The following is a 143492-nucleotide window of genomic DNA, read 5'->3' on the forward strand; positions in this document are numbered from 1 at the left end:
CTCACGACAGAAAAGGGCTTCCTTGTGCATCGCGATGTCACTGATTTTCAGGTCAACCTTTCTTCTCGCTTTCGAGCTGGTTGGCTGGCGGGTTTGTCATTGTCTATTTTTGTGCTGCTGCGTAAATTGCGTTTAATTCCTTCATTTATCTTACGGAATGGAGGGAATCGCAAGAAAGTTGACATAAAACGAAGTCCCACACAATGTTCGTTTGCAGGAGATGGAGAAGCAAAATGGTTTCGAGGAGAGAACAAGAAAAACTAGCAAACAATGCACCGAGTGTATTTTTGTGTAAGATGATATGGCATTAATTTTTGCTAGTTTGTTTCATCTCGGCACTGAAGGTTTCTGGGAAATTATCTTGTATTTCGTAACGTATTTTGGTTTCAATTAGATGCTCAGAGCAATAGCTTGATCCATTGAAAATAAGCTAACGAAATATATTATCAAACCAAAAGCAGCAGTACCCAAAACCGGAGCCTTTCACGCACTAATTGTCGCGAGTCGCGGCTTAAGTGAATTAAATATCGCGATCATTTTATGACCCACGCCGTCGTTGAAACGAAGGGGTTGCCGTTTGAACAGCGATTCTTAGCTCCCTCGAACGGGCGGCAAACGCATAAATGACCAAACTCATTTGCCGGTTAGCTGCGAATGGATTTAACTGGTCATCTTCCCGGTTCGTTGTGGTCGGGATCACTTCTTTCCGGATCACTTCTCATTCGATTATGCTACGCTGAAAAGGCCATCTCGCGGCGCTTGGTCGAGGAAAAACGAGAGTTTTTCTTTCGCGTGTCTGCCCTTAACCGCCCATTGGGCCAGCATTCGTTAGCCTAAGCTTACGCGAGGCTACACCGGAAGAAGACGTCGTTGCCACCGTTCGTGACGGAACGAAGGGACGGTATAATATCCTTTCGCGCTCAATTACAATCGCAAAAAGCGTGTAAGTCGCAATCGGCTAGCCGGTGGGAGTGATTTTCTTTTCTCGACTCGCTACAATTGGCCGCAACCCGTTGCGAGAAGCGGAAAGTCTCCATCCCCTGGTGTGGTGCGATTCCATTCCATAAATTGACTCGATGTCTCGGAGACGCGTGAAACGCTGCGTGGTTCCACAAAAGGACTTCCCGGACATCCTCGCAAAAGCAAACCGCGGAACCGTTCGATGAATGAAGGAGATAAATAAAATGGGATTAATTTATAATTAAATGATGATAATTTCCGCGTGCTCTCCGTGCTCGGCGTTGTTGTGGGTGGCGAAGTACTCAGTGGCCGGGCCAAGGATTTCTCTTTCCGAATAACAAGGGAGCTGGAAGATTCGATACGGGTCGGAATTGTTTTCCGCCCCGGCCTTTGTCGGGTGTCCTTCGCCGAGGCGAGGTCGAAAAAGGGGTTTAACCGAAATCCCACTCAACTAGTACCGGCCAGGGCCATTTGCAACGGGCCCGAAAGGACGACACCGAGCGGTACTGCATAATAGCCGGGCAGATGATTTCGACAGGAGCGCTTCCCATGGTAAGCTTAGGGGGTTATTAAGACGTAAGACGTTGGTTTTACGCGTTTCGGTAAGATGCGCAAGATGCCACGGGTTTTGAAGCGAGCGGCGTAGCAAAGCGAGGGAGGTTTTCTAAAGTTTTCTAAACTACTTTTAACACCTTCAGCTAGCAAGCGACTAAGCGACGATCTCACGGTGCAGGATGAAGTTGTTATCGTTTGCAAGTGTATTTGAAGCTCGCTTTACTTTCTCAGGTGGAAGTTGAAGCAATCGAGACGTCGAACGAAATATGATAACCATTCCGTTAACCGTCCGTTGTTTTCCATCGGTATGCCGGGGGTGGAATTTCAATTTCAGTCTTTCTCTTGCGCACGGTTAACTATCATCAAACGAAACGCGAGCTTTCAGTGGCGAAAGAAATCAGTGCAGAAACATTCCTAGTGCTCCACGCGGAAGATGTTTGCTTTACATCGTTGCCCGAGCGAAAAGAGCCAAACAAGCGGTTGCTCAAGCCCACCGCTAGTTCCGCTTCATCCCCGGTGCTGGTAGAATTTCGTCTGCTTTCCGTTCAATTAAATTTCGCTTAAAAACGCATTCCACCGCCTTATGCTAACCGAATCGAAAATGAGTAAATTTCTGTTCGAATCTTTCCCTCATCTCCCGGGGCGGCGAAGCAACCGCCGTACCGATAGCGTTTCGCGTTCGAATCGATGGTTCCGATGCTAATTCGATGGCGAACCCCGATACGATCCTTGTTCGTTTGCGATCCTTCCCGCCGCCGTGTAACCCGTTCTCCGGGGTTTCCCTTCGCTTTATGTTTTCCATCATCAACCGGCAGGGCTGGGTGCCCTATCTCGCAGCCATATTGCCATCGCCTCGAGCGCTTCCAAGCGCCCACCAACGCAGTCCCTGCGGCGTTCGAAACATTCGTCCTGCGGGTGGGTGAGCAAGGATCTCGCGGGAACGCATTAGTGACGTTATTTATGATGCCGGCTCGAACGCGAATCATCGAACGGGTGGGCTTCGCGCTGCTCGACTGGAACGCGAAAACACGCAAAGAAATGTGGCCCCAAAGCTTCTGCCCGTTGGGTGGAAAAGGTGGAAAAGCTGCAAAAAAATAATAAAGAAACGAAGAGGAAATAAAAGTGTTGTCGGCGTGGGACAACATTCCACAATCGATCTCATCTCGCACCGAAATTCTACCTCCCCCACCAAATGGAATTCGTTCCACCAGTTAAAACCAACTGGATCCGGCGTGAATATGCTAATAATAGACATAAACATAGCCACAACCGGGCCGAGCTCCTGCTGGGTCGTGTTTTGCGAATCCTCCCATTGATAATGTTGGCCTACCGGCAGCCGCTTCTGGATGTGCAAACACACACACACATCGAGGAAATGCAAGCGAGCTGTAACGGAACCCATAAAATAGAAAATTGTCCTCGCTAGGGGCACCGGGAGCCGGTTTGCGATTTTCCCCCATTAACCGCAAACAAACACATGGGAGCACTTCAAAATCACCTCTCTCTCTCTCTCTCTCGCTCTCGCTCTCGCTCTGCGTCTCGAGGTGGGAAAATCGGCCCCGTAGGTGTGGAAAAGCGTATAAAAGCGCCCCGGGTGCTTCTTGCAGGGGGGGGTTTCCCGATTCGCACGACCGGAAGTCGAGCCCTGGGAGCGCGCTTCTGGTTGCGGTTTCTGCTAAGAAGCTCAGAACAACGGTGCTACCCGCTCGGTGAAGAAACAGGCGATACAAATTCGGACGATATGTTTACAATTTATTCACCGCCCCCGCCCACTTAGCCGGTTTCGCCAGGACGCAACCCGCACCGAGCACAATCGGTTACGGTTCGTTTGTCGCATGCGTTGATGTCGAATGTGATTTGATTGCGGTTGATGAGCAAGTCGTGTGAACAAAAAAGCCGTCGTTTTAGCAACTAACAACCGTGCCACGTGGGGACGGCGCACTCGTGGGTGGGCGGATGGATGTGGAATTTATTTCGGGATGTATGCTGAGGGAAAACTCGGTTACTGGTGAAATTGTGGAAAGCGCCGTAGCGCCGGAAGAAGTCATGCGCCAGATGCGAAGTGGAGTGCGTAACTCTGCGAGTGGAGATATTTTGGAACACATGCTGAATGAATGCGCGGGAATGAGCTTCGCGAAACCGTGCCCAGGTATTCCCAGTTGCATCAGCGCGCCCAGTACGGAAATAAATTCCCAGTACAAGATAAAAGGCGGCTGCTTGCAGGTTTTATCTGAATTTTCCAGCAAACAATTTTCCGACAGCAAATACACTTTTGTTCCAGCGGAAACCATGGCAGGCAGCGCGCGGTTTGCATCATTAGAAATGGTAAACGCGGCGCCACAGCTTCAAAACGGGCGGAAACGATGAATGTCACAAAAGCGTGACTTGTGCCCGCGTTTGTTTACGCGGTTCTTATCTTCGTCGCGTGATTCCGCTTAAGCTACAGCATATTTTTTTTCGCTTTATGCTTCCTTTATGCTTTTCTTGCCGAAATCATCGCAAGCTTCCCTCTTGCGCAGTTGTGGCATTTATGTTCGCGGGACAGGCAAGAACTGAGTGGAACGAAAGCAGGACAACAAAAAAATATTCGAAAGAAATAAAGACGCCGGCGACATCGGAAAATCTCCCAATTATCTCACCGGTTGTCAGTCAGTACACTCCCGAAAAAAAAGACCTTTTTCAATCGGGTCGAGGACATGCCGGGAGGGACCATAAAATCGTTCCGATCAAATCGCGTGTCGGGCAAGCAAATGAAACGGACGGGCGCTGGAAAGGACGCTCTCTGCTATTTCCTTTTCGTAGGAAAAAAAAATACTTATCTTCTACGCGGCCTCCAAAGGAAAAAGGGCAGGATGGTGCGCAGCAGCCGGCATTAAAACATAAAAAGAAAGGAATTATTTCTGTACGCTCGATCGGTTTTCTTTAATTCAATATTTGCGTTTTTCGCGTGAGCGGAAAAGCACCGACGGAGGCTCGGTGGAGTTGCCGAAGAAAAACCATGCCTAAGCTGCGGTTTTTTGGAGCGCGGAAAATGAAGTGAAGTGAAAGAAAACCTTCGCGGCGCGCTATGACGTACGGTGTGATCATGGAGGGCGATTAGCAAAAAAAAATAAAAACGGTCGCTCCATTTCCGCTGCGGCTAGGTTTCGGGTGACATATTTAGAAATATTGATCGCTTGGAAGCGGACCAGGAAAAGGATGTGCATGTTTGGTCTCCGAAAAGGACATGAAATCAATTCAAGTTTCATTGAGTTTTCCATCGCATTTGCAACCCCTAAATTTGGCAGGATGCCGCTAGTTAGCCGTGAGTCTACCCAGGTTGGCCGGGAAACTGAACCCACCAAATAAGCCAGGGAAAATGCCATGGACGCCGTGAGTCGAGTGGTAAAAGAAAAAAAAGGTTCCTCTACTGCTGCCGTTCGTGTTGCATACCGTTCAGGCGTTTTACACCCGAAACCCATTTGCTGAGCAAACAATTACTCAACTCCAATAAACCCAAAAATTGTGCGCTAAAATTCCGCTTTTTATTTTGGAGTACACATCCGTTTCGGGAGCGCTTGCTTCCTGTGTGCTGCGGCCGTGAGGAAAATCCATTTATCCTTATTAATTAGTTTAGAAAATCTAGCTCTCTACACGCTCGTTTTGGGTTGCTCTCGAATGTCCGCACATATGCCGTTATCGGTGGCCAACGTATGGAGTGACAATTTTCCACAAAACCTCCGTACGCTCTGCAGTCACCTCATCATTCGGAGGTTGAAACGCTTCACCACACTGTTTGCCATTTTTTAGATCCGATGGTTCAAAACAAACCACGAGACGGCATGCCGTTTTCCATCCCGAAGCCCTGCAAAAGGGGCACAGTTTTTTCCCATAACAAGTGGTTGACTCTAGTCGTTCCCACCCCTAGCCACTCGAGTGCTCTGCATCCGAGGGTAAATGCGTGGCTGATTGATGCCGTCTATGCGGAAGGGATGAGGACATTCGCTTGATCCGTTCGCATACGAAAAACAGTCTAGGGGATGTGTGTACCCGAATCCCTGCGTGGTGCTTCCGTGCTTCATAAAAAGGGACGTAAAAAATGGAAACCTGCATTAGGGGTTCGATAGCTTGCGCTTGTTCCGTGTTCGATATTTTATTGATTCCAATTAGGGGCCATAAGGCTAATGATGTTTTTATCCCTAGAAAAGGAAATAACGCTCCCGTGGTGATAATAGAATTGATCCACTGGTTTCCACTGATTCGCATTGAGCTGGATCGGTTGTAACTGCTGTATGTTAAATGATCGCCATAAATTGTAGCCCCTGGGGTGCTTTCTGCAGTGTTAAAGGCTGATAGGTTATCTTCATTCAATAGCTTCCAATTCCAGCCCAAAGAAAAGATACACAGCTAAGGACAAAATACTGGTAAATCATCAAGTCGCTGTACATCCACAGAGCGGGGAAAGTAAATCCGTGTGACTGTCTGTAGAAGACGAAATTTAATTCTCCACTCCACTCAAGCCACCAACCAACCTCTAGCCGAACATCGCTACACATTACCTTACCATTTGCGTAGATCACTTACCTTTACACAGTGCACGAAATCGCACGTACGATAAGAAACACGCGGGGATCCGCGAGCCGCAAACGGCCGTCACAGTGACCGACCGGCACTCCTCTTGATTGATCTTGATTAAATTAGGTGCGCTGAATTCTCCACACTCAGCGTCGGCGTCGCGAGAAGGATGATCTCGCTGAACAACGCGCGCGCGCCTCGGATCGGATCAGTCGCTCATTCGCGATCCGATGGCTGACCGGTGCGAAAGGTAGAACGGTAGACTGGTCGCGGGCCTGCCACTGTTCGATTTCAACGCGCGCGTGATTCCAGGTGTGATTTCCCAGCGAACACGGATAGGTGAAGGTGAAGGACACCTTAAGTGTACCGTAAACAGTGAGTGGGCAAAATTTCGTTTATCTTACCGCGGGCGGTTTAGGACTTAAGGCGACGCAGTGGATGAAAACCTGTCGTATGATCCAGCAACGGTGAGCGACGTGACAAACAAACCTGCCAAAGGACTACCAGCTCCTCGAGGGTAGAGAGATCTCGAGTTTCAAGATCATCGTCCTCAGTAAAAAAAAAAAATGGCAGCAATTTACAGTAGCTAATCCACCCCGAACGGGGTCGATCCTCGGTGAGGGCTTTCTGGGGTGATTTACGGTGGACCACGGCGCGCGTTTCTGGCCGCGATACGGCCCGCGCGCCGGTGAATGCGAAGATAACGAACTCGCATTTATCAGATCAACCGCCGGTCAACTCGGCCGGACTGGCAGGGCCCGCCACAATGGAGATGTTTGCCGGATACAAAAGAACGATCGTCGTCGTCGTTGGCGCGATTGAGAACGCACGAGATTAGCGATCGCGCCTCAGCGGGTACGATCTAGAATGAACCCGGGGGCACAATTTTGGGGCCAGCGAATTAGGAGTGTTACACTCGCCTCAGAGCAACGGTGCAGATACCTTCTAGGGCCGCTGATTCTGGCTTGTCTTCGGACAGCTCCAAGACACTGCATCGTTCGCGACTTTTCGAGCCGCTCGCTCGCTCTTGCACTCGGTCTGGCTTATCACGACCCGACCATGTGCAGCATATATCATCTTAATCCACGGTGAGTCCGCGGTAGGGCTGTCCACAGCCGGCCTGTATGGGTTAATCTCTGTTCAAACGGCACCCTCGCCAGGGTCCGCTTCCTGGGGTAGGGCTTATCAGCCCATGCCCTGTGCGGAGATGCCCGGGTGGCTGCGTGTCCCGGGGATCTCTTTGCGCCCAGGCACGATCGCTTATCATCCATATATCAAGGCGGTGTTTGCTGGTTGGAACCGCAGACTCCGCCACTGTGACGCGATCGTCCACCTAATGCCTTGAGCCGTCGGTAAGCGAGGCTTCGCAAGTGGCCACTGGTCCATCCGAGGGTAGACAACAGTGGTCAGTGAGCCTGCTGCTCAACGGGTGAGACTTTTCAGAAAGTGAAAGCCCTTCGAGTGGACAAAACCTTCGCGCGGAGTCCGGTGGCTTGGCAGAAGTCTGCTGAAACTGTAGCTTGACGCAACACGCACCGCAAGGACTCTTTTGTTACCGCGGGCACGTACGGCGAGTGTCGAATCTGGATGTCGGTGCGTGCATCGTGGTTGCGTTATTTAGGTTGTGAATGTGATTTTTGTGAGGGCATTCTAATTATTGGTGTCAACAGCCGAGGCGATAGCGCGTGTGTGATGTGATTACGGCGCGTGCTGCATCGAACACCAGCTAGCGTTAGACCAAAACGCCGAACATCAGAAGTGATTCATAGTGCTTCAACGCAGTGCTGATTGGTGTGTCGCGATGGTTTCCGAGAAGGATCTGGGTGCTTGCGATGTCGGTCCACGCGATGGTGAGGAAGTCACAAACGGGAACGTGCCTGACGATGGGCACAGGACCGAAGCGGATGTGGATCGTGGTGAACGCGAGCAGGTGGTAGTGCGCGAAACCAAGGAGCGATATGTCGCGTACAACAACGGCAAGAAGGCGATCGAGTCGCCCGAGATGCAGAAGATGCTGCCCGAGGATCTGGAGGATATGTACCGAGACATGCCAATCACCAAGGATACGTCGTGTGGGCTGTGGATATTCAAGGGACCGCTTTTACAGAGGTAATACAGACTAGTGGAGGATCGTTGGTTTGAGATCGCTTAAAAGGGGATCAACTTCGAGTTAGGATGTTAGTTAGAGCTGGTTCAAGTGCTGCTGCTTACAAGTGATCTGTTATTTTTTTTTCACTCAACCACCTTTCAACGCAGATTCGCCAACAAGAAGGTGTACGTGTTCATGTACGGTGTGGTCGGGTGCATCTTTTCCGCCACCTACGCGTACTTTAACGGCACCATTACGACGCTGGAGAAACGGTACAAAATTCCGAGCAAAAACACGGGCATCATCTCGGTGGGTAACGACATCAGCGCCCTGCTGCTATCGGCTATCCTCAGCTACTACGCCGGTAAAGGCCACCGGCCGCGCTGGATCGCGGTCGGGCTGCTGATGATAACGATCTTCTGCTGGATGACGGCTCTACCGCATCTGCTGTACGGACCGGGTGAGGCCGCTCTGTCGCTGACCACCGAATACGGTGCCACGTACGATGCCAACCAAACGCTTGAGGTGCTGGAAGCTCAGAAGGCGAAAACGCTCTGCCGAACTAATGGTGAGTGTTGAGATAGGGACAAGGAACTGCAGCAGAAGGTACTAGAACCTTAACTCGAATTCTCGTTTCCAGCGACACGTGGCGCCGAGTGCGAGCGAGAAGAAGGCAATCTGGCACCACAGATCGTACTGTTCGTAGCGCAGTTCATCTCAGGCATCGGTAGTTCGCTTTACTACACGCTGGGCGTTTCCTACATGGACGATAACATCAAAAAGTCCAAAACGCCCGCCCTGGTGAGCGTCTCATACTTCTTGCGAATGCTCGGCCCAGCCATCGGGTATGCACTGGCGTCTTACTTCTTGAAGCTGTACATCTCACCTTCGATGACGCCCACCATCGGTACGGCCGATCCTCGCTGGCTGGGTGCCTGGTGGATGGGTTGGTTGATCCTTGGTGCCGTGCTGGCGTTCTTCGCCATCTTTATGGCCATGTTCCCGAAGCAACTACCCCGGGCAGCCGTACGTGCGCGAATCGCACAGGAAAAGCGCCGACTTGGGATGCAGCTGAGTGATGCATCGCGTCGCGAGGATGAACTGCCCGCCTCGTTCAAGGACATGCTGAAGACGTTCAAACGGCTGGTTCGCAACAAAATCCTGATGCTGAACAACATTGCGTCGGTGTTCTACTTCTTCGGGTACATGCCGTACTGGATCTTCACGCCGAAGTACATCGAGACGCAGTACAAGCAGTCGGCGTCCACCTCGAGCCTGGTCACGGGCACGGTGGCGCTAGTGTTCTCCGCTGTCGGTGTCCTGTTGTCGGGACTCGTCATCTCGAAGTACAAACCGCGCGCACGCTACATGGCCGCGTGGAACGTGATTGTCGGTGTGCTCTCGGTGATGGGCATGATCGCGTACGCCTTCCTGGGCTGTTCGGCTAGTGAGAACTCGGTCATCGTCAACATTTCCTCGCAGTACGTACATCTAGATGGCGTTGTTGTACGCCGAAAGGTGGAACTGTTATACATCTGGTTTTTTTTTTACTGCTCTCAACCCTTAGAACGGACACAACACCGACGTGCAATTCGGCCTGCCAGTGCGATTACGTCAAGTACTCGCCGATTTGTGGGGAAGACGGCAATACGTACATCTCCGCCTGCCACGCAGGCTGCCAGCGCCAGAACCAGTACGGTGACCTCAAGGTAAGCCGACATTGACACCAACCCCCGGAGATAGCGTGCCCTCTTATCTGCCGCGTGGCACTGGTGCGTGAGCGCGTTTATTATCATTTTTTTCACATTCCAGATCTACGGCGAGTGTTCGTGCATCACTTCAGTGGCGAATTATACCAGCCCGCTTTACCAACAGCTGCTCACTGGTGGCAATCGCCGTGCGGGACTCGCGGACGAGAAGATGGTCAGTAAAAGCACCATTGCCCTTTACACTCGCATGGTAATGGCGTTGTCTTTTGTTGCTCTTACAGCTTTCAGTCGGAGGATCCGCCATCGCTGGGCCGTGCCCGATGGACTGCTACAAGGAGTTCGTCACCTTCCTGGTTGTGATGTGCTTCCTGAAGTTCTCGGGCGCGACCGGGAGGGCAAGCAACTTCCTGGTGTCGGTGCGGTGTGTTGATGAGCGGGATAAGGCAGTGTCGATGGGCTTCGGTATGATGGTGCTGAGTCTGATGTCCTTCATACCGAGCCCGATTTTCTTTGGTCTCGTGCTGGACAAGACATGCCTTGTGTGGGGCAAAACGTGCACTGGCAAGGGTAATTGCTGGCTGTATGATGGTGAAACGCTCAGGTAACGTATCCCATCGTATGTATGCTAGATGTGCTTCTACAGTGTTGCTCGTTGCAGGTATTTGCTGAACTTTATTGCGGCAGCTTTCGTGCTGGTGGGGACCTTGTTCGATTGTGGCGTGTGGTATTATGTGAAGGATCTGAAGATCTTCGACGACGAGGTAAAAGACAAGGAGATTGCGTTGGCAGAAAAAGAAGAAGAAGCTGTAATGGATCGGCCGGCTTAGAGGATAAGAATGTCGAAGGATTAGCTTTAACTCGTGGATCAATTCTGCTTCACCGCTCGTCGGTGCGAAGCGAAGCGGAGTTGTAGTTGATACATTTTGTTACGCGCGTGTTAAGATTTTTCATAGTTGTTAAAAACTGGAAAAAATGTATAGAACATATGTGTTGATAATTTAAATAATTAGTTATTGCTTAAGAAAGCATACAAGTGCAGATCATGTTTTATTTGTTGAATGAGAAACAGGTGGCATAAAGGTACGTTGAGCGTAAGACGCACGCTGATAAATAACGACAGTTCACACTAATTAAAGCAATAAACCGCTATAAATCTTTGGGCTTGTTACACAACAATTTATTTAGCTTGAAAATATGTGCATCACCATCAAAATCCAGGACACCATCAGATGCAATTGCATGTGCATCATTATATCCGTATGGAGCGTCGCGCGCCATCTAGAGTAAACCTATGAAACTACAGTTGAAATATTGCGCCTAAGAAGTATGCAATAAGCATAGCGCCGTCTGTCGGAAAATTCCTACGGATTGTGAAAGTTTTCCCGGGAAATTTTTAAAAAATATCCTCTTTTTGATGGCAATTTTAATTCAGAATTGTAATCAACGAAAAATGGTCCATACTTTCCAAAATGGGGAATAGTAAAATGCTACTAAATTAGAACCATCTAAATTATCACCAATCAAAATGTCCTAACGCAATCAGGTGTTCTATTTTACATCTGTTTTACTAACTGAATCAGACTAAAATAACATTTATTGACGGTAGCTCGACCACTCGTCAGAAGCCAGTGCGTAGTAGCCGTACAGCAGGATAACACTGTTTGCACCGGCGTGCTGTTTACTGTTGCCTCTAAAACGTGCGCGCTTTTCACGCTCCGTGGAGCTAAAGATGCGCCCGACCAGGCAGCTGGTGTACGGGAAGGCCACTCAAACCTCCACCACGTTCATCCCAACGGCAGAGCGCCTTGCAAACGATGCTAGCACGGGTTAATCTGCGACCTATCAGGCGCAAGCGGCAATAAAAGGTGCTAAAGCTGCTGATAAGTTACCGCCAGCCGTCAGCCAGAGCATAGCTCGATCGGGCCGCAGTTGAAGCCACGACCTCGGCAAGACGGCACCATGAACGGCAGCCTGGCGAACGGATTGAACGAGACCCGAAAGGTGCCACCGCAGAAGATCGCCTTCGATCGCAGCGAGTCAGTCTACAGCGAACAAGATGTTCAGTGTGGCTTCTGGGTGTGCCGTGGCCCAATATGGCAACGATTGGCCAGCAAGAAGCTGTACGTACTTCTGTTCGGGCTGATGGGGTGCTTTCTCAACTCGACCACGTCGTACTTCTACGGCACGCTTACGACGGTCGAGAAGAGCATTCAAATCTCGTCCCGCACGGTTGGTATCATCACAGCCGGGTCAGATATGTCCTTCGTGCTGGCCTCACTGTTCCTTTCATACTACGCGTCAAATCGCCGGAAACCACTATGGATCGCAATGGGCATCGTCAGCATGGCACTATCGTGCTTCGTGAACGCACTGCCACACTTTCTGTTCTCGCCTGCACGTGATCAGCTCGAGCAGAGTGCAGGCAACTGGACGCAGTCGAAGAGCGCCGACAACCTGTGCCGAGAGGATCGACTGCCACCGGACTGTTCGCTGGATGTGGGCAACCTGCAACCACAGTTGTTGCTGTTCTTCGGCAGCTTTCTGTCCGGCATCGGAACGTCACTGTACTTCACGCTCGGGCTCACTTACCTGGATGATAACGTGCGCAAGGAGAAGGTACCATTTCTATCCAGCATTGCAGCGTTCGGTCGGCGAATGGGCCCGTTGGTGGGTTTCTCGTTGGCTTCCCTATGTCTGAAGTACTTCGTGTACGTCGGAGTGGATCCTGGATACGATCAGAGCGATCCTCGATGGGTTGGTGCCTGGTGGATGGGTTGGCTTGTGCTTGGCTCGACACTCATCATCATTGCGCCCTTTTTCGGTGAGTTGGGGCGATGGAAAATCCTCTCGTAATTTCACCACGTTTGAAAAATCAGCGAGATGACGCGACAGTTCTGGGGACTGGGCGCCCATCTGCTGCTGTTTGCGTTGCTGACCGCAGATAGCAAACCATGCCGAGCGCCCGTGCAATAAAGCATCACGCGAGATACGTTTTGCATCCATCGCAGCAACCGTTGAAGGCGGTGTCTTAGCAATTAACCGTGGTGTTGGGTTCTTTCCATTGCAGCAAGCTTCCCGAAAGTGCTGCCAAGGACAGCTGAGCGAATTTCACTGTCACGTCAGGCGAGTCGCACGAGTGAAGCCACCGCAGGCGTGGATCCTGAGGATGTTGATCCCGACAAGAAGGTATCCTTCAGTGACATGCTGGTCACACTGCGCCGGCTCGTCACGAATAAGGCGTACGTGTTTAACAACGCGGCCAGCATCTTCTACTTCTTCGGTTATATGCCGTTCTTCTTATTCCAAGCGAAGTACATCGAGATTCAGTACCGATTGACACCCTCACAAGCTAAGTAAGCCCGGGATACATTCTGCAGGAGCTAATAAGAGTTTAAAGAGACGGTTTCTCATCCCTTAGCATGATCACCGGGTCTGTTTCGCTGGTATTTTCCGCCTTGGGTGTCCTTATTGGGGGCATGGTCATACAGAAGCTGCGTGTAACCTCTCGGCAACTCGCCGGATGGAATATTGCCACAAGCATTCTGTCGGCGGTGGGCATCGTTGGGTATGCTTGGTTCGGATGCTCAGCTCTCAATAACGCCGATATTGTAGCCAAGTAAGTAGAGGTCTCGATCACGCGGAAATGACTCTACATTTTCTGACCTTCCAGTTCTCAGGATGTGTCATGCAGTTTGGGTTGTAACTGCGATTTTGTAAAATATGCACCAATTTGTGGTAGCGATGGCCAGACGTACCTCTCACCGTGTCACGCAGGATGTCGAGATGAAGATAGAAGTGGATCGTTGGTAGGTCACAGGAGATCAGCTGCAGTTGCATCTAAAGTGCATCGGCTCATGTTTGCATTCGCTTTTCCATGCAGCTTTACACAAACTGCTCCTGCATTCCGGGATATCAGAGCGGTGATGGTAACTACACATCCGGTTTCGGTTCTGCCGTCCCTGGAAGCTGCCCCGTCGACTGCTGGACACCGTTCTACTTCTTTCTCATAGTGATGTGCATCAACAAGTTCATCGGTGGTACCGAGTCGGCAGCCAACTTTCTCATCGGCTTGAGGTAACTCGATCGTACGAGTGGACCTCGTCCACTTGCTAATGATTTGTGTTCTTCTCAGGTGTGTTGAACCACGCGATAAAGCGATCTCGATGGGCTTCTCGATGGCGGTCAACACGTTGTTCTCATTTCTTCCGGCACCGATCATCTTCGGAGCGATCATCGATCGCACCTGTGTGCTGTGGGGCAGAACTTGCGCCAAACGTGGCAATTGCTGGTTGTACGATGGTGAAGCACTGCGCGTGTCCATGAACTACACGGCAGCCGTATTCGTGCTGATCGGTACGTGCTTTGATATGGGCACCTGGTACTACTCGAAGAACTTTAAAATATTCGATGACGTCCCGGAGGAAAACGCGACCGTTCCTGTTGAGAAGGAGCTGGAGACACTCGTCAGCAAAGGCGAGAAAAATCCCTCCCAGATCACTCGAACGGAATGATCATCCCACAGTGGGTTAACCTTGGTGCATCTCGAAGTGGGTCCGAAAGCGTGGGTCGTGTGCCATCAGTACCAGTTTCAGTGTGCGTGCTTATCTCCCGCAGGGTGGCTTATCACTTGCTTGCTAAGAAGTATGTACAAGACAAACTGACCCTTGGCTTTTGGTGGCAGCCCATCCGAGGGGAGAATGTGATTTACCATCTCGAAGGGAGAATAAAGATAAACCTGTTACAGTGAACCATGTATTCTGTTACTTCCGGTGGCGCCTTTGAGATAACAGTTCAAACGTACAGTAAAAAAGATGAAAGACAGACACGCGCATTTTGGAGTTCGATCAATCTCTATCATTTTTATTTTGTAATAATTATATTAGTACACACGAGTTGCATTCGAGTTGCCAGTTTCTCGCCTAGAAACGGTTTAAATATACAAAGAAACGAACAGAAACCCTTCCAAACATAAGTTCTACAAACGCCTCGGATTACGATGTCCTTTCGCGTTTGCGCGCCTTTCTCTTTTTCGCTCTCTCTCTCTATCTCTCTCTCTCTTTCTCTCTCTCTCTCTGTCGCAATTTATCGCCTCCACACCAAAACCGAAATCTATTCCATTGAGCACTTAAACACTAAAGTATCACAGATTTTGCGAAATTTGTTTCGATCGATCGTCGTCGTGTCTTCGTTTTTTTTTTATTCACTCGCGTGTAGTGTGAGTTGTGTTGCTTTTGTTTTTTTTTGTGTTGCTTTTTCTTCCTTTTTTATATCCTTGCTAAGAGATTCTTGCTTCGTCTAACGCTACTATACCGTACCTATTCGGTGTTCTTCTCCATCATATAAATAAAACCACGATCGGGCGCAGTCGAGCCCGTGTACGAAATGGTGCGAAGGGCGAAGGGATTGCTTGCCATTGTGTGTGACGAAGTCCTGCCAGCCGGGTGCTGGGACCTGCCGCAGGACCTCGTAAGTCTTTTTTTTCTGTAGCCCCCGAGAGCATGAGCAGAGAACGCCCTATGGCGAGACTGAAGCTGTAGAGCATGCTTACTGAACGCACAAACGTCTGCAAATGATCGTTGAAATATCAGACCAAATATCGAGCCTCTTTGAAAGGGATACTTTGGAGGCTTCGCAGTATTTACACGTTAAAAGAACGTGCCTCTTGATCCTCGTGGTTCTTGCTAGACATTCTCGCTAACACTCAGCTTTCAGGAAGGGCTATCGCAATTCCATGTACACTACTGCTCCCTACGCATATGCCTACGCTACTCGATCGCTACTTCGTACGGGTAAGTTCGATGTACACATGCACTTCTAAGCAGGAGGGCTTAAAACCGTGGAAAGTTCGTTTTTTTTTTCTTCTATTAAGCTTCGGCGTTGCATTCGTCTACTAGTCTAGAGTATAGAGGCTACCTTTCGTTCGTCGTTCGTTCGTGCGCGGTCCGCTACATTAACGCGGCCTGTTCGTTTTGTTTCTGTGCCTATTTAATTACAATTACGTCCACCCGTCCTGTGACGGGCACACGCACGTGTGTGTGTGTGTATGCATGGGGGTGTATTTCATCCCTTCATCTCGATGTCTGCTAACATTTTGCTACTGCTGAACTTACGACATAATGCTACTCACAACGGGCGGGGGATTGGGCTGATGCTGTCTCATCTCGCTAAACTCGCTATATGCTACGCTGTTATGTACTTGTCTCTGTAGTGCTGCTTTTGCTTTCTGTTTTAATGGTTTTTTTTTCTTTCGTTTGTCTCCTACTACTGTTTTATTTTGTTTGTGCATTGTCATAGGATTTCCTTCGCTTATCACAGACATTGTTGTTGTTGTTGTTGTTATTTTGCTTGTTAAAATGAGTCACTGCTCTAGGGATGGGAGGCTGATCCTGAAACGAAAAGGGGCGATCGTCAGTATCTACATCCTTCGAACGAATCACAGGGTCGTATGGTTCACCTCATCAAACGTTTCCATCGCCCTGGTACACGTCCAGCTCGTTATCCTTCGGGTTGGTCGAACATTGCTATTTGGGAGGGGAAATTGAAAACCATAAAACCAGGTGAGAAAATGAATAGCACACGCACGTGTGATCGTATCCTTACCGATTGCTTCGCTTCCCATCGCTTTAGCGCCGATTTGTACCGTTCAAACTCGTGGCACCAGTCGGAGTAAATCTTCTGATAATCGTTGCCTTTGCTGGGTGCCGTACACCTGCGTGATAAAAGAAGAAGTTTAGGCAAAGGTGCTACTCCAACACAGGGACAACATTGGCTTACCGATGAGCATCGACGACGAGACTGAAACTGCACAGAAGCGATCCACCGAGGTAACAATCGTACCGGCCACCATCAGCTTCGTTGATCGCGATCACCACCAGACCACCCTCGGACGTCTCGATGTGCTTGGTAACGGTGTACCGGACCTCATACCGGCCACGTTCCTTCGAGTGGTGATACCAGGTGACCGGTTGGTACTTCAGGATTTCCGGCACCCGCGCGAAACACCCAAGATGCACGCTCTGCCCAAACGTGACGATGATCTTCTTTCGCATCACGTTCGTGTCGCAAATGTCCGATGTTCGGTTGCCGACATCCTGTGGGTAGAGAGAGAGAACAAAGGTTTGGTTAGAGAAAAAAAAACACGGTCCCAAATGTACTGAAGTATGTGCGCCTATTTCCCAGCGGGGGCGATGGAAAACCATCAGCGTTCGGTTGGTTCGATTTCGACACATCGTTAGATTGCCCAATCGCGATTAAATTTGGTATCGCTTTTTAATGCGATTAAAACGCTAGATAATCAACACTCTACCCCTCTCTCTCTCTCTCGTTCCATTCCACAAACGCCACTTTACCGCTGGAAGGGTTAGCGGCCGTCCCTTTAAACCCCTTTCAATTAACGATACATTACGCCCGTCCCAAAGCCGACGTTGGGGTGATCATGGTTATGACCCAATTCTAAAAATCAATTTCAGCCCTACCGAAGGGCCCGTGCAGGACCAACCGGACTCTCCCAGGGGACGGATCCTGGCGGGGGTTTTCCGATTCGGGCTAATGCATCGCCAACCCCGTGAGGGAGTAATTATTCTAATCATTACACCTTCCGCACGCGCAACCAGCACCACCCGACCACCGGCAAGAGCGCCACATTTTTCCGCGTCCCAAAAGCGCAATAAAATTGAAATCGATACTAATAAATACGTGAGTGGGCCGCGGGAGATTTCGGCACCGGCGTCGGGTTCGATTGCGTGCTAATGGAATCGAGAGATGGCGATGAAAGGGCCGGCACCATTCGTTCGAAGCACCGAGTCGAGTTGAAAGCTTGACCAATCGCAATCGCGGCTCCAGGTTTAATTGCATCGTAGTGATTGAGTGGATACTAATTTATTGCCCGAATTGGCTGCGAGGAGTGTGCGAGGAAAAAAAAAGGACTAATGTGATGATGTGGCGCGTACCTGTAGAAATCCGAGCTGATAAGGTCGGCAGCTGGCACTGTCTCGATCCCAACCGCAGTACGGATCCTGCACGCATCGGTAGCAGCTGTCGTACCGGCGGTTGCACATGACCAGATCGATCTGCTTGACGCGTGAGTCCGTTCCGATGTACAACGATCGATAGCGTTGGCTGAGTCGCATCACCTGGATCGGTTCGTTGGGTGCCACGTCGAAGATGTCGAGCAGCTTCGCACGAGATTGGCCATCGTGAAAGTACTGCACCACCTTGTAGATGCGGCCCTCGTTCGTGGCCAAGTAGTACACCAGGTACTCCTGGTTCAGGATGTCGATGTTGATCCTGTTTTTGGGGATTTTGGAGCGCGTTAGGATAGGAAGGTTGCGCGGTCAACGGCATTACTCACTTGTCTACGACGAGCTTTGTGAGGATGAGATCACGCTTGTAGAACACTGGATTGCCGTAGTCGTGGCTTACCGCACGGTCCATCAATGGATGTGACCGGATGAAGTTGAGCACGGCATCGGGAAGTGTGGTTGTGTCGTCCACGCAGGTTCCGGGTCGTGGTTCGGGAATTTTCGAGCTCATTACCGGCAACCAGGCGGAGTTGGACGTGGCTTGTTCCTTGAATTTGCCTGCGGAAGGAAGTCAATCAAGCAACATTAGTTTCAGCAATCATTGATGGGCTTTAAAGACACATAATCAATTAAATTCTGTCAAAAATATCAAACATCTGATAGATTAAACATACAATCCGTGATGTACTAAATATATTTAGCATAACTTCGTAAAAGGTAGTTGCAAGACGTTAAAGGTAATAAAAAATATTGAAATACTAAACAATCTGGTTGGATAGTAAAAAATGAATGGGAATTACCGAAATGCGTAGGTTATTTCGTTCCTAATTCCAAAGAATATTTATTTCTATTACTATTACTATTCCGAAAAACAATTATTAGGGTAGCTCATTATCATTATCATTATCATTGGGATAGTTTAGGGTAGCTTAAAATGCAGTTGTTTTCGCTACATATGTATACAATTAAAAGTCTGTTTATAGTAAAAGAGCGCAATAAACAAGCATCCCAGAAAGAATGATTGATTGCCTTGATCTTGTATCAAATTGCAAAATAGTAATTAAACAGCTAGAGCAGACTTATTGATATGACGAACAAGAAGAACAATACACAGCAATAAAATCCTTGTGCGGTGGCAATATGACGAAACTTGTGGCACAAACAGTGAAGCTGTGCATTTTCGGTACAATTCATTGAGTCTTGCGTAAAAAGCACACGCGTAGTGCATTGCACTGAAGGCGTGCTGTGTTTAATTCCAGTGCGCAATTTGACAGGTGCGCCGTGTGTAGATGTTAGTGAGATCGTGCGCTCTATTGATGGAATCGGTGACTTATAACATTGCAGGACGCTTCAGTTGGATTAAGCACGCGCGATGGCAAGCATCGGACGGGATCGCTACGTCGGGCGTCGCATGAAATCGAAAGTACCGTTAGTTTGTGAGTTGGTGAACGCGTCGGTGTTCTGTTTCGCGTGCGAAAAGCATTATGTTTGGTCGAATATTCGGGTCGCGTGTGTTGTTAAAGTGATGTGAAATTGCCTTGCCGTGCAATAAGTGCTGTTTTGTTTTATGCTGGCATGTTTTATGTTAGCGCGAAGCTAATTTGTGATAGCGTGCCCGTTAGTGTGTACCCTTTTCATCAAACCACATGGTTAGGATGAAAGGGATTGTGAGTGCTCTGTGCTTGGTGCATCGTTTGAAGAATCATTATCAATCAAAGCGTGGTAAGTAAGCCCCTTCATGACACAAAATTGATCATACCCAAGCCAAGCCAAAGCCAAGCCAAAAATGGCGGTGAAACGCTACCGCTTGTAAGGTGTGTGATATCGGATTAACACGATGCGTGTAGCTATCTCTCTCTAGCCCACAGCAGCCACCGACAAACAAACGAGACCTTGTGGCATGATATCTTTATTTAGCTATTGTCATTGGTAAAGTATGTGATTTATCCTTAAAAATCAACTGATAAATTATGCGAAAGTAGATCGCTTCCCATTACTCGAAGTAAGTTCAGATCACTCTGTTCAATATGAGCGTGTAAAGGTAATTTAATGTTCTATGAATGAACGAGTCGATTCTGACGACTGCCGAGTCCGAACAACTGCCGTATCTAACGGTAATCGTACCGTTAGATACGGCTGTTGTATATTGTGTGTTAAAATGGTGATTTATTAGTGGTAAGTCTCAAATTCAAATTTATCTAGCTTGGATAGGCTTTCTATATGCATACCGAATATAGTCACTTACAGCTATGTTACTTTTTTTGATAAATATACACCAAAAGTAGCGCTTACCTGCGAAGGAGGAATGGATTTCCCCCAAACTGAAGCTGCAAACGGCCGAACCGACCAGCCCGTTCGTGCTGGTCGTAAACGTAGCGTAGAACTTGGTCTTGTCCGTTGGCATCTGATACACGTCCTGGATCTCGTTGAAGTAGAACGGAAACTCGCCCGAGATGCTGCAGTTGAGCCGCGCCTTCAGATAGGTGGCCCAGTTCTGGTTGAGGATGTTCTTGCCACCGGTGTCCTTCTTGCAGACGCGCGCCACCCTCGAGTAGACCGCCTTACCGCAGTTGATGTACTCAACCGCAATTTCGCGGAAAAAGAAGTACACGTACTCGCCGACGTCGAACGATCCGACAAAATTTGGTTCTGGAAGAAAGAAACGCCGTTGGTGGTTAAATTCTCATTAAAATGCCGGTCTTTCGGTTAACATTTGGGGAAAATAGGAGATGACGATGGCGATCAAAGCAACGCTGGAGCTTTATTAATCATGGTTAAGAGGAAAAAAAAAATAAATAGCAAAATTGTCACAATGATTGAGTTTTTCTTTCGCTTCTGGTTCGCGAGCGAAACCAAGCCTCATTACTCTGGAGAGCAAAGTGCACCCGGATGATCCGCCAATTCCCAAAGCAACTTTCCGCAGCTTTCCCTACGACCGGGCGAAGGTTGTAATGAAGCTAGAAGCTTTTCCGCACGCTCGTTGCATCCTTTTTCCATCCCAATCCGGATGCGATGATACTGCTAATGATGGGATTAACGAAACACGAGCACCAGTTTGCTGGTGGTCACTTGCGCATCAGCAGACGCTAAAACGACGCTTTACCAAAGATATCACCAGCCACTTTGGTGGGCTTAATAGAAAAGGGCTTACAACGAAACACGGTACAGTGATGTAACTAATCGTAGTGCCTAGAATCGTGTGCCATATTGTTAATCATAAGCTCTTCAAATCGGTATCCACTTTAGCGCCGGCGGGGAGTTAGGCCACACCTGCCACTCCCATGCCGGTGGGCAGGATAATGGACAGGAAACCCATAAGTCATCGCACAGCCCGGCGACCAAGACCGGTTCGGGCCGATGTTTGGTCAAGCGTTCATAAATCCCTAAGCGGGCCGCTGTGGGGCCGGATTAAGATCACCGTCTCGTAGCAACGCCCTGCACAAAGGACCTTTGCCGGGAAAACCGGCGGGTATCGGCCAATTAGGAGATTGTTTGCTTGTTTGCTTGCTGCCCTGAGCCACGCCGGTGTGCGTGCATATTTGTTTACCGACCCTCCTTCCGGGCGTTCCGACCGATGGCCGATTGCTTGCGGTTTTTCGATTGTTTCCGCACACTCGAAGGGTTTCGTGCTGCTCGAGAGGGCCATATTTCACGGGGAAAATCCACAACCATACGCTAAACATCCGCCGGTGGTGGATGGACATTTGCTACGCGAGTGCATCGCAGTGCATCGCAGTGCATCCCTCGCGGTGATCGCGGTTAAACTCGCGGCCGAACGCGAATCCAGTGAGGAAGAAAAGCTTCCCATTTCCCACGCGCCGCTCCTTTAGCAGTTAATTACCTTCAATGAGATAAACACGCGTTGGTTGCAGAACCGAGCCCGTTGGGAGGATTTTTGGCTCAACTTTGCCAAATGCGCTCCGTGTGTTTGTGTGTGTGGGTGAGTGCTTTGCGGTTAAATGCCACAGTCGGAAAAGCACCCACCCACCCACGCCATGCGGCCATTTGCATCTCGAGTGGTGGGCGAGTTTGAAGTTTCGCCAGCAAAAACGAGCGATTTTACAAGCCATCAGGCAACCGTGCCCTGCACCGGAACGGCAAATAAGCAGCGCTGTCACAATCCAGTGCGCAAATTGATAAATGACCGGTGGTGGTGGTTGGCGACTGCAACGGCCGGATGATGTTTGCGGTGCCGTATGTAAGCCGGGGTGGTCGGCTCCTTCTAAAACATTCCGTTACATTAGCCCGCGCTGCGAGGGAAAGCATGATGATTACGAGCGGGTGGGTGGGAAAATTAAGCGTAATAAATTATACTCACTATCCAGCCACTTGGAGTCGTACTTGAGCGTACGCTTGAAGTTGTACATCTTCTTGCCCGACGCCATCTCGTACAGATCCGCCCGGAATATGACGGTATCGGCTTTGGTGAACTCGGCGTTGGTTCCCGAATACTGGACGCACCGGGTGGGTGGCACCGGGTGGGGAGAAAAACATCGAAAAAAAGGAACAAATGCAATCGATTGTTCGCTCGGGAAAGGGATGTTCGATTTTGGGCGATGGTGTGATGATGATGAAAGCTTACCAGCGCAGGCAGATCACCGGGATTGCCCTCGTGCACGTAGATGGCGGTCGAGTTGTCGATCGGATCGTAGGGACACTTGGCCACACCGAGGCCCACACCGGGCACGTACTCCGAGCGCGGCAAGTGGGTCAGGTTTCGCTGTGTGGAGTAGAGAATGAAGCACCATTTTAAAGACCTGCATACGGCCAAATCGTTGTGCTGAGTCGCAAAAACCAAAAACCCGACAGACAGACTCGCTCGTCAGGCTTGAAGTTGATTCGTTCGCTGCACGTGTCTGCCTGCCTTTCGAAACAATAGCGCGGGAGTGACTTTATCAGCGAAGCGGGAAGCTCAAGAAGGCAAGTGTTCTTCTTCGAACTGGTCCGTTTCATGCCCGGTTTGTGTGTGTGTTTTTTTTTCGTTGCTCACAATTGTTTCTCTCTCGCTGGCGAGATTCGCATCGTGGCGTAATTTCCGTTCCTTGTCATCGCGATGATTATATTGTGGCATGTTTGAAGAAAACGGACGACGTTCGACTGGAGAACAAAGCGTGGGGGAAAAATGAAAAAAAAGAACAACACAAAATCCCTCCCCAAACGAAGGGACGCCTGAAAAAGCATGGCCTGCCACCAAGCGCAACTGTTTTCGTTCCGTAAGGTGGTGAAATTGTGCTTCTTCGTCGTCACCCAGAAAAGTCACCGGGCCCGCACTGGGTGCCGTTAGCGAGCTGTCGGTACACGGTTCCCTTATCTTGCGCTTTCGGCTTGAGTTATCACGTAATTGATTTCTGAACGGAACGCGTTGTTGGTCTGCTTTACGCCATCACTTTGCGTCGCATGTGGAAGGTCCGCGAGAAAGGCTCGGTTTGGTCGCACGGGAATAGCTCCACCGTGGGGATAGTTCGTCGTGGTTACGAAACTACTTGCGATCGAGGAGATGTTGGGAAATTTTGGTGGGAAAAGCCAAAAAAAAAGTGAGCCCTGCAAGACACACCCACACCCGTGGAAGAAAGCGTGGGAACCATTTTCGGTACCGAAGGCTAGCGATGCTGCGAGTGAAGGTGATGGCGCTGCTGACGATGAAATCAAGTGGAAAACTTCGTTCCGACAGAAATTGCCCGCGGTTTTTGGCGCATTTCGGCGCATTTACGGCGCGAGTTGAATGAAGCGCAACGGAGAGAGAGAGAGAGAGAGAGAGGTAGAGGAGCAAAATTTAAATATTTATTGCCTTCTTTCAAAAGCACAAAAATCGCACTTTTCGGGCTTGTTTACCGGTGGGAACTAGTTTTAGGAAGGTTGTCTTACTCGTTGGGATTTTCAATCAGTTTGAGCAGATTTGCTTTACATCAGGAGGATTGAGCACCTTCAAACCACAAGAGTATTGAGCACCAAGTTAGAAAGTACAAAGAGAGTTTTGTGTAACGGATTATAGCTGCTTTACTTTAGATAATCTTTGATGGCTTTAGGGCTTAAAGTAAAGAAACACCATGAGGATAATGAAACGTTTAAAGGAGCCAACGATAAATAATCACGTTCAGCATCGATACTTACAAATATGACAACATCCTTCGGGCTGTGCGCATTCGTACCGCAGATGTACAGTCTCGTCCCGTTGTCCGTCGGTTGAATCACTCGGATGTGGTTCTTACAGTCAAACATCTGCCGGGAAGAAACAGAAGAAGCATATAAGTGTTCGGTTTGCATACGGCGCTCGCTACGGGGAAACCGTCAGTTGTGAGAGAGGAAATGACCCTTTTTTTTTCACCGCCAATTACAACCACCATCGATAATTACATCGACGCTCGGTGGTTGCGCCCCGGAAAGCGGAAGTCATCGAAAGGAACCAGAAAAAAAAATGCACTCGTCCATGCCTTGCAATAATTTTCTCTTCCACGGAAAACAGTACGAATGTGGCAATTTGCTCCGTGCCGTATAATTTATCACCACCACAGACCCACGAGGCATTTTCCGGCCAAATGAGAGATGCATTTGAGTGTTGCAGCGAAGCGGCCGGCACAGTCGCAACGTTGAGTAAGCCAACCGGAAATATGCCGCCATTTTGTCTGAATGTCAAATCAATTTTCTCCAGCTCAAGCTCGAATGGGAAGCGAACTTTCGACGCACGCCAATGGGGCCTGTTCGGGAAAAACTATACCAAAAACACAGCCACCTTAACGCAGGGGTCTCATTAAAATCGACTCACTGCCAGCAATCATTGACCACATGACGTGTGTTTGCGTACAGGTGGCAATATCGACAACCCAATTCAGGTTATGCAGCAGCTTTCATACACCAGTAGGAATCGAAGCGGATTACTGGCTCTTTTTTTGTTTTGCTCTTTAGAAATTCGTCCTTCAAATGGCAACACGCATCCGGCGGGTCATGTTCGACAGCTTTGGAGCAATTAAAATGGTCGCAAGAAGCGGACACGTGCGTGTCGATGATTGGTTCGCGAGTGGCATTACAAACATACGGCACGGATTTACAACGGTAAATCCGTAGCAACACATCGCAAGCCAGCGCAACCCCTCGAAAGACGGCCACATCCGTCAAAAGGGCGGTGGCATTCTCGCGAGGAATGCGTTTCGGGAGGGCAAATTTGTATCGCAATTAAATTATCCGGTTGCCCATCCACCGCAAGCGTTCGCAAGCACATGCACTCGTCTGGCGCCGGTTGCGATCCACTTAAAGGCGCCGAGCAGCAACACTCCAGGGGGGAGGCCACTGCAAAAAAAAGGGCGCTTTCGTCCGATGGGACGACCCGTGCCTTTGAATCCTTTCATCGGTGGTCCCCCCCATAGGGGGAATGCATTAGAATGGGTCGTGGGGGGGTTTTTTTTTCTCTCTCCTACCCCCTGTCGCATTATTTCATCTTGGGGTCAAAAATGCAGCAAAAAGTAGCTCGTCGTTTCGGCACCACTCGCGGGGACGAAGCTCGCGACCCAACGGCTGATTGTCGAGGGCCAAATGCGCTCGCCGTTCACAAGAAAGTGGCTGAGCGTCGTCACGAAGCCGTGGCCAATTGGCTCGGCTGGAAAGATTAAGGAACCCGTAACGAAGTGGGTGGTTCGCTGGGCGCCTTATTCGTGCCACTCGGGCGCACCTTTTGCCGTTTGCGAGGAGGATCGTTTTGCCCTACGCGGGGCAGCGATAGCTCGGTTTCGGTTTAATTTCCATGTAATTTAATTTTAATATAATTACACTGCAAACGCATCCGCATCCCTTTGCCTTTGGGCCGAGATCGCAGCGAAAGCGAGACACAAAGAGAGACTCGGAGAGCAACGAACGCTTCTGGATGGATGAATGGGGCTTCTGGCTCTTGTTGCTGAAACCATGGCTCGAGCCTGTGGCGGGAAACTCTTCACCAACACCCGGCTGATGAATCCGCCAGGTCCTGGCTGGGGGTTAGAGCCGTTCGAGGGACTTCCCTTTCAAACCGAACAGAGCCGGCACCAGCACACATAAAGGCGGCATGAAAGGCGAGTCACAAAAATCAAGATGGCATGTCGCTTTTATGCGCGGCAAAGGAAAGCAGAAAGCAAACAAGCGCACCGCGGCCCTGCATGAACAGCGCGCCAAGATGCCGTCGAGATCAGCCAGGAACTCAGCTTGCTTGCCGGTCGCGTAACGCAAGTAACGGATTGCGCCCACCACCATATCGTTCTGGTAGCGATAATTGAAGACGTCAGCGAGCAAAAAGGAGATCTCCTGCATGGCATGGAGGGATGGCAGCCGAAACTGTGAACAGCAGCAGCAGCGGCAGCAGCAGCAGGAAGAAGAAAACAGTAAACAAGCGGCGGGGAATTCATCAAAAAACGTTTCCAAAAACATTAGCCCTTTGAAGCGCGAGTGCGCCGGTCGGGGGCTGCTCAAGATTAAGATTTTTGCTGCTGCATGACGGTGAACCGTGGTCCTTTGCGTCGTCTCGGCCCGTACGGTGGCCCGCGGGTTGTTTTAATTAAACTTTTAAACCGTTTTGGGTGATGCCGATCAGATACAGTCGAGTGGCATAAATGATAATGAAACGCCCACTTGCGGTGCCCCCGGGAGGCCTGAGTGTGTGTGTGTGTGTAGGGGGGCAACTTTTTTTTGTTCGTTCCACATTGCGCTCGTGAAGTGGTCGCTGTTTTGTTTCAATTACCGCTGATTTATATCGCACGATAAGACCACGCGCGCGCAGCATCGATTCGAGCGAAATAACAATGCGTAATCGAACGAACCCGGGGCGAACGATAAAAAGGTGATTTATGGCGCTCGTGACAACGCAGGGCGTAAAATAAACCCGTGGGCAGGAAAAATTGGGAATAAAATTTTGATTTCATCTCGTGCTTTAAATTTATTTCCGAATCGCCGAAACCTCGGTTCGCTTCGCCCGAAACGCAGAAGACGTTGGGTTCCCATCGACGTGCGCTTCGTCGTCGTCATCGTGGCCAATCGATGGCGAACGCGCGCTATATTTATCCACCCTCGCGCGATGCATTCGGTTTGGTGTTGGGTTTCTTTCGGTTTTTGTTTTTTATTTGACCAATCATAAATTTTACGACCAGCGACTGGCAATGCAGAGGAGGCAATGGATGAATTATGGAATGTGTGTGTTTGTGTTGTTTTTTTTCGCTTCCCTGAAGTAAAATGCGCTGTCGTTCGATCGCGAAGGGCCGCATCGATCGGCACCCGGCACGAACGGTAATGGATTATTGAATCCAATCCGCGCAGGTACGGTGGCAGGTAATGTAATCCTATTGCCGAATCCCGTGGTCCCGTTCGGAAGGGTTGCTCGATGGCTACATACCATCGTGAAAAACGGCCTTATTTGAAGCCCCACAGTCGACCTTTAGGAACATTGCAAAAAAAAGATCTCACTCCAACACTCGAAAGTTTTTGGGGTTAAAATAATTCCACGCAACCACGGATTACCACGCTGAGTGCGCGGTGTGGCGAGTGTTTCTTGGGCCATCATGAGCCGCGTTGTCCTGGGAAAACACAGCCACCCGAACGCGAGTGAAACACGTCTCAGTCGTCGTGTCTTAAAAGGGGTTCCACCGTTGAGCGATTGTGCTGTCGGACACCGGACACGTTCCCGGTGGGAAAAAGCAACCCACCCCACCGGGAAACCGGGAACCACTGAAAGCTATCCGTTGTCGGGCCGGTGCGTGTGGGAATTTCGTGCAATTCAACTCGTACTCGTTCAAGCAGGAAGGTTGGGTCGGCCATTCGATTTAATGGGCCCACCTTCCACCCAGCGCAGGGCGCCGTAATCGAACGAGGCCTCGGACTCCTGTACGACCGCAAATACGACGGCCCAGCAGCATGCAGCGCTGCCGGGCTATCAAGCATGAAACAGTTGCAACACTGTACGTGATGCATTTAAAATAAAACGTGAATAATTTCGGATTCTGTGTGCTTACTGTGTGTTCGAGGGAATCGAACGTGTGCTCGGCTTCTCGGTCGAGATGGCTCATTGCCAGCTGGGTGTGTGTGCACATGGCGCACAACCGTGCGGGGATGTGGTTGACCGTGTAAGGTGCTACAAATTTCCGCCACCAACCAATCGGCAACCGTCGTCGCCTGGTAGCAGCCGCAAAAGACCGATGTAACGATCAGCATACGTCATCGGGCGGCTTGGCACCGTCGTTGGATGGGGCAGAACGTTTTAGGAGCAATCGGGTTTTAAGGATGTTGCTGCCGGACATCTGCCACCGGGTGGCTCCGTTGCGCACGTGTGCACACGCAGATGGTATTAACATTTTTGACTACCTTTAATGCACACGTAGCTCGTGCCGGTGTAGCAGAACGAACACACCGCACTTAGCACACAGTGGGAAAATACGCAGGCACATTCCTCTGGCCGTTCGTAGAACGAAACGAAAGGCGATGAAATGTGGCACAAAAATTACGAGCATGGCGCGAGCTATAACACCTCACCAGCATAAACCTTTTGCTTATTTTGTGCATTTGACAATTCTAAAGTTTCATTCCGGGTCATCAAAGTTTACGAGAGGAAGCAAATGTCACTGCGCCGCAAAGGTATCTCGCGAAAATGCCCGAAAACGTGAGCCATCCTGCTGTCCCATCGCACCATGGTTGCGGTTGGCTAACGATAAATGCTTCCAATAGCCGACGCTAGGGACGCGACCATCGCGGTCTTCATTGACGTTTTGATGCCGATACAAAATGCAAAACACATTAAGCAACGGCGGTGAAGCACGCGAGATGGCTTCATCCAGCTTCATCAGCGGTCAGCCGATCAACGTCAGCAGGTTGATCCGGGGAGGGTTTAAATATTGTCATAAACAGCCCCCGTTCTGCGAAAGGTTGAAGGGAGCGCTTTTTTGTACACGCTACCAGGCGTCTCCATCGGAGGCAGTATGCACAGTGCAGTTGCTTCGTGTTGATCGGGAGCGTGCAAAAATTCGATTGAACGTGCTTCATCGATCGCCACGTTCGGGTCTACCGGTGCTACAGGTTTAACGCTGCTGGTAGCAAATTGTCGCCCGTCGAAACGTGATGCAATTTGACGGTTGAAAAATGCATTTTCGTCGCACGCATGCATGGCCTTCAGATGAAGCACACAAGGGCGGAATAAATAGGGCAAAGGATGTATTTAATGTATTTAAAAAAATGCTAAAAGTGTGAACTTACCTCACTTTTTCCACGAGAGACACAGTTTCGGATGTCAGCACCGGTTGGATCAAGCAGCATGGAGTCTTTCTGCAAGGAGAAAAATAGATACACGAATTATACTCTTGATTGAGCTCAGATCAGCAATAAATATCGCATACAGCCGCATTTGTAACAAATGTCCAGAGTTATTGTACTTGTCTCATGTGATACATTCATTTATAATATCAAATTAAATTTCCTCCAGCACATCACCTTTAATCTCGTACATTCACGGACAAAAGGCACACATTTGCCGTAAGAACGCTTCTCTTGCTATCTTGTAACCGATGTCGTTTTTTTCTGCTTTAACCAGTGCAGCCCTTCTCGGCATTGATTTTATTTAGCGAACTGATTTGATAGCACCACCGAGCCGAAGCGTCCACTTTACTACCGAACGGCACAATCCGATTACGATTCCGAAAAGCCCCACAAAATCTGATTTGAAATAAGCGGAATCCCAGTAACGGCTTTTTCTCATTGTGGTAATGGGTTGTATTTACGGACTTCCGCGATACGAAGCACCCCCTTTATAAGCTCTAATTGATCCCCTTGCTGTACGAGCGTTGGACGACGCGTTTCCAGCCACCTGCCGTTGGTGGCTAATTTTGTAGAAAAGAAAAATGTGCCACCATCCTAAGGGAAAACGAGTGCCCACTCAAAAGCTCAGGAAACCCCACCGAACAAAGGTTCCCCTGGTGAGGGGAAACAATGTGTCCAACGGGGGGTTTGAGGGAGCGGTATTTCGATTTTCTAATGACACAATTAGCCTCCCACGTTTGGCTTCTTGCTTGACCCACCCATCGCTGGATGGTTGACGTTTTTCGCGACCAGGGAATTGTTGCTTTGATTTTTGGCTTTTCGCCACGCCACGGTGTCGACGACCGCGTTTTGCGAGCTGGCAGCCGACCGTCGAGCTTTCGCAAGGTCAAAATAATATTCCCGCCCGCTCCTGGGGGGGAGGATTATCGTGGCAAATGGAAAATTAAGTCTTTGTTTTAAGAGCACCAGGTCGGTGTTTGTTTGCATTTCGTCCAGTGCAAACCCAACCCAGTGGGAGGATGCTGCCAAATATTTTCGAAGGGTGGCCAACCGCCAACAACGCGACCCCGGTGGAACGGGGGCTTATTGTGGGAAATTGAAATAATTAAATTCAAATCTCTATTGCTTAGAGTCGTGCAGCCACGACGGGCTTGCACGGAGTGGTCTGTACCGGCCAAATCATGGGTACGGGGTTTTTATAACTCCCACCCGAGGGGCCGTTGGAGATCGGAACAGACCATCTCGAGACCAATCTGCTTCCTCCCTCGGCACGTTCAAAAAATGGTGTCGGTTCTCTCTCTCTCTCTACCTCTCGTGTTACGGTTTCATGCTCGCGCTGTTTGTTGATGTGTGCGCCGATGTCGCAGCCTGCTACGTGAGCTTCTGATAGGGAAAAAAGGTCGCAAATTCCGCAAAGAAAACCACGTGAGGCGATGGACTCGTATGAGAAAGGAAAAAAGGGCGGACTACTAGATTAAATAATACAAACGCAAAACTGTCTCGCGTCTAGTCATACATTTTTGATTGGTTGAAACAAAGTTTTTCCCTGCGCTTTTCTTCGGCCACCCGGGCTTGTTTGCGAACGCGAGCACCACGTGGAGCAAACACGTGCGCCAACTTTTTCGATGTTGCTTTGAAGTGTGGCTAGGAAATGAATTGTTTGTTTGCAGACCTCAGACAGCTCCTGGCTAGTGCGTATGGACGATGAGAACACCATCGGATTAAGTTGTGTTACTCGTCGTCACGCAGCTTGCGAGAGTGGGGGAGCGAGTCGATTGATTTTCGATTAGGAAAGCGTGGAAAACCTCCGTTTGCTGGTTGGCTCGAGGGAGGCGATTCAGTTTGTTATCGATTTACGCATATGAAAGTTTTGTTTATTGATTGCACGTCTTTCTTCAGGTCGTTACGATAACAAGCGGTTAGTTTTGTGCTGTTTGAAGGAAGATTATTTATTTTTTGTTGCTGCCCCCAGGAAACACAATTACTGGAACAACTTTTTCTTTTATTCACATAGTTCAAACACCATCCAATAGATAGGCATTAAAAACGCTGCCACTTGCGTACAAAACGGTATGCCATAAAATAATGAGTGACCCATTCGCGACTAGCAAAAAAATCCATTAGTTATAAAAACAATTTATCCACTTAAAGCGGATTATGTTTCATGGGTTTCCTTCTCGTTCTTCTTCATTGTTCCCTCCTAGAAGCAGCAGTCGTTCGGTCCGGTATTCTGACGCTTAACGTGACCTAGGAAAATGAGATCCGGCTTCCATGAGGTCCCTGCTTTATGCTCGAACCCGTTCAGACGGACACAATCCGTGGGTGGGAAAGTTCGGATAAGATACCGACTGACGCAGGTTTTTTTGTTCATTCTCTTTCAATCCGATGGCCGGGATGAACGGGATGCTTTTATACAAATTCGAGAGAATGCGAGGAGCGCGCTATGGCTGGGTGCTGCTTTCAGCATCAAGCTGGTGCTTCGATCCGGCCCGAATCAAAAGCAGGTCAAAGCTTTAGCGCAACACACCCAACACAGGTTCAGTGGAAAATGGCAATTTCAAGCATGTCTTGATACCTCGTTCTTTCATCATCTCACGAATGTCACCTGTAAAACAGAATAGCTTTTGAAAGCCAAACGAAAAAACGAGACGCCTGTACTTCTGTAACGACGTTGGAGATGGCGAAGGCAAAACACTCCAATAAGCAGCGACAAAGCCCGGCATGGTCAGGTCGGTCCGGTATCGACGGAGACGTTGATAAGATTTCATAACGATTTTATTGGATTATAGAGAATTATAGTTCGTATCGAGGCGGCATCTGAACCCGGTGGCAATATCGGTGAAAAGTGTCAAGCCACATGCGCCCAAGGACGCGTTCAGCGAACCGGCGGTGGGAAAATCGAAAAGCCGAAGCATCCAGCAGCCGGCTTCTTTCGGTCAGCTGGCAATAAGACGAGCTGACCGGTAGCATAAGAGGAATTAAAAATTGATCAGTTTTACCGATATTTTCCAGGCAAGGCACTGCAACAAAAAAGCACCATCTTTTTCAGCCCGTCTTCGATGCAGGCAGGACGAATGAAAGCCGTAAAGAGAGATGGGTGAAGAGAGAAAGCGAGAGCCCGTTCTGCCCTACAACCGGTGGATTATATAACTAATGAAACCGCCATTTGCCGAGATACGCCTTCACCGATCGATCTCGTTCCACGTTCAAAGCGACGACGAATGGTTGGCATTTTCCACTCTTGGTCGCGTTTCTGTTCGCTAAGACGGCGCAACGAATTGTCAAAGATTAAATTACTTGAAAATCTGCCACCAAAGATTGTTGGGTGTGGAGCCAGCGCAGAGTCCTTCCGCCATCCGTTGTCACTCCTCTCTCCACTAAGCCTGGGCTGATGTTTTAGGGGATTTTATTGGGGACACTTTGCTTTTTCTGTTATTTGCTTTCCTTCCATTCCAAAAAGCAAAACGATTGATGGGTGGTGACTGTGGAGAGGATTTATTGGATAAGTGATTAATGGTTTTCCACCGAATGATGGGATGGATAGGTTTAATTTCATTACACATTTCTTTCGCCCGCCCCCGTGAAGTCGATGCGTAATCGAAGGTAATTTGAGCGTGGCAGTGCAGAAAATACACTTCATTAGTCCGTAATGAAAAGCGAGCGGAGGCAGCAAAAGACCGATGGAAAGCTTCAGCTTAATCCGCGAACGAAGCGTCGAGTTAGAAATCAATATTTTGAGTGAGTGTAATTGAAAAATTAAGCACGATGTTTGTGAGTTGTACACTTCGAATCGGATTTTGCCATTTTCCATCACTTTCAATTACGGTGAGCCTCTTTTGGTTGCACGAGCCGAACGGTTTTCTCTCATGTGAAGGAGTTTTCAGCTCACGATGGCTCATTTGTTTTCCACACGCACTCATCTTCTTTCGCTTCGGCAGTCATCAGATTATTTCAATTATACCACCCAAACGCGCACACAAACGCACGCATTCGGTTGCCAAGAAAACTCACACGTGGCTTCCATTCGCCAGCCCCGCGTAGCTCATCAAACCGAGTGCTAAAGGCTCCGGGATGTAACACACACACGCTACGGGGCAACCGCACAAAGTTGGCTTTATTTAATTTGATTTAATTAGTCCCACTTTCGGTGAAACTTTATTTCGAATTATCGAGGAAAAGGGCATACGATGGTACCGCTTGGTTTTGTCGGTGGCTCTCTCGCGTCCCCCTTTACGACTCGAATAATATTCAATCGCAACCGAGCCAACTGCTGAGCAGCGGGACGATTGGAAAACCCCTTTTCCAGCGCGGTACCTGGAAAAGCGAATGGCTTAACGAGCACCTCGTGTCGATGCGGCGGTTTGCATTGATATGTTTTCATAGACCAGAATGCCGTTGTTTTTTATGCGCCCCTTGGCGTGGTCTCGAATCGGTGTGGAAATTCGCTTCCATTTGCAAATGCCACTGCTCGCCATGCTTGGCCGGTGGTGGGAGTAAAGAAAATGTGTTCGCAAGAAAACCCGGCTTCCAATCCAAAACACCGGCACCCGATAAGCCCTTTTGCAAAACGGGCTCGGGCACGTGTACGTTCCGGCGGATGCGAGCGGCAGTTTCGATAACAATGAAAGGAATAAAACATACCTAACGGGGTTCCCTCGTCAGTAGGTGGGTGGCGAAAAGGGCTGCCTCCCTTAGCCATGAGCTAGATTGGCCGGCGGAGCTCCGAGCTGAGCCCCGGGTGAGGAGGAAATTAATCCAATTTCGCTTTTAATTGCATTGCACACTATTTTGCTCGGTGCCCCACGAAAGTCGAAGTCGGAATGAATATGAAAGTTATTCTCAAGGTGGTTTATTTAATTTGCCTCGGAACCGGAACAGGCGAACGTCTCGTGGAGTGGCCACGTTTCCGAAGCATCCCTTCGCATTCGATCGCAGCTTCCTATCAGTGTAAACAGGGGGAGTTTCGCTAACGGAATTTTAATTCTTTTGCATCGAACCGCTACAGCATCACGGATTATTTCGCCTCTTGTTGCCGCTGACCGGAAGCCGTTTCGGGTGTTCGCTATGCTCGGAACGAGCTGCGGGAAAATTGGGGTTGGTATTTTGAGTGTGTTATTTTTTTCTTTTTTTCTCTCTCTCCTTTCACTCTACTACGGCCCAGCGGGAGCCCATTTTCACCCGAGCGATCATGCACAATGGCAAAATATTTCCATCCGAAACCACAGAACAACAAAACCCCTGCCCCGAACTTTGTTTTCGCTGCCGTGGCCATCGCTGTTTGTAAAATGCCAATTTACAATCCCCGAGCCCTCTCATCCTTATTCGGGGCTGTGGAATGCAAACGCGTCGTGTTTGATGAAAGCAGCCGTCTATCGCCATGACAACGGGAGGTCTGAGTGTCCGCCTGCTGGGGGATGATTTTCTTCCGTACGATTTGTGCCAAAATGCATCTTACCGCATGCGGCGCGGGTGTGGCCATTTCGTGGGACGGACAGCAGCCGAAAACACGCCTAACCACCGATTCCCATTAGCAGGACCGTCAATCATGCGCACGGTACCGATTGCGAGCCTCGGTCCCGATGACACACGCTCTATTGCTGCTTTCAAAACACGCTGAAACCGCAACATTTGATCGGTTTTGGTTTCGGGGCAGATATCGCTCATCATATTTCGGGTGAAATGCATTTGAAATCCCACTCATGTCGGCGGTACCGGTAGAGAATGCGTTTTGCGTTCCCAAATGAGTCTCTAAATTGACAACCGGTGACGCGTGCTGGAGGCTTTAACGCGCGGTCGAAAAAAAGAGATTTCTGTGCGTGAATTAATTTGCCTTTGAATTTGCCATTTAAACGCTGGTAGATTTCATCGACATTGAATCATTTGAAAATGCAATTAAATCCTCCCGTTTATCGACAACTAGCCACTGTTTCCCGTTTTTTTTTTCGCGAAACAAACGAACCGGGGCGTGCAGAAGTTCACCGACACCTCTCGAAATGAAATATTTCGATGCAATTGTTCTAATCGAGCGATATATTTCATTTACGAGCCTGGCATTCGCGAATGAATTTAATTTATTCCATCGACATTATGTGTCTTTTCGCGCCCGGCAGCCTCCCCTCCCACTCCCCCTTTCCCTCTCCCCCACCACCCCATGGGTCACACACATTAACCGGATCCCGCGCGGTTAACCATTTAGGATGTGTAAAAATGTGGCTTCGGAAACCGCGCCCGTACTCATTTGGATTGGGCCGTGGCGCACAGCGCGCATTAGTGGTGGCGCAAAGGCCCCGGTGTCGCGTGAAAGTAGCCGCGACCATTATGGTGGTGTGGATGGGGGTGGTCTTTTTACCGCGTGAAAATTATCACGCAAACGCGTACGCATGCATACGGAACGCATACGCATGTCAGCAACAAAAAGGATGCCGCGGTGATGCATAGCTTGGTTTCTCCCCAACCCCCCACACACACCCACACTCACACACGGGGTTATGTTTATGCCACGGCGCCACACCAGACGGCGTGCCAAAACCGTTACCGGCGGTAATGGTATGCAGCGTTGCGAATAGCACTCGCATAGAAATAGTTTGGCCGGTGGAGCGGAAAATGGGAAAAATATTTAATTTCTCAAAATTAAATTAAATCCCACTCATCGAAAGAGGGGCATGATTGTGAGGCGCCTGTTTCGCTTCTTTTTTCTTCTGCCCCCAGCGATGGAAGCCCGAGCCAGGAAGCGGTGCTTAGTCAGCATATAAAAGGTGGTGGTTTCCTGCTCGCGAGGGGGTTAAGCCGCGGTAAGAGGCTTTGGGGCAATTTATATTTTCATAAAATTTTATTTCATTACTTTTGTTATTTATGACGCGTCAGGGGCGTCGAGTGGGCGCCATCTACCGGTGGTGGTTGAAAACGGCGCCAGAAGTGGAGGCGTTTTTTTTTGTGTAAATTCAGCTGTTTCTAATTGATATCGGCATCGGCTGAGCGGTGGATCGGATCGGCTTTGATTAGGTTTTTTTTCCTCTTTCACGGGGCCCCGTCTGGTCGGCAGCGCGATGCAAAAGGGCCGCTAATGACCGGCGCGCTTAGTGCTGAATCGCGCGGACAATAGCGTGAATATGATGCACTTCAATAGTTGTATTTTGAAGCTGATTCCCGTGAACCTCTAGTGCGGTATGCTGTTTCTATGAAAAAGAGGCACCATTCTACGTTCCGCAAAGTTAATTGAACGGTAAAATTATGGGCTAGTTTGAGCGATTTTCATTACCCAACCAGTGGGTCGTGAGATGCGTTTCGTTCTGTGTGCAGATTGCGTAAATTTTCATCCGCGCTAATAGTGATTTCTTTCGTGTGCTGTCTTTTTCTCCTCGCTCTGCAAATTTCCTGCCTTTTTCTCGCTTTATTTTTTGGTTCTGTGGTCCGCCGTTCGGGCACGTTTTTGAAAATTTATTTATTATTAAATGATGAAAAACGATTTTCAGCGCAATAAATTCCAGCTAATCGCTCGCGGCGCAACCGAACAGCAACCAGTGCAGAGCAAGCCAGCTCGCGCAAATGCCCTCGTAATCCATCATTTGCTGGTCAGTGCACGCACCGTTACGCCCCGGCCGTATTACCGGCCATTATCATTGGCCACTTTTTCGGCCATTTCGGACGCCAGCATTAAGCGACAAATCCGTCACGAAGAGAGCATAAAAAGCCGGTGCGCCGCAGGGGCCTAATGCCGCCCCCGGAGGGTGGTAAAAGATGGATACGCCAAATTCTCGGTGAGGAAATTTTTCGCCACCCACCGAAAAGAGTCGGATACACACACACAAACACGGTTTGCGGCTCGTTTGGTGGGGAGGTTTCCGGCGTTAGGGCTTCATCATAGTCAACGTTTGGGACCTTTCACTCGAGTAGGTTGATGAAAAAAAGGCCACAGAAAGCCTTTTTTGGGGTATCGGGAGGTGCACAGTTTTTTTCTGCAGCTCTTATAGCTGGTTCAGTGTGTTTCGAGGGGAAGCCAAACAGCGCAGCTACAAATCATTCGACCGGAAATCGAATGTCAGTCCGGCGTCGTCTATCCTATCTGGGAACGATCAGACCCGCCGGGATGACAGTTTGTTTACCCAAAATCTGCGTCCCGGTGGCCCGGGTTTGGGTCCAGTCAGCTCTCGCCCTCATTGACATGCGATAGGCTCCGCCGCTCATAAATGTTAATCGTTCACATATCATTTATGGCTTATCTACTGTCGTCGTCCCCTCGTTTAACTGATCCACCCCTGGGTTCGGTGTCGATGTTTATGGGACGCCGAGTGCCCTGAGGCATCCCTAGGTCGATGGTCTGCTTGCCAGCGCAGAAAAGACCAACGAAGCAAACAGCAAAGCGTCAGATTCGGGCAAATCCGAGCCTCCGAAGACCGGTCATCCCGGGACGGGGCAGCTGAAAATGGCTACGCTAGGAACTGGCCCGCAGCTTAACCCTCAGCTGACCGATGCAAGCGTGCCGTGAAAATCAACCCAAGCTTCTCGTGTTGCAGGGCAGGGTCTTTTAGTTTGCGTATTTTACGGCATTCGACAAACGAAGGCCCTTTTGCGTCATCGTAGCTCCATCGAGGAGCTTTGATTTCCGGTTCGCCGACGAGACGGGGGGTTTTTTTTATTATTTTTTTTTCTCAAACCATTTCATTTCCTCTTCACGAATGATGTTTTTTCCCGCCCAATCGTCAGCTGATTCAAATCGCTTCATTGCGATACTTTGTGGCAAATTTTTGCTGACTGCAACTATGTCATGTGGAGCTTTAACGAGAGACATGAAACCGACGTACGGCATCGATTTTAAGTGCCTCATCTTCCACCATCAAATTAAATTCAAAATATGTCACCGACTGCGACTGAATTGCAAGTTAATATCGTTTAATCCCGCGAACGAGCTCACGCTCCCATTGACCCACTTGGCATGGCACGTGTTGTATGGTGCGTCGATAAACGGCTCCCGGGAATGCAGCGAGAAGCGCCAAGATACGATCAAAATCGATTTCCCCGTGCCATAGCCGTACCGAGTGCGATCGATTAGCAGTAAAATTAAATTCTCCACCCAAATGACACCGACCGAAATGCAACAAATACCTCTCGACGCTCGGGCGGGCGCCCCCTTTCGGCCGATAACGATTCCGCAGATGATCTCTCGCCAGGAATGGCCACATTTGATGGCACTCCTAATGGTGCGGCACTTCCGCCGGCCATGAATAACGGCGCGGCTCGGTCGAGATATCACCGACGGAACGTCAAAAGGTGACGCGCTGATCCTTGGCGGCGATATCCGTAAAGCATCTTGTACACGATACGGCTCGGAAGGTAGTACCCGTGCGATGATATGACCCGGGGCCATTAAGCCAACGATGGAATAGGGCCCTATCCTGGACCGTGTCGTAACCTCGACGTCCTTCGAGCCGCAGCGCCGTGACGTGAGACGGAATTTGTGAGCGGCATTCTTAAAATGGTCCGAATATCCTGGAGACATATCCTGGGTGGCAGCGCGTGGCTTTGGAAGCGGTTTTATTCTTCCTTTTTCTGTTTGCTTCCTTTTCGATCTCTCTCTCTCTCTCTCTCTCTCTCTCTCTCTCTTTCTCACTCACTCTTGGTGGTCTTTTGACAGCATCTTCCCTCCGCCTGTTAATCCTCATTTCCGTCGGGACTTTGGAGACCATGGATGACATGGTTTTTTTTTCTTTTGGAACTCGCCGCCCAATCCCAAGATTCGGCTACTGCCGCAGGTGGCTTTCGGAAATGGCGTGGTCTCCGATAGCGTGCTTCGGTTGATGCTGACCATTGGGTGGGTGTCCTTTTGTGGGTGGTGCGGTAGCTGAATTGAGCGTTTCTTTCGAACGGATGCGTTGGGCGGGTTTGAGAGCGATAAAGAACCCGACAACCCGAACCGGAGAACCGTTGGCCGTTGGTGTTCCGTTTCGAGATGTGACCCCGAGGGACAAGCACCGTGTCTTGACATTTGTTGGGCATTTCCTTGGACTTTCACTAGGGTGGTGCTCGGCCGACATGTTGTTGAAATTTAATAAGCAATCCGCTGTTGCTGTCCGATTGCCGGTCGGCAATCGCAGCTACCGGATGGGATTTTATTCGTAGAACAACGTGAGTGATGGGCAAGATGACGAAAATGCCACTCTCTTGTTGAACCATTTAGCGATGGCTGTTCGTAAAGGCTTTGCTTTTACACGAGAGTGTAGATGCATGCATGCGCTTATTAAAGCCGTTGATTCGACGCCTGAAAGTAATCAATTTGCACTACTTCCAATGGCTCGTAAAATAACAGCAAACCCATTTGGCCTGTGACAGCTTTGCAACCTAGGAAACGACGTTATTTACCAGGTCATACCCGGTCAAGGTTTTCTATTTTCACACCACATCCTGCATGCGCCACAAATGGACACGTCAGTCCAACGAAAACCCCCACAAAGTCGAGCGAAGAAATGAGGGAAAATCAGAAACCCAACAGCGGTGAAAAAAAAGAACACAGGCGAAAAGCAGCAACATCAGCTGCAGTGTGGCTCTGGTAGTAATTAATTTAGTTGCCAACGAAGATGCCTTGGATGCGGGGCAGGTCACGGGACGCGAAAACCACATGTGAGAACGGTGCAAATCCGTGAATTTTCCACCGGGAGAACGGCGAGAAAATGGGAAAATGGTGGGCACAAAAAATTTACAAAAAAGAAAAGCTCACTGCCATGGCCGTCGAAAGCGCGGTTGCCAGTAAACGTGTGGAAATTGAAGCATTTTAACGCGGTTTTTTTTTTTGCCTCTTCACTTGTCTGCTGCTGTTTGCTGCTTCTTCGCGTGGTGGTGTTCCGGATTCGCTTTGGGACTTCCGGGAGTAGCATAGTAATCGCGCGCGCATTTCCACCGGTTAGCTGAAGTGGGGCGTTTCCGGTTACACCGTGCCAGGTGTGGTAATATTTTAAGCAATACTCGCGAACAGGAAGCCAAGCAACTTGTTTTAGGGAATAAATTATCAAAACATTCGCTTTTAGCCGTCAAAATAAGAGACGGCAAAAAATAGAGATAAAACCGGAAGCATTTTATACTAACTATGGAGGAGAGAACTCTCAGTGGAGTGCTAGCTTCAGAACATCCGAAAGCCACCGATAAACGTTTGAAAGGAACGTGCAAGCGTAAACCGAGCACTCAGCACACAAACATATATACAGTAAAAGTAGCTTCCTTTCCATCGAACGGTGCTCGCAGGATGTGAGTTCGCTTTGATCGAAACAATATATTTTATCGTCAAATAGCGGTCGCTTGTGGCTCTGGGAAATAAACATGCTGTTCGCAAGATGTCTGACGACGATGTGCGGTCCGTAGGGAAGTAACGGTAACGGTGAAGAACCGCGGCGCAAAACAACGGCAGCAACAGCAGAAAAAAAAAAGCTAATTCCACTCCCGGATACCGGACGTCCTGGCATTTTGGCTGGTTGATGGTTTGTTGTGTGTTTATTTTGCCTCGCAGCAGAGCAACACCGGCAGCAACACGGCTTCCTAGTGCACCCGGGTGCGCTATATTGGCTTTCGGTTCCGCTGCCGGTAGCCGTGCTGCTTTCGTGCATTTTTTGTTTTGCTGTTGTACCATCCCTTTTAGCCCAGGTTTCGCTCGCACAGGATCAAGCGGTAATCGAAGCGGTATCCTTTCGCCATGCGGGGATGCGGGCGCGAGGTCAAAACAATTTCCCCCCATTCCGAATCGCTTCGGAAATGACTCCATCTAAACGGGTTGTCGTTTTTTCTTCGCATCCTGCACCGTTGCAGCGGCGTTTCGGTGGCCGTACCTGCACTTTGCATCCTCTGCTGCAGGGTGCACCTGCACGGGTGCATTTCGTTTTCCACCAACCCCGGTACCGTACGGCCAGAAAGATCAATTGATTTGAATTCGTACCTTAGTTTCATCACCGTGGGGACTGGCACCTGCTGGCTCGCATTTGAGCGGCCATATGTGGGGTTGGCCGCGTGTGTGTGTGTATTTGGGGTCGGACTGTTTTTGTTTCATTTCCAAACACGTACAAACACCCACACACACACACGCTCGAGCCCCCCCCCCCCACCAAACCGAAGCAGATACACAAACGACCGCAGAAATGGCTTCCCATGGTTTTGAAAATCCGCCATCACCCACCCACACCGGTGGCAGGGAAAACTATCCCGTTTGATGTGGTTTGCAGATGGAATACTTCACAAAAGCACTAGATGTTTTCCGGCCCGGTGACTAGCGCCATTGGGCGTTGGTGGAGGAATCAGAAAGCGGCAGAGGGCTCATAAACTTTTTTGGCGATTGCTCGCCGCTGTGCTGCAGTCTGCCGGGAGGGCCCCAGGCGGCCTATTAAGGGTGGGCAGCACAGGACAGCCGTTCATCGGAAATTGCAGTTGAAAGTCGATTGATAATTTGTTCCGCATATTAAAACACAGGGTCGCGGCCGGGTTTTGCAATTCTTTACTTTTCTTCCCAGCCTTTCAAAGCGATCCGCAGGGATGCGTTGGTGGTTAACGCTTTGAAAGGGTGGACCTTGGTATATAGGTGGATATAAATAAATTACTGAAATAGTATTTTGGAATGTTTTCTGTGAGGAATGTGTGCGCTATGCTTACCTCGCACGACGTCATGCTGATGTTTTTCAAATTCAATTTGTACACCCGGTTCCTGCGGAGAACAAAGAAAGAGCAATGAGAACAGGTTAGTTATTTAACAGCCCTTTTTTGGATGGCAAGGGCGGCTATATCAGAACATCAAATGATGAATTTCATAAGCTTCTTTATGATGCAGTTGTATTGTGAAAGTGCTTGATTTAACCATCATTACTGTTCAGTTCAAAATGTGAAATGTATTTAGAAGATCAGCACAAAATAAGCACCACTTTCAAGCAGCTTTGTGCGAACTGAAACTAATGTGCACAGGATCAAAATTCATAAATTATCGACACCGGCGCTAGCTTGGCATATCAAAACTAGGCACCTGTATGAGATTAAAAACCTCCCGCCCGGGCTCGGTTACTAGGCGGCTTCATCAACATTCCGGACCCGGTTGCTCGGTACTTGCCGGATATTTCCCTGAATCGATCCACTCGTGACGCACTTAGCAGTCCTCTCTTTTTTTTTCTTCTTCTAATGCCCCTACCATCGCATGCGGCTTCGAGCACCGGCAACTTCACGTAAATTATTTTCCGCCCCATGAAACTCGCGAGCATCCCGCGGCCCACGAAGCGATCCCTCCTTGCCGGAGGCTGCCCTTTCCGGTCGAACTGAGAGAGGGGGGCAATTTTCCCATCGCCCTCCCAAACCGAGTGCCGAGAAAAGTGCGTAAGCTTCGAGAGGCACTTCAAACGGGCGGGATCGAAGCGAGAAGGCGAGAAACCGCGCCGTGTACCGCAAGGCTGAAAGGAAAAGCTCCGAACGAACGCTTCGGGCCGGAAGCGAGGACGCACGCGGGCAAATGCCTGTTCTCTCTCTCTCTCTCTCTCTTCTCAGCAACACACAAAAACCGCACGACCGTTAGACCGATTCGCACACTTTATGAATTATTTATCTCCCAGGTTTTCCGTTGGCGTTCGCTCGCCAAGTTCCACGCGTTGCCACTTTCCGCGGTTTTTCGGTTCCGGGCGGCCTGCGAAGACGAACCGGATGGGCCAGCCTACTTCATTAGCAATTTCGGTACGCAACCCGCAACCGACCTGAAAACCGACGACCGGCGTTACCGCGCCGTCGATCCATCAATTGAGATTCCGAAATAAAACACCTTTCGGTCGGAAACATATTAAATATTTATCCAGCGTAATAGACCGGCCGCACCGGGCCGCCACCGTTCCGAAAACCACCGCTCGACAGGTCAAGCCGGGCGACGACAGGGCAGCGCCCGCATTGGGCAAGCGAAATCCTTGAAGCGATATCCTCTCCATTGGACGGGCGCTAGGCACGAAGCGGAAGCGCCCTGGTGGGAAAACCGAAAAAGCACTACTAGGATCCTAGATCCTTGCATCCGTTTGGGCTGTTTGATAAAATCTGACAGCTGTTACTCGGGGCGCGCCCGAAGCCGCGCGTAGGCTCGAGAAGCCCCGGGATGGTAGGATTCGGACACGAACACGGACACTCGCTCCGGAAGGAGTTATTTGTGTTGAGTCAGTTGTTCCCACCGGAGAAGCCGGACGACGGGAAGTCAATCTAAATTACACCAACGTTTCCGAACCGATCGAAATCGGGCTGGGTGTTTTTTTTTTGTTTTACGGCAGCTCGCACGCTTCGCTCCGAAGGGTTCGGTAATGGATACCTGCCACGTAGGAAGGTGGCTTATTGGGGATAAGGACGTAGGCGGGCGCCCTACACGACGTTCAGGGCGAAGTACGACTTCCTTAATGTGCGGCAATTAAATCGTGCTACCTTCAGCAGAAAATATCACACAATGGGTCGCAATTACGGCGCTGATTATTCGCATCGGTCGTGCTAGTGAAGGACGACAGGATTCTTGGCCCACCTTCGTGAGGATGTGCTTTTTCATCCACTGTCCGTTGCGAGAAGAAATTAAGCTTTTCCACAGCTCCACAGCTCAAGCAGTTCACGCGCCAAGCCTCCTTGAAATATCCCGTCGATAGCCGATCGCTGACAAAAGCTCGCTCAAAATTTCCACTTCTGAGGCGCGACTCAACCGATCCTGTGACCCGGCTCGGAATGGTTTCGGCGTAAAACCACTTCAAACTCTTAAGGGAAATTAGTGACAGCACGCGGTTCTTCTTTCGATCAAACGGCCGGGCGCGATATTTTGATCCACATTTTTTTTAGGGATCAAATATCAACCCTCCGCGCGAGAGTCTTCGTCTTTCCAGGCGCGCTTACAATGACGCGACGCTACGCGAAAGGTAAATAAGTTTATTGCCACCGGGGGGCCTTTCGAGAGTCCGAAGGGCCGATGTGACCGTGAATACTCACCCACCCACGGCAGGAGGGTGAGCGTTGAAAAGCGAAGCGGAAAATAAATTACGTCGCGACTTCAAAAAGCGCCCGGCTTCGTTGAACCGAAACCTGAGGGCAGAAAAAGAAAAAGTTTTGCCCCAAGGAGGGATAATTTAATTCCTTCACGCCGGTGCACCTGCACGGCGAGTGTCACTGACTTTTGTTGGAGCTTTTCCGGAAGGAGCTCGGCGTAACTCTGCATCTCACGCTCATAACCTTGCCGGTGCTCCATTTGTTTGGGCCAATAAACATTTACTGATGCGTTGCGGTATTTTATTCATACTTTCGGTTGGGTTTGTTCGTGTTTAAGTCAGTTCCGTTCCTAGAATTGCTCGTGAATGAAGCTGCTTCATCCTGAACCGTTTATGGCGCATTCATTTCAATCTAAAATGTTGCATGTTGTTCGTTTTTTTTGTTGCTACTCTCTTAGCAAACGGCTTTTCGTTCACTGCCACATTTTCATCACACACCGCCCGAGCCCCAAAAAACGCAGGTGATTTATTTTGACATCATTCCGCGATAAACATTGACTTCGGACGCAAATACGCCTGCCACAGTGCCAGTGGTTTGTTTGATGACTACACCGAGTTTCTACCGAGCGCGAGGTGGACCTTTCAAGCTGTTATGAAGAACTGTTATCTGTCCCGTGTTTGGCAGGTTCTGAGAATTTGCTCCATCAAACGTCCGGCTTCATTTCCTTCGTGTGCTCGCACAGATGCTCGCTGCCGATAGCAACGTGACCGCGATGCTTAATGAAGTTTTTGATGGAACGTTTGCGCGGCTCGGATTGAAGGTGAGCCCAGGTTCTCAAAGTCGTCCACATCATCGCCGACCGGTCAGTTGGTGTCTCCGATGGTTCACAGAGCTCCTTGAGCTTGCTTTTTGCGTGTGGTTGTGGGTGTATTCCCAAATTACTCTTAGCTTAAGGTGCGGCGCAAACGCATTAGCGAACGGAAGAGCGACACCGGTGTCAAGCGCGATAGGGACACAGTTTTCCAAGTGTCCTTCAAGGAAGTCTTTAAATTCAGCTTGTCTGTTATCCGGCATCCGCATCCCCGATCGGAGCGACGCGGTGACAGTCTCCTTTCGGTTCAGCTTTATCCGCTCAGTTTCGGCTCAGTTCGCAAGCGAGAGCAGAGAAAAAAAGTGGGACAAAATACTAATTGGAATTTATGAGAAATTTTCCACAAAATAAAAGGGCAGCAAAAAAAATGGGATTTTCTTCGCTTCTGCTAGTTGCCCTCGACAGCGGTTCTTCGCATGAGCGTCCGCTGCTATGAGAACCAACCGAAAAAAAAGGAAACGCAGTGCCGAGAAACTGTGCCAGTGTCGTGAAACTAAAACTTTACTGCTGGGAACGGTGGCCTGCTTGGTGCAGGCTGCCGACGGAACGTGTGGCTTTTTGCTGGGTTTCGTCATCATCACCGGCATCCTCGACATCTCGGCGGTAAGGCATTTCTGGTAAAATACACGCTCCGAGGCCGTGCTGGACGCTCGCGGAAGACAAAAATCATTCCGGATGAACTTCCCGCTGATAAGCGGCCGGTTGGCTGGCTGGCTCGGCGAACGAAAGTTTGTCTCTCGCTGGAAGCTTCCGAATTCGTTCGCTCACATTCGCACTTCGTCCTACGGCAGCGATACCGAGATCGGGACGAAATGAGTCAAGCAGGAAGCCGGTCTTGCTTTCGACGGTCGGAAAAGGACGCACACAAATCCCCACCAGCACGAGAAATAACGGGTGAAAGCGTGGTGAAAAATTTATTTCAATTTGCTTTCGTACGCTCAGCTTCTTTCACTCGCTTATCTTATCACTGTCAGACCCTTCTAACTTTTCCTTCCACGCTTCTTGTGCGTGTGCGGCTGTGTGTGTGGGCGAGTTTTGTCGGTTTTTGTTTGTTTGATGAACATTATTTTTCCCGCTTGCTGCTCGTTGACCATTCATCAACGCGGTGGCTCTTCACAGCCAATTTTCGATTGTGTGAAACTTGCGCTCAACAGCGTCCGTAACCTGCGTTAGCGTTTAATCCACGCCCGCAAATGTGCGCCCTCGCCGGGGCAAAAACAGCTCAACTCCAATCGGCACATCCGAGAGCAAATGGGGGGGAAAAATGAAGAAAAATATCCAATTCATTAAGGAGTGACATTAACATATTTTAGCTTCTACGGCGGTGGTGTGGATCCTTCGTCCGTTGATTAGTCTCACCGCTGCCAGACATTTTGTTGTGCTCTCGACGCTTGTCGGCGATGCTCCGGTGTTGTGTTTGTTGCTTCTCGATACTATCGTTTCGGTGTTACGTTATCATCTAAGGAAGCGCGAACAATCGAGAGAAAGAGAGCACGAACCGTACAAGAGGCCCACGCACACGGGCAAGCGAGCATTTAAACCTGCAGCCTGGTGCGTTGGTCGGTGGTCTTTAGCGGACGGACGACCGCTATTAACTGTTGATCGTACTTTGCGATGAATTAGTCGCCCGTTCAGACGAAGGCCTATAGTTAATTGAGTTACGGCGCGTAGAGTCTGACAGTTTTTTGACAAATTTTATTCAAAGATTCGTGGATGCTGTATTATTTCCGCTCGCACAAGAGCAAACAAATTGGCGTACTTAGCTCGTTTTTTTCTTTTGCTCTGCCTCGTTGCTGGAGGCGGGCTGTGTTTTTTTTCCGAAACGCTTACGCAACGGTGGTTAGAAAGTTGATGGGCGCAAAAAAAAACGATACACGATTAAATTGTCCATGGGAAATGGCTTCCGAGAGCTTTTAAACCAGCCGATTGCAGGCAAATTATTTGCGCCCGGGCATCGTACGGTTCATAAAAGCAACAGTGCCCTAGTAGCCGATCATTGTATCCGGGTGTTTTAATCAATCAAGGGATTTCGCACTAATCCCGGTGGGTGCTCATTATGGAGCAATTTCAGCATCAATTAAATAAACCGAATTAACGAGGCGCGGGAGGGCTCACATCTCGACCCGAAACCGGCGTTTTTGTAGCACGAAGCCTTCCCGGAGCTTTGAGCGTGCCATTGTTTGCTTCACTCAACCATCCAGCGGCACGTTTGAGGTTGAAATAATCCGCTATCGATGAGCGTTAAGGGGGAAGATGGTGTTACGCGGGTTTCGAGATACCACCTCGTAAGGATACACCGGATTTCATCCCTTTCGGTAGGGCGTGATCCCATCGTTTGGGCAGGATGATGGCGGACTGGCACCATCTCCTTGCGTGGCAGCTCATGCACCATCATCGTCCGTGCAGGTGAGCGCTTTCAGGTAACTGATAACACGGCAATGTGACACCGGTTCTCATTATTCACCGGCAGGGCACCCTTGAAGAAGTCTCGGGGCGCCGGGTACAAGTAATTAAAATTGGCTTCGTTAGCCGGTGTAACCTACACCCGTCGAACGCCCATCCCAGCTACGCAGGTGCCAGCGGCAACTCTCGGGCCTTTTTGGCCATGAAGGGCAGGATTTTCGGGGCAACGAGGACGAGCGGCAGGCACCTCTCAACAGGCGTCGGCAAGGCCCGAGAAGTGGGTGGCTAAAGGCATCGTCACCATCGTTACCGCAGCTCATAAGTGTTACCGCAGTATCAACTCACGAAATAAGTACGATGTGATGATTATTTTCGAACAAACTTCACCCCACGGGGTCGGATCAGGTCGGCGGTGCTGAAGGGAAAGATTTCCGGGAGGTAAAATATTTACCGAAATCCCGAAACCGAAGCAAACGCAAACCCAACAGCATCCGACGATCGTGCCGCTGGTGAGCGGCAGCGACATCATTCTTATCCTCATCAATCTGAGCGTTGGTTGAAGGTTTGCTTTCTCGGCCCCAGGAATGGAAGGAACCAGGAAACCCGGGCGGGTCAGGAAAGTAATACCTGCTTAAGCCGTTGCCCGCCTAATTCCGATGCTTCTGGCACCTCGTGCGCGGGTGCCTGGAGAGGCGAACGGTTAAGAGATTGGCTCGGGGTTTGTCTTCACACGTGCCCTGCACGTGACGCATGCCATTAAATCTTCATCACTGTTTGTTTTACGCCAGCAGCGGCTTGGGCGCTTCCTCCGCTTTTTTTTAGCTCGACGAAACCGGTGGAAAAGGATTCGGTTTACATCGTTATCGTTGGCCTCGTGTTGTTCGGGGAAGAGCATGGAAAGCTTTCAGGAATTGTGCAAAAGGTCGCGCAAGCTCACCACGATCGCAAGGTGATATGCACGCCGCTAATGCAGATCGGTGTCGCGCAACGCTGCTTTGATGGGAAATGAGGTGTCTTTCACTTTCAATTTGCACTCGCCCACTTTTCGTGTGGGTGTGGTGTGAAACTACAGCGAAGCGTGCGGAGAGAAAATGTGTATGCGCGTTTGTTCGTTCACCGGACCGAACCGGGAGGGTCCTCTCGAGTCGGGTCTTTGATCCTGATTCATTATGAACACAGCGGCATGCTGCGACAGAAGCGCTGTGCTCACATTTTTGGAGCGCCAGGCGCTGCTAAATCCCGCAAGGACAATCGAATTAGGTGGCGCTTCTAAAACTGCCTCCCCGAGCGTGTGGCCAGGGACTTTTCGCATGTGCCCGTGGGCACAAGCTGAAGCCGAGCTGGAAAAACCCCATCAAGTGCGGCATTCGCACCCGACTCTAGCGCCGTTGTGCGCGTGAGGTTTTCCCTCGCTGGCAGGATAACGAGTGGTTCGGTCCGGGAATGGAACCGAAGCTTGGGGAATTATTATGTTTAAGTGCTCGTGGCCTTTAGCCATCAGATGAGGCGCCGAACGTCATCACGGACAATGCTGCCGATGACGATGGCCGAGATAATGCGGCAGCGAGCCGACCGGCTGACGGCTGATGGAGAAAATTATTATCGGATTATCGCATAATCGCTTGCTTTGTCATTTTCGCGGGCCGCGCGGGAGCACTGGCACTGGTCTTCGGTCGTGGCGGAGTGCATCAAACGAGGTTAATTTTGATGGATAAATTTTGTGTGTTTGCGAGTATAATTTCATCCCTGCCAAAGGATGCGCTCTATTGTTGGAGGAGCACAAGAGAGAGAGAGAGCATGCGCTGCGTCCTATCGAAGCATGAATCTCGGGCATGATTCGGGTGTGAGACCGCGCCCGGGATTATGTTCGGAGTGAAGATGATGAAGGGCTGATTTGTTTCGTGTTAATCTGGCTTCAATGTTCGTAATTAGCGAGCCTAGTGCGGCATCCGTGTATTTACATGTCGCGATAACACGTAACATGTAAACGATGCAATCTTGTCGTTAGCTGATAGCGATAGTCAGGCGTATTCCCTATCATCCCGACACAACCGGAGCATAGTTAATAGACTTAATACATATCCTGAAGCCAATACACCGGACGCCCTCACTAACGATGGCCGCTCGTTCCGTTCTGCATTGATAAAGCATTGCATTTCCGAAACGCCACCGTAAGTCATTTGCAACAAATTAACAACCGAAGCCATTTATCACAGATCACGTCGACGTTCGCTTTTTCCACCCCGAAATCAAACCCATCGTCGTCGTTCTGCTCCGTGGTTGGCGGTTTCTTGCACGAATCTCTCGGTGTGATTGCCCGGGATTCGATTTATTCCCAGCTAATCCTGCGATAAAAATCAAACAATAATCAACCGCCCGTTGGGCCAGGAGAGAAAGCGATGGCGCACTGGGACGGCTTGGCACCCGTCCCAACCCAGGACGGATGCTGTAACGGTGGCAAGCAACAAAAAAAAAACCCCTCCGAGTCAACTGTTGCTCCTCCGTACACTTACATGGCACCGACGTACAGCGTGTCCCGGTCCTCGTCCATGTAGAACGTTCGGTAGTAGAATTTTCCGCACTGAAACTCCCGTACGTGATCTGCAAGCGAAAGAAGAAACACTTTTAGACAAAGCACGATGGCGCAATGGAATGGATTGTTTTTTACTGGCTGGCCTGGTGCGGGCCAAATTACGAGCGATGGCTTCACGATGCGATGGCAGGGTCAGGATGAGCAAAAAGGGGGTGCTCAGAACCAAGTACGAACGGCAAATAAAGCACACGGGGACGGCCTCAAAACGGGACAAAAATGCGACGGCGGGACTGGCTTTGTTTGGGATTTGGCGCTGCTTTGTTTTTTGGTTAGGATTTAAGGGCTGTGGGTTGCCTTTTTTCGCCTCTTTTTCGAGTCTTTGGACAGCTTCTTTGGCGATGTATGTATGGCGAGTATGTGTTTGTGAGTGGTGGGCGGTTAGTGTGTTTGTATTTTCCATTTCCATCCGTTCTGCATTCGCGCTTGCTTTTGTGTGTGGGAATTTTGTAGTGTTACGTACGTGTGCATAAGCCGCTGCTTGCAGCTTCCCGCGGGGCTCCATGGGCCCGGAAAGAGCCAATCCGAGCCAAACACACGAAACACCCGAATCAGAGGCACACAAACCCAAGGAACTCTGAAACGACTACGAGCACGGGCAGGACGGTGAAGAAATATTTGATTTTCCATGCAAATGTATTCATTCTTCGCGGTGTTTTGTGTCGCGTCGGATTTTTGTTCTCTCTCTCTTGTTGTTGCTGTGAGTGGCTAAAACTATGCCCGATAAGCAGCGGCGATGGAAAATGGAGAGCGAGATGGCGCCACGAACCGAATCCTTGGTCTGGGACAACCGAGCGGAAATGGTTGAGTGTTTACATTCCGTCTGCAGTGGCTGCGTCCGTACGCGTCCAACTGCACCGGGCAAAAGGAGAGTCAGATTTTGTGCTCCTTTTTGTTTTCCTTCTCCTACGAATACAAATCCCATTCGACAATACCGACCCCCCTGGTGGGTGGTGGTGAATAGGTGAGAAGGAAAATCGGTCGATTTTGATAAAAAAAAATCCGATCGACCCGACCAGTTCGTGAGCGAAAGTGAACCTATTTTTGATTCGATTGCTTGAACGCATTTCTATGCCCGACCGACCGACCGATCGAGCTGCAGAGCGTTTTCGTTTTCGATGCCATTCGAAAAAAAAAATAGAACATTCTTTTTGCTCGCCATTTGCTTCACTACTCGTGTGCTGTTTCCACCGAAAAAAAAAACCACCTCGTTGATGCACGCACTCGTTTCCGGGCACTTTGTGACCCAATGAATATATTGGGCTTATCTAAATGATCGATATGCGCGGGAAGCACCGGGCGCGCGCTAAGCTTCGGAAATGAAAGTAAAATAAAGAAACGCTGAAGGGAAAATCATCACGAACGGTCGCACTGGAGCGTGAACAAATCGAATAGCCGACGAGAGCGAAAGAAGAAAAAGAAAAAAATATGCAAAATGCGTACACCATCCGAACGGTGGCTGCTGATGGATGAATGTTTTGGGAACGTTTATTTAATGCTTCGAGGTTTTTTTTTTATTTCTTCTTCCTTTTTTCGAACGATTCGTCCATCTACCTTTCCGAGCGGGGTCTCGGATGGTCGAGCCCAATTGAATACACTTTGAATTTTGCGCGTCGCTGATGGATGCCTTTCAATTGTGTTTAGGTGAATTTCGGTCAAAAAAATTAGGTTTCGATGATTGGGGCGAACCATGGCGTGTTGGGTCGTCGGTCGAGCGAAACCGGTTCGATGGAAGAATAATTTTGAACTTTGTCGAGCAATTTGCTACGATAGCGGGATGGTTTTGGTAGCTAGATACCGTGGTGTTAAACAATCTACTTTGCCTACCCTTGAGTAGAGTGTTAATTGCATCACATTAAATATCTTTTCCACTCAATATTTTTCATCCTCACCTTCAGTTGCATCAAATATGGTCTTGATTCCATAGTGCGTTTTTGATCACCTGAATCCTATAACTAAAGCACAGGAAATCAGTAAAAAATTTATTTAAAGTGCCAGGCAATCGGCTAAACGCGAAGCATTTGAAAACTCGCGTATCAATCCCGCTACCCGTTGAATGCTTCATATTTGGTTCGATTTTTATACTTCTATAATTGAATGCGAGCATCCGTTTGTGGGTCACGGAACGTGCGTCTCCTTGTTGGGAACAACGCAACAGGATCGGGAAAGCTGCCGATCGAATCCTCAATACACCGCAGTTGGCGGATGGTTGAGAATTATTTATTTAAAAATAAAACATCTCATCGACCGACCAGCACCGAGTCTCGGGGCCCCTTTTTTTTATCCACCGTCGATAGGCCGTTACGGTCCCCCGCACGGTGGCTCGTTGCCAGATAAAACAACAAGCGGCCCGATGGGGGTTTGAAAAATAAAACAAAATGCCAACCCGCTCGCAGAGTCTTGACGTTGGTGGAGAGCACCACGCACTGCGGGCTCTTCTTCAACAATTTATTGCATCTGAAAGCTGCGCCGGATGGAATCGAAATTCCCTCGGTTCGCTAAATCCCGCAGTTTGGTCCTTCGAAGGTCTGCTTTTTTTTGTCGGTTCTTTCCTGCGTATCGCTCGGGCAATGCTTCCCGTAGCACTTTGGAAGTTGCGCGTCATAAGTCCCAAAAGCAACCGAAACGGCAGTCTCGAAACCTTTCAACGCAAAAGCGGCGAGTTCATGTTTCAATCGAACGCTGCTGCGGTGATGCTGGTGATGCAGCTATAACACAACCCATAATCCGGGCTCGATTGTCGGGCTCCCATGCGACGTTCCCGGCACGGACAAGGCGTAGGAATTCATGGAATGCTTCGGCAATCCACTTCTGACGGGAGCATTAAACCGGAAAGTGGGTACTTTTTCGCAAAAATGGTACAAAAAATTTAAGCAACCAAGTCAATTTGAAATAAATGCATAGAAAGCTGTTCTGGTTACCAAAAACGTAAAAGAGATGTTCCCAAAAAAGGTACGCTCTCTGGAGATGTCTTTTTTTGCAATCTTCCAGCACAAGCAGCCAGTCTATTCTATCTCACGTAACACATGTTTGGATTGTTTTTTTTGCAGTGTCTCCTAAATAGCCTGCTATGATTCATGCAAAAAAAAACTTCCTCAAAAACATGTCATCACCCTTTAGATAGTGTGACCTAAAGGCCGGAACGCAAAAAAGAAAAAAAAACATGAATCGATCGTGTCGAATGTCAAGTGTCAAAACGTTCTACCACCGCCTGGCACTGGTGAAGGTTCATGATCATTTGTCTCAATTGTGCGATGAAGTGGCCCACGGCAAACTACCACCGCCGTGCCGTGCTTCCGACAAAGATGATGTTTATCGATGTTCAACATGCAGTCCGTAGTCTTTCCTTTTGCTTCTGCTTTCCCGGGAGCAATTTAACCTAAAGACACATACACCGATGCATGGATCATTTTGACTGGGCTCGCGTCACACCTGAGCACCCTATAAACTGTTTCCAACTTGACCTGGTTTCGGTGCCAGCCGTGCTCCACGGTAAAAGCTAGGCTGCAGGTGCCAGGCGACAGTCAACCATCCGGAGACCGTCGTTCCCAGCGTTCCAACCCCGTTGGAACTGTTTCCTTTTCCAGCCAATTGATCATGGCTTGCGGAACAGCCGGGTTTTGCTGGTTGCCGCTGCGGTCGCTTCGCTGGCTCTGCGAAGGCGCTTCCTCGGTGAGGCAGCGCATAAATCAACTCCATTTCAATAGATTCCCCATTAATCATTTTCCAATTGCGGTTGGCCCACGGTGGCGGTGGCGCGCCCACCATCGTACCCTGAGCTTGGTCGGCTTTTGTTCGAGTATATCATATGGTTGCCGGTACTAGTGAGCAATCGGGGATGCCAGAGTAGACGAGCCGGCAGGTCGATCGTGACTGAAATCTGTTAACAAAACACCTCCCACGGAGGGAAAGTTCCCCGACACGGCCGTTATTTGCCTGCAAAAAGGGATACGAGCATGTGTGTGTGTGTGTGAGAGAGAGAGAATGAGTAAGCCACACAACAGCGGCCCCGGAAGGATGGCCCCGATGTGCGAATCGATTCCGTGTCACATTTTTATGCTTGATGGAGATAAAATAAATGGCGTTGAATAAATCACGCATCCGGCGTCTAATTATAGGCACCCGGGTCGGGAGCTGGAGCCGCTTCTCTGTTTTTTTTTTTCATTGTTCGTCCGCACTCGGTCTATTATGACATCCAGTTCCCCGGTCGCGCGGTAAATGATGCTATCTGTGCGGTATTATGCGGTGTGGCGACGAAAACGGGGCAAAATGGAAATGGACGAAAGAAAAAAAAAAGCTCTTTCCATCACACTCGGGCACAGCTTGTGAGCCGGTTGCTCTGTTGTATCTCGCTTCAAAGCAATCAAAGGCAGGTGGATGGAAGCGGAAGCTTCAATTCCATTGAATTGCTCCCCGGTGATGGAGGCGCCTGGTGGCGTGTGAGAAGTACGTTCCTTTTTTTTTTTTTGCTTCATTCGCACCCCTTTTCTGAGGGTGCTTTTAGCGTGCGAAAGCGAAAACGACGCAATGGACGAATGAAAGAGAAAAAGAGAGAAGGAAGGAGAGAGAAAAAGAGAGAGTACAGCGTGAGTGGCCTATGTTGGATGTGCCTCCCCAGTGCCTTCGTTCCCGTCAATTGATATGACGGGCAGGGCGGAGTGAACGCAACCAAGACGCATAAATCTTATTGGCAGTTCACAAATGGTCCCAGTTAGAGCGTGTCGGGGCTGGGCCTTCTCGCTTGAACGCCAGACAGAATCGGTCTGGCTAGTCTGGGTTCGGGTTCGGTTCGCCATTAGGTTACACATGTAGCATAAGGATCTCGTTTCAGAAGTTCGCCGGCATAGGAGAGCTCCCGGAAGAACATGGAAACGACTTATCCGGGAGATGTTCTCTTTGCCGGATGGTTTGATGTAGTTTCGGAGGGGCACGCTGGAAGCAGGATTAGGGCGAAATCGTAAGATAATACAGAGGAAGAAGGATTGCCCGATTCATGGAAGAGATATCGCACCCATCCGAGCCGGGTATTAGTGAAATGTTTAAGAATTTAGCTTAATAAAACGTCAGTTACAATGAGCAACACATTTTATTACGTTCGTAACCTCAGTATTTGCTCATTTTTGGATAAAACGGATGAATCAATCAAAAGGATGCCATATTTATGCTTAGTTATTTGATTTCACAACGAATATCGTTGTGAAAGCAAAACAAAAATCATATTCAACTTCTCTGAAAGAGGCACACATGCTTTTATGCTCCGAAAAAAGATCACCTAAATGGCTTTTTCAGAAGCACTTGTTTTGTGCGCGGTCGATTTTCTCCAACAATGCCAGCTCATAGCGAGACAACGATATAAGCTATCGAGGAAAAGGATCAAGAAAATCCACGAAGACGATTTTTACAATCCGTTAAGGGGAAAAACTATTTCAATAAATTTCGGCCGAGCCTCGGTTGGCTGCACTGGATCGTCCCAGAAAGGGGTTTTGGTTTTTTTTTGTCGTCGCGCTTCCGTCGCAGCCGTTCCAGTGGCTGACTTTATCCGTTTCATCCGTGCGGGATATGGTTATTGAGCGATTTTCGCATTCCCCACGCACAAGAATCGGATTAGCTTATTCGATGGAAAACGCTGCTCGTGGCAAAAAGATCGGGCTGCCGCTTTTCGCGTCGCTTCGGAACCGGCTCATTCACAAATGGGCAAATGCAATAAAATCGGAAGAATCGGTTCGTACCATTCTCGGGCGCCCGACGGAAATATAAAACACTAGCTGAAATGATCCGCAACATACATCCATTTTGATCCGCCCGGAAAGTGCCCAATCGCGGCAGGTCGACGGAAATGAGCAATGTGACTTTCGTTCCACGTCCCACGCTCTCAGTTCCCATCCGACGGTCGGCGAATTGTGTGCCTTTTTCTTGAGAAAACTTTCCACCCACCAACGAAAGTGCCACCCCCCTTCCGTGGGTGCTAAGCAGCGCCGGCGAGCGAGATGAATAAGACATCACTTGTTCGTTAGCCCGAAATGGCCACCACCCCCGACCGACCGTTCGATCGATGGTTGGCGTGATAAATCTTCACCCACCACGTGGTGGGGGTGGTGTTTCTCTCGTTCGCGCGAACGACGCGGGCGCGAAAACCAATATCCATTACTCACCTTTATTACGCCGAGAAAGTTCGCTGCCAAAATCGGAACCCCCATCCCAATTCCCGTTCGCTTTCGTTCACCAAAACCGTGGAACCATTAAAACGTCACCTGCCACCGCCCAGCCGGAGAGATTTGTGATCGACGATGCTAATCATACGAAATTAGTTCTTACATTGATTATCTATCCGGTTTTTCTGGGCAGGGATCGGTAAGGGTTTCGCCACCGCGCACCACAAAAAGCACCACCGTGATGTTGATTGCGTGGGATGAGCGTGGTTACGACCTCAAGCGGCCGCATCATGTAGGCTTGCTTCGTGGCTGGTGGCGGGAAAAACAACAACCTCCAAGCTTTTCGCAGCAAAACTCTCGCATCTCAAGCCCATCGAAGCACAGTCCCGGAATTGCGCACTCAATTACGACCTCCTTCCGATGGTCGGCGGCAGCGCAAACGCATAAATCACCTTCCGATGCAATAACTCTATTAACCGGCCAATAGCAGCCCTCCCACCGTGTTGGTATTATTATTGCACACGGGCGCCATCCCGGTTTTAGTGGGGGGTTGTGCGTGTTTTTTTTACTTCTCTCTCTCTTCTCTGCCAGCGCCATCGGTTCACCGTTCCTGGTACCGGTGGGTTATGAGGTCGAGAATAAACTCCGAGTGTTCCCTGGAATCGATGCCCAAGCATCCTCGGAAGCACTGGTTGGCTCACACGAGCGTCACGCTGCGGGGGCTGATGGCTTTGGTTTCTGAAATTGTTTAGCCATTACGCCCCAGGATGGGGTCGATGCTGGAGTTGATAATAAATTAGGCACCATGGAGGTTTTCTTGGAGCATCCATTCGCCAAAAAGCTTTTCTAGTGAACGATTTAAGACAAAGCTCACCAGCGGATCAGAGGTCGCGAGAAATCATCGTCACAAAAGCAGCGTTTTAAAAATATGATCCAAAAATGAATTTCGAAATGCTTTTATCCTTCTGCTGCCCGAGGATCGATTCGGATGCTGGCTCCAAGAAAGCGGGCATCATTTCGCAGGTAATTCCAGCTGCCCCTCAACTGTCACCGTGCGAAATGTAACCGCAGCTGCCAGGAGAGTGGCGGCCATAAAATAAATTGCACAAAAGATGCTGGTTGCACCGCAGGGGGCCAGCGATCGTAACCTGTCCGCCCGCTGGTTTCTGGCCACAACCACTTTGCACTTCAGCTACGTTTGCGCTTCTCGTGAGACGCCAACATTCGGCTAGGGGAATTAAAAACCAACCATGCTGCCAGCGCGCGAACACAAGTGCTGGAAATAATGGTGGATGAAAGGGTAACGAAAACAGAAAAAAAAATGTGAAAGAGCGACCGGGTAAATAAATAAAACTACTGCCAGCAAAAGCCGTTCGCGAGCTCAGCTGCAGGCGAGTCCCGCCGGTGCACTAGGGGCGAAGAATGCAGCCATCTCTCCGGTGGCCTGCCCGCTCGAGGAATCGGGCCCCGAGAAAGTGATTGTAATGTATATCTTAAAACGATCCGGCTGCTTTTTGTGCCTGTGTAAGCCCTCCTTGCCACTGTCTGTTTGCTCAGACGTAATGCTACGCGATCCTCAGTGTGTGGTGAGGGTATCTTTTTCCCCCATTTTGCGCCACGTTTCTCCACCATGCGGCGTTCAAGCGAGAGTGAGAGAACACTTCCGTGCAACAAACTGGCCGCGGCTTCGTCATGCATTCGCATGAACTGCAGCTGCAATTGCGGGAAATTATTGGGCAAACGCTCGGGATCAGGAAACGCGAACGCTTGGGCCACCGCTCCCGGATATGTTCTGACAACGGTACCGACTTCCAACCGCCGACTGTCACGGCTGGCGGCCACGGAAGCACCGGAAGCATTAGCCAGGAAGCAGGAAATAGATGGGCACCAGCCACCAGCGGGAATATAACGCCGCTTCACTTTCGCAGCGTTAGTGAGCTCGCGAACGTAAGCAAGCGACCGAAAAGAATGAGCGCCTGACACGCGAACTGCTGCATTCGGTCGTTCAAACTCGGCGATAGCCAGCAAACAACACCACTTCCAGCAGATAAGACCTCCACGGCGGGCTTCCGTGCCGGCTAGTGCTTGTACAAGGTGCGTTTTGCTGCTTCGGTTGCGGGCGCCACAACGGGTTTCTTTCAACGGGCGCTGCCTGCTGCAGGTCACTGCGTCATTAGGAAAATTAAAATTCCCTCCATTGACCGTTTTTGCTTGCCGGACCGGCATCAGCATCGGCACCGGCAAAGACCACCTCAAAACGTGATGTGGGGGCCTGGTGGGCTGTGGGAAAACAGCTGGGTGACAGCAACCCGTTAATTAAATTGTTGATCGTTCCTGTCCGTTAATTGTCTGCTGAATAAATAATCGCTCTAAAACGCCCCGACCGGTTGTGGCACCGTCGAGCGAACGAGCGAGGTGATGGACGACGGAGCAAAAAAAAAATGGAAAAAAAGCGAACCAAAATAAAATGAACAACCCTTTCTGCCCGGCACCAGGGCAGCGAGCTGAGCTGCTGGTCTGCGGGTGACATTTACAAGGAATAATACCCCCACGATCGCCACGCGATGTCGCGCGCGCGGACTATTTAGTAGTGGGATTAATAATTCAACCTTCTCGGCTTCGCCCTGGCGCGCCGGCAAGATGGCGTGGTGCTGATTTTGCCATCCACCGTCCGTCCATCTCCGGCGCCGGCCACAACTGTGGTTAGATTAGTTGAGCTGTCAGTTCCGGAGCGCAGTGAGTCTCGCGAACGGGTGGTTTTTTTTTGCGATGGGAAAATGGGCTACAAATGATAGACTTTGAATTTTTGAGCGCTTCGTTTTTTTGCCCGCCCCCGTTGGTGTATAATTTGCCGGTGTGCTGTGGGACAATTTTGCTGTCGTCGACTGCTGGTCGAGAGAGAGAGAGAAAGAGAGAGAGAGAGAGAGAGCGAGAGAGCGAGGGTGCAAATTGCACGTCGTCGATCATCGACAAACGGGGTTGTAATGGATGAATTGCGCTTTAGCATGACAATTTGCTGCTCTCTTCGGTATGAAAATGACCACAATGCATTCCTGCTTTAAAGGGTTTCCACTTGCTATTCAAAGCTCTTCGAAATGTCACTCGAGTTCTCATGCACACCACGCATGGGTGAAGCTAAAAAAAAATATCATAGCCCAACGGAAGGACCATACCGCTTAAATGGTATCCTTCCGCCTTGAGTGCTTGACCGGGTCAAATTTAACCCCGCTCTCAAGCGGTTCCAAGACTTCCATCCTGGCGCGCTTTAAATTGCTGTAAATGTCACGCTAAATCGTTGCCTCACCCGCGATTCGAGAATTTGCGAGACTGCATTTAACCGCCACAATGCATCCATTAACAATGAATTCGACGATATGAAAGTACCATCCTTCTCGCCTTCGTCTTTGCGAATGTGTGCCTTCATCAGATAGACCCGCGAACCGACGCCAGCACGATTGCAACCCTTTTGTGCACGTATGCACACAATGCACTGCACGATCGTTACATTTGCTAGCCTGCAGTGCACGAGCCTTTAGGAACGCACCCTCACAAGCGCGTGGTGGCCATCCTGGAAGAAAGGAGCGAACAGTGAATGGCAAGGCGCAGCAACCTCCAACCCAGGGCCGCACCCGATATTGCTCGTTTTTATTGCAACTAATTGCTGCGTGGTGTTCTACTGGTACACCCTTAGAGCTGTGGTTTGCTCGACAGGATTCCGGATTTGGCGCTGGAAACGAGCGCTACGCCTAGCTTGGCACGTAAGCTTGGATTAATCAACGGTATCTTGAAGGCTTTAGATTTCGCTTTTATTGGATGACTTTTACTGCCTCCCCTGAGCTAGGTGTGTGTGTGTGTGTGTGTGGTGGGGAAAAACAGGTGACTTACCATGCGAAAAACTGCCACTGCCAGCACGCGTTAGTTAGTAGTGCAGTGGTAGGTTTATGGCTTACGAAGGAGCCCCATCGTGTGTATGTGTGTATGTGGATCGCTTTCAAACTTATCTACTAATTGCATTCGACATCTACAAACGCACTCGTTGGCGTGCGCGCTGCAGTAGATAAGGGAGCAAAATGAAAAGTAAAAAGCGAATATAAAACACGACGTTGGAGACCCTGATGCACCCGGAAAAGAGGTTAGAGGCGCTTAATGAGATGCCTAAATGGGTGCATTACACGTACTGTGTGTGTGTGCGAGGGTTTTAAGGAGCCACCAAGCGAACAGGATTAAGATGGCAACCGGATGGGTAGCCGGGAAGGATGGTTGTAAATTGCAACACCGCAATTTTCGTGCAACGCCACAGTAGAGATTAAAATGGCCGTGCTACCAACGTTACGGGTCCTTGACGCGGGTTCTCTTATCGGATGGCGTATTAATTGTGGTAAAGTGAGCGCCACACATATGCACAGCTGCTTGTGCTTGCGTGAATAGTTCACCGATAACTTAACACATAGTTTTGTTTATTCGCGTGTGCCTTCAGATATTCGGAAGCCATTCTACCAGACAACAAGCACCATTGAGCTAACTTCTTCAGTTCGTTTGTCTCGCCGCTGGTATTGGGTCAAGTTAGGTTACTTCCGACACCAACAAGGCGCTCGATGATGATTGATTGACAAGAAACCCCCGAAAGAGCGGACGAGCAAAATTGATCCGAAGTGTGCGGTCCCGGCAAACAAAATCCATAATCGAAAGTCTCCTGCCCCAAAACGGGAGAGTGAGTAATTAACCTCGGCTCCGCGAACGGGCGGCCCACAAAAACCACCAAACCAATACATTGGTATCGTTTTCGGTCGTGCGGGAAAATTCATTCGCAACCGAGCAAACTTTTCAAATTAGCTTCCAATCATCGCGCAAATGAGGCGGATGGTAGAAGGCAACGGCGAACCCGCGAAAGACGCGCTTCATCGATCTATCGTTTTGCGTGAAACTTTTCGTGTGCATTCTTCGCTCGTGCGAGGGCGAAAAAGTGAAGGTTTGGCTAACGAAACCCAAAAAAAACTAAAGCAATAGTCTACCAATACCACGCACAGTTTACGTGCGGTGGAAAAGGGGCATCCGACCAAGCCACCGCGGGAGAAGGAAAAAGAAAATCCCCTGCACCTCGGAGGCTAATTTCATTAATCTGCCAGCGTTTATCGTAAAACTTGGCAGCATTGTCTGCAGCGCTCGTACCGAAACGAGGCGGCTCGTCGAAGGGAAAAAAAGAACCCTCCGATTATCGATCACCCGCACGCCAGGCGCACTCGGGATCGAGTGGGTCGGTGCCTTCGACCACCCACCGCCATAATGATTCATTTTCGCCAAGCGCGAACGCGCGCGTAATGAGCTGGCACAATTCTTGGCTTCGTTGCGGTCTCGCGCGGTTCATTCCACGCTTGGCCAAAAAGGAGGCCTCGCCTTAAATGCCACCCATCCACCAGCTGGCAGCCCGATTGGCGAGCGGGGTGTGCAATTATGAGCAAATGAGGTTGAAATTTGAGACGTTGAAAGGATCCTCGGTGTCGGAGGAGCGGGCGTTGCTTTGGATCCGTTTCGAATGCCTTTCGCCGTGACTGGCGGTGACCTTGCCGGGGCTTGTTGCGCGTGGGTATTGGCAGCGAAAAAAGTCACTAAAAATGGACCGCACCGCTGAAGAACAACTCACCGAAAAGCCCGCTCCTTTATCAGCTTCTCATTAGCATGGAGCGCAATAATGCGGACGATACGCAGGGCAAAAAATACCCCGGTCGGGCGTTCAGCAACCGGTATCGGCACACAAAAATCCTTTCCAATTTTGTCTCGTTTCCCAATAAATGAGGAAAAGCGATACATTCGAGCGGGAGGCCGAAATGGCTTCCGAAATGGGTCCTGTTTCCAGCGAACGACCGGGAAAGCACCGACCGCCGGAATCAATATATATTTCGCTTTGTTTTGTTTATTCAATTTCAAACTCACCGCGGCACGCGCCATCCCTTTCCCTGTGGTTTGGTCGGGCCCGGGGTCAAGCAGGCAGAATAAATGGGAACTCATCCTTGGCCGGTTACCAAGGCGCTGGGGGTCGTGAGCCACCAGGCGTCTCCATCGAAAGGCTTGCCGAATAAAAATGCGCCACACGGGAGAATTGAAAAAGAGTTTGGGTTGAGAGGAAAAAGGAAAAAGAAAAATGGAACGAAAATAAAAAAAATCATCCAGCTCCCGGACACAGGTTCGGGTAGCTACGCAGCTACCAAGCGGTTGATTCAGTTTCCGGTGTCCGTTTGCTTTCTTCCACTCGCTCGGCGGCTCGCTCTCTGTGTCTTTGCTCGATCACATTCGGGGTACTTTTTCCTTCGACTGTTGCCCCCGTGTCCTCAACCCAACCTCGCGAACCCTCAGCGACGAGGCCAATTCGAGCGAGCGACAAAAATGTCATAACACTGCAAACGAGTTCGAAAACGAGTGCGGCGGAAAAGGCGGGCGACTTCCGGCAGGACGGGAGCCCAACGGCTCCACCCAAGCGAAAGCCAGAATAAAGCCAATACAGAAACACGGCTCGTGGAAAAGTGACCGGAAAGCGGCAAAGCGCACACACATGCACACGCCCTGCAGCGGGGGTGGGCGAGAGAAAAGCCCTGAAAATGACCCTTGAAATCCAATTTCGCCTAATTTTATTATGATTTTTGTTGTATTGTTGTCCATTTGCAATGTGTCGTACGAGCTTGGCGGTGGGGGAAGTTTGCTGTTTCCGATCCGCAGCAGTAGGATGCCGTTTTGTAAAGATGGCCCGTTTTTCTTGGGCTTAGCAGGGACGAAACGCTTCCGAGAGAGGCCGAGCATAGAAGCCTGACTGCCGGTCATTGGAAGCAACAATGCTACGAAGCACAAGATGGAGAGAAAAAGCAAAAAAAATGCCGCCTACATTCACCGGCTCTTCGGTGGGGAAGGACTAGTGCAAAATTTGATCCGGAAAGCAGGCGAGATTACTCTCCGGTTGCTTCGATTCGGACCCGAGCGCTCGAGAGCACAAATTCAATCAAAAACTGCAAAGTATGACAGCGAGGCGGGCGGCGAAAAATGAGCCTCCGGTTCCGGAAGGCGTCGGTTGATTGGATTTTTATTCAACGGTTAGTGCTCGTTGGGAGATCATGCTGAGATTTAAACACCATCGCGCGGGATTCGTGCGCTGTCTTGACACCTCGGTTTCAAGATTTGCTTTCGTCCCGTGCCATTGGTTTGTGAGCGATCGAAGACAATGGCACGGAATGAAAGTAATAAAGGGCCTGTTTCGATAAATTGCCCCATCACGCGGGTGAATCCGTTTAACGCGCACAATGACAACCGACGGCAACGGTTATTAGCTCAATCCTTTGAGCGGAGCGCGCCAAAGAATGCTGATCGTTATGTTGCCCGAAGATTTGCTGAATGTCTCGCGAGTGGCACATTAAATGTAAATTTGGACCCCAGATTGAATTCAGCGTGTTTGTCGAAGCGTTGGACGGGCTCGAACAATTGCCACGCGTTCTCGTCTTAAGGGTGAGCCTTTGTTCGGCCGGGCGATAGTGCTGCCAGCATGTCGTGAAATAAATCCTCAACTCGGCAATCGTTACATAAACTCATGGAAAAGCTGACGTTTTTACTCGGCAGTAGGACATAAAACTCAATTGCTCGGTCACTTTCGGTCGGCTTCTGATCCGTACTGACCGTGCTTTGCTCGAGTCAAATTAATTATGAAGAGAAGTTTGGTTTCGTCCTATGGAAGAAAAACGAAACTTGCTCTGGTTTTCCAAGTGACAGGAGTCGACCAACCGACCGACCGACCAACCGACCGGTACTTTCCCAGCGTCAGCTGATCTCGGTGGTTTGATAATTTAGAAACAGTTTTCTCGCTCATTAACCAATACCACCACGATGCGCGTTCGATCGCTCCCGTGTCAAAACTGGGCTTGTGTCCGGGAAAGCGTGCATCGGGAGACGCCGAGTTTGTGGTTATCGCACAACGACAACGACAGTGAAACTTTATCGTCTTCTCCGAGCCCGAGAAATGCTGAGTCGGTAGCAATCACAAGCACGGTCTCTCGGAGTGCGAGAAAAGTAGCTCCGGTAAGTGTGCGAAAGGTCGAAAAAGTGGGCCTCTGCGGCTTCGGCCTAGTTTTTCCTGCTTGAAGCATCCTTGGGCTGTGGCACACAACTTTCGTACAACGGTCGAGTTTCGCCCCCCGTAGGTCAAGCGCTGGGATCTGAGACCCGAATCCCTCGAGTTTCGGGGTCTATAAGAAATTGCAATGAACCAAAAAAAAACACACACACAGCACACCCAGACACATCATCGAAGGGATATATATTCCTAATCCAATAAAATCCGGCTTAATTAGATAATGGAGAAAAGTAGTTTGACCGATCCACGAGATCCACGAGAAGCCTCCCGAAGGGACAACACCGCTAAAGGATGAAGGGAGTTTCACCCACAACAAAAAAAACTCTTGTGTGGGTGAGTGTGGGCGTGTGGGAAAGAAAGAGAGAGAGAAAAAAAAACTAGCTCTACTAAAAGGGATAGAGCTAAGGAGCCGGCAGCATAATGCGAGTTATAATTTCTTGTGCCTTTAGGTCTCGGTTTTTTCGACTTCTCTCCCACAACCGTTCAGTCGGTCACTGTCTCAATGCTTCCGGTTGAATGGTCTGGTCTGGCAGCGAACCTTTCCAGCTGCGCCCGTTAACCGGGGGCCAAGTCCATCATCCCGGTGGGAGGGCACCTCGTGTCGTCCTTTTTTGCACGGTTCCGTCACATCAAACGAGCAAAAAGTCACGCGGGACGAAATTGGTGCATGCAAAAAGCACTGCAATAGTTATTCCTTCGACACCGAATCGCTTACCCATTCCCGGGCGTGGATGGAAAGAGTGCAGAAGCAAGAGTCAAAAAGAGAGAGAGAGAGAGCGAGAAAAAAAATACGGCCGCAACATTGAAACGCAAAAAGAAATGTAAGTATGATCAATGATATTACCAGACCGAGAGCCGGAATTCTGTCGGTTTCCACCTCGGAAAAAAAAGAAAACGGATGTCACCGGGGTTCGCTTGGGTTGGCTTTAATGCTCAGCGGCGCGCCATCAGCGGGCCTGGGTCTTTAGAACCCGCTGCTCCAAGAAAGGCGGGACCAGACATTTTCCCGCTCTCGGGGCTATTCCGAGTGGCCTCTAGTTGCTGGCAGCAAAAACTTGCGCCTTCAAGGGGCACCATTGCGAGGGTTTTTTTATTCGCCTCCTTCTGCCCGATAGAACTAGGATTCGGCAGAATGAACCGAATGCGCAAGCAGTTCGCTGTGTGAAGTCGCATTTAACGGACGCGAATACAAAGTGTGTGTGTGTGTGTGTGTGTGTGTGTATGCACACGGGAAAAGGAAAAACCGTTCCACGACGGCCATCATATTGGCCTCCTGGAGCCAGCAGAATCAGTGGAGTGAGTTAAATAGAGAGAGTGCGAGAAGAAAGAGAGCACGAAAAGCGAGCTGTCGTAAGGAGGCGAATGCATTCCCAACCCAAGACAAGAGAAAAAGCCATCGTGGTTCTCTACGCGTCCCCCACCCCCCCCCCCCCTCCCAACAAGATCTGCGAATCATTCGAATTCTACGGAAAGGAAGCGTGTTGAAGTACTTTCCAATATTTCTACCATCCATTGCATTTCGAGCGCACCCCGAGCGGAAACGGAAAAGTGAGCTTCTTTAAGGGGCCAGTTTTTTTTTATCTTTTTCCTCCCAGGTTGCCTCCCATGCATTATCTTCCACCATTGCCGTTCGGTGCGGGTCCGGGTGAATGGTTTTTCGATTTGGCACGGTGCCCGGTTCCATCACCTTTCGAAAGCTGGCCGCGGCGCCGACAGCCGCTCGTGACAGTCCGCATGCATAGACACATTATGGGCTAACTTCCGGTTCCGGAGTTTCCCGCGCCGGTTCGAATGGTTTGGCCTCGGCTCGTCGGCCAAGAATTTGGCCACTAAATGGGGACGTGAGTGTGTGTGTGTGTGTACGCACGCGCGCGCAAGTGGGTTTGAATTTTTCTTCGTTCGATTGTTTGGCAAACAGCTCTTCCGTTCGCTCGAGGGCACATTCTTGCGCGATTGCCCGGTGCACGGAAATGCGCCCCAATCCGGTCGTCAAAAAGAAAAAAAACGACAGATAAACCATCCGCGTAGATTTCCCATTCCCGCGGAACCGGCCATTGTTTAACATTGCGAATTGTTCGGGTTGGACGGATTTGAATCGTTCGGGTTCGATGATTTAGAACTCGAGCTAGCGCATGGAAAACACTCGAAAGTTTGAAGCTTTTATCGCCACCGGAGACCTCCTCAAGATGGGGTGGAATACGCGATGAGCCAGCACTTCTTGTGCTCTGAATTGCGTGAATTGTCCGCATGGGCAGTGCTTCCGCACGCAAAAGAGATTAATCTTAAATGGATGTGGACTGTGTTACGCGTTACGTTTCGATTTATATAAATATATTCGCGAACTGCTTCGGTCCTTCTTTCGCTTTGCTCAGTTGCCATTCGACCACTCGAACTAATCTCGCTTTTCGCGGAATCTCGGCGACAACTGTGACGCATCAGCGTACGGATCGAATTACGAAGCGGCGAAACGGCATTCGATGAAATTTAATCTACCCCCAACGATGCTCGGTATCGGTGCTCGATAAAAAAAAACACAACCCCCAGCAAGGCGCCACAGCGTGTGCATGTGCGCGCGTTTGCGAAACTTAATCGCTAAACCACTCGGAAGTGCAAACAGTTTTTCATTTGCATAATTCATGTCATCCAAATCGATGATTTTTCCATTAAGCGATCCCTTCCATTGCCATGGTGAACTGGTTCCATGCCACCGGTGCCAACCTCGCAACAGACGCTCGCATCGAATCGCTTGCAAAACAAATGTATAATGCAGTATCGTTTTCATCTGCACGCCGAGGGAAAAGCCCAGCCAGCCTTCGTCTTTTTGCCGGTTCACGGTTTCCGGCGGCTCGCATCGTCACCATCGCGAGGACATCGAACACACACCGTGAGAGTGGCGGTTCACTCAACGGCCTTATCAAAACATCACACTCTTGTCGTCACACATACGAGCGGCGAAGGAGCGGTGCCCGGGTACGCCGGAATCTCGAATCAATTTGTAAATCCGCCCCGTTTTTCTAGCCGCCCGAGTGGAAAATCTCATCGAAATCGAAGCACTTCGCTCATCCTCCCGAAACCGGTTCACCCGTGCTGGGAACGAAATTGGGGAGAGAGAGAGAGAGAAAGAGAGATGCTTCAAACCTAAAGGATGGAGGTGTTTTTTTTTTGCTTCTTCTTTGCTCTCGATCACGCTCGAATCACTCCACCCCCACCCGTGGGGTGAAGGAAATGGGAAACGAATGGGTGGCGAAAATCACGACCACGCGAGACAACTCTCGACGACCACGGGTGGCAAGAGAGCTCCGGTTCGTACCGAAACCTTCAACAATAAAACAGGAAGGTACAAAAAACATCCGGAACATATCTTCTTCAGATGAGCGGATGTGGGTGGAATTTAGGATGGTGTGGGACTTACAAAAAAAAAAACAACAAGCCTCAAATCGAAGGTCGATCGGATCGGCGCTGCAATCGTGTCAGGAAAATGGGGTCCCTGGGTACCGCACGGAAAAAAACATGTGTGTATGCATGCGCCTGTTTGTGTGTGTGTGTGTGTGTATAAACATTTACAAAGTGCGACGATCTTTTTTTGTTATTCTTCCCGCCCAAGACAAACTTGCACCTTTACATTTTTATGCAGATCCGATTCATTTTCAGGTCGTTTTTGCCGCTCCTTCGGGCTGCTCTGTTTACTTTGGACCTGATTTAGCGCGAAAGGCGTTCGCCCCATGTTCCGCAAAAGGGATTTCCATTTTGAAAACCAACGAGAGAGAGAGAGAGAGAGAGAGAGAAAAATCATTCAACACCATTCCATTCAACAAACAATCGTCGTACTTCCTGGGACTGGAGAGGTTTTTGCTCGAATTCGATCGAGCGTTGGGTGCTGGGTTTGATTTTGATAGATTTTCTTGTCGCATTTGAATGTTTCCCAGCCGGCGCCTTTCGCAGGAAGGACGTGAACAAACGGGCAAACAATGATGTGACGATGGTTCGAACGCAGAAAGCGCTTTGCAACACTGTGTGCCGAAATCGTGAAAATAAATCTAGTTGGATGATGAACAGAGCAGCTAAATGGAACCGTAAAAAGGTTTATCACAAATCAATCAACGTGTCCGACGAGAAAGAAATGGGACGCAAGAAATGGGAGATCCTTATGCATGAGAGCGAATTTGTCCAATCTGAAGCAACGAAAAACAAACATGATCCGTTCTTTACGTGAAAACATGTCCTTAACCAGTTGTACCGTAATAAGTTTCTCAGAAGAAAAAACGACCTCCTCACATCAAACGTACTCATTTCCATAGTTTGACAAAATGCAACAATCGGCTTGTAGTACACACCGACGGAAATAAAGAAGAAGCAAACGTTTCCTAAACACGGCAGGTTTCGGTCCCATGGCCACAACACCGTTCCACAGTAGCGAGCGGTACACCTGAGGCTAGCCGACTCGCCATTACAGTTGCAGACGTAATGATGTGTAAGGATAGCTCACTTGCTCGACCATCGTACCCTGGCGGGCTAGCGCAAACGAATGCTTTCCTGTCGAGAAAACCAGCTAGTTGGGCGTTTGGGCTGGGTGTTTTGGGGGAAGCAACCAAAATAAAAAAAAAGAAGCGTAGATGCGAACAAACACGTCCGGATCGGTTTCGGCATACTCTGGTCCTCGTTCAGCTGCGTGGTGGCGGCTTCCCAGCGCAACGAAAGCGGTACGAAATTGAGTCAGCTGCAAGCAAGAGCGTACAGCACGTGCGAACCCCGCTTTTTGGGCACGAGGTTCCGTTGAGCTCCGGCGAGCCGTAAGAGATCGAACACGGGCCCGAAATAGGAATATCAGGTGTTTACATCAATTTCCCATTGAATGGAAATTGAATCGTCCATGCATCCGGAAGCGGAAAAGCGGCATTCTAAGCCGGCAACGAACGCTGGCGCAAAAAGGACACGACCGTTTTGCGAAAGGACATGCGAGAGCACCGGCGCGCGTCCTGTGTGTGTGCCGTCCATTGCCAGGTTCTGGGACTTTGCAGAGCAGGCTTGCACATGCACCACACCGAGCTATCATCTGTGATTCTCTCGGTCGGTTTCCCTTATTTATGCCGGCTTGGTTGCAAAGCTGGCCAGCTTTATTGTGGTGTGTACGGCCTTTTTTTTTCTCCAACCTCTCGGAAGCGCCATTCGTTCGGTTTCTTTACGGCGGTGTGTTTGAACGGGTATGACTTAAATTTTAAAAGAACTGCTTCTCGCTTGAACACACCAACACACCTACCACCTGGAGGGTGTAAAGCCGGCAGCTTTGCGGTGGGAAAGTTATGACTCGATGGCTTTTCCACCGGGGACCACCTGCCGAACGGTCCCACCAGCAGCTGGCTGACCCGAAAATTCGTCCCAAAGCCAGTTGCGGTAGGCGCACCCGATTTATGGAAATTAAATCGATTCGTTCATTGCTGAGTAGGCCACGACCCGGTCGGTCGCCCGTTTGAGCGACCGAAGGGTATTGCAGTCGTCGGTGCAGCAATGGCCGCACTGCATCGAAGGCCAACCGAATCGGCCACCGGAAGATCCACAAACCGGTTGGCGATGGTTCGCTTGGTCTTGCCGGCCAGGGTTTCCCATGGAGCCATCGGTGCGGTGTTAATTTTCCACACGCCATTTCTTGGGCGCTTTTCATGCCACGGCCTCGCTCGCCGATGGTGAAGATTGAAGCTATCGCGTAATCAAATTACCCAAAAGCAAAGGCCAAACGGATGTGGACCCCCTTTGGGAACGAAGCGGCTTCATGTCCATGGTTTAGTCAGCATCGCTGTTGATGTGGTTGTGGGGCGCTTTTCGCTCCCGAAAAAAAAACCACCATAACCTTCCGCAACTGAACCGTGTTCGAAGAGGACAGTCGAGCGGTCGTTCAGAGCGGTTGAAACCCAGTTTCGGGGCCGACCGAAAGTCCAATAATGCAGCGGTACATCCTGCGGACGGTGCACGGGTTGCATCAACAACGTGTGTCCAGCTCACTGCATTTTGTAATTTATGGTTGTTTTAATAGCCAGCCTGCTGAGTTGGCTGTTTTCTTCATTTGGAGGGAAACAAAAGAAGCACACACAAACACGAGAAAATCCTTGCGATTCACGCGAGCTTTTTTGATCGCTCAACTTTTGGTTTGTTTTTTAGTGATTTCAACTACGACAATATTTGGTTGTGTAAATGAAAGCAATGCCCTGGAATACTGCTACTATTTTTTTTAATTAAAGTTTTTGTGTACCTATGAGCGTATGATAGTTTGCAGCGAAAGTCATCGTCTAATATTTTGTATCCTCATGTGAAGGAAATCACGGACGCGGCATATGCTTAAAGTTGATAAACTTTTCTTACAATTAAAACTCGCATTTCCATTTGAACTACATCTACTGGCATGCTTTTAGGACTATTCTCGTGGGCCATAAATCGTCCCGGCTGGGAAAAAGGTGGGCCCGTTTAGAGGCGCATATGTTTGCCTAGCAAGAGAGCAGAGCTTATGCTATCCAACTAATAATTGATATGTCACACTGCTGCACCCATCGGATGGCGTTTCCTTTGCAGGCCTGCGTAAGGATCCGCTTGAACGCCACGCTCTAAATTACACCGACAACTTTGTGCCAGTGGTGCAACTTACCACCGCTGCTGGCATCATTTCGCAACCAACGTGCACGTGCGTTTATTTGCACTCTTTGCGGGTGCTTTGCCTTCTCACGGAACAAAAACACACCTCAGACCCAGGTGGTGAGGATGTGAAAAGTTTTGATTGCAAACATTCTCCCACGATCGCACACATACACCCTCGTGGAGCTCCGTGAAGTCGATCCGAGGTCGAGTTGCCAGAAACGCACGATTACGACAACCACACGCCAACGATGTGAGTGATTTGCTTTCACACCCTGCCTTAATTTGCATTTCCATGGCCACGATGGGTTCCGGGCGTTCCGTTCCGAGGCGGTTTTGCAAAACGTCCTTACGGCTCCTTGGTCGGTGCTTAAAATGTGTGCCACTCGGTCGCACAGCCGAAATGAATCGAAAAACCGGCACCCACCCGGCAACCGAGCGTCGAATGCATTTGTCGGACGTTGTGGTTTACATATGCCCGTCGGTGGCATCTCCTTAAGCCCCGCTGGTCGACCGGGGCGGCATTCGCTTCATAGGCTGTGGAAGCTCTCGTTGGCAGCGTTTTCCACTTCCACCGGAAGTTATTTACGGACAGCAAAAATGCATTCCAGCCCGGAATTACTGCACAACCATCGCAGTAACGACACCACGCGTTGGGCCTCGTTGGGACTTGCGAGACGTCAAATATGCTCGACGTGGAGAAGCGTACCTTCGCCTGGAATAGAATAGAATAGCTTGTGCCTTACTTTTCTAACTTCACTTCCCGTTCATACTGGCAGTCCATTGGTGTCCGTTTTTGTTCTTTGTTTCTCCCCACACTCGTAACGAACAACGGCGAACATTACTGCGTTCGCCCATCGCCCTGGAAAAAGCCCGGACTTTTCCGACCCATTCCTCAGTAAAAGGCACAGAAAAAGAAGAGCGACCACGCGCATTTCGCTTCTGGAGGTGAATCTGCACTTCCGCCTGCCAGCGGCTCGACGGCACAGCGAATAAATTCAGTTGACATAATCTTCCATAAATAATAACGACCACAGGGTAATAAATGGATTTATTTGCATTCGATTAAGGATGTGCATGTTGCGAAGAGGGTCCCCGTCCATATGGGGTCCCCAAACGGCTGGGCTGGTACCATTGAACAGGTCCAGGCTGGTCAAGAAGGAATTCATTCGGCATCCTAAAGGCCCGCGGGCACAGGATAGGCAGGCGATCGGGGTAAACGAAATGCCAGAGTTTTGATTCATTTCGTCTCGATCCGTTACCTTCAGGACATCCTTTCGGCACACGGAAGCGCCGCATTTGGTATTGCTTTTCCGAGAACGGTCGAGCGTCGGCATGCTTGATACTGCCGACCGATTGCTCGAGAAAAAAAGAGAAATATGGAAACCCCATTCCACTCTTTGCCGGACAAACTCACAAAAAAGGGAAATGGAAAGTGGCCAACGAGTGTGTGTGTGTGTGCAACAGCATTCGCTCCTCACGGTGCCCGTTAAATCGTGCACTTCTTCAAGGCACATGGTTGGGAAACGATCCTACGAGCACGAAAGGAAGCATGGGCCGACTGGCAGGCAACCCTTGTCAAGGTATTCTTTCCGCCCGCACAAAGGGTGCATAAGAGTGTGGTCAGTCTGGCCGTCCAGTGGTGGAAATAGGACCCGGGAGGGCTAGAGCTGGACCTCGACGAGCGCAAAACGACAGCTCGGCTCGCATGGCTCATGCCACTGGTTGGCACTGACCACCCATTGACAGCTGACAGCCAATTTATCCTTCAAAGCACCGGTCGGGCGCTGGCCAACTCGACGGCAGACCCGGGTCCGAAACGGCGTATTCAAATCGGTTGGGCAACCTCCCCAAAATGGACGCGTCGTCGTCGTCCACCTCCCAGCAGTAAGAGCAAGAGTGTAATTGTTTTTCAAGTGTTTTGCTCTGTTTACTTACTGTAATCGTACGAGCGTGTCCATCGCGAACGTTGTGACGTTGGTGCAAGGGACGAGGGGCAACGGTGGTCAGTGCGCACCGTCGGAAAGTCCTCGAGCGTTCCGCACCGCAAAACCTCACCGGGCCAAGACGGAACGCCGTCGGGCGAGCCACAGAAGCAGCAGCAGCAGCAGAAGCAGCAGTAAGAGAAGGAAAAGTAGCGAAAAAAACACGACAACAACATCCGACGGAAGGATAAACATCCCTCCCTGCCTGGCCGGGTGGTCCGGGTTTCGGATGGAGCGAGTGGTTTGGAGCCTGCGGCAGGAAAGAAATGTCACTCCTGGCGGTGGCATTTGCAGCAGTAATGCATTGTGCAAAGGGTGGTAGTTTCGACGCTCGTTGGTGGGACGCACAGGGACGCAGGAAGTGTACCATTCACTCGAGATTGGCCGGAAGGGTGTGGGGGGAGTGAGGGGTGGGCGGAAGAGAAGGCAGAAACACCAGGATCGAAATGAGCGAAAGAGAAAGAGAGCGAGAGATAGAGAGAGCGAAAGAGTCCTGCCAGACTGGATTGATGGAAGGCAAGAGCGTCACAATACCGTGAGCCAACGTACACACACACACACACACTCACACACTCGCACACATCCATCCAAGCAGCAGGATGTACATGCACCATTTCCGGAAGTACTTGCCGGTTGGGAGAAAGGACGAACCAGTGGGTGGCCGACAGTCAGGCACGATGAGAAGGTGGAAAGTTTTTTCGAGCCTAACCACCCCAAAAACCGGCCCAGCGTGTGCGGGCTGAAGTAAGCCAGTTGTCAAAACAGGATGACTGGTTGTGTTTTTTTTGTTCACTCCCCCCCCCCCCACCCCCAGTGAAAGGATGCACATGTGCACGTCGAAAGCGGCTGTGGTGCATCCTCCCACTAGGCAGCTGACAGCGGCAGAACGCGTGAAAGCCGGCTCGTTGCACCGGCGTTTGTGAGTCGCGCCACGAGCCGAGCGCATGGAAATGACATTATGCATAAGTTTGTTGCACTGGGCCGCCTGCTTTCCAAATTCGCCGCCTTCCGGATGGGGTGCGCGTGCAGTTATAGACAGAGTTCGCACCTAACAGACGTACGCGAGTGAGCTAGTGGGTATGAACAAATTCATCACCATATCCCGGGCGTCGGTGGAGATGACCCACGTTGAAGGCACGGCTTCCGCTGCATGTTTACAAGCCAATATTGAATTCTATTATCCCGTTTCGGTGTAGCACACCCGGGGCGTAAAAAGAATCGGCGTAAAAAGAATACTCCCTCGTTCCCGAGTGACAAACCGATTCCCATTTGTGGCAGAACTAAGTTCCTTTTCGAATCCGTCTGACACTGGCAGGCGTCCACCGGGATCGTCGGGATGATAAATTTCTTCACGCGCCAAGCGAAGAGCAGTAGAAAAGGAAGCTCACCCTTCGCTCGGGCAAAAGTCGATCGGTTGCGGTTGCTCCATCATTTGTCATAATACACGTCCAATTGGTGGACTTTTTCGATAAACAATCCCGCCCGCCGGAATCGATGTTTCTCGAGTGTCAACACCTTGCATAAATAACCAATCATTTCGAAGGGTGCGCACGTCACGAGTTCCGGATAGTGTCGCACTTCCTTGCGCACTTCCGGCAGAAGGGGCTCGCGTTTTTTTTCTTTCTTCTCTCTCTCACCACTTGCGGTATCAATATGTCAAAACGAGGTGGTAGCCCCCAAGTGGTTCCCAGAACCAAATTTCCAGCCAATCGTCGACCAGCCGGACAGGATTGGAGATCATTTGTCGTCGCTCCGTCGGTGGCCCCTTTCTAACCCGCGTGGAGCGATGAGCGTGGGCGATTTTCTGTCTGCGGCGGAAATTGTTAGAAATTGACAGATCAAAACTTTTTCCATCGCTTTTTCGGCATCGCCGTTCGGTTGCTCCTTGTGTTTTTTTTTTCGGGGGGGGCTTTTTCTTGCACCCCTACTCCTATTATTCGCTTCACTCACTTGCACCGCTGTGTTCGATAGTCCATCAGCAGCTTTTAATGTGCAGTGTTTCTTTTTTTTTTTTTGTTGCTCGTACCTTTTGCCTTTCCTGCGTGCGAAGGATACGATTCGAAAAAAAAAAAAATAAACACAAATCACCCACACTCACACACCTGCGCTTGGTGGTCCTTTTTGACGTCAGTTATTTATTTTGATGCTGTGTTTTTTTTTCTCTCTCTTTTTCGTTGCTCTCACCCATGTTTCGCTTCGCTTTTTTGTTTCGTTATTCTCATCACGATGCGGCCATCCCTTCGGTGTCCCTTTTCTTTCCCGCGGGCCGCAAGATGTCACCCGGAAAGTTCCATCGCTCAAAGTTTTTTTTTTTCCCACCTCCCCCCCCCCCCAGCCGACACCAATCCCGTCCCATTAGCTGCTTTCTTAGAGGAAAACAGATTTTGTGATCGGTTTTGCCGTCGTTCGTTTCCACCGGACGCCCTTTTTCCATTCATCACGCTCACACAACCGGTCGCTTCGTTTTGTGCCCACTCGGTGCCCATCCTTGGCCGCACTTGCTGTGGGGGCACTTTCTTCAAACCGATCTCTTTCACTCTCTCTCTCTCTCTCTCTCTCTCTCTCTCTCTCTATCGGTCTCGTCGTAGACACACGCACAACCGATGCCGCCTCGTCAATGAAGCAGAAAATGAAGAAAGTTTTTTCTTCCGCTGGTGGGATTTTGAATTCGCTCATTTTCTACCTCCTTCGTGCTTTATGGTGGGGATCGCCTTTTTTGCTTTTGCCGGTTTTTTTGTGTGTGTGTGTGTTCTTCCCCAAGCGTGGCCCTTCTGCCATTCATCCGTTTGCAACACCGCTTCCGGTAGCCGGGCGACTCACTTCCGAAAGCGGACGCGATTGATGCGCCACCCGGCACAATCAACGCAACTCGTTCGCGCTCGGCAAAGGCACGTAACATCATTAGCATCTCGCTGACGCAGACCAACGTTCAGGGCGGGGATCGTAAAGCCCAACACCCAGCCATCCAACTAACAGCACGACGAAAGAAGCTCGTGATGGTCCGCGTCGGGGCCATTGTTTCGCGTTTTTCTCAGCGTTAGTCCGTGGGAGTTCTATAATTTTCGCGGAAGGTTACTGAAATAATCCCCTCCCCACTGGTTCGACCGTCCATTTAAGTGTCCACTTGAACTTGTGTGTGTGTGTGTGTGTGTGTGGGAGGGTGTGTAAGCACCATCCAGAACGAAGAGAAAGCGAGAGAACGACAGTCCAAGTGAATTAGTGACAGCTGAAGGCGCGAACCGACACCCACTCCGGACGAAGGTGTCCAGCATCTGGCCCGGAAGACCCGGGACCGGGAGTAAAGTTTTCCTTTCGGCTTGCTTCCCTTGTCCCGAGCTAGCCGCCAGCCATCGTTCTACGCTTTTATTTCCAGCACACCGCTACCACCGCTCAATTTTGTCAACCACACTTGATGGACTTCGCGTTTTACGCTCGAATGCCTGGCGAAAGCCGACCTCCTTGGAAAGGAAAATGGCACTCCAAACCGGTGGGGTGTGGAGCAGCAGCAACAACGAAAAAAAAAATCGATCAGTGTTGGTTTAATTTTAACGCTCCCTTTTCAGCCCACCACTTCATCACGCCCCGCTGCCACGCAAGATGCAGCAACCGTGAATTCGTTTTACGGTGTTCGCACGTTCCGGCGCGGTTCCGTTCCGATCGGTTCGGTTCGTTGGTTTTCGGCTTTCACAGCGCTTTCCCTTCGCTAACGAGCGAAGGGCGTCGTACGGCACGGGATGCGGTGGGTGGGTAGACGTGCGGATTCACAGAATAGAACCGAGCGGTTTTACCCGTTGTCCGTTCCACAGGACATCCAGCTCGACGCCCGTTCCACTGTTCGAGTGGCAAACTCCGCGAACTCGCCGCAACCGCGTTTTCAATTGTTGACGCTAAACATTCATCCACCCAGCCCACCCATTTTCCACGACAATGGCAGTGGGAGCGCTCGGTTACGACAAGCGGCACCAGCGCAGGACGCTTGTTTATCAAATCCCGACCATTGCCAGCACTTGAATTTTGATTAGTTGTTTTCCAGTTGCGTCATTTAAAGCCACCACCAACGGGCGCACGGGCACGGACACGGAAGCTCGGAATTCGAAATGTTGTCATTCGGGTGTAATAAGAAATGAAGTGGTGGGTGCCGATTTTTGCGCCACCAGTCGCTCTCTCTCTCTCTTTCTGGCCTCGCGAACCCGTGCGTGCTGTCGGTGACAGATTTTCCACTCTGTCGCCGGGCGCTGACACTGGGCGGCGTCCTGGCGAACGTGCAAATTTGTACTCGAGCACCGCCCGGGATGATGGTTCTTGGCACGGGCGTCTAGCGGTGTGTGGGTGGACGCCATCGCATAAGTGGTGAGTCATGGACATCCGCCAAAGTGCGCTCTGCCCTCTGTCATTGTCATTGATTTTATCTTGTCCGGCGGATGGAGTGAGCGGAAATGTGCTGAAACGTTGGAGAACGGGCGCCGGTAGAGTGACCGGAGCTCGATTTGTTTAATTTCGTTTGACCCCAACCCCTAGGTTCCATGGTCGAGTTTGACATTTGTCCGGTAAACGCGCGCATAGAACGCGGGAAAAACGGATGAGAAGAAAGGGTTGATGCACCGAATCGGCTAACAATAACAGCCGTGTACGTGGCTTCTAGTTCACGTTCCGTACACGCTTTCGAGAGCGATTACACGGAGCTGTGTATTCTCTTCATAGCTCAGAATGTTTGCGCGAAGCATGAAATCAAGTGCTTTAGAAAACTAATCATACTCATCGCGATAGTGAGAGATTTGCGAAAAGTTTCGAGGGATCTATCACTTTCAATCATCCAGCAATGAACTTTCCACAAATGTAGAACATTGTTTGTATCAAATTTATGAACATTGATAAAAATGATTAAATAGCATAAATTAAGGTTATAAGGCGTACATTTAACGAGCAAATTTCGTAGGTTTTTCCACACTACGAGTGTTGTTTAGAAAAATCTTCTTTTCGAGCTAGATTATTCACCAGGAACTGAGGCATTATGATTGCTGCGCAAGGTTCTTGCAGCGATAAATCACGTCGCTGCATACATATATGTTCTGATTAAGCTTAATCCAACTTATTCCTAAGTTTGGTTGGATTTGAAATTATGAGCATTTCCCATTTCCCAGCGTACCAGCGGGTAAGCACGCGTGGAGGGCGCGCGGTCGCGAAATAAATTTAATTTCAAATTACACTTTTTTGCTACAATCCTTACTTACGCAGAATCTATTCCCATTTGGTGTGATTTTGCGTGGTTTTCTCTCCCCGTACGCGGGTCCGCGTCCATCCACAACCCGTCGCATTTCCACGAGTGATTACGAGAAACGAACGCCGGCAAACCTTCTGTTACCCGCTCGGGTGAGGGCTTGGGAGTTTTCCAGTCCAGGCTACACGAGCATGCAGCTTGTGCCACGGCAGAACGAACCCGGATGCCACGTAACCCGAAATTGAATTAGATGCTAAACCAGCATGAATATTTATTGTTTGAAAAGAGGATTTATGCTCGCACTATGCGCTACGCTACGCCAACGCGACGGGTCGTAGGATGAGAGCGAAAGGCTGCGAGCAAGACGTCGGGCCCGGCGCCATTGTCATGTTGTGGTTTCTTGTTTCGCTGTGCGTGTTGCAGGGCCACGCGCGTTCTACAAAGCACCATGCGTCTCCATGGGACAAAAAACACCATTTCACCGTCGCCGGCTCTGTGCCTGTGGGACGTTGTCACTTGCTTCAATTATCTAAAACAACGCCACCGCGGCGCAAGATGATGGGTAGCAGGGCGTCCGCTGTGGTGGCAAAAACCGCAACCATTTTCTTGCAAACCCCCACGACCACGCCTGGTGGCTGCTACACGCTGGACGAAAAACTGCTACTAGCGCGACAAACAGGAACATATGCCGGGACTCGTTTGCCGTGCTTCATCTGTCCGGAAACTAGTCTACGATACATTTACAAACAAGCTTAACGCCAAGGCGCTTCCACGCGGCACCAAGGGTGCACGCGCTGGGGTATGAAAATTATTCTAATTAATTTAATCTTCGCTACGCTACCACAGCGGTAAGCATGGAAAGGGCCAGCAGCCGTACATGCCTGGTTGGCTCTCAGCAGCGAGTAAGGCATAAGGACGCTGGGCAAGATGGTGCCACTTCCCGGCGGGCGGGCGGATGTTCATTAACCTGATGGTGCTGATCTTTTCGAGGTGGATGATGAAAACGCCTTCCCACCGAATGAATCCAGCAAACAGTTGTACGGTTTGTGTCACTTCTGCTTCGTTCTGTTTGTTCAATGATGAGGGTAATGGCAATGACTTTGTTGGATGCTCGCAAGCTACCGACCGTACCGAACGCTAACTACCCGTAAGGACAAAAAAATAAAAGAAAGCGCGTGGGGCCAATATTGGCTGCCATGTTTATGGCTGCGCAGCAAAATATTTTCCTTTCATTACTCACTTTTCTCACCCGAGCTATTGTGGGCGTTCATTCGCTCCCACGTCGTGACGATCATTGGGAGAGCGTTCGTCAGAATGTATTTCAACGCTTCTTCATCCATCATCCGCAACGGTTAGCTGCGATGGCCCAATAAACACCTCATTAAAAGACTTAAGGCACAAAGCATTCCTGACGCTCGGAAAGCAATGAGTGCTAGCGAGTTTAAAGCTGGCAGGTCTATTTCAAGGTTCGCTTTCGCACAAGGACGTTTCTTGTGCAAGTTAGTGCGACAAGCTATACCGATTGATACCCCGTCCAAAAGGGGCTCAAAACTCACTCATTCATGAAGAAAGGCTCCGATCTATGAAGCAAATGATACATGACATTAAATAAATATGTGCTTTTTAGAGCAAAACTCCTAGCAAAACTCTTTACGATGCTTGCTGCCTTTCCATTAGGTGGAGAGCTTCATGGGTGACCAACTGGCATCGTCGTTTGATGCACGAAAACCTTCGGTACTTTATCATCCCATGACGCCCACAGACTGCCCCATTTGCTTGTGTGATTGGGGCGTTGGCGAGAAGTATGCGGCGAGATAAAAAGAAAAAACCTTTCAAGATGAAAACCAAACAGCTCGACTCCGATCCGATGCGCCAAATTGAAAACATAGTGTTCAATCATCGATGGTGCGCTATCGCCAGCAGGGGATCCATTCATTTGCTCTCAGAAAAGTATTATCGTCTAGAGGCGTTCGAGTGAATCGTCTTCTTCCGCCCGCGTACAACCAGCGAGCCAGAAAGCTTCGCACGAGGATCCCGGGAAATCCGACCAAGCTTTTATGCGGCGCTTCATCGTTCCCCGAGGACCCGTTAGCGAAGCATGTGCAAATGTGCGCTCACTCCGAGCATCCGAGCGCTCTAGATTTGACTTTTGCTCGCCGTGTGCCGTGCACCCACACCAAGCTAATCCTCCACCACCCACAACGCCCGAGCGCTCGATTTGATCGTTCTTCAAAATGCGAAGGCAACCTCGCCCGCTCCCGACGCTCGTCCTGGAAGTCCGCTCGGCTGGAACGGAGAAGATATCAGAAGTTAATTACCGCTCTGCTGCAGTCATGCGTGCGCAAAAACCGAAGCATCTTGGAACACGGAACATTCTTTCCCTGCGCTTCCTTTTTGGCCCACTCAGCCACCACCCCCCCCCCCCCCCACCGGTTTTCCCGCGCCACCGATGGGAAACATCAAATGGGGAGAAGATTTTCCGAGCCATTTGCCACGCAAATTTACAGCCCTTCTGCGGGGCATTTGTTGCGAAAACGAGCTCGCTGCAGGTTGCCCACAAAATGGAGCGAAATTTAATTAAACACACATACACGCCGGTTGCACACAACCCGTGTAGGTTCGCTTCGCTGGCGGGTGGTTCAGGAACCCTGTGGCCTTGTGGACGAAGTGTCCTAGAGAGCTGAAAATAATATTTTTTTTCTCCCTTCGTCTCGCTTTAGCGCCCGGGTTTAAGATCATCTTTAAACGAGCGGTCCCACTCCCAGCTGGCTCTCATACTCACGGTTCATTAATAACTCCCGTCGGCTAGCAATTATTTTAATCGGATAAGTGAGTGTGCTTGGAAGAAACAAATAGCCCCACAAGGCCACCCGTTCCGTGTTCTTTATCGGCTTCCCGAGGCTTCTCGGCACGCTCGAGATCCGGAAGGCTTGCGAACCTGCTCGCTTTAACAACCGTGAAGCCTCGTGAATCCTGACCATGCGTCGAGCTCGACACCTCCAAAGTGTGTCGCACAAAGTTTGCGCTATCTAAACAAATCTTTTGCTATAAAAGCCGCCGGTTTCAGCACCGGCCCGGGTGTCGCCTTAAAACTAGTGCCTTATCCTCGAAAACTCACTCCAGCAGCAGCAGCGGCGGCAGAGAGCGAGCAGAACCTGGGCAACGACGAGGACTGAAGCTGTTTCCACCGGTCACCTCGATGATAGGGTGTCTAATGGGGGTGACAAAACTATTCCACCCGACACTCGAGCTTTCGGGCCCACCCACTAGCCCCCCCTTCCCCGAGACGGCCGTCTTATGAGATCATCTTTAATAAAGTTTTGAAAATTTAATTGAATATCACAACGGCCCGTTCCGACCCGACCGGCGATGGGGATCATCCACCGCGTTGGCTCGTGCCTCGATGCCGTTAGTCGGTTTAAATTTGCAGCGCTTCGAGCGCAGAGTATCGTTTTGATGGCTTCACATGGATGCATTCGCCAGATAAGTGTGAGGAAATTGAGTAGCTTTTTATGGCAACTGAAGCGCCGGCGAAGCGTGCGGCTGGATAATTTACGCGATGTGATGGAAAACTTTCGCCAAAAACCCGGTGTGCCAAAGTGCAAACTTCTCGGTAAACACGATCCTTGGATCGACGGTTGGGAAGCGCTGCCTGCGCACGCTTCTAAACTGCAGCCAGTGGGATTAGTGCGAGATCGCAAAGGTGAGACAGAATTGGGAAGTTTCGTATCGTTTCGACAAGAGGGTCCGTTATAAATTTTACATCGCCATGAATATATTCTCATTACATTTCACGATCGATAGGCAAACGTTATCCAAACATGAACAGATACGTTACTATACGTTACCATACGTTACTAGTAATTTTCTGAACATCCATTAGAAACATCCATATTAAAGCTCATTTGCCGCAAGGCAAATGCCTGTAAATTGGTTTTACAAATCGAACCGCCAAGTGTGCGAAATGTTTTGCTTCAATCGAACGCGCCCTTTTTGCATACCGTGGGTTAACCAATCGTCTAACAACAGCCTGCTGATTCACTACAACGGTATTAATTAGTGTGAAGTTATTCTGTGGCTTTAGGGCAGTGGTGAGCTCGTGTGGCTTCAGCTCACTTAATTAGCGGTTCGTTACCATACGAAATTTCACCATAACAAACAGAAACGTGCTGGTGCAAATGCTTCGCTCGGTGCCAATCACACACAGCGCACTAACTCACGCAAAGTAGACGAAACACAAGAAACGGATCGAATTAGAAAACCCTTCCAAATCGCTGCTGCTTTTGCTTCTCACGAAGAGCGGGTAACAATTTTAATTGAGTTTAGAGCATAAGAAAAAACTGGTTCTTAATCCATTTTATCAGCGAGCTCGCACTCCTTCACCGAAAGCTGTTCGGTTTAGCATGGACACGATATGGCTAAAACATGCTGAAGCACACACTTTTCGCACCATTCAATCAGCAATGAACACACACACACACACCCGACGAGTGGTCCGGCAATCCGTGCCAACCGTTCGTCCTCGAAAATCGAAAAAAAAACGAAACGTATCACAGATGAAGCCAAACACACACGGTGGGAGTGGAAAAAAAAGCGCCCTTCTCGTTCAATCTTATATACGACCGAACGCGCTGCGAAAAGCGATGAAAAGTGCTCGCGAATGGCCGCGTCGCTGGTAGCATGATTCAATGTGCTCCATCCATCGCTCGATTGCGGTGAAGCTCGTTTTTCGCCCAATGGCGTGGTGAATCGTTTCGTGCTCCGTTGACGATCGCGTACCACCATTCTCGTTCGGTCAGCAGCGGGTGGTGAAGTGAAAGCTTCTAAAACATTCCACCACGGGGGTTAGCAGCGCCGGGGTGGATTTTTACAGCGCCGGGTCACCAGCGCACCGAAACTGCAGCTCGGAAATTAAAGCGTCCATGCACCGCTGTGACGGCGGATGTGAGGTATTTTAATTTCATGTCCCACGTACCGCGTTCCAGAGAAAAGCTTCACCAATCGAGCTCGTGTTCGCTCGTGAACGCGAAAGTATTCCAACAATCAGTTGGACTGAATGCCAATCTCGACTAGCGAATCAAAATAATGTCGCTCGAGTCGCAAGCAGGTCGGTGGGTTGGTCGTCGTCGCATCGTCGGAAGGAATGCCGCATTCACGTGGGGTTTGATTTGGGAACAAAAATGAGGCTGTGATTCTCAGCCCCCCCGAAGACTAATTAAAACGCAATGCTGCAAGCTGTGCGTCAGCGGCATTCGGCAATGCAACGAACAAAAATTCTATCGGTCGAATTCGAATGCACATTCGGGTGGTTCGTTTTCTCTGCCAAAGCGCCAAAGAAAACAGCCACCACACAACGACGGACGGCATCTGTCGCGAATCAGCCGTGCCCAAAAACCAACATCAACCGACGGGCATGCTGGCAGATGCATTGTTTCGTTTCCTTTGCGGACAGTGATTGATTGAGGCTCAAAATTGACTCAACTCCGTCCTCCCGAGAGCCCGTTCTTAATCCGTTATGATCGTCAACCACCGGGCGGCTCCATTTTGCACCGAAAGGCACGCCAAAATCGCACCGGAGGCCAATTATCAGCGCGAACATGTGATGCGTGAGCCAGATTTTGATCACGAATCGGGCATCGAGTCTGAAATTGGATCATCGGTACGAAACAAGTGGAGCGAATATGACGCGATGCTTTTCTTGCATTTTTTTTTATCTTCTATCGAGCTGCTTCTGGTCACATCATCGCCGTTTATGAGTTTATGATCGTGGCATCGTTTCGCGGGTGTCTGATTGAGAGTCGTTTCGATCGCCAAAAGAGACATGAGACTTTTGGCTCGTGACGAGGTGCTATCAATGTGGGAAGAAGTCTTTTTTTTTTGTTCAATCGATCGTACAGTGAGGATGAAGTTGATATGAATTCAAAGCAGACACTCTTCAGCAAAGGCTGGGTAGTTAGTTGAAGCCGATAAGGCTTCTATGAGTTGATATAGTGAATAATCGCAACCCGGAATTGTCAGTAATTTGATAAAATCGAACTAGTGTGTGGAAACATTTGTCGAAGTATTCTACAAAAACATCAACAATATCATATTTCTCAAATCGTTTCCATTCGTTACGATAAACCACCCATCGTCGTTAGTTAATTAAAGAGGATTTCCGGCTTGCATCCAAAGCGTTGTCCCGTAGCTTTCTTCAGCTAATCAGATTCGTTGTCAGATTTTATTCGAACACACTGCTAAGCTCTCTTCCCGCCTTCCGTCGGCAAAAAGGCTAAACGACATTTCCTGGTCGCTAGCTGGAGGTCCGTTTACATGAGCCAGATTTGCGCTAAAGAATGCTAAACGTTACAAAACTGCTTTCTCACTGTGCGCACGGTCGTCGCTCGGTCAGCAGGCAAACCTGCCAAAAGGGGTTTCACGAGGGCCACAAAAGGAAAGCCTTACCTCGGCCTGCGCTTCCGTGCGCTCTCTGCTCCCAGCGAGGGGGCTTAATGACCTGTATTTTGCCAGCGCACGACCCCGTTGGCTAGGCCGAATCGGGCACCCCGAGACAACCTTGCCGAAGCCCTGCGACGTGCTTGGTCCGATTTTTCGCGCTACCGGGGGCGGGGGTGGGTGAAAAAGAGAACCCCAAGGCAAAAAGCCCGACCTAGGCAAGGTTTCAGGTCGTAACATTGCGGCTTACATGCAGGCAGAGGACAGCTGGACTTCACACGTTGCACTTGATGCGTCCACGGGCTGCGATATCTGCGCACCCATTTCCTTTGTTTCCCTGCTTTTCCATTCGCTCGCCAACCTCGCCAACGCCCACCCCCGCGTGTGGTCGATGCCGTAATTCACCCGGAAAAGTCCGCCCAGGTGAGACAGCAGGCCTGCCAGCAGCAGCACCCTGTTTGGGGGGAGCTGAGAGCACGACCAGTGGAAGGACGGGCTTTGCTGACTGCAGTCCAACGTAATCCTTTTTAAGTGACTTATCTTCGACCCGGTACCGGTTTCAGACGCACGAAAGCGGGTGGTAGCGAATCGAAGAAAAACGGTCGTTTTCCATTATTCCGGGAAAAGACGCTTAGCACAACGAACGGGAGCGAACGAGGTGACGCCTGCAGGTGTGCCTGGGAGGAAGGACATTTTCCTACACCTGCAGCAGGTTGACCGTTCGTGTGCGCGCACGCGAGAGAGAGAGAGAGAGAGAGAGAGAGAGAGAGATAGCATGAGCCGAGAAAATGGCATAAAACGTTTTGCACATTGTAGCTGGTGCAATTAGTTTTATAGCTGCCTCAAGTTGCACTGCAGCCTGCCAGGCTGCCGGACAAATGCCGGAGGCCATTGGTACCATTTAGCACCGATACACTGCTGCCACCGGACCGTAATCGGATATTGCATTTCGTCGGGGTTGATCGGCTTGGGACGAGCTTGGGCTGGGACGAGGCTGGACACCGAAAATGGGTGTAAAATACAGCGACACGAGTTGCCTTTCCGTGGAGATGAGATGGATTCGGTAGAATCGCAGACGTAGAATGATTCAACCTCTCTCGGTTCAGATCGATGACCGAAGCTCGCGATCCTGCTTCAGCAGAGCGATAGAGTTGTTACCTCGAGCAAATCTCCCATGGTGCACGTTCCAGATGCCAGCTAGGGCATTTGAATTCCGGCCCCGAATCAATTATGAAGCCTGGCCGCATAGCTCTCAGGTTACATATCTTTCTTTTTCACTCCTCTAGCCCCGGGGGCAAATGGGGCGCTCTGTTGGAGCCTTAAAAACCGTCAACGCTCTCAAGGGTGGAAAATGGTTGGGTCAGCCTTCACCACCGGGCTTCGGTGTGTGGGGGGGCCGGTAAATTCCAAGATTAATTACCTGGGACTGCGAGGTGCCGGTGCGATGTATGAGAATTTTGCACATAACGAATTGCGTTTCGCTAGGCATCCGGAGGCATTCGGAATGTTTGCAACCGGTCGAGCGGTGTAAAAGGCGAGCATATCCCGAGACGCCAGGAATGTTTCATTTCCCATAGTTTGCATTTCCCGTTCGTTCGTTTAATTTACTCACGCGAGGTGGGTAAATTTTGTTTTCGTATGTGAATAAACCATGTTTATTGAAGATAATATTGTCTATCCTTTTTTTTCATGCAGCAACAATCAATTTTTTAGTTTTGTGTAGGCTACAGTATGAGTTTGAAATTACTGTTTAAAACTTAATCAATTGTTGTAAAAAGTGCTACCAAAATAACAGTTCTAACCATTCTACACGTTTTTCTCTTTTTCGTTCCAGAATCGCTGTTTCGTATCGAGTGCTCCTAGTGTTCTTTTGTGATTTGTGCCTTTGATTATTCGTTATTTTATAAAATAAAGAAATGTTTTGATCTCGGTCATTTGTTCGGCCGCTGTTGTTGCTGATTTCATTCATTCAAATAAATGTCTTACCTTCTTTGCAGTAAAATTAAAGAATAAATTTGTTACCTCTACTATCCAGCCATATTTCATTTAGGGAAAAGCGTGTCTTTATTTCAAATCTGTAGTATATTATTTTGTTTGATGAGTAGTTTTACCCATCAAATCTCATTTCATCGTTTTTTTTCATGGTTTTGTCCCATAACACGCTATGCCTTGCGTTTTATCTCATTAGTTTTGATAATAATCTTCCTGTTATGTGATGTACGACTAAGGTTTTAGCTTGATGGTAGGGTCTTGAAGCGAGGTTAAATAGGCTTTTAGGTAGTTAAGTTTCAAGTATTGATGTGAGTGAATACGACCTGTGCGTTTGCTATAACGCATGAAGCGAATATCAATCGCATTCCAACAATCAACCGAGCTTCAATCAATCAATCTTCTACTATACACTCCGTGATGTTAGCACCTGCTACAACGTGCGTCGGTAAGTTTTTGTGTTAATTACATTATCATTCGATAAATCTTGGTGTCAATCGATGCTGAATGTGACGTTTGGGTCAACGTTCGCCAAGGATCGCTTCGCCTTTCGCTCGTCAACGCACATACACACACACACACACACACACCGCACGGTGGGAGGGCCTAACAAGTGGAAGCCATCGTAAAAGACATTGCAAAATGGTTCCGAGATCGTGCAGCGAGCATTCCACCCTACGGCTCGGTTCCCTAATGGTGGTTCAACTCGCTCAAGTAACCCTAAAAAACCGATCCAACCAATTGCCGCATCACATGCTTTGCATTATTTTCAGCACCAAGTTCGTCTCCCGTTCTTCAGAGTCCACGTTTCGAGGCCCTTCCTACGTATCGCACCGTTCGCTCTGTTCCCTTGAAAGAAAAGCACGAACGTGGGGAGCCTGCTGGTAACTGAATACCGTATCACGGGACGCACGTGCTGGACGCTGATTGAGGGCTGGCTGGTTGACTGGCAAGGATGGGTTCACCGCTCGTTCGCTTAAACAATGCCATCCACCGCAGCACCGTACAGCCACCCAACCCGGCATAGCGTGACCCACCCACCCTTTTTTCGTCCAAGGACTCGAGTGTCGAACGATTTTATACCGCGCACGCCGCTTCCTTCGCAATCGGTGTACGGATCGGTTGTTTGATGATGCGAGGAGAAGCAAAAGCAAAAGCAAAAGCAAAAAAACCCCGGGCCAACCTTCGCACCATTCCATGCCGTCTTGCGGCCTCGATGGCATGATGGCGCGCGAGCCCGCTTTTTCCCCGGCACGTCCTTTTCGGCCATCACCTCGGGCGGCTCCGCCTTGCAGCGCGGGAAGCGCATATTGGTTGCAGTTTTCCAATTTTGGCTTGGACCTGCCAAGGAGGGGCGTACAAGAAGCGTGTATCGCTCGAAAAAAAAAAAGGGCACCAAGTACACCACCGCACACGGTGAGGGAGGAGAATGGAGAGAGAGAGAGAGAGAAAAAAAGCGAAAAAAAAGTGTTAAAAACCTAGGGAGCCCTTTAGGCAAGCAAAGCGGCCCTAAATGGTGCGAAGCCCTCCAACGATGACTAAGCCACACCCCGTTAAGGACTCGCGTCGGAGTGACCGGGAGCGAGTTCGAGGATGATGGTGTTTTTTTTTCTTCTCTTCTTCCTTTTGTGCTGGGTTTTTTTTTGTCACATCTTTCACAGCGTATCTTAGCGTTTCGGGACCCCCACCCAGCGTCCTGGCGGGTTTATTTTTAAGGCTCGCAAATAACACACGAAGGATAACGCGCGAACGCAAAACGGGAAACGGCGAGTGCGAGAGAGAGACAAAGCGATAGAACCCATAAATGCACGTGGGTATAAATTATTACAAAACAAGGAAAGCCCAAATCCCCCGAACGGCTCTTCGGCTGGGGAGCGAAAATCAGCAAATTGAAAACCTACCTCCATGGTGGCGCAGATGGAAGGGCCCGTTGGCGGTGCCACCGCAGCACGGCTGCTCGTAGTACGAGTTCCATGTATTTTCATAATCTCCTAGCACCGGGCCGGGCAGGCAGAGCGCCAGCAGGGAAACCACCACGGCCAGCAGCATCCTCGTGGACGGCCGAACGCTAGCAAACGCCACCGCACTCGACAGGCCTACTGCCGCTGCCGGCGATGACGGCGTTGATGATGATGATGATGATGATGATGATGGTGCTGGTAACATTGTGGTAATGTTTGTCGGATTTCCAGCCACTCACTCCGCTCACACACCTGTACGGGTGCTTTCTTTTTCTTCTTCTTCTTCTTCTGCTTCACTCTATTCCCACTTCCCTGATGCCCGTGTTACACCTGGCCGATACACTGGCAATCACTGGCCAAGGACGACCGCCAGGACGAGCCGGGCATACACAAGGAACGCGAGCGCGCGCGGGTTTTGCTACTGATTTGAGTGGTTACCAAGTTTCGCGCGCCCTTCACTTCCGATCAATATGGCTCCACGCGAAGGGAAATTAAATACCGAACGTACGCGGCCGGCTCGAACCGTGCACGGTCATGGCAAAATGTTGCCACCTTGCTGCCGAAACGTCGTGCCGGCAGGGCATGGGTTTTTGGTGCATACGCAACTAATGGCTGGCGGGTTGCCGATTGGAGCTACTCCGATTACACGGCTATACTCAATTTTGTGCCTTTTTTGCCTTGCGATGCTGCACGGTGGATTCGGGAAAAACCCCACCAGCGCACCACGAAATCTCTATTCGGTCAGGGTTAATGCTGAGCGAGCTACGTACCGTACGTACGGGAAAGTTACTGCTCGCTGGTGAATGTTAGGCATTGAGCATGCCGTGATAAGTGCGGCTGTCGCGGTGGGAAACTTTTGCGTGATTGCAGGTTGAAAACGGTGCCCTCAACTAACTGGCTGACGCTCAGTGTACAACCGGCTGCTGAAAGCAATGCTTCCCGGTGTTTTCCACCATCAGCAAGAGCTATCCCGAGAGGAATCCCGTTTCCAGTGTTCTAGTGGAATCTCGATGAGCAACGGTTCATAACTTGACTCAAACTCGACAAAGCGTCTCGCATAGATTAACAATTCCAGGAAGCGATTTTGCACCACGCTACCATATCCTGTCGTACGCCTCACAGAAGGGAAAACTTATTTCCACGAACGTTTCACGGTGCGCTCGAGCATCGCATTTCACTCCCTGTCGTTGGCGTCATGCCTCTCACACACAGGCCACTATCGTCACACGGTTGTTGAAAGGTTTTCACAGTGGCGTCTTAACGCGTACACGAAAACCCTACCACGAAACGCACTAAAATGTGTGCTTTGTTTTTCGTGACTCACGGAAAACTCTCACGACGCTGGGGCGAAACGTCCGCGCGCAATCCCGAGCGAAAGCCTAACTGGTCCTTTTGCAAGGCGCCAGGTCCTTTTCGAAAGGAGCAGAGTTTGGTTTCGCACACGTAAAATGGACACAAACACACATACACACACACACACAGCCAAAACCCCTTGCACACCGGGCGAAGATGGCTTTGGGAATTGATTTTGCTCTGCAGCGGGCCACCAAACCAGCGCTCGAGGCGAACCGAAAAGACGTCCGATCGCGACCGAGTTTCCAAGCAGACTGACTCCGCGTTCGAAGCCTGTCAGCATTCGCAGCGGCGCTGCTTTGGTCACGGGCGTACTCGCAACCGGTGTACGGCTGCTGCTGCTGCTGCTGCTGCGAGTTTAGCAAACCATCCCGACTAGGGACGATAACGACGATGCCGCGACTACGGTCGTGGCCAGCCGGTCGGGTTCCGGCTTGCCAAATAGGGGAAATGAAGCACCGACCGAAGCTGAACCGGGCTGGATGAGTGAATGGCGATGAACAGTGAGAAAATTCGCTCACTTTTCGCTCGTCCTGCTTGCTCAGCATCGCCCGCTCTCGCTTGCTCCTGCGTGCGGCAATACGTGTGCGCTGTAGGGTGGGACGTTTTTCCGACCACACGGCTGGCGAGGGATATTTTTCCGGCCCACCACGGTGAACCGGTGTCATTCGATATGGCAGGCTGGTGAATTTGGTGCTTGTTTGCAGGGGAGATATGATGAACCCGTAGGTGATTCGAGACCAAAGCCGGAGGGGAAATTTCCCATCAAATGTCCCCGGAAAATGGTGCCGAACGAAACGCGTGCGCATGGTGGAGATGGTTTGTGTGGAATTCGAGCAGTCGAACCCAGCGTAACGCTTCTCGGGAAGGGACAAAGCCCGCGGCACGTACATTTTGTTACACATTTCAATTTAGGCATTTTTACACACCTTACTTCTACACGTTGAGAGGGGCGTTGATTGGGCAAAAATTGAAAATATTTTCAGACAATGTGAAAAGTATTTTGCTTTAACACATTTGCTTGTGGTTTGGGAAAACGATTGAACAGGCGTTTGAAAACCATTCAACCGATTGCATTTAAAGCCCTTGAAACCTTTTCGTCCTTAAAAAATCTAAATCCCTTTGGAAAAACTCCACCCACCAGCGGCTTGAGCGTATCCAATGGCAATAGAACACTTCGCAGGACATTCGGTGGACAACTCGCGCCCAATCTGGTGGCTCAACCGCATCCTTCCCACCGCATCGCAGGACACCAGCAGGGACACCACGTACAAGTGGTAAATAAAAATTTATGCCACCGCTTACGGGCGCGCTGGCAGCGAAAAAGCGTCCATTTGCGCTCGGGAGAGGGTGCGTTTTATGTTGTGCCATCTCCTCCCATCACCACACCACTGCAATTGCTTGGTTGGTCACCGATGCCGTCGTCGGTCACTCGTCGCTAGATGGTGCCGGAATGGCCCACGCTGGACGCTACGCTGGATGCACGGATCCGATCCGGCAGATTGTTAGCGCCAATAACGCGATCCCTTGCCGCCCGCGATTCGTGTTACTTCCCTAACGACGCAATCCCACCGGGGGGTCGTCGTCCAGCCGCGCGCGTAGGACGTCTCTAACGGGCAACGGGGAGACTCCAAGCTGGCATGAGTCGGGTTGTTCGGCAGCGTTGGCAGCGCTGGACAGGACGCTGATCGGGATTCCGGCGGGATACGCAACCGGCCGCCGTTCTTTCATTAGCATATTTCCCGCAGGTTGGCGGCTAATTGGAACGCTAATTCGATTAGGATTGGGACTTATTGAATTTTATTCTTTCCACCTTCGGGCGTGGAATGTGAGGTTTGGAGAAGATTCGTCCTCTTCTCGGACGGACGGACGGTCGACCAGCCAGCGGTCGGTCGGCTAGTCATTCGCATATGGTAACGAACGATGCTAGTGGTGGTATTTTTTGTTGGTCGAACGACAGAAAGACTCACTGGAATAAGTTCAACAAGGATCAACTCATCTCCAGGCGCGCTGGAGCTGACGCAGTAGGCGGTGAGTTTTTTTTAGTTCATTTTCGCGAGGCAGCTACATTGAATGAAGCCATCGTTTGCCCGAATGACACCCGCAAAGGTGTTCTGCTTCGAAAATCCACCAGAGGCTGGCACGTTTGGCAGGTTAGATTGAAGCAGCACAGAAAAAAATAACACCCGTCGAATCGATAATTCCTTCAGTCAGACGTGACGTCAAGTTTTCGATTCGATTTAACCATGGAATCGCAATAAAAAAAAAAGAAGCTTTAACCAATCGGCGAGGCTGTTTTGCCACGTTTTTCACTGGAAAAATAAACACCACGTTCGTCGAAATGACACCTTGATTCTGGGTCTCAGATGGATGAGCAGATGAAACGGCACAGTGGCATGACCTCGAATGGTGGTGGAGGCGTTCGACGTCGCAGCAACTGATTCGCACTTCTTTGAAGGTGAGAAAAGCATAGTTCCAGCCGTCGAGTTTTATGTGGCTTTTATTTTTACGGTTATTGTTATGGTTATGAAGTTGAAATGGCCTCCCAAAAATACATTACAGAGACCCAGCGAGCAACAAAAAGAAAGCGAAACGAGAATCACGAAAGATTTTCTTCCTTCCCCCTTAAAAAATCTAGTCACTGGTCATTTAGATCACCCAGGTGTGGCGTTCGAGACCTTTGCCCAGCCCGGGAGCTCTGAGAAACTGGGCCTAATAGAAAAGATGGTTAATAGAGGGAGTTTTATGGGCGCTGGCTCATTCGCACTTAATCTCGTCCAGTCCTAATTCATGCATCAGAAAGCACCGGCTTTCTTTGCGGGGTGGCTTATGGATGATGGACGATACGTTGGGCCGAGCAGGAGCTTCTTGTACACAGCCGGAATGGCTGCGACCACCGCGCTTAATCGATCGAAGATAAATGAGTCGTAAAGCCATTGACGTCGACGATGGTGCTAGGCAGATAATGGGTAACGAAGTCAGCTCGATGGACAAAATAAATAGAGGGCTTTCAAGATTCGTTGAACTCTTGACGAATAAACTGAAACACGAGCTATGGAGGCAGAAAAACAAGCATGTTGTAACAAAGTTGCATCATCAATTCAAAGACTTTTATGCCCAGAAAATGGTACAACGATTCGGTTTGTATTCTGACCAAATCACATGCCAACCAAATGCGTTCCAAGTTCTGCTAAAAAAGCCCCACAAGACCCAAAAACTGTATCCCAAAATGAAGTTGGCTGCCAGCGGCAATCCTTCGCTTAGATTGATGCAGCTTTCACTGAACGCAAGGAAAGGATTCTCTTGGGAAAAGCTTCACGAGAAGAGACTTCAATTTTCAATCAACATTCTATTCAAAAATCGGTCCCATCGAGCGGTAATTACACCCATCGGCTGACTGACCCATTCAAGACAGCTCCATCGCTGGCAAAGCGTGCAGTGCGAATTGCATTCGATGACGTTCGGCCCAGCACTTGGGCAGTGACATCGGTCGAAGAGAATTTTCGAAGACTGCCCCCAAAATGGGCAGGGTGTGCTTAGGGATTTGTCGAAAGAAGAAAAAAAACGATCCTTTTCTCTTCTTTATGCCACAAAGACGAACCGACATGACCAACCATGGTGATGAAAACGGTACGATTCGGGGAAAATTTTTGATTGAATAGTACTACATCGAAGAGACCATTTGGCCCAGTGTTGCAGCCGATGCAGCTGGGACGCCATTCCCCGGGCTTTGGTTGGAGCTGTACAACGTTACCACGAACCGGCACCACGACCATGAATGAAGAGTAATTCATTTCTGTACTTTGTCTACCCAGTCGTCATGAATGAGGTCTTGCCGGTGAAGTGGAGATGATTCTTTGGCACATCGAGGAGGTTAAAACACCCTGTGATGCCATGAGGACAGATGCGAAAACGACCGTCAATGGTAGCTTAATGGCTAGCAACTATTCGACTGCCGGCAGCTGGCGTACTTTGCCCCGAATTCAGTTGCTGCTTTGAAGCATTATTTAGAGAGTGGAAAGCTTCTTCCTACCAAATCAGGTAATTAATTATCCATTCAAACTGTGCATGCTGCACTCATGCATCTCACTTTTGGAGGCTTTTTTTTTGTTGTACAACCTAGTGCTTTACGTTTATGGACTTTAGATTGATGCATCGATGTGGTTTTTCTTTAGAGAAAAAAAACCAACTTTCAAGCTTGCGAATTAATCTCAACCCACTGGCGTGTGTGCGAGCAGAATACCCATTCGCCATTAGGGCATTCGCAGCTTGATTCTTGAGCACACTCAACTTCCATTTAAAATTGTCCCGAACATTACCACGCATCCAATTTTCCATGCCAGCTCTTTTAATTTTCCAGTCCTTTCGAGCGCACCGATCAGTCACAGGGCGGCAAACCAGCCGTTCTCGACTAACCAATGTTCCGATTTGATGGTACGGGAAGCCACTGTCGGTTGGTTTACATTTTTTGTTTTTCGTCATCGCGCTTCGATGCATTCCTCTGCGGCTGCGGCTGTGTTTCGCTTTTGCGATGCATTTTCATCACCATCGTCATCGTTCTGCCCGTAGGTGGCGTGTCCCGATTCAGACTGCCTCGTGGGCCATGCATGAGCGACCGTGAAATAACGTCCCGGAGTGTGTACTCGCAAAGGCTTCTACCAACCGTGTTGCAGACACCAACCGAGACGAGCTCCACAAGCAAAACAGTCCCTCTCGAACTATTGTGATTCGCCTTTAGCCGGGTGTTGCCAAGAACCCGGTGTGAACGCTCCCCAGCGCTCATTTGGAAAGTTGGCGCGCGAGATCTCCAACCGTCGGGGATGCTCTCCGGTGAATGATGACGATCGAGATAAAGGACGCATCCGGGCGTTGTGAAGCGTCGCAATTCAAATCGAAATGCTGGATTTACACGGCGAAGGTGTCGAAAATTACTTCCTCTTTTGTTAACGCTGCCATGCAAAAAGGTTCTGGTTGTTTTTTTTGCCGCGGACGACCTCGTTGAATATCTTGCGTGGAATGGGTACCTGAATTTCCAGCATTGGTTGTTTTAATCCGACGCTAAATAGCACCTAGCTACTAAAGACATAGTGGTAATGAAAATTCCAAGAAGGAATCCCAAAAACATTTCTCACAAAATTCAAGCAAAACTTTAACACAATTTCTCGGAAAGCTTGCGGCAGGTGTTGGGTTTCTGAAAAACACCCAGCGCGAAACAAAACCCCATGGAATGCGTTCGAATGCGTGCGAAGATCGTCGCATCCTAGCGGACGGTTATTATAACACACCATTGCGAGATATCGCTTACATTTGCAAATAGCCTATCCGCTTACACCGCCTGGCAATCGTTTTTATTCCACAGTTTTTCGGGAACTTTTTTTGCTCTTGCTCTCTTCGGGCGTCAGTTACTCATTTCGCCTAAATGCGAACGCCCCGGCAGCACGCTAAAGCCCGGTCCCATGCCAGCCGCCACTTCGTTGGCAGTCGAAACCCGTCCATTATGACGTGACAACACATTGTCACCACAGGACAGCCCTGTCAAAACATGGCAGCTCCTTCCGGATCGCAGACCAACCACTTCACAAAAGGAAAACGCTCGCGCGCGCGCGCGCCTCGGTCCCCATCATTCCCGCCTCGTCGGCTGCCCTTCATTATTTCGATTACCGTGCGTCGGCAGCCGGCCCGGGTCCTTTGTCCGCACGTCCGGAACGCGCGCGCTCCTTTTGCGTGCTTTCCTATTTGCTTCTTCGCCGAAGGTGAGATTGCATTCGAACAGTGCAGTCTGCCTGTCTGCCGGGGCCATTTCGTCGAATGGAATCCGAGCATGTGGGACCAAACATATTCGCAACCTCTCGAGAGGTTCCCCGACGCACGGCCACAAGGGCGCATCAACGAAAAAAAAAGGAAAAAAAAGAGCCCCTTCCGAGTGACCAACCCCATTCCCGACAGGGCGGGAGCGATTCCCAGGAATGAAGCCATCAAAGTGTGAACAATGTTGGCTGAAAAACCGGGGGCTCGACCGTAGTAACCGAACGCCTGCGACGAGACCACGGGAAGCCGCATGCGAAAGGAAGCGTCCCGACAACAGCAGCAACAACAACAACAACATCACAGAGAGAGAGTGAGAGAAAAAATGCACTCGCAACCTCGAAACATGCTAAAAGGTGTGATTAATCTTTCTCGCCAAAAACGCCTCACTTATCGGGGTCGTAATCCATTTTACCCGGCAGCGTTCCCTTCACGCATGCGACATCCTTGCAATTTGCTCGTGGCTCGCTTACGTCTAAGCGTGGAAAGGAAGTCGATGTAATCTCCCTCCAGCGCTGACCTCTTTCCAGGGAGGGGTTTTTTCTTTTTACATGCCAGTGCCCAAATACAAGCCCCACAACGCTAACAACGGGAGAAAGAAGAATAAAAAAAAACCTCTCGCGTAGATTGTTAGTTTTGGCTTCATTAGTTTTGGTCTTTCATGTATTTTGGGGTCCAGCAAACGGGGGGGGGGGGGGGGGATTTTTTTTACAATCCCTCTAGAGGACGCCCATCCACCAGCAAGGACAGAAGCTCGGAGCAGAAGCTTGCTAATGCCAATATCAATATTACTATCATCATGACCCGTGCAACTAGAGCAGGGCTGTAGGTCGCCTATAAAGAAGGCCCGCTTCTTGCAAGCTGTTGCTCTTTGAAGTGCTGCCAAAGTGTGTCGTAAGCCGTGTCCGTTGCCGAACATGTGTCAGCGGCCAGCGGCATGACACCTCGCCGCTTGGCACTCGCATCCGCTTCGACCTCGCAGATGAGCCGGTCGGTGTACAGGAACGAGAACAAACGGGCGCTTGCCGCGGATGAAGCGACGCCACACACATACGGGACCGGTAATGAGAGGAGACCTAAGAACTTAAAATCCACACCGAACGGTGTGAGATCGGTTTGAGTAAAAACAAAAAAAAGAAGCAAGAATAAAGGGAAAAATACAGAGTATCATGTTACGACCACAACATCATTTCGTTAATGTCGCCCATCTGACAGGGGGGGCTTGCGAGGTCCAAAACGGGAGCCCGAAGGACGAAATGAAAGGAAGGGTCGCCTGTATGTGACTACCGTGCCCTACCGCCCTTGGGGTAGAGCCACTTCTCGCAAAAGCTTCTCGCCGAACCAGATGCCAATGGACCGAGAAGCGTCCCATGAAATCTCGATGGGAAAGTGATGGACCGTAAACAAAAGACCTTTTTTAGCCTTTTTTTTTGCTTTCTTTTTGGTTGTTTGTTACCCCGTTCCACCTTTTCGGTAAGTCTTACATGCTGGATGCACGCATCGAAAGCCCGGTTGGGGCCGGTGTAAGGCCCTTTCTTTCTTTTTTGACTCCCCTCTTCGACGGTGGTGGAGATGAGCCCCTTTTGTAGCGTGACGCAAGAGCGTAGCTGAATCCTTGGACCTGTGGCGTAGTGAACAAAACATACACACGGTGCTGACCTTAATCTCGGCTTAGCCAACGCGGCCAGAAGAGCGGATTTAGAGGAATGCATGGAATTTAAATAGAACTAAAGGCCTTCCAAATCACACCATTTTTCTCGCAGCCCGTTACAACCGGTCGGTGAAGTATGGAACTACCTTTTTAGCCAAACGGACGATGCCAAACGGAAATCCTTTCATCTCGAATTATAACCTTTGAAGAATTCGATTTAGGCACGAAACAATCGCAACACGGGCTTTACGCTGGCAGTCCCTGTACGTCGATGATGAAACAAGTGAGTCTGCTTTCGAAACAAAAATGGTTTTTGGTCAAACAAAAATTGTAAGTAAGCTGAAAAGAGTTTGAGGTCTACGTGGATACGTGGACTACGCCACATTTTCTCTTATATCCTTTAAGATTAACCAGAAGGATTTTGGTGGTTTTTGCCTCGACTAGTGGTTTTGTTATTTTATTTTTGAGCCTTCTTTTTTCCATTTTAAAACCATTAACCGGCTCCGTTGTGCGAGCAAAGGCTTTAATTAAAGATGCAAAACGAGAATGGCTTATCAAGCCGTGCCAATGTGACTGGATTTGCCGAAAGCGGAAGCTCCAACCAGCGCATGATGTAACGCTTTCCCCAAAGCTAGTCCAAGAGCTTCGTTTTGGTCGTTCGTCCAGGCGTTCCCAGTGCACTGCAATCCGGCTAGCCCAACCGTTGGCCCAGCGAATCTTAAGCCAAAATCCCATCATCTTCAAAGACGGGGGAGAACCTGCTTTGCGGCGTCAAACTCCTTCACCGGCGCCGGCTGCTGCTGCACACAGTCGCATATAAATACTTCACATTTTCGTCATCTTTTCGAGCGCCGCTGTTAGATCTTTTAATAAACCCACTCGCGGGCGCTCTTTCATCTTCATTTAAGACTCGCTGCGTCCTCTGAATGCGCGCTCTGAGCTGCTGGGGAAAAGGCATTCGGATTCGGTGGAAGAAGAAGGGACAATTTTCATTACGGTTTGCTATTTTACAAAACCCTTCTCTCTATCTCTCTCTCCGCCCAATCGTCAGCCCGTGACCCGGCTGGTACCGTCCGTAGTCCCCACGGACGCATTACGAGTTTGCATCTACCGCGCTCTTTAGCTTCCGTCGGCAGAAGAGCCGTCTGCTGGCGTCGTTCCCCTAGTTTTCTGCGGCGAGCGTAATGAGTTCGAGTTTTCCAAGGCGTCCATCTGCCTCGCCGTAGATCTCAAGAAGCCAACTCAAGAAGGTTTCGTCAAACAGCGCCGCACGTCCTTCGGAGCGCCAGAGCGTCAGATATTGCTTCCGGATGGCGAATCAATCCACCCGAGACGCATCCTGCAACCGAAGGACCGGCGACGCGGAAGGTGATTAATAAACGGTTCTAGCATCGGATTCGTTTCGCCGCTCGCTTGTTGTGGCTGTGGTCGCTGCGGTGGCGTCCCTGGGGAGTTGATTAAATATTAAAAATTGGCTACGAATTATTATCCATTACTAGCGGGGTGACGTGGGCGTTGGTAGCGCAAGAGATGTTACTAAGATGGATGTGAGATGGTCTCGCTGGTCCGGCCCGCTGGTTTGCGTTCGGATACGTTTCGAAATCTGTTGCGCAAATAGACCGAGAACAAATCGTCCCAGGTTTGGTTTCCCTCAGCATTCCCGGTACCAGGGAACGATGATCACCACGGCCGTCATTGTCGTCGCGACAAAGCATGAGCACACCCTGTACATGGCTTGGCTGAAGAACCGAGGGTGGTTGGTCTAGTCTTTGAAATAATATTTACTTTTAATTAAAAATGCAACGATGAATAAAAATCCCCCATTTATCGGTTGTGCCGTCGTGTCCCGAAAGGAGAAGAATTCAGGGCCGCGCGTATCCCTTTTCGTTTGTTGGTTAAAGGATGATGGGGTTGTAATTGAGTGAATGGCGCGGACTAGCGAAAAGGGGTTTGTACTCCGTTTGGTGCGGCCCGGGTTTGGGCCGGTAGATTGATGTCGTCAATTATTGATATTCTGGAATGCATCAAACGCGCGACCGTGGTAGACTCGAGACCGACGAAGGGAAATGCTCGTCCGGTTGATTCATTTCATTTTCCCGCGTCAAATGCTGAGGTAAACGAATACGCGGCAATACTATATCGTATCCGAGGCTAGGTTCAACCGATGAGGTCGGGTTTGTTTTAAAAATCATGCAATAATTGCGAGAGGGTTCGTTCAGCCGCTTGGAGTAGCTTGAAAGTGATCTGTTTGAAGAAGAAAAATCAGCGTTACAGCTGTGTACGCTAGCCGAAAAGGGTATTTATTCGACGAACGACGCATAAATTAATATCAGTATCGCTTTATCGCTTTCAAAGCGATCGGTGCGTGCACGCAACAGCTGCACACTTGAAGGATTTTGGAGCTGTTGCCAAATAATTTGCACGAGTCAGCAAGTGGTCAGCACAACACTTCAACGACCATTTCATGTTGACCAAAATCTGCTTCCAGCGAGCACACCATCTTGGCCAAAGAAAAAAAGTGCAGACCAACTCAACCGTGCACGTGGTCAATCACCAGTAAGTGCTGCTGTGGGTTGCAAAAACAGGCCCCTCGCAAAAAAGGGGTAGACAACGAATGCTTCGAACGAGCGAGCACGTAAATTAAATATTTTCATCTCTACGCCGCCATGGAATGCAGGCCGGAAAACCGGCTATGGGGGAAAAGTCCGACTCTTTCCGGCGGCCATTGGTCAGCGGCACGCGTCCACTCGCCCAGGGGGGGGAAACGTTATTTATTATTTTGTGATTAGCATGATATATTAAAAAGTGCCTTCACAGTCGTCGATCACCGTGAAAGATTACATTCCCCATCGTCGGCACGGGAGGGATTAGAGCGCACAACAGCTGGCCCGGCAAAGCGATCCCGGGCACGGCTGAGTTGCATTTTAATGACGCAACCAACCAAGCCCACGGGGCATTCCCGTTGAGTAAGCGGAAACATTTGCGTTGGGCAAACTGTTGCCCTAATCCTCGATGGGTTTGTCCTTGATTGCGGGCGGCACCTGAAGGTTTCGGGGTTCGGTGCGACTCGAGATTTTATCGCCGACGGAGAAACACTGCTTGCCGATTTGAATCGGCTTTTTGGGGTTTGAAAAACGAATGCCGAAAGGCGGCATTCTACACGCCAGTCACCAGATGGGCCGGTAATTAAATCCGTTTAATTTGCTAGCCATATTAGCACGACAGAGCAAAACCTCGTTTTGGAACATTTCCCAACGGTGTTTTGGGACTTTTTAAAGGAATTGCACTAAAAACGCTAACCTCCTTTGTTCACCTTTAAATATCTACCAAACGGCACTGGTGTCAGTGCAATATCCGTCAGCGCAGCATTCGTGTTGAGCGCCCGCAGCAATCCGTCCAACCGTGAGCGGATTTTAATCGCATCCCCTAATGGACAATTGAACATTGTCACGTTGAAGGATGCGGAAGCAAAAATCCACGATAAAGCAGTGAATACCCAACAACAAAAAAACCAGCGCGCCCGGTGACCGTTCTGCACGGATCAAACATTTTAATTTATCGACACTCATGCGCTGCGGCATGCTTCCGTCCGTCCTTAATTTCGGTAGAATGTGTATGGGTGGGGGTGAAGGAGGACCGATTTAATAAAATGATAAAAAGCCGAGCCCGCAGCAAAATCGTTAACCGGTGACAGAAGCAGGCGCGCTCGGTTAGCCATCCTTACCGGGTGCACCAACATTGCAGGCGCGCATTTCCCGCCTGGGATATGGCGATGGAGCGAGCGCTCGTGGGAGAAGAAAAAAAACCACCACAAGCTCAGAAAAATCACGCGGAAAATTATGCACAATCGCGAGCCGGTGCGCTACGATCAAACTTTTTTAATATAAATTTATGTCTTCCTCAATAGTATGTTTTTGCGCTCGCGGCTTTCGAGCCACCTTGCGACCGCGATGTGGCTGTGCAATCGCAAAACCGTCCGGAACGTCCTAACTCGACCAATTTCACTTGTACGCCATCGTTCCCGGCACCCATTCGGGCTGCCGGGTGGAAAAGCTTCTTGAATCTTCTCCCAAACCGGAACTGTCGCCGGCCAGGGCGATATTGTTTGTTGAGAGAGAGAGAGAGAGAGAGAGAAAACACACACAAACTCACACCCAGCACAAAAAAGGGAGTCACAACGCGGATGGACGAAGATGTTTGCGGCTTATGGTAAAGTATGCTTTTAATCTTCGGCAAGCTTCAGTTTCCGGCGTCCGCCGAGATCGTCCTCCCGAAAGGCTCATTTTCCGCGCCACCGGTGGTCAGGTCTTGAGCCACGCTTTTTTGTTCCACTCGCAAAGCTTTAGCTCTCTTTCTCTCTCGTGATGTCTGCATTCCTATTACGGAAGTTTTATTAAAAGATTCAATCGCAAAATCCACGCCGGAAAAGCGCGCTGCACTGCTGGTGGTCAGCTGCAGTTAGCATGTTTGGCTTTTATTTTCGATTTTAAATTGCCTTCATTTCAATGGTGGGAATATTTTTGAGCAACCACATCGCTTTGTCCTTTCTTTAACCACCCAGTCATCGAGGCATGGTTTTGTTTTGATTGATAAAAACGGTGTTTATCAGCAAAGGACTCCTCTCGAAAGGGCATTATTGTGCTCGAGTTCTCTCGAAAACTCTCTCCCCTTGGTTGCCGCTAAAACACCGGGATTATAATTCTTTCGAAACGAGTTGATTATGCTGCGTGTCGATTGCCGCGAGCCACCCTCGGGAAGTCGCGACGTTGGCTGTCCGAGGCGCCAGTGCCAACGGCGCTAATCTAATCAAGGCGTGACCCAATTCCGAAGTGCGAATTACGGGTTCGCTTTCTTCCCAGTCGAAAGCTACCGGCCACCGGCGGGGCCAGGATAGATGAGATAGACTACGAAATGTGAATATTGCGTGATTGCCATATTCCCTGCAGCCCCGTCGCTGGGGTGATTTTTTTGTTGTTGTTGCTTCGTTCACTCGTTTCGTCCATCGCCGGAGTGCTTGTTTCGTTGGTTCGCTCATTCCGTGATTGATTGAGTTTGGTTAACGAGCTTCCGTTTGGTCCGGTTTGATTTGCTCCTGGGTGGGTGCGTTTTTGCTCTGCTTCTTCCATCCGATATCTGCATCGTTCGATTTCTGGCGCCTAATTACAGTTGATCAGCTGGCTGGCACTTGGCACCGGCATCCATCCATCGAACCCGAAGGCGAAGAGCCGCCTTCGAGATGAAACAGAAGCTAATATTTCTCTCATCTGCGCCGGTAATAAACAGAGCACACAAAGAAAAAACGAACGACCCGGCAAACCACACAATCTCCTCGGATCTATTGACATAGTTAATGAAGCAGGTGAAAGACGAAAATTAATCGAACATCCTTCCAACCGCAGGCAGGCTGTGTTCCGAGCGTTACATTCAAAGAATATACACCGCGCATCACGCCCACGGCACATCACCGGTGCTGGGGGTTGGAAAAGCACTCTGACGTGGTCGGACAACCACAGCTACGGAGAATATTGCTGCCGGATTGATTACACCCCGTTTCAATCGGCCCCAAGATTGAATATCAACGAGGCGGCTATGGCAACGGGCAAGCGGTTTTTCCTCTCTCTCTGCCAATCCCAAGTGCGGTGCAATTGACTTTGTGGAAATTTCGTTAAAAGCCAATTGAAAAGGATGATGCTAATAAATCATTTAACTCATCGCGGTGGTTGAGGCCGATCGCTAAAGTGGCCACGCGGTTACTCCGTCGGGAAGCTGTAACATCGAGCGTACGGTCCGATACTATCATTACACTGCAGTTCTTCGCGGTGCATCGGCAAAAGTCAGTGGAGCGCGTGAAGCGCACTTGAAAAAATTGAAACGTTTTCCACACGCGGCCCTTGCGGACGTGACGGCGCTCGATTGCGAGCAGGAAAAATGTACCACCACCGCGTGTTGGAGTCGCGAGTGAAGGAAGCAGCGTTTCCATCGACGCCACCGTACGCCGAAGTTTCTCGTTCGCGCAGGAAATCGTTGCGATGATTCACGATTGCCAATATCGCAATTTGATTTTCCCGGATCTTGCGCTACGCTTCTTCCAGGCGTGCTCACACGCCGCGGCATGTATATGCACGCGTATGTTTGACTTATTACCTTGCGCGATTGGAAACCCCGAAAAATAGAGCCCTTCCGGTACGCTGGGCGACGGGGGCCATTTCTCATCTCGTCGTGCATCCGTGTCTCGGATGCGTGGCTGTGACTGGCCAGTTTTGGGAATGACGCTCGTGAAGCAGTACCGCTCGAGTTGAGAGCCATTTCTTCAATTACAGATAAGGAAGGAAGCGAGTGGGCCACAGATGGCTTATCGTTATCCGATACGATTGGGCAGTGGTCCCTTTTTATTTCCAACGGCTCACGATGACTATGCTTTTCCAATCGCAAGGATGGTATTGGAGTGAACGCATAAGCTCAAGGTTTTTTCCGCGAAGAGGCAAAAAAAAAGTCCATTTTGAAAAATGAAAACCAGCCACGGTTGAATTTATTGGCTGCCCAGGCGATTTATGGCGATTTCTGATACTCTTGCTGTGGAAATAGAAACTGCCAATATGGTATGCCACACGCGGCCTCCAGTGTAAGGGTTGCTTCGAATGTGAGCTAATTAGTCACCTTCGTGGAAAAGCGTTTCGATCGCACCATTCCGAATTTGATAGTAAACTACTCGATCGTGCAGCAATTAAATAATGAGAAAAACCACTTTCTGCGTGCCGATGTTGATCAATTTTTCATTCCGATGAGCATGGCTTGGCTTGAATTGTAAATTGATCGTTTTGCTATTAATTGCCTCCCGGCAGTACATTATCATTGGCCAAAGGGAGCAATCCCCTAAAAACTGGTTGGAAACCAGCGTAAAGCTATTCTAATTACCGTTGCAACGGTGAAGGGTGAGTTTTATTTCGATTACAACCCACATGCACTCCGATGCACCACTCCGATCAAACTCAGCTGCACGTGTTGTTTGTTATTATCATCGGGCAACCCTTCCTATTAAATTACTTCCGATTTTTAACCCACCCCCCTGTGCAGGGAAGCCATGCGGAGCAGCAGGTCCATCGTGTTGATGCAAGATCTGAAATAAATTGACAGAAAATTTATCGATCGTTTACTGCAAAGCGCCGGTCAAAGTAATGCAATTATTTTGCCGTTTGATGGAATGGATCCTGGGTTTTTTTTTCTGTGTCTGCTACCGATTGTCAGTTTTATCTCTCATTAATGCAGACCGGTGGGACAGGAGGTGTCAGGGATTCGTTAGAACAAGCGAAACACAGCATGGCCAATGAAGGGGCGTGCTATGGGCAATCATCAAATAATTTATTTTCCCGCGTGATCAAACAGGTCATTATTTGCAAAACCTGTCCGAAGCGCACTGGTAACGATTTGTCGGAACTGCATTTGACGTGCTTGAAAAGTTCGCATAACAAATCACATTAATGTGCATGAGTACAGGTGAGCAAAAAAAAAAGTGAGTACCGTTTGTGACACATCAGTGAAGGCTTGCAATGGCAGACCCCTTAATTGGTTGTCTATATTGGGCTGGAAAAAAATGAACCATGTTTGTTGTTATATGCAAAACATGATACCTTCCAAAGGATGGAGTCATGTATGATTCATGAAAAATGATTTTTTTGTCAGCATTATTGGTTAGGGTGTGTTTTAAACATACATGAAATTAAAGTTTGAACAACATGCGCTACATGTCGCCAACAGTTGCCTGCTAGTGCCATTAAAGCGGTCATTTCACACGACTTAAGTCGACCCTTATATATCTGTTTTAAGTGTAACAGAATTTATTTTCAAAGTCTAGATTACAGTTCAGCGTACATTACCAAATAGGAATGATCAAACAGCATTAAAAAAGCAACCTTTATTGCACAAAGTCTACATTCAAATGATGTCTGTAATTTTAATATTACATCACATGAATAGTATTAGTTAAGCCATGGAACACTTTGTTTAGTTATTTTACTCATATTCCTTTCGAGCCTTTCAATATTTCAATCAAGATCCAATGCGATTGGATGCAGCGTTACCATATTCAGGATATTTGGCAGAGAGAAATATATATGAGAGAATATATATTGAAGAAAACAATGAATGGTTCTTGTAAGGCTCTACCATTGCAAACATGCATGGAATAAAAACTGGCCAAGGTGCGGTATGAATAATTTTGCAATAAAATGAAGCAGTAGTATTTCATAGTAGCTTTTTTTTCTTTCACTGCTGTTGTTGATCCCAGCCCTCTTTCAGCGTCTCGTTTTTTTTGCGAGGGGGTTATATTTTTTTCGCTCGTGTCTCTTATTTTTACTCTGCTGGGATTTGAAAAGAGACGGGTTGTCGTTGGAAGACGAAACAAAAACATGTTCCAACACCATAAAGTGAGCTAAATAATGGGCAATCATGTGATATGCCTGCCGCAGACGATGTGTATCGCTCATGATTCACCTACAGCTGGAAAATATGTAAAAACAAAACGAATTTAACGTCCTCTCTCTCTCTCTCTCAGGTGCTAGGATTGTGCCTCAGATTGCTCGAGAATCTCGAGATGATTGAAAGGATAATCATAGCCGGAAATGATGGAAAATAATCGAACCGCTTACGCTTGGAAACAGATAGAGAAGTAAAAAAAAACATCGCAGTAAAATTTAACACCCAAAGTGGATGTGCCTGGAACAGGGATATGCGCAGGATAACACGCAGAAAATGTACCATGAAATTATATCTTGGTTTCCATTTACCAACGTTACGAAGGCCATTTATATCCCGAATACCCGCGATCGTCTTCCTCGGGCAAGGACGGTATCGAATTCAATATTCAATGGACGAAGGCCCATTAACTTCACCACAGCATCATAAAACAGACTAATGCGTGCCTAGCTTAGGAAAACGCGCATTGGAAAGTTCAACAAATTTCTCTTAGCATGATTGTGCTTTAGTTTTTTTCCGTTTTTTTTATTTCTACGAATAACCATGTTTTGCAGTTGAAAATTTGTAACCTTACACATCTTTTAGAAGTTAACTGCAAGATGTTGTAAGCAAAAATTTTAAAAATGTTTATGCTTCACAATTTTTCATTATCACCTAAAGGGACTTTTTCAAAATGGAGCACCTCGATCGATGATGAAGTTTTTCATGACAGCATGAAACCTGTTTCATCACAACCATGATAAAAGCAAGCTTCTCGGTTCGTCCGTCCCAATAAACCGCACTTTTTCTCTCTTCTGCACCACCCGATCGATATCGGTCTGCGTGCTGGGTTGTGACTGTTTATCGGTTGTCTTCCAATTCGCCGAGCAGCGGCCGATAAGCGATAGCAGCCCGGCCAGCATTTCACTCGTGATCAATTCCCTTAACCGTCCGCTGCTCAATTGCATCGCAAGCCTTCCGCCGGGAACGCTCGAAAGGACACCGGCACGCATCGCGCCAAAAGGCTCGCTAGTATCGCGTCCGGCCCTGAGCGCATTGTTGTGCGCCCCGGTGAAGATGACATCGATTTGTCCGATAACGTCCCATGGGTGGGAAGCAAATGGCTATCACTGTGTGCCATGCACGACAGCACCCAGAACGCTGTGGCGTGCGATCTGACGCTGACAAGGGCACACGCCTTCTGCACTCACAATCGACCCGCGTCAATCGTGCGTTCGCCAAGCGGACGCCAAGGTAAAGCGGATATCACCATCGGATGCATAGATTCTGCAGCGTGTATCTCGCGTAATCGACACATGACAGCCGGGCCGGGATGGACGATCACAAAAGCCCACCACCGTTCGTTGTGCGGCCATCGTCTTTGATTGGCTCGGGGGGTTCTTTTTTATCGACCGACTGCAATTGTCCATCGAGGCGAAGGATAAGGCTCGGACTTTAGATGACTCTCGAGTATGGTGAACATATTGATGCAATCATCCGTATGCTCATTTGCTCGATCGATCAGTCCCGCGATTCGAAATCGCCCATTAGCAGGGAAGAAGCATTTTAAATGCATTTTAGAGCTTTTTTAGGGTTCTAGAATAGTGATTTGAAATAGGATGATTTTTTTTAATCCATCGAAGAAAAAAAAAGGACATACACATTGTCTTTATGAAGCGAATTGTTGTACGATTAATTAAAAACAACAAGCTAAAAGCTTTTTAGTCTGAAGAACTATCGGTGACATTTCAAACCTGCCTGCTCATTCGAACAGGACAATTTGTAGGACCATCTGCGGCTCTTTGTAGAGCCACCAAAGTGGTTTCTAATTAGCAGGAATGCTAACTTTCCCTCCCACATCCTTGAGAGAGCGAACTCGTCGATGTATTGACACGATGCCACAGTCAATAAGGGTCGGGTACATAAACACTCTCGGAAGAATTTGTGGTGTATTCCGGCGAATGCAAACCGTCTTGCAGCGTTCAAAAACGTTCTCCCGCCCGTTACGCACCCTCCCAAAAGGTGAAAGTGCCCCTTGTGCTAGCGAAGTCTTAAGCAAACCGGCTGGTGGCACAACCGAAATATGCTGGCTAGTGCAAATGGCTAAACAATCGCATGGCAATGGCATGTTTGCTTTCCAAGGGCTCCCGAGCAGACATGCGTTTGGGGGGCCATTGTTCGTAAGCTGCCCCCGGGATCCCCGGGAAAGAACGCCGGTAACGTTCAATCATCTCCAGGTTGATGAAATATTTACATACACCCCACTCCCACAGGTGCCGCGTTGGTGGCATGTATTGAACAGGACGCTGCTCCTGCCCTTTTCCTAGCCACACGCTAAGGGCCACACTTATTTGATTTAATACAAACACACCGTCCCCGAGCACGGATGCTTCAAATAAGATTGCTCTGGAGAGGGCCCAGCCACCGGCACGAACGATACAATACACCCCGAGCCCGGGCAGGACCTCTCGCCGAAGGACAATGGTGCAATTGGCGTGCCGGCGGGCTCGGCTGTGGACGTTTACGCCACGCCTTTCTCACCGTTCGGTTGGCATAATGCTGCGCACCTTTTGTCACCATTTGCCACCGACGGCGGGCTCGGTGCAAAAACGACAAACTGAAATCCCAGAAATCTTGTTTTTGTTTGGACACTTGATGAGAGCCCGAACACCACCGGTGTGCTGTCGATGAATATTTGACAAGCTGGTCGAGGCCCGTTGAGCTGGGGAAACTGAAAGCGACGAATTCGTCCTTGTCTAGCGACTAGCGCCGGCTTCTCACACGGTTGCTTGGATATTTTCACAACGCTCCTATGTGGCTTTGTCTTGGCCGAGGCCACGGTGACCCAGTGTCTACCCGACCGGGGCCAGGTTGCTGTGCTTTCTAATCAGCAGCATTTTGTTTGCACAGCTCATTGGAATTCGATTTGCTGGTGTACGGGGCCTTCTCGGGGCAAAAAATATTCTTCCGCTCGAGGTTTGAGAACCGTTTCGATGGCCATTTTGCTCCAGTGCGGCCAACAAACATGCAAAGCAGGATGATGTTTGCTTGTGCCGTCGCTCCTTGCCAGACGCCCAGCGCGTGTGTGTTTTGTTTTACTTCATATTTAATGGGTTAAGCAATTATGTGTGCCTCATTGGAGCATTGATTAAACGGTGGACGTTGAGCATCGACGGCGAGGTGCAATTCTGCCTGTCTGTATTGCGTTGGCATACTAAATACTCTTCCCAGTGATGTGCCAGCAAGGAGTTCAAGCTATTATATATTATACATCAACACCGTACACTGAGCCACTCGAAATCAAGCACCATACAAGCGTGTAAAATCCCGTTTGCTGAAATACTCTCCCAAAATACCTCTATTACTTACAGAACTTAGCATCCGACCAGGTTGGCGACAATATGCAAATTCGATCCCAAAAATTGGTTACCTTCTCCCGGCGTGTTTGCTCAGGTGAAAGGGCCAACTTTTTCCTGCCAGTGAGCTATGTGAGCGTGCCAGCGAGAGTAGTCGCGCGACAATCTCAACCCATCCTGGAAGGAGACACTTCAAAGCCTGCCCGAATGCTTTCCATCCCGGCCAGTTTTATCCCGCTTTGATCCCTCTTTTTATCACTCCTCTAATGCCTGGGATGCAAGAGCGCTGGATGGAAACAATTTGAATATAGATGCGATGTTTAACGATAAGAGGGAAGACTATCCTCTCGTACCGGACTCAAGATGCCAGCTGTACATTTTCCTTCGCTTCCTCCATAATGCCGACCTATTTCAGCTAAACTCTTTCAAGTGATCCATTTAAACACGGAAAAGACCCCACTCCATATTGGTGCCGGCGGCGAACAATGGTGCCGGAGATTAAAACGCTCCGTTCGCCGAACTTCAAGACCGTTCTACCGAAACATGTGTTCACCCCGAAAACACGTTATTGAATTATAAATTGATACCCCTGTTTGACCCGAGCAATATCTGTCAATAATTATTATCGTTCCCTCGGGCATTCCCCGGCCAAAGGGGATCCCAAACAATGCCACTCTGCACATCTGCGTGCATGTGCAATCTGCCTCGAGAAAGGGGAGCCACACAATGTGTGCACTCACAGCGGTCGTCCTGCGCCGGTTGCCTATTAGTTGATGGATTTTGTTTTTCGTTCCCCTGGCCAAACACACACACACAGCTACGGCCACGGTGCATGTGGCTTGAACTTTCCCGAAATTGACCCAACGTCGGTGGGACGCACAAAAGCGAGTGTAGGCCGGCTTCTGCAAGGCGCCGCCTCTCGGGAATGTCCTGGTCGCACAGTTCTGCACCATCGCCGCTTGACATCATTATTATCTTCCTTCGAGCAGGCACCAGCAGGCACCCAAGCAGAACGGCAGCCTCCCGGTGGTCATGATGAAGAACACCAGTACGGTGGACCTTCTTCGGGTGCACCTTATCGTATGGGGCCGTGCGTGGGTGCGTTGGTTTCCCGTCACGAACAAAACCCCCGGCGATGGGGGGGGGGGGGTTATTTCGGAGTACACCGACGCAATCCCTCATCGAATGTTTGCATTTGGTGCACGATGCGCCGGTTGGCCGATGGCCGGTCAAAAGGGTGACCCGCTGGATTCATCAAAGCGCTCGTATCGCACGGTGCACGAATATTGTGCCGGTTCGGTTGCGAGCACCAGAGAAATGGCATCCACCGGCGCAAGATAGCAGGTAAAACTCTCGTAATTTCGCCAAGCCCCGCTGCTGCGGGTGAGATACGATTGAAGAGGACATCGTTACGCATGGGCTCTTCTCTTGGGCGATGGGGAACGCATATCTGCTTATCTGCTTCGCAAGATTGACCTTTCAGCAAATCTTCCCATTAATCATGCCACGAGGGACCACAGGGTTTGTTGCAACGGTTTTGGTTTCACCAAAGCACAAATGCAGTCACAACTCAATCAGCGCTGATTGAAGCGATGTAGGAAGCGTTATGCGTTTACGAATCGGCGTATAGGCGTTCTTTGCCAAAATGGTGCACATTCATTGTGCTTTCTTTGTTGCCACCTTGCAGGCAACCTTCTAATGATGAATCCAGGAGATGTCCCAAAGGAACGCTACCTAGGTAGAGTCTACAAGTGGCACAACTTATGCACAACACTACCGAAAAGCTGCCAATATCAACACCGCCGAGGAGAACGTCTCCACCCAGCCGGTGAAGGTGAAACGAAATGCAATCCCTTCGTGCTACATACCACAAATGCAGCTTCACCGCAGGACGAACGAAAGCATCGTGGTGCCGGTGCCGGGCCGTACTTGTCGCGTTATTATCAGCGGAATTATGAATAAACTCGGATAAATGTCCCGCTGCGGATAGCGAGCAGTGAAAATCCGTCCACTCCAGGATTCAATCCCCACCGCAGCTGGACAACGTCGGGACCAGTAAGAGCCCGTGTTGCAGAAACCAACCGGCCGCTTCCGACACGAGCACCGTGCTTCATTGTTTGCGCTGGTTGCGATGGTTGCGGATCCTGCAACTAGCGATCACCGCGTGGAACGATGCGCCCGTTGCACATCTGCCCGGCCGGATGGACGGTTGCACAAATGAATGCGAACGTGCTCGAATTCCAGCGAAAGATGCCTCATGCTTGGTCAGGATGCGTGACGACCCTGGTACCACCACGCCGCAGGACTCTCTCTCTCTCTGCCTCTCACTCTCGCACGCGACCACCGGCTAACGTAATCAGCGGTGCATGTTTGTGTAGTTGTTTATCTCCCAGGTGCACCACTTGCAACGAGCGGGTCATCCGAGGCGATCCTCGAGGCGGTGGAATTGTTTCCGATTCGCAAGCCCACAGCCAGGCGCTAGGCAACGGTGGCACGATGCGTCCGACGACGCGACTCCATTCGATGGAGCGCTTCACGTGTGAACACTTTTATTTGCGTTTGGGGCTAGCGTTTCCTCGAAACGGGACCAATTCCAGAGCCATGTCCTTTCCTCCGAAGGGACGCTGTAAAGACGGAGTGTTCTCGGTAGCATGGGGAACGAGTGAACGTGGAACTCCATATTTGTCGCTCCGAATGGTTTCCGTTTTCTTGGAAAACTTTCAACCGGATCTAGGCGTGGGTGTTGGCATAATTGCTGCCGGGTTTTTGGTCCACAAGGGCTAAATATTCGTCTACGAGATCCCCACGGGCAGCGGCACGTTTTCTCGGTTTGGTGAAAATGGTCCTGTTTGGCGAAATGAAACTAAGCACTACTAGCAGCAATCATTCCGGTGGTTAGCTTGTTTGTACTGTTGCCAAAATTAGCTTTCGGATTTTTGCTCTTTACCTATCTTAGCGCACTGTGTGTGTGTGTGTGTTTTAGCAAAATAGACAGACAGTTATGTTTTTCTTTTTCGTGTTGATTTCATTCTGTTCCTTGCTGACAAAACAAAGCACATCTTCGACTTTATACTCCCAACAAGTACTCGTAAATAAAATTAAAATTCGTGCTACAGGCTAGGCTCAATTGTCGTTAAGCAGAATATAACATCTGCTCTCGGAAAGCATAACGGTGTTCGTTCGTTTCGCATTAATTTATGCACTGCGAATTGATTTACTTATTCCGCGACCGAGCACACTTCATTTCCTGGTTTTGGAAACGTATTTCGCGTATTTTCGGCTTGCTTGCACACACGAACCCAGATCATCCCTTAACGGGATCCACCACCCAAATAGGATGCTATGTTGCGAGTACGCGAGTAATAAAAGCCCACCCTTATGCCCTATCTCGCACGAACGCGCTGGTAACAAGCGGCAGTGATTAGAAGTCATAATGATAAAAATTTATGCCACGTTCTTTTTCCTTGCCACCCCTCGGATGTTCTCGAAAACTCAGGCTCAGGCACACATTGGGCGAAGCATGCTTAAAATAAAAGATTTCAAGCGACAAACAATGTTCGCCCAACCCCTAGCGCACCACGAATGGGAAGATATGGAAATGAGCCATGCCGAGCCTACTTAATGTACGATTTCCCAGGGGAGGTTTTACATCGCAAGCGTAAATAGTTACGTGCATATGTTGCGTCGTCGGCGCAACCGTGCCGTTCGGTTCGTAACGAATTTTGGGGAAGTTTACGGTTTTACGACCTCGATGATGTTTTGTCTCGAATATTTGTCCTTGTTCGATGGTTTCACCAAGCGGATCTCTTCTTTGGAAGCGGTGCTTACTAGCGAGCTGCTAACGTTTCAAAATGGCTTGTTATTTGTTTCGAGAATCCACCGACTAGTGCTCATTTTGAGCTGATTCCAAGAAGTACGTATATGTATACGGATTATTATCGGGAACTACGCTCCACGTGATGCCATCTCCGTCGATTCGTCGGGGTATCCACGTCCGCAAATTAATCCAATTGGCCGCAACAAAAGAACCTCAACGCAAGGCTTACGTTGCCTGCAATTAGGTAAAAATATTAAAACACTCCCCCGAGTCACTGCCGAGCCGCCTTCGCGACCAAACGCATCGAGAAGTCCATTAGAAGTGACTTAATTCAATTGCGCTGGCGGCGGCAGCTTGAAAGATAAGATCGACTAATTGTATTCAACATGTCCCTGCCGCCGGTAATGTTTCAACCCCACCGCGAACCAGTTAGAAGGCGCACAAGAAATGTCCTTCCAGCGTAGCGTGACATCCACGAGCCGAATCCTTGCGGGAGATCCACGCTCGCAGTCACGCCGTGTGGCTTATTCTCCCCGCACGGCCTCGTATAATAAGATTTTCCTTCCACCGTCTCAGACGCACGGGTACGAAGCTAAGGACACCTTTTCGCCACCTACCACTATCAGCGGGCCTAACGACCTACGCGCCTGGTGGGCGAGTGCTGGGAAGAATGAAAGCCAAAAAAAAAAAAAAGGATAATGCGAACGGTACATGAGTGGTGCAAAATTATCATCCTTTGGCGGGTGCGTACGATGAATTACAATGAAGCCGATTGTACGGGGACGAACCTACGCGGTGGGACCTCTGCGTCCTAGCGGTCGTGCTGGTGCTGCGATGGTTTAAGCTTTCAGTGGTGAACGGACGAGCGAACCACGTAGCCCAAAAGCAAAGGAGAGAGAGAGAAAAAAAAACACGAAAGGGTGCCGTAAAAGTATGGCTCATATTCCATTAGCCTCAATGATCGGGCTCAAGTGTGACATCAACGGCAACGGAATGATTCCTTTGTCGACGGTTCGGCCGTGTCGGATGCTTCCGTTTTATTTCCCTTCGCGTGTCCTTCGTGTGGCTCACGTCTCTCGGTTGCGTCACATCATCTGCCTGCCATGGCATGGGGCAGCCGAGCTGAAATTTGATATCTCGCATCCGAAAGGGGGGGGGGGGGGGGTTGGGCAATAATTACCAACACTTGCGTCAGCTTAAATGACGCGCTAGGTGGAGTGATTGTTCCGGCGCAGTAAAATATTCAAACAGCGACTCCGTTCCGGCACCTACTCCGGATGGTCATGCGTCATTTGTCTGTTGTTAAAAATCGTATCAAAAATATACCGCCCCAGCAAATGGTTTTGTGTGAAATATTTAAAACCACACTCCCACTTTGTGTGTGTGTGTGTGGGGGGGGGTGGGGGTGGGTTGCTGCTTCCCACAACGGAAACAAAGTAATCATCTGCTCTCTCCGTGGAGCGCTACAAGAAAGACAATGACCGTGGCATTGGTGAACGGCCCAGTAGGCTGGCCCGTAACCTCAAACTCGTGTCCTGTGGTCAATGTTTGAGGTTATGTCGTTAAAGCGCCATAAAGCGCCGGCCCTATTGCACTTACCACCCCCGTCTCATTACGGTCTGGCCGGACTCTGAAAGGACCGGTTCCGGTTAACGAGAGGTGGAATGGAATCACGCAGGATACACACACACCCGAAAGGCTCGGAACAGCAAACACTCAACAATGGGTGCCGGAGCTGCATCAAGAGGCAAAAACGCTGCATTTGTGGCGCCAATTTAGTGAAATTACCTCAGCAAAGCAGGCAAACGCGGGTGCGCGCTTGAAAAGTCACTCGCTGGCGCGTCTATCCAACGGTCGCATATTGCAGTAATGGGTTAATTAAATTTCGCCCAATCGCCGGAAACAGGACCTTACCGCAATCCTCGCAGGTTGATTCATGGGCTTGGTGCTTGAGCGCAACGCAAAACGGGCTGACCGGGAGGGGAGGCTCAACAATGGGGCTCACACACACACACGCACACACATGAGCGACACATAAATAGTCTTCCGACGATAAACGGGGTTCAAAAATTTCCATACTAATGCTAATAATATGTTAATTATAGTAATTGATGTTGTTAAACTTATCAAACGATTTCAACCCGCCCGGTCGCTTGCGTACGCAAACGCTCGATCACGGTTCGGGTTTCATGTCCGGAATCCTGATTGCAGGCTCCCTGCTCGTGGTTCCATCTCTCTCTCTCTCTCTTTGCCCCTTTTTCCACGGGTGGTGGGATTTGCGTGTGTTCGATTTTTCCGAGCCACCAATTTCGGATGTGCCCGTCGGTCACAAAGAGGACACCACATCCCGGTACGATCGGTGATCGATCCCTGCCCGTGTCTCTTGAGTTTTCGAACAGCGCAGGTATTCAGATTACACTGCCACAACGGGCAACCCAAAAGCGGGTGGAGAGAGGATACGCTTTCGTTACGCCAACACGGACGAATCTTGCGCTGGTGCAGGAGAACCAAATTTCCACCCTTGTAAGTATGCAAATTAGAGGTTCGCTTTTGTCTCTATTTGCTCAATACCCCGTAACGGAGGGCGCGTGTTCGCCGCATGTGCCTCACCGAGTGCGTCCTTTTCCACGTACACGCGTACGGGGCCGTAATAAACTACGCAGCCGCAACATGGCACGCGGTGAAAAACCCCATCAACCCTCGAGACCGAGTGTTTTGAATTCTCGGACAACTTTTCGCGAAACCTCACCACGCGTGTGTGTGTGGGTGTGCGAGTTTGTGTCCGCGGCCCGATGACGTGCGCTTCCCGTTTGCACGAGGATTGAGGCCCGTGTCCTGGCCCGAGCCCTTCGAGATGGATGGGTCCGCTTTGGAAGGACGGAAGTGTCCACACATGTGGTTCGGTTCCATCATGCCACGGAGCAAGAGCCGTGTGGGTTGGGACGACCGGAACAAACATAAACAACAGCCGAAACATCCCACGTGGCCTCTGACGGTGGGTGGGTTGCATACATTTTCCGAGCTTCGGATATCGCGGTGCGATGAAGGTCAACGGCCGCTCAATAAAGGCCGCTAATGATGGACTAATGAAGCTCGTGCATCAACAGCTGCTTGCTTTCGAGTGAGTGAGCAGCTTTCATGGAGCAGGTTTTGGAATGTTATAATGAAATGGTGCATTTTTCAGGCCAGCAAAGGCCGAGCAAATTAATCGTCCTTCGTGGAAGGCTTACCATTTGAGAGAGCCAGTCCGGACGCGGCCCAAAACGGTTCAACCATCACTCAACTGTAATCTGCTTAATGTTGGGAGATTTCATCTGGGTGTGAACTGGGAAATGTTTTCTGAATTTAATATTGCTCACTCCGTTGATTTATCTTGCGCGTTGGAGGCAGCTTTAATAGACAGATGGTGGGGGATAAAATAATTGACAGGAAGGCGTATCGTTGCGTCATTACGCAAGCAGGCAAAGAAATGTATCGCACTTAAATGGTATTGACTTGATTTCAAATGAAAAATCTGCTAAGCCATCGCAGCCTAAACCTGAAGGCGAGCGAAAAAAGAATCCGCCGGCAATGGCAATGCAATTGTTCATGGAAGGATACGGTCGTCGGTACCGGGCCGGCTTCCCGCTGCCTAGAAGGTAGTAAGCCTTATCGAATCAAAGACTAAAAGTCAATACTTCAAAGTGCCAGCCAGAGTTTACCGAGCGAGGGAGATCGGCGGGAGATTTAGCGAGCATCCGGTGTACAGGCAAACGCGGCCAATTGAACGCCGTCAATCGAGGCCCGGGGACTTTCCAGGAACTTTACAATTTGCGCAAAAACAACAACACCAACACCGGCCGTTGCGAAAGGGAGGCGAGAGATACAACAACAACAGCAAAAGCAAAAAAAAACGCCCTGAAAAACACATCACAACCCCTCGCCGGAAATCTGCCGTGATGAAGGTAAATATTTGTGTTCCACGCACCGTTTCACTTTTAATCCGCCCAATCAACGTTTTGGCCGATTGCAAGCCGGGCTGTCTAATGGATATCCGATTTGCCGAACCATTTCGGATTGGCCACGTGCTGGCAGCTCACGCCGGGGGGAATACTCAGGATACGCCAGAAGGAATAAACACGCCCGGATCGGGAATCGCGGAATCAAACAGAAACCAAACTGGCTCCGGCTCCGGTCGCTTCGTTCGCATCCGGCAGGTTCGCGCACAAAGCGACTTGCGACAGACGTGGCGACCCGAAAGGTTGACGCTAAGATGAAAGCCCTTCCACCTAAAACAATTACAAACAATCGATCACGAGCGGGTCGCATGTGGACGAAGGTTTTGCTTTGCTCTTGTGGGGCAACAATGTTACCTTTTTATCCTCCTTCTTTTTTTTTGTTTGCTGGTGTTGCTGTTGTTGTTGCTCGGGTTCGTGGCTTTTGCTGCCTCGCCGTGGTTGACGAACCCGGCTAGCTGCGGGCCTGCCAGCTGCAGAAACCGGCCGGTGGTCCCTCGACGGCGCTACCTCAGCAAGCTCGGTCAATCTGCTTAGGTTCATGGGGCGAACCCTTATCAGTTTACGCCACGTCAAGCTTGTTTGACAATTTTCGTTAAAGTTTAATCATGTCTGCCTCAGTCTCGGGGAGATTTTTATCCTGTGTGTTTTGCTTTCGCTCTTGTGTTTTTTTTGCTTTCCTTTTGGCTGGGCTTAACACACTTCTCATGTGGGTGTACTATTTACCACGAACGTCAGAGTGCGGCTCATGGCAGTTTGGTGTGGTGTTGGGTGGCATCGCCAGCAGCAAAAGCGATTGCAAGGGTGAAAACGGGGAGAGAGAGAAAAAAAAACCATCAGCAAAAACAGACCGTAACTCATGCTCGTTTCCACCGTTTTCGGCACGGCGATATTAGCTACATTTTCACCCTTGTACGCCCGAGACATCCAAAGAAGTAGGACCAATACCACCGAGCCCGTCCATTTACGGGGAAACATTTGCCTACTAACGGCTACCCTGGGATGGGGATGGGTGTTTATGAGAATCTCGGTGAATCCCTCCAATCACCTAAGCGATCACCGTCGCTGGTAAAGGATGGAGACGCTTCGTTGATGCTGTCTGTGGGTATTTTTTTTTTTCAGTGGCAATTTTCAGCAACGCATCCTAATGTATCCGACTTTTTAGTACTTTCGCGTCACGGGCAATGGTTGTATGTATCACTTCGCACTAAATAGCTTTCATGCATCATTTATTGAATTTATTACCTTGTTGTTGTTGTTCCGAGTAAGTTTCATACAAGCAGGAAAAAGGTGATCACCATTGCGGGTACATTACGCTGTACTGCTTGAACGCAATCAAGGGGAAATGAAAAATTACGGTCAACAAGTAAGTGCTGATTTTCCAAATGGTTTTCGAACTGTGGTTTCTTAGAGCTGCCTTTCTGGATGATTTTTTACAATGATTTAAAATTGCTCTTTAAAAAATCCTTACTGTAAACAACTCTAGTACAGAAAAATATGCATATAAGATTGCGATAAATGCTCCCCTTTTGGTCTATATAGTTCGAAACTTTACGTAACGTTCCACACCCCTTATGCTAAGCCAATCCACCAGTTCACCGATCGCGCGAACTCATCAGAGCTGCATGTGTGAGGCGGAAATTAAAAACGTCCAATCGCGCGATTCGATCCGCCTGACGCGAAACGGATGCGAGAAAACATACGATGACAACGGTCTCTCAACCTCTCCCGGCGGGTGTTGCGGTGTTCGGAAATAATCTGCCTGACCCCTGCCGACCATCCCGAGGAAAAACGTGCTCATCACACACCCTCGGGAGGTGGATGGGCACACATTCCCGACCCAAGCCCCGGCTCCCGTCACGGGCTGGCCCGATTCACATTCGGTCAATCTTACCACACCATCTCGAACTGACCCTAAATTGACCCCGCGGTGCTGCATGAGCGCTCGAGATTTCAGATGAATCTCTGTCTCGTTCGTTTCGTTTTTGGGGAGATTTTTTTTTTTGGTATTTCAACGTTTGGCTCTTCGTCACTAAATTGAGTGTCCTTTTGCCCGCCCGGAAGCCGTTGAAACCGGTCGGTACCCGTTCGACTGCGAAGCGGGAACAAACATTCACACAAACGTGCACACACACACACACACTCCAGTAAATAACTGCACCGGCGAGACCCGAGATGGGTAGACCGAAATCTGGGAAATTTTTATTTCAACACTGTCGAAACAAAGTAATTTATTTGCTTAGGAGAATTTATGGCCCCCCGGCACGGTGCCGAGTGAACCTGCTGAATTTTTCGACCGGACCAACCGAACCGGTTCGCCGCGGGACACGGCTAGGATCCGGAACTGGAAAACTAGCGGAACTGCTGCCATCGTCCTCGGCCGCGGTGGTCCCTTTGACCAGGCGTCAGGAAACGGACCGGAGGTCTGAGCAGAGGTCAACAAAAATTAAACAGAATACCCTTCAGTGAGCGGGTTTGGTTGCTAAAAAGTTGGCAACTACACGGGCTTCCACCAAGGCGAGCTACGAGGCGACGGAAACTACTCCCCTTCGACGATTACCATAATGTATTTCTTTTTTCTTCATCTCCCTTTCGGTGCCAAAAAATCACACACACATACAAGCACTTTCCCAAGCACACGTACAAAGTGCACGCGGGAAAAAAAAGCGTGGCATTCAAAGTGCTCTGCTTTTTGGCCTTACCTCGCTTCCCATTTCCACCGATGGGTTTGCATTCTGGAGCAGCATTTAAAAAGCCGGTACCAGCAAAACATCCGTATAAGAAGAACAGCCAATTGAGGATTCATTTCCGGTTTATTTTTTTTTTTGCCTCCTGCTTGAGCGCTCGGTATTGAAGCGGCAGATGCGTCCTATAGCCTTGCAAGAAGCGCACCCTTATCAACGAAAGATGCCCCACATAGAGCAGGAAAGATTTTCCGTTCTGTTTCTCTCGCTTTCACGCTTTTTTCTCTCTCGCTCTTTCTCAATCAAATAGAAACTTTAACCCGTTCAAAGATTGGCGCCAGTAAAAATCACCGCCTGCTAGATGAGTGTGCAAAAGATGTGCACTCGTGAGAATTTCCTAGCGAAAAAGGGGTTAATTATAGGCAATAATGCCAATAAAAGTGTCCGAGGGTGTAATAAATTATGCATTGAGCACTAGCAACCCCGTCGGTCTCATGAAAGAGTAGCGGATAGAGTCGGCATTGCCGATGGATTGCGTTTTTCTTTGATCTCTAGAGCCGTACATTCGAAGTTTGTTTCAAAAATAACATTACGTTCGTACGAATCGACTTGGTTAAGAGGAATTGACACAGCTTTCAATGCAATAACGTGCTTCATTAGCTAGTTATCGAAATACCTGCGCTCTACATCCACATGCTTATGGGGCGCTAATGCTTTGGCTTCCTATTTGTATACACGTTAGCTCAATCAGTTCCATTTAATCTCGTCGCCTCGTTCATTGTCCCTCGCGAAGGAAGCCAAAGGATTGTCCGCCCGATAAGGTTCCTACCTTTCATCGAAATTCGAAGCGCACTCGTGTGTTGAATTGGAAAATGGCCCTTCAAATGCTCGCCGTTTGCCAGTGTTTATTAATAAACGTACGACGTCTTCCATTTGCCGGTCCCGAGGTCTTTGTGAGTGCAGCTCCCTTGAACTGTTGCTGGCTTCGATTTGCTGATTGAGTTGATCAAAGCAAAGCAGCCGCCTCGTCGCGTCCATTGGCTCGTCCGTTTCATTCGCTGCGCCGCGAAGAGGCCATTTCTAGTACATATATAGACGATGCGGTGTGCGTCGTTCAACGCCACATGGCGGGTGGTAATCTTTTGAAATTCAATTCTTGCCAGGCCAAGAGCATCGATTCAATTTGCATCGGTCTCAAGCACGAGTCCTTAGTGGGTGGGTTGCTTCTCGGCTTCCGACGCCCGCTAGGTGCCCAAATCTCGGCACTTTGACCGCTGAAACGGCTGCACCATAGGCCGTCGCTTTCCCGCACCGCTCGGGCTGACGACGGCTGCTGAAAGCCAACAAAGTTATAATTAATATTCATTTCGTTTGAACCACAGAGTCGCTGCATAACGCTGCACTGCTCACCCCAGCCGGTAGGCTTTCATCATCAACAGCAACCGCCGCCTGACCGATGGGATACTTGAAATGGAAACCGCCCAGGCTCAATGTTGGAGCCAGATGTGGCGATCCTGGCTACTCCTGCGTCCTTTTCCGCATCTGCGGCGTCACGTGTCGGCCCCATTCGGCTCGGGCTTAGATCTGCCAGTTGAGCCTAATAGCGAGCGCGCGTTGGGCAGCGATCGGTGGAAATTCGACCGAGTGGTTGTAATATGCCGCTCGCAATAATCCACCACACTGACTAACCACCGACGACCAGCGTGTGTGCACTTGCGCGCCATGCTGCACGAGTTCTGCGATTTCAATTTGCATTTGTACCGAAGCGAATGCGGTTCACTAAATTGCCTCACGACGTGCACGGGCGAAGCAATAAGCGAAGCATTTTCCACTTGGTTTGTTCTGCAATAATTCGAAATTAAGCTGTGGGCTGATTTATAAACGTCAGTTTTCTTGCAAGAAAAGCTGCTAGTGAAATAAATACGCAATTTGTACTAATCCTCGAGGATTGAATTCACTTTCGAAAAACACTCTCAAATTGATGCAATTGTATTTTCTAAAGCTTAACGAAACGTAAAACAATGGTAAAACGAAGCATGCATTTTCTTGTCCTTTTTTGCTGTTGACGTTTTTTTTTTAGAATGGCGCTTCTCACTAATTTGCAATTAATTATGCATCGATTGCTAGCGTTCAAGTCGAAGATACTGTTGCACCAGCGAACCAATAGTGCATCCAGCAGATCTGTAAAGATTATATTGCACAATAAACAAAAAAACGGAATGCATTTAAAATGATTACCTTACGAATGCGAATGGCTTCCATCGGCCCTCGGGCCAAGCTTCCCAGGATAATTATTTCACACTCATCTCATTTGCAAAAGTGCACCGGAAACAGTTTCCAGAGGGGAATTAATTCTACACGTCGGTGCTGCTGTGAATGGCAACCATTTTAATAGCCCTTCGAAGAAAGTGTAAATTAAAAGGCAGCAAAAAACCAACGGAAAAAAAAGATCCAACAAATCGAAAGCCGTTCTGTTCTGTTCGGAGCAAATTGCTTCCCGAAGCTGGTTCGTTTTAAAATTGGTCAATTCAATTTTCCCCGACCATTCTTACGGAAGCCTTTCTCCGTCTAAGGCAAATTTAAATGAAACCTGTCCAAATCACAATTGTGACCCTTGTCGAATCGGGTTCTCGCTTCCAGCTCGAACGGCGGGAGAGAAGCTTTTGCTACCTGTCAGTCAGTGGAAAAGTGTTAACCAGAGGCTATTACTTTTGATGCGTGTGTAACAATCTCCGAGTGTTGGTTGGCTTTGGATTAGGGTACATTCTGCAACTAATTCCGCAAAAACAATGGAACAAAAAAGGATCCTAACATTCTTTATGGATTATCGAGTCGATCAGTGTGGGAGCTAGCTAAACTTTCTTTAATCAAACTCAATAAGTCGTTGCATAGTGTAAATTTAAAAAAAAAAGTTGATTGAACAATGTTTAGATACCAAAAGATAAGTTTTGCGTATGATAATAGATTTGAATTTTTTTTTCCTAAATCAACACATTTAACTGGCATGTATCAAGTAGAAAGCTGTCGAGAAACCCATCGAGAAGGGCCTAATCTCGAAAGTGTATGTGTGTAATTAAAATTTGTAATTAGCATCCCATAACTTGTTCTCCGAATGCGAGCAGTACAGCTCAGCAGCAACAAATTCGTGCGGTTCCCTGGGCGCTGCGCAAGTTGAGCCAAAAAGCAAAACTGCCAACATTTGGCACCGTTTCGAAGGTGGTGCATGCTCCCCGAATGCAGCTCCAGCGTGCCAACGGAACGACAGCTGCAACCGAACTCGATTAGCACGTGTCAAGCTATCACCACAATCGCACCCTCGCACATGCAAGCGCTCGCGGCAGCCCGAGCGTCGTACCAGGCGTCAAAACCTTCCGTCAAAATTCATAATTAATCCCAGCACCGCCGAAGCGCCGGAGCGCATGCATTTGTTTCGTGCCACAGAAACTTTTCCGTCGCTTCATTTTTGGACTGCTTGCGGTGAAATTGGGCCCATCACTGTGTGGGCCCGTTTGACCAGCTCTCCCCAGCCGCCACTCGCAGGAAATGTAAGAACACGCACGTAAGGTCGTGCGTGCGACGGCAAACCGCGTCACAGCACCAACAGCAGTGCCTCAAATTTAATCCGGTATGAAAATAGAGGTGGATTTGAATAATTAAAACTGACAAGCGGAATAACGCACCCCGCGTGCAAAACGCTCGGCAGAAGCGGCGATGGTTGGTTGTTGCGGTGTTTATGCGGCGCTCTTACACGTCTTGCGATCTGCTGCTGTTGCTGCTTCTGATGCGAGCATAAGCACAAAAGATGGCTTCACCATAAACGGCCAACAGCGTTCACGTCGAGTAGTTCGGGAGTGTTGTGCGTTTCGCTGCTCAGTTGAACGGCTCAGTTGAACCACTTGGGCACATGCGAGAGGATAACGCGGCAGAAAAACACAAAAGTCGAACAGACAGGCGAAGGGAAAACTTTTAGTCAGCTCTGCGCCACCGACAGCTGCTCGACCCATCACCTGCAAACCTGGTTTTGGGGGCGGAAGGAGCGCTTTTGAATTGTGATACGCGTGCACGGGCGTGTGCGTACATGAGCCGCTCTTAGTGTGGTTCCGCTTCTTCGGCTTAGTCGGCGTCCGGAATCCCGGGGGACTTTTATGCCGAAGCCTAAAGCACATAACACAATTAGTGAATGTAATTTTCTCTCATTACTTTGCTCTTTTCACACCGCCGCGGGTGCCTTCCCGGTGCGGGCAGAGTGGGTCCTTGTGTGGTTTCCTGCGCTCCGTTGCGCTTAGTTTACGGCTGCCATTTTGGGGATGGTGGCGGCACTCGAGCCCCGGCACCCGTACAAAATGGCGCCCGGTTCCGGGGAAGAAGCATTTCGCTGTACCCGAACGCGCCATAAAGCTGAGATGCGTAACGAAATGCTTGGCGTGCTTTTGTTGTCTGCATCGCTAACAGAACACACGGCGAAAGCGTACCGCGATTCGGATTGAATCATAAAGTTCAACCATTTATCTCCCGCACGCCGAGGAGTGTTGGTGTCTTAGCGAAAAAAAAACACACACACGAGCAGGTATAGCCTCATGCAACGCACTCTTTCATTTTATTCTCCGCTCTGGTGAATTTCCTTCCTTTCCACCAGAATAAATGAAAAGCAGTAAAACGCTAAGAGACTGGTTCCATCACCATGCAGGTTTTAGGGATCGCATGCCGGCATCACGGCACTGGAACACGTGCACGCTCTGCCTGCGTGCTGGAGCTTGGCTTCCAGCAAACCATCCTTCGCGTTGCTAGTGACGCAGTTTTACCCATTACGGCAGCTGATTAAATCTATCAAACAGTTTTAATGACGCCCACATACGCACCCACCGGCCAGCATCATTACGGTGATAAATCTGCAATAATCATGCGCTCGCTATCCGGTTCAAACCCGTGCGGCAATTCGTTTTTTTTCCTATCGAACGGTCCTCAGCAAAGTGAATGGAATCACTTACCAGCCGAAATCGCCGATGCAGTTGCAAATCAAAAATGGCCACACGGTGCGTAAATGTTTCGATTTCAGTTTGCTTGCGCGCGTGTGTATTACCACTTTTTTTTTTGTCTCCCACCCCATTACCATTCGCTTTGCCACGTGAAATAATTACCCTGTTCCAACACCTCGCCCGGCATTGTTTCTCTGTTGGGAGTTGTCCTTTCCACGTCCTGTCCAGTGACAAGCAGCTCGAACACAAACATCATGCATTAAACCACCCCCCACGCCCGGTTAATGCTCGTTTGTTCTGGTTCCTCATAAAAGTAGCACCGGGTGAAAGGGAACAGGATGCACGCGGTCGCATTCCGACAAGCTGGCCAGGTAACGTCCCGATTCCGATTGATGCCGTGGGTGCCGTGTAGCGCGGTGGTCAACAATTTCGAGGACGAGTTGATGACATTTTAATGGCATTCACATATTTGGACCGGAAACTCGTCCGGGTGCCGCCGGTGGTAGCGGCAAACGGTGGCAATGATAATCAATGGGTAATGGGAAATGGCACCGCACCCGGGTTCGTTTTCCCAGCCACAGGTTTTTCCTGCTGCTTAATAGGGGGGGCACACACATGGTGGGGTCGATTTTCCCGATGCACCACCTCACGCGCACGAGATAACATTCATGTCCACTTTGGCTCATTTTCATCGCTCATCGCTCGTACTCGCTGGTGAAGGGTGAAATGCCACCCACGCGAGGCTTGACCAGGGGGAAAGTCCGAACGCATGGTGACACTTTCTGCACTGCGGATTCCACCCACCGGCCTGCCTGCCTGCCCACAGCACTGGCACTAAATTTTAATTATTTATTTAAATCAAATACACTGTCCGGTAACGGTGCCCACCACTCTCAACCCACGCGTGTGGGGCTGCGAAATGGCAGTTGAATCATCATAAATCTTGCACCCAGTGCTCTTACTCGTACCCACGCACACCGATTTGCATCGCCCGGGCGACCTGGGTCAAGCAAATTGATGATCGCCATCAGCAGCGGGGCAGCTGGCATTATCATCGTCATCAGGCGGAATAATTATTATTGATAATAAACATGAAATAAATACCATCCGAGGCGCACCATGACGGATGGGCCGTGAAGTGGAAAAGTGCATCACACGTCAGTCGCGGGTCGCGATCCGATTTTTAAAAAACGGCTGCAACTCGCGCGCGCGCACACATTGGCAATTTTGCAATTAAAGCTTTTTTTTTCCTTGCGCAGCGCATCTGCGCTCAATGAGCTCATTTTGGTGAGCTTAATTTGCCGGGCCGCGTTCTGTCACTGCCATCGCGCAAAAAGCTGACGAAAGTGTTGTGCTGCTGAAAGCGAGGGCTCCATCAGTCGTAAAAATAGTCAGCACACGAAGCTTGAGCTGGTGATTATTTCGCTAAAAATATAAACAATCCTCGCTTTTTGGGTGCGCCGTTTCTCCGTAATCCCGATCGCCCTGGGTGGGTAGAATGGCAAAACAAAAAAAAACGAAGATAAATAAAACCATCGCACACTCCCATTTTATCTCGCTTATTCCAGGCACACTCAAGTCCTCAAAGTCCACTTTTCGGTAACCGCAGCTGCTGCCGCGCGCGAGGAAATTATTTCCCGTCTCGTCGTTCCGCAAAACGGATTGGGTTGATTATTGTGTGCCCGAGTTCTTCGGTTCTAACCAGTCGGTGGAGGGCACTGATGGCGCAGAAAGCACTGGAGAGGCAAATGAAAACAGTTCGCCCAAGCGTCCAAAGGCGACGGAAGGAAAGCAAGCAAACAACAACATCACCAGAGCGCTGATCTACACAGGACCATTTCGGGGTGCTTGGCAAAGTTATTTGTGGCTCTGCTGCCGTTTGTCGATAAAGTTGTCTAAATAGCGTTGGTTTGGGTTCGTGCGGCGAAAAAGGTTTGGGGCTTCGCGCAACGAAAACAATTTTCTCGACAATATTCAAATTATGTGCGACCCTTCACGGCGGGGGAAACAAAAAAAAAAGCTCCCCAAACCGAACGGGTCCGAAAGTGTGTTGGGTGAAGAATTAGAGCGCCGACAAATAAGCCCCGTGATCCTGTTTTGCATCACAACATGCAGATTGTGGCGATTTTTGAGCCGGGCTTTAAGGCGGTTCTAAAAATAGGTCTCATCATAAAGAGCGGGCTAGAACGTGTAAGCTCGAATTTGTATTCCTTAAAACCGGTTCAATCGTGCTCATAATTTCGCACCGTAAAAATTGAATCATTTCACACGAAAATCACCGCCCAAAAACGAACGTAATGCTCCGTTTCCGGAACCACCCGGCGGTGCTCGGGGAAATGGTGACATGTATATATAAAAAAAGGGAACAAACGAGCGAGCAAACTTTTTACTTACCGCCAACAGCACGATCCAATACGTGTGGATCCGCATAAGGTTCGGCGTATCTTGAGCCATTTCCCAATGCTCGCTCGAAATGCACCCATCAAAATCGGCACAACGTTCATTAGTTGGCTTTTATGGCCGCGCCACATCAAAGCACCGTGAATGGCAACGTGGCTACGTACGCGACGGAAGAAAATCGCGGTCTTCCAAGGAACCGCGCACGGTTTGTGCCGTTGTTTTCCGGGCGTACCTTTGGTCGATTTAGTGGTGCTTTTGTTTTGCGACATACGCCCTCGGCGAGAAAACAAGCGAAACGAAGGCGCAAAAAAAAACCGGAGCGCTGGAAATCGCAAACGGAATAGAATGCGTAAAATGAAATCATATTTCGTTATTGCGTTCACTTTTCGCGCGCCGGTTCCCAGCTCCGGTGTGGCTTTTCGGTCGAAAACGCGACGTTTGGGAAATGGATTTCGTGTGGCACTTTCCGCACGCACCTCCGAGAGCTGATGATGGAAGACGTGCGAACCTCGCGCGTAAGAGGGACTGGCATCGAAGGGCGAGCAATCACGGGGCGAACGCGTTTTACGTGGCTTGTTGCGCGTCGAATCGGAACGACCGAGACGGATCGCGAACTGGGAGCGGAACCATCGAATGAAACATTTCCCCTGGCCAAACATGGCGCGACGAACGCTAAAGAAACGCACGATAAAAGCCACCCATCCAACGCCAAGCGCTAAGCGTACTCGAAACGCGTCATGAAGTCTCTCGGTGGGGGTGGAAGCATACCGACCGATCCTACACCGCATCTTCATTAACCTTTCCGGGTTTTGCGGAAGAGAAAGTCAAGCGCGTAATGGAAGGCAACTTTTCTGCATGCACTATAGCGGGGTGGGTGAGAGCAAAAAAAAACATCCAGCTGTGCCCTGCCTCACCCTCTAATGAACCTTATGAAATCTGAATGAGCGAAGCTGGGACGAAATTTATGGAACGATAATGGAAGAAATATGACACCACTGGTGCGGGGTGTGTTGGTCGAACGGTGCAAACGTGATACAAATTGGAAAACTTCATCGTGAATTCTATCGTGCTTTTATCGTGTTGCATATCGTTTTCAGTCCGTGGAATGTTTTAATGCACTGAAAAGTGCTATTTTTAAACGGCACCGCGGGTCAAGCTGGGTGAAAAACGAAACACGAGCGAAAGACACGTTTAAGAAAATCTTTTTTTATTTCTTCTTATAAACAACAAATAAATGATGTTTGCATTTTTGCACAACAAATTTTAAATCAAGATTTGAAATTAGGATTGTTGCATTGAAGACAATCAATTATCTTTCCTCTTAAACGCGAAACTGTAAGTTGCCACCGAAAGCTACTCTGTTTAGCGAAAGTTTTGTAAATATATCTCCCGCTGCCGCTCGGATATGTCTTGTTGCTTGAAAAAATAAGCTACAAGACCACAGAGCAAGCGGATTCTCATGAAATGGATCCGATCGGTTGATGCCATTTCCAAACTTTACCTTCGAATTCTCGATCGAAGAGCATATTTTCCCGAGCCAGATTCCTTTCCAAGAAGCGTACCGTGTTGTACAGACGGACGGATAAATGAACGGCTAAAAATCTTCCTCTACTTTCGCCATTCGTTAGGGCACAGTTTGCGATTGGATAATGAAGAAGCCTCGTTGCCTGGCAACGGATGCCAGGCTTTTGTTGCTTCGCCTTCTTCAACGACACCAACGAGACCAAGGAATTGGGTGGAAAATTTCATTTGCCAAACTTTCACGGACACGGTTGCCTAAGCGATATGCTAACGAGACCTCCAGCCTAGTTCTTCCTAGTGGGTTGTGGGGTCGCGGGTGGTTGGGTGGTACAATATTTTGTACGTCCGCTGCGACCGAAGATGGCTAACGCGCACCAAAGAAGGCAGCTGAGAGCGTCTGTATGTGACCGTTCCTTCCGTATGGTTCGGGAAACAGCGCTCGAGTGGGGAGGTCCTGTCAGAACCTAGGATGCCATGCTGTTCGCTCGCAACGCGTGGCCCCAAAATCCAAGAGTTCGGAAAGTTTTCACCCCAGCCCCGCTTGCTGGCATTTGTCCGCCACTAACGGCGCCCGGAAAAGAGGCAAAATCATCGTCTAAAAAAGGGATTTTTAATGAACTTTTCCTAACAGGCTGCCTTTCTGCCTACAGGAAACGCCCGGTACCGGCATCGTGATAGGAAGCCGGAAAAACCGAACAAAAACCACGCACAACCAGCACACCGAAGTATCGGCTCCATTGGCTTACCCTCCCAAAAGGGCGAAATTATTAATAGCGATAATAATAATGCGAAAGAATAGGGGCCATCCTGCCTGCTTCTCAGGAATGGAGGAAACGCGTATGGTGGCTGCATATGGTTTTTATGCTACACGGAGCATCTGAAACATGTACCGGTGGGTGGGCTCGGATCGTTCGCCCGAAACGGGTTGTTCGCAAAAGGCAAAATTCAAAACGAGCTCCGAAAGGACAGCTGAGCCTGATTTCTGACATGGTGTGTCGGTGAAAATTTTGACAATCTTCCCAGTTCGTTTCGGATGAACGAAGCATAGAATTAACCAATACCGCTCACGATCGTACACACACCCACACATGTGCCGCAGGGCAACGGGAACATGGGAACGAAAAATTGGCCGTGCTATTCAAAAATAAATGGCCTCCCAGCCCGCTCTCGGACAAGGGCCGTCCCTGCGGCAAGGATTAAAATCATTTCACATTCAGAAATCCTCCCCACCGATCGGTGACAATAGAGGTGCGGTGGGTCGTGATCTTCTTTGAAAACGGAACACGAACGAACGACCGGTACCATGTTGAGTTGGGTTTGCCTTATTGAAGCATCCTTTTGCTCCCCCGGTATTGGCTTTCCCTCGCTGCTGATGATACGCTCAATTATGACGTTATGATTATTGCGGTTGCATTGGGAGAAAATTCAATTTCCTTCCAATATATAGATAAATATATATCGTTGCCACACGGCAATGTCGGCCTACGACGACTGTCGAATGTCATTTGTTGCTCTTGGGTGTGCTGGAAGGGCCGATATCGGAGTCCATGTTCGGGCGATGGAATTAATTAGTAGAAGTGGAAAGGATGTCAGAAATGGAGCTTGCTGTGAGCAACAGAAATTCATACGCCTTGCTATAGGAAGCGAATGTTGCTAATTAAATTTGGCTTAAAAATGGTGCCATTCTTTATAGGCCTATTCGTAATGAGTACGACAATATTGCAAGGCTCTACTATGCATGGTTTTGTTCGAAAAACGTTGTTTCATGCTATTTTTCTATTGCAATTCGACTCTTTAGACGGTGTCGTAAGGAAAACAAAGGCACATCGCTTAGGAAAATGCGTTTCGGCGTGTGCTAATTAAGATCGGAGCCTAATTCGCACCAACTGCAGCCATCGCGATAATGCGATTTTGTGCGTTATTTTGATTAGCCATCATAAGAACATTTTAACCTTTGAGTGCGCCATTACCCCCGCGTCCGAAGGCCAGGGATAACGAGGCAAAAAATCATCACCATTAATCGGCCTTCAACGAAAAAAGCGCATAAACCGTTCGTACTCCTCCCGGCCGTCACCATCACCGGAAGATACTCGACTGAAATATCCCTTGGGAAGCAGAAAAAAAGAGGCCGATTCTTATCGTAAATTGGATAATCGAATCAAACAAACGCTCTTGCCGCGATGCGAACGATGCGATCACGGTCTCCCGGGGCCGGCCAGGTCGCGTTTAAACGGCTTATTTACCCAAATCACCCAAAACGGTCAGTTGATTCAATTTAGAGCCAATCAACGGAACGCACTTGACGCAGACACTCCATCCACGCCCGAGACGCTGACGCTGTCCGGCGCAAAAGCATGGCCGCTCGGGGTGGCCAGACCGAAGGAAAGAGAGTCTGGTTTGTGTGCGTGTGGATCGTGCGAGGCTCGTTCACTATCAAACGCACGCCATCAGTTGCGCCTAGCCGCTGCACCTTGCGAGTCGAACAGCTTTTTCTCTGGCCCGAGCCTTTTTTCTCGTCCTGCGCAAAGAATAAAGAAAAAACACACACCCACCGAAACTGTACACGATCGCTTTCTGGAATTAGGGATTAGAAACGATCAAACAAAGACACCACAGCAGGCGGTGAAAAAGAGCGAGCGAGAAGGCTAGCGACCCTTCCACGCTGCTCACTCGGCAAACAAAGTGTCCCTCGACGGTGGATTAGCGATTATTGGTGGCACGGAAGAAGCGCAAAAGCGCTCAGTATACCAACCGGGAGGAAAAGCGCGTGAAAATGAATCGACGCCGTTCGGTCGGGGCGAACCGCCGGGCCTGCACCGGTTCGGGTGGAAAACTGTGTGCTCACGGGCGCTTTTAATTGGTGTTTATGCTGGCCAAACAAACATCCCGTAAGGATAACTCTGTCTCTCTCTCTCTCTCTCTCTCTCTCTGCAACTAAGTTTGCCCCGGCGAGGCGAAACGCGCGATTTGTTATCTGCGCTGTGATTTCGGTTCCGAATCGTGGCTTCCTGGTGTGAAATTGGTGTGTGAGCTCGATCGACGACGAATCGAGGACGAAGTGTCGTGGGTTATTAAATCGCCGATTGCCTCGCGAATCGCGTCTTTGTGTCACTGTGCTGCTCTAGACTGGTGCCTGCATTCATTCTGTCCTCAAACTCTCGAGCTCGTGTCGGTGGGCGTGAAAACTTTTCCCGTACCACAATGGGTGGCAATATCGCGCACGAACCAAGCACCCGGAGGACAATTTCGAGACCCCAGTGGACACTTCCATCCGCGGTCCCGCTACTACTCCTGCTCGTTCTGGCCATGCTGATCGAACGCGGCCAAATATTTGGCTACCACATCCGGCACATCGAGGAGGAACCCAGCCACCAGCTGCAGCAGGATCTGATGGACTTTATCGATCTGGTGCCGTTTGAGGACGTGCAGCGGCTGATGCAGTACTACTACCATCACGACGTCGAGGTGGAGAGTGCGTTCGATTACGTGTCGACCGAGGACTACACCCAGATCCGGTTGGACATCGTGAACCTGGGCGAGGTGCGCAGCTTCCGCCGGTACCTGGACAGCATCGGGTTCAGCGTGGAAAAGGTGTGGGCCGAGCTGAACAAGCGCTTCGATGCGGACGATATCTTCGCCGAACCGGACGAAGCCAGCAGATCGCGTGAGTTTCTGGGTCTCGTTTCAAAAGCTTCCAACCGTGCGGTCCTTAATCCTTCCCCGAAGGATTAAGCTGTCGTTAGTGTGGACACAGCCCTTAATCAATGCAGTGCTTTCGCAAAGCATTCCAATCATCCGTTCGGCCAGCTGTCGGGCGTCCTTATCTTCAGGCTCGAGGCTGTGTTCCATTATCTTATTACAAACTGATAACAATCCATCGGTGGTGTATCGATGCCGTTTCTTGAACCGCCCGAGAGGAATCCTTTTAAATCAATTTCCTGCATACGGTGGTAAAGCTCCACTCGATAGGCCGATTGAGCGGATGTGAAAAGAAACACCCACCGTCCAGCGTGCTGTTCGGTATACGTTCCTGCTGGCATCATTCTTAGAACATGCCCGTTTGCCTCCACATTGCTCTGATCGCTTCCAAACTGCGAGAGCTGCAGCTGCCTGTGAACTTCTTGCAGCAGCAAAATCGTCCTGCGGCCAACCGTGGACCATCTTGCGACCGATTGTGCTCCAGTCAGCAGAAGTAACTTCATTATTCAATCACCCATGAAAGTGCCATTTTACGTTGCCACATGCAACCGCAACTGCAGCCGATGGGCGGGCGACCGATGGGCAAGATTGCAATTTAAATTGATTCCACGCCGTCGAAGCCGGGACCGGAAGTGCATGCGTTCAATTGTGCGCTTGTGCCCCGTGGCGGTGAAGGCTGTACGCAACTCGCAACCCGGCGATAATCTTATTTCGTGTGTATCAAAGTTGAGCGTGGTGACGCGTGCGCGTGTGTTGTGCCCCGACTCGGCTGCTCGGGCCCCAACTCAATCAAGCGGCTGGTGAATACGTCTTCATTTGACACTTCCGCCGTTCGGCTGGTCGAGCAGCCGGTTTCCTTCCGTGCCGGCGGAAATCGAATCATACGTCCGGAAATGGTCACGGCCCCCGTTCGAGGGAGGGAATAATATTCAATTAAATTATTTACGATTTAATCCTACGGCTGGCGAGTGCTGTTTGTGCATGCCTGGGCCGCACCTGAGCGAAAGCTGCATGTAATGGGAGCGTTGTTGCATGAGCCACCCACCACCCAACGGTCCCACAATAACCGCAATACGGTTCGCGTCGTTCCGATTCAGCAGTTTCGATACCGGAGCAACCCCAAGCCCGGGGATAATATGTTCTTGAGCTCGAGCACAAGTTTCGTCATACAATTACGATAATACGAAACTCGGTGCGCAGTGTTTCGCAAACAGCACAGTGCTGTACGTGACATTTGCTGTCAACTGCTTGACGTGTCCTTTTAGTGGGCAACTCAAACTAAACTCATGGTGAAACATTTCACACTAAAACAGGGTGGCATTTCCCTGTTGCAATTTTCACGAGAGAAAGTTGCATTTCGATACTTTTTTTTAAAAAAAACTCTTGAGCGTCAAATTCTCTTGCCGATGAACGATACACCCAACAGTGTTGGCCGGTCGGTATGCTGGGCTTGATTGTCATAAACATAAAACCACAACGGTTCACCCCAGGGCCGGACTCGAGCGCGCCACCGGTTGATGACAATTTGCTTGATTGTATTTGGTGACGCTGATGAAAGTTGTGACGATTGTATTCCAGGGGCAGCCGGGCATCGCTGGGTCCAAAAGCGAGCGCGCACGGGCTGATTCGCAATTCGCCCGAGTGCCACCAGCTAATGAAGCTTTTCCTTTCGGCCATTTCGGTGCCCGCGCGTAACCCAGCGCCACTGTTTTGCAAAGTGATCCCGGTTTTCCTGCTGAACCACCCAGTGGTGGAAAACGCACACGCCGAAATGATCCACCAAAAGCGAGTCTGTGTGCGAGCCTGGTTTGCAAGGTAGCAAATTAAATTATTAATCAATTACTGTTTGCCAGCGAACGGGAGAGAAACCAAGCGAGCCCTTTTGTGGGGCAGAACATCCTCGCTAGTACCGATATCCGTGGCTATCGATGTCGACAAACGAAATCGTACGCCCTGTGTCACGATGTCCGGAACCAATCGAAGTAAAAGTCAAAACTACGGGCACTTTTCCCAGGCATTTCCCCGAACGACCGCAGATAATCCCAACCGGCCCTGAGGGGGGTAGCAAAAAAAAAAAGACGAACAATTTTCACCATCCCCAGCTAGCTTTCCCGCCCGGTTCTGACCCGTTCCGTGTGTCGATTGCAGTAAATCTCACCACCAGAGGATTGAATGGATTAGTCGATGACATATTGGCGCTGCTGCCGCAGGACGAAATAATCCTGCTTTTCTTCGACAAGCTGGAAACGAGCAACGACTTTTCCTTCTTCTTCGAGCAGATCGGTAGCGGCGAGTTCGAGAACGTCCTCAACACGCTGCAGGTAAGTTCCGTGTTGCGTTCTCGGGGCCACCGATTCGGCACCGGTTCGATCTTTCAATCAACGAGATTGTCCTCGCTTCCTGGTCCATCCCCGCACCGTGGTCGAAGGGCTCCATGCACCCAAAAGCCCAAGAGGCACGCAATGGGATAAAAGTTTGCCATAGAAAGGGATTCTTCGCATGCTTACCCCGTACGCACGTCCTTACACCTGCCTGCATGCGAGGTCCTTCGTTGAAGGTTCCATCCATATTTGTGATACATTTTGATAGCATTTTTCGTTCTCCCTCTGTTCTGCCTTACCATCACCACCGGCCACAGTCGTCACAGCAGCTGCGGATACTGCTCTGGAGACTTCAGCGGCATGGATTCGATATTCCCGGGTGGATACAGCTCGTGCAGAAGTATTTCAGCTTCAGTAGTTTCTAGCAGGGCTGGCATCGCGTCCCATCGGAGCGCGTTGCAAGTGACACGCTTAACAAATGCTCGACGTTCTTCGTAATCCGCTGTGTTCGACTAAAAGACTAAATAACACATAACGTGAGCCGTCTAGGAAGCAGCAACTACAACATCAATAACACAAAAAAAAAACATTCACCCACAACGCGCACAATTGTAAACGCGTGAGCATATGCAATCCTGTATGCAGGTAATGTACGACCCGTACCACTAGCGGTGTGTGTTTAATTAAGTTTATTAGAATAAAAACAAACTCTCCCTTTCGAGACCGACACAACCCGCGCGCGTTCCGTGCCGCTCTACGGGCACAATCAATCTCATTAACTCTCCCTGTCGGGTGGCGCTGTTTGAATATCATTACCGAGTGGACCAATCTCGCTGTCTACTATTTACCTCACGCAATCCGCATCGCGATCACTTACGCCTTTCTCCGCGCGGGCAGCTTTGCACAAGAAACGCGCAGGAAAGAAAAGCAGACACGCGAAGGAAAACTTTCCCTGGTCCCTGGTACCGCTAACGCCCGGGCGGGGGCAAACAAACTTCGCGCCGCCCATTGTTCGCCCAAGGGTGCGCCCTTTACGCCGGTTTAAAAGTTGATCAAAAGCGCGTGTGACGGATGCTGGTGGGCCGCTCGGAACGAACCAGAGTCTTAAACTGTTTGCCACCGGCAAACACACCCGCGTGTTCCGGTGTCGCGGCAAAACATAACCCACTGCTTCCGGATCTTACGGGCCGGGTTTTCCACGCTTGGGGATAGCAAACACCGGAACCGTGCAAAGAGAGAGAGAGAGAGAGAGAGAGAGAGAGAAAGAGAGAAAATAACTAACGTCCAACTAGCGCAAGGAACTAGCTACTAAGTTCATGCTATTAACCCTTTTTGCCTGGCCGCCTGTGGAAGGGCGAACTTGGGTTCGAGGAATTAGTGGAAGCGAAAAGAAAAATCGCACCCTAGCTTGGGCGTCTTGGATAAGGGACTCTAATGGCTAGGGGGAAAAGCTAGCGAGCAGAGGACTTCCATTATTCTCAAGTACTGCGTCGTGCTGCTGTCCCACCGTGGATGATCTCTACGTGCGTTTTATTTTTTTTTGCTTTCTTTTCGCTCCTCACAAAACCCGTCAACCGAGGGTTGCGATATTCCAAGCGCCGTGGTGGTGTTCCGGGGGCGTGAGCTTCGTTTACCCTCTCGGAGCTAATCCAGCGTGCAAGCTTGTTAAGTCTATTTAATGGTATATGTCCCCGGTTCCGGAGCGTCTCGAGCAACTGGCCAACAAGCTTCCGCTTTCGTGGCACAGCGCGCGCATTATAGGATCTTCCCTGCGCGGTGATCGGAGTGTTTTATTCAATTTATTATTCTTTCAAAGCGCGAGCCCGGGATAGAACCCGAGTTGGGGGGGAGAGAGCAACCCTCCACGGTGCAAATGAGCCGACCTTTCTGCAGGGCTTTAGCGACAGGCAGTGGTTTTCAACGCCCAGCTGGTTCCTGTATCGTTCTGCTGCCGTTCTGTTGAGTCACCCGGCGCGAGGACTAACTAAGAACAAGCACCATAAAAACGATTAGTAGCGCACAAACGACGCGATGACACCGGGAGATCGGCCTCCGTCTGCTAGTCTTTGTCTTTCGATTTAATAAACTCTCGAAATTCAACTGCAAACAGTGAGCGGAACATTAAACACGGCCAATTTCGGTCTCCGGATTGGTTCAATCTCATCCACCCTGTTTTGGACGGTACACGGAAGATTCGCGTGTTCCAGCGCTCGTCTAAATTACACACAGTGAGCGACACAAAAACCGGTTTTGGCTAATGAAAATTAAGTCGCTACGATAAAAAGTGCCTCTACGGTTGCCCCGATGTCAACCGCCATCCATCACACCAGACACGCTGCGACAGACGGGGTCCACGACGGTGTTTGATGCGAATCGTAGTGTGTTTGCTAAACAGAAATATTAACTTCATGCAGCGCCGTGGTGTAATTAAAAGCAAGACAACTGTCCCTGGCATCGTGTCCGAGCAGCAGCAGCAGCAATCCCCGGAAGCAGTCCCGTAGGTGGGATGGAGCCATTGGAAGCCCGCCGGGGCGTGGGTCTTGGTCGGTGGGCGAAATTTGAGTAAACTCCACGCTAAGTAAACCCCGTCAGCCATCATCTATTTGCAGCCAGACGTAGACGTGACTAAATAAACGGAATTCATCACATGGTTTTTGTTGTTTGTGCATGATGTTTTGCTGCTGGAAGCAATCGAATGCTTTAAACCTGATCAAATTGCTCAAAATAGAGCATCGGGGTTTTATTATGCTGAAGATAAAAAAAAATACATTCAAATGCTTTTCAGGAATAGTCGACGCTTGAAAAACTCCCCAAAATCCCTTTCGTTAAAACGAGTTGCATCTTCGTAAAAGGGGAAGTATTAGAAAAACAGACACGCACATGTTTTGCCTTTTTGCGTCGGGCTCGTGTTGGGGTCCAATTTCCCCGACACGGAATTCAGCGAAACTCGATTCCTCAGTAATACTTCGATAACGAATCTCCCGGTTTCGCTTTGATCGCATTTGCGAGAGGGATGGGCCGCAAAAAAAAAATCCCAATCCTCGGCCGGGCAGCAAAGTTAGCTTGGGCAGCAAAGTTACGGAGAAGAGCATAAATTTGATATGCATTCGGTTGCGATAAGTTTTTCTCCGGCAGCCTATCCAACTTCAGCCACCATCCGAGAGCTCGAGGGCCGGTGTTTTCTTCCAAAAAAGGATCCATACTTGAGCTGGGCGGTAGTTTGCGATCCGTGTTTAGAATCTCCTCCCCAAAGCAGCACGGATCCCCCGTGTGGATGTGGGATAAAAAGGTAAGTGACCCAATTTACGACGCAAAGTAACTCTCTTAAGGCGCCTGCTTAAGGTGGTGTCGTCCTTTCGATCACGTACCTGCGAACCTTTTTCTCCCGAAGGTGAAATCATTAGCCCATACGAATCCTCATACGTCTGGCAGTGGGACCGGTGCGGAAAGAGTGGCTTCCGCACTGCGTAAATCTTCTCCGCTTTCAAAAGGAAAACTTCCATTCGCTGGCCCGTAGCCCGCCTCGATGGTCCACTTTTCACGGCCATAGGCGATGGGCTGGCCCACCGGGAGCGGGTGAAAGTTATTTTAATTTTCCTCTACGCCTCACGCTCACGCTTGCTTGGCGGCTCGCAAGCGCATTAGTGATTTTATTTTTGCTCCCTTTTGTGTCTCGGTGACCGGTGCCATTATAATTGGAATTTATAAGGGTACACTGATAGGGCCCGATTCCGATGGGTCTCTCAAAAGGCGTTGAAATACGAGAATGACCGGCACACTAATTTTATCGTCATCAAGTAATACGCACGTCGGGGTCAGATCCTATCGCGTGCCCGTGCATACACACACACGTACACACAAGCACACTTACAATCTCCTTTCATCGAACCGTGGAATTGGAAAGGATGACGATGAATTAACACACTTTCGTGATGATAAATTCGCACCGCTCCGCTACATGACCCCGACCGGCAGAGTTTATCACCCGAAAGGCAAACATTTTCCTCGCCATCAGCCTGCAACGGCTATCCCGGGGCGCTTTTCCCTTCGGGAAAAGGACATTAGTGATCGGGCTTTCGTTTTCTATTTTTTTTTTGTTCAATTTCATCACCACCTCACTATGCGGGAATGTGTCAGTTTCCGGACACCGCATTCCATTGTGCCGAGAATTTTCCTTCGCTCCCGCTTCATTCATCATTCGACTCGTTAGGATGGAAGTAGTGATTGATTTTCACCATCGCATGATTTCGCTCGTCCAGCCTTTTTTTATGGGGGGGGGGGGGGGCGGGCCAAACGGGAAAAAATCCACTCGAAAAAAAAACCCACGCCATGTTGCGTTTCCACCATTCTTCGAAGCAGCCGACCTTCAGAGTCGTTCCGCTTCAACCGAGGCGTTTTTGCTCACTGCTATCGAAAACACGAAAATTTCCCAAATGCATCCCTTCCAACCGAACATAAAGCTCGCTTGATGTGAGTTAAATTGACTAAATGATGTTTCCATAAAGTATAACGTTTACTTTCGCTCCTTTTGCGCTGCTGTCGTTCCTCCACTTTTCGCCGCTTCTATGCCCGCCCGGGTATTCTGACACTTTTTATGCTCACTTTCAGGCCGGAAAACTCAGAGGATAAGCAATTTTTTGCTGCACACCGCTATGGCGCTGGTGCTGGCAGCGTTTGGACGGTGGTTTGAATTTTTTCCCTTTGTTCGAGCGCTTCAAAAGCCCGATCTCCCACGGTACTTCCGCGTTCATGCTCGGTTGTTTTCGAGCGGATAGAAGACCAAAAAAAAAAGAAAAACCTCACCCACCACACACACACACACACACACACACAAAAGACTCGGCGAGAGTTCGATGGATTGGTTGCCATCTTGTTTCATCGCATTCGCTTCCAAACCGCTGCAGAGGTGCCTGTCGTGCTTCGGTTGAAATATGTACATCAATTCCTTTTTTTTTCATTCTGCTACACCGGGTCCTGTTCACGTTGCTGAAGCGTTCAACAACGACCGCAAATGGGGTGGAGGAGTTTCAGCACTAATGCCGCAACCGATTTAACTACCTCTCCCATGTATTGCGCACGTACGTGTTATCAAGCAAGCATAGGAGGATCAACTTGATAAGCGAAATGATTATGTTTTATTAGAAATGCAGTGGGTTTTTCCTTCCCTGGCAACAGCCGCTTTTAGATAAAATTTAATGAAAGCTTCTATCAGTTGCTCGTGCAGGATTCGTCTTACCATTTCTATTACTTCAATCTGTGTCAGCTGACAGAATAATGATTCTTTCAACATCTTATCAAACTGCATCTGACAGCTTAACTCCTCCTTCGAGAGGAGCTTAAGGAGCCATATAAGGTCGGGGAAAACGGTCACTACTTATTTCAAATCCTTTCCATAAGTATACCGTTTATTGTTTTTAATCCATTCAGTGAGTTCAATAGAACGCTGAGACACTGGATGTTCTGGGATTTCGTGTTTTAAAGACAGCATGCCATCCGATTAAATTGTTAAAAAGTAAAATACTCGTTTTAAACGAATGTGCTCTTACAGTATGTTAAGTAAAAGTACTTTAGTTTGATAAAGCACCATAAAATTCCAAGGATCATCTAGCCTTAATTTTTCATGTGTCTTTTTTAGCATTCACAACCCGTTCTCGAGTTATCACATCAATCCGAGCGCTCCTGGTTCGCTAACGACTGCTAATCCCTGTCGCTTTTGAAACGCTCGTACAAAAACACTTCAGATAAGCCAGCATGATTTCGGCGCCCGCGTTACAAATTTCGTGCGACAGTTCCACGAGCTCAATAACGTTGCTCATGATCTCATCATTTATGTTGCCAACGTACCGTATCGGGAAGAATGTCACTACATCCGTCATCGAGAATCCATCCCTTCGCTTCCCGTGCGAGCTCCTGCACGCCATCGGGCCCGGTTGCCGCGAAGCGATTGCATTTCCATGCTAAATGTTGTGAATTCAATTTCACGCTCGCAAACCATGATGGACGCGAGCGGATAGCCGGAAGTGAATGGAACCGCTTGAGCACTACCACCTCGTCGGCACCGGCGCTGGTGGTGACTTCCGCGCGTTCCTGGGGATGCAACGATTTTAATTTATGCGCCAACGTCACCACGGAGACACATAAATACATTTCCCACAGGTGTCATCATTCAGCCCGGGGACAGACGAAGGCTTGCGCTTTTTTACTTTTGCTCACGTTTCTTCTTTTTAACACCACCCAGTGGCGTTGCACATGCAGTACAATGGCCGAATTCAACAGCGACCGATTTTGAGATTTTCACCCTATTTTTTAAACACCGTGCTGGAAATGGGAGTTTTTATTTTCCCTTTATTTTTGATTCTTAGGTGGGAAATATTGGTACATCAAAGAATCCAACGTCGTTTTGGTACGGCGTTTTCATACAACGATGCTGTTGATAAATTTTTTTTCCGTAGCACCGTGGAGTGCAAATAATTTCAGTTCAATATGTGCGCGGAATGCATGCTCAAAATTACCATCAGGAGTGGGAATATCAACGATGGGAAGATTAATCTTTTTTGCTCTCCATTTCTGTTTCAACGAGTTGGTTTTTTTCCGTGCTCCTTAAATGTTTCGACAAAATTGATCTGCATGAATAATATCAATACCGTGGCATCAATAATAAATCCCCCCCCACACTGTTGCCAACCTTTTTCGAGTGATCCCCGTTGAGGACGCGCTTTACGAGTGGGTTGGAAAAATGAAATCAAATTTATGCTGAATATTAAGCGTGCCCGGTCCCAACACACACAACACGAACAGAACGAAAAAAGAATGGCCTGGCGTTGTCCTGTAAATTATTCTTCTACGCCCCGGGGGCTTATCTGCACGCGTGCCCTCATTGCGCCGGTGGGTCATCGGTGGGTAAATGACCAACACACAGTATCATCGTCACGATCATCGCCATCGCTATTTCAGCTCGCAGTTATTTCGACGCAGTTTCAGCGCTTTTGATCCCGCGACTCAAACACATTTGTTGGGAAGGATGACAAAAACAAAAATTGCCCGAAAAAATAAACGAACAACGACGGGAGAAAAAAAAATACCGGCTTAAAAGGGTGATGATTTTGCGTTGCTTCAATACCACCCACCCAAACCATCCACTTGCTGTGGACAAAATGTGCATTTTGCCGGGAACATGCATAAGTGCATTGGCGCTTATTTTTGTTTGTTTCTTTTTTTCTATCGGAATGCGTAAAGAGCAACGGGAAAAAAGAATGAGACCATTCTCCCCGAGGGAGAATATCTGCGCCACCCGATCGCGACCCCAAGCGCGATCGCCGATTACCCAGGAAGGCCTGAAGGGTGAAATTTATTAAAATCTCGAGTGTTTTTAATTACAAATTGCCCTACCGATCGGCAGCTCGATCCCGGAAGCGGATTTTCATTTCACAATCCTGCCGAGCCCGGTGAGGCCAGTGCTTTTGCTCAGTTTTCCGAATTTTAATACTGTTTATGTTTTCCCTCTCTCTCGCCACTCGGCAGCACCCGAGAGGGATTTGTTTTTCGTTTTGGCTTTGTTTTTGTTTGTTACTCCTCCGCAAAAATGGTTATCTGTGTGCTGAATATTCATGCACGTGTGGGCTTGCGTGGCTGTCGGTGGTGGTGATGGAACACCGGGAATTCGACGACAGTTTCACGACCCACTCGTTCCGAGGGCAACTCTGGGAAGCGAGTAGATTGGACAATCAGTCCAGATCAACCGAGAGGTTAACAGTTATTGGATATTTTAAAGATGAAGAAGACCCGGTAATTGAATACCGTTTATTATTGCTTTCATCGTGAAGCGCGAAGTCCCGCAGGCTGGGGAACGATTGCTCGTTTATCGGCAGAGGAAATGTGATTTATTTTATGTTTTATGCACAATTTGTTTAGTTTGATTTGAGAGTCAGAGCAATTGACTGGGAAGTGAATGCTGGATGCAAGCAAACGTGGCATCGAGATGAAATATTTATGAGCATCGCTTCAGTATTAAAATAAAATTACGAGAAAACGAAGATCCGCTTTCGAATAATTACTGTTACAGGCGGGCTCGATAGTAATAGCTGTATTAAACCATTAATTTACACACAAAGTAGAAAAATGAAGTTTTTTTTATCGCATTCAGACACATTCCAAGAGAAAACTATCTTCTGCCATTTCTGGCAAACCAGGTGCCTTGTGAGGCCGGTAGAAAATTATCCCTATTCATCAGGCGTGCTTCACTCTGGATGGCGCTGATTAATTGTGAACGTCTGCCAGGTTGGCACGGTCCGTCAGCTAGCCCGGCGATTCCGGTGCCTTATGAGCCGAGAAACGCAACGCAACGACTTCCTCGAATTAATCTAACCCGGTCCGTGCTTCCTTGGGATGTGGTTGGAACGCGAGACAACTGCACTGGACAACTGACTAATATCCGACCAATGACCCTCACTGGCACCGCCAGGCCAGCTCTGATGAACGGTGCCGCCATTTTCAAACGAACCAACCATCAAACAAACCTCCTACTAGCATCTGGCGGTCTCACCAGAAGCTGTCTCTCGCTTCAGCGCGTACCTTCGCACGGAAGAAACCCATCGCCATTCGTATGCAAATGCAAATCACCCCTTTTCGGTAACGATTCACCCGCCGACCAAGCAGCCACCCGAGGGGCGAACAGGGAAAACAATTAATTACAACGGTTCGGATGTTAATCCCTGCTGAGTGCCTGAACGAAACCTGTCACACGCCCTATGCCAGTGGGGTGCAACGGCACCCAAAGGCCATCTCTTGGGCTTGGTCTGGTTTGGCCTTATGGCCGCGTGGTCTGTCGGTCGTAATTTCCTCAATTTAATTTTTAATAACCTTCCTGTCCGACGAAGACACGCCGTCGTGGTGGTATAAAGCACCAGCAGCCAGAATGGCAGTGAGAGAACTCGCTGTCTGCTCCTGTGCACATGCAAATAAACGATCAAAGTTTTTAAATTAGCTTCTAACTTGTACGCTGTCTTTTTGCTCTTTCTCTCTTCCGCAAATGC

The 143492-nt window shown here is 49.5% G+C and overlaps 4 protein-coding genes across 4 annotated transcripts; 3 read left to right on the forward strand and 1 right to left on the reverse strand.

The window, feature by feature from the left end:
* Positions 1–7870: 7870 nt before the first annotated feature.
* LOC128724592 (solute carrier organic anion transporter family member 74D-like) lies at positions 7871–10828 on the forward strand. The gene is made up of 7 exons (XM_053818316.1): positions 7871–8178; positions 8326–8726; positions 8799–9639; positions 9726–9867; positions 9971–10081; positions 10149–10468; positions 10526–10828. Exons 1-7 carry the CDS (start codon positions 7871–7873, stop codon positions 10692–10694), a joined length of 2292 nt encoding a protein of 763 aa, XP_053674291.1. The 3' UTR covers positions 10695–10828.
* Positions 10829–11826: 998 nt separating this feature from the next.
* Positions 11827–14554, forward strand: LOC128725943 (solute carrier organic anion transporter family member 74D-like). Its single transcript, XM_053819716.1, has 6 exons — positions 11827–12688; positions 12935–13220; positions 13286–13483; positions 13538–13673; positions 13748–13941; positions 14000–14554. The coding sequence occupies exons 1-6, from the start codon at positions 11827–11829 to the stop codon at positions 14376–14378; spliced, it is 2055 nt and encodes a 684-aa protein (XP_053675691.1). The 3' UTR covers positions 14379–14554.
* Positions 14555–14711: 157 nt separating this feature from the next.
* LOC128724593 (semaphorin-2A-like) lies at positions 14712–88636 on the reverse strand. The gene is made up of 14 exons (XM_053818317.1): positions 88372–88636; positions 49884–49971; positions 41772–41823; positions 29088–29156; positions 24000–24107; positions 22471–22608; positions 22207–22339; positions 20181–20537; positions 18218–18446; positions 17817–18153; positions 16642–16958; positions 16468–16576; positions 16322–16388; positions 14712–16253 (listed from the first exon to the last, which is right to left on the reverse strand). Exons 1-13 carry the CDS (start codon positions 88634–88636, stop codon positions 16326–16328), a joined length of 2265 nt encoding a protein of 754 aa, XP_053674292.1. The 3' UTR covers positions 14712–16253; positions 16322–16325.
* Positions 88637–131346: 42710 nt separating this feature from the next.
* Positions 131347–135113, forward strand: LOC128723292 (protein G12-like). The gene is made up of 3 exons (XM_053817017.1): positions 131347–132104; positions 134288–134460; positions 134778–135113. Exons 1-3 carry the CDS (start codon positions 131642–131644, stop codon positions 134883–134885), a joined length of 744 nt encoding a protein of 247 aa, XP_053672992.1. The 5' UTR covers positions 131347–131641; the 3' UTR covers positions 134886–135113.
* The last annotated feature ends 8379 nt before the right edge of the window (positions 135114–143492 follow it).

This window comes from Anopheles nili, chromosome 3 (genome assembly GCF_943737925.1).
Source record: "Anopheles nili chromosome 3, idAnoNiliSN_F5_01, whole genome shotgun sequence".
Classification (NCBI taxonomy): Eukaryota; Metazoa; Arthropoda; class Insecta; order Diptera; family Culicidae; genus Anopheles; species Anopheles nili.

Coding starts and splice junctions, on each gene's coding strand:
- LOC128724592 (XM_053818316.1), top strand. CDS start 7,871: ATGGTTTCCGAGAAGGATCTGGGTGCTTGCGATGTCGGTCCACGCGAT. Junction 8,727..8,798: donor AACGCTCTGCCGAACTAATG/GTGAGTGTTGAG, acceptor TCTCGTTTCCAG/CGACACGTGGCGCCGAGTGC. Junction 9,868..9,970: donor ACCAGTACGGTGACCTCAAG/GTAAGCCGACAT, acceptor TTCACATTCCAG/ATCTACGGCGAGTGTTCGTG.
- LOC128725943 (XM_053819716.1), top strand. CDS start 11,827: ATGAACGGCAGCCTGGCGAACGGATTGAACGAGACCCGAAAGGTGCCA. Junction 12,689..12,934: donor CATCATTGCGCCCTTTTTCG/GTGAGTTGGGGC, acceptor TTTCCATTGCAG/CAAGCTTCCCGAAAGTGCTG. Junction 13,221..13,285: donor TTGACACCCTCACAAGCTAA/GTAAGCCCGGGA, acceptor CTCATCCCTTAG/CATGATCACCGGGTCTGTTT.
- LOC128724593 (XM_053818317.1), bottom strand. CDS start 88,636: ATGTTACCAGCACCATCATCATCATCATCATCATCATCATCAACGCCG. Junction 22,609..23,999: donor CGAAGGATGTTGTCATATTT/GTAAGTATCGAT, acceptor TACTCCACACAG/CGAAACCTGACCCACTTGCC. Junction 16,959..17,816: donor ATCAGCTCGGATTTCTACAG/GTACGCGCCACA, acceptor CTCTACCCACAG/GATGTCGGCAACCGAACATC.
- LOC128723292 (XM_053817017.1), top strand. CDS start 131,642: ATGGGTGGCAATATCGCGCACGAACCAAGCACCCGGAGGACAATTTCG. Junction 132,105..134,287: donor GGACGAAGCCAGCAGATCGC/GTGAGTTTCTGG, acceptor TGTCGATTGCAG/TAAATCTCACCACCAGAGGA. Junction 134,461..134,777: donor ACGTCCTCAACACGCTGCAG/GTAAGTTCCGTG, acceptor CACCGGCCACAG/TCGTCACAGCAGCTGCGGAT.